This window comes from Hemitrygon akajei, chromosome 4, assembly GCF_048418815.1.
Source record: "Hemitrygon akajei chromosome 4, sHemAka1.3, whole genome shotgun sequence".
Taxonomy (NCBI): domain Eukaryota; kingdom Metazoa; phylum Chordata; class Chondrichthyes; order Myliobatiformes; family Dasyatidae; genus Hemitrygon; species Hemitrygon akajei.
This window is the reverse complement of record NC_133127.1, coordinates 107,425,687-107,569,865: the sequence shown is the minus strand read 5'-3', so window position 1 is coordinate 107,569,865 and position 144,179 is coordinate 107,425,687. Positions and strand designations below refer to the sequence as shown.

The 144,179-nt window shown below is 42.5% G+C and overlaps 1 protein-coding gene across 1 annotated transcript; it reads right to left on the bottom strand.

Annotated features, from left to right (window-relative positions):
- Positions 1-31,252: 31,252 nt before the first annotated feature.
- LOC140725948 (uncharacterized) lies at positions 31,253-143,127 on the bottom strand. The gene is made up of 7 exons (XM_073041870.1): positions 143,021-143,127; positions 94,073-94,432; positions 92,325-92,384; positions 91,894-91,953; positions 80,723-81,097; positions 45,283-45,394; positions 31,253-31,921 (listed from the first exon to the last, which is right to left on the bottom strand). Exons 1-7 carry the CDS (start codon positions 143,085-143,087, stop codon positions 31,858-31,860), a joined length of 1,098 nt encoding a protein of 365 aa, XP_072897971.1. The 5' UTR covers positions 143,088-143,127; the 3' UTR covers positions 31,253-31,857.
- Positions 143,128-144,179: the final 1,052 nt, after the last annotated feature.

Here is a 144,179-nt window from a genome sequence, read left to right as displayed (position 1 = left end):
TGATGTGTTCTGACCAGCCAAGCACTTGACTAGGGGCATTGTCTTTAAGCACACGAGATGGAGGAAGCATAAGTTCAGCAGCTCATGGAAAGACATGGTGATAGAAATTCGCCATGCCTAAAAACTCCAGTAATTTTTTAGTAGTGTGGGGTGGTGGGAAATCCATAATAGTGGCTACTTTGTATGGGAAGGTTTTACACCTTCTGTGCAGATGCTGAAGTCAATTGCTGACAATCCAAAATGGCATTTAGCAGGGTTAACAATCAACCAGTGTTGGCTTAAGCACTCAAAAAGTGTTCTGATTTGGATACACTGGCAGCAAGTATGTCATCCAGGTAAACAAAAAGAAAATTTAAGTCTTTTAATATAGAGCCCATCAGATGTTGGAAAGTCTGTGCTACATTTTTCTGCCCAAATGGCATGCACAGAAACTCAACAAAGCAAAACGGAGTTATCACAGCCATTTTGGGAATCTCCTCCACATACAGGCACCTGATGATAGCCCCGAACGAGACTGACTTTGGGAAAAAGTAACATTCCGGCTAAACATGCCAAAGAGCCTTGGATGTGTGGGACTGGGTAACGATTGGGGGTGGTGGGGTTTGGTGACCATGTTAAGACATTGGTAATCGCCACCTGGGCAGCAACCACCATCAGCCTAGGAGCTATTTCACTGGCGTACAATGCCAAGTCTTGCCATATTAGCAAACTCAGCCTTCACGGTTAACAGCATTTCTAGGTCCAGTCTACACGTGTGGACATGGACTAGTGGCCCAGTTGCAGAAATGTGGTGCTTGACCCCATGTTTTGTGCCTGTTGTGGAGATCGTGGGTGTGGTGAGGTTTGGGAATTTGACCAGCATTCGAGTAAACTCATACGTGGTGGTGTATGCACTGAACAGTACCATTGTGGGGTATTTACTGGGGGAGCAGGGTAATGACCCTAACTCCTTGACGTCCACATGCCAGCAGTTCTTACGATCGAGTCCTAGTCCTTGAGCACACAGGAAATCTGCACCGAGCAGAGGTCCCACCACTTGAGCCAGGAACAAGTCCCAAATGTAATGTCACCCACTGAAGCGGCTCTTTGCCTTCTCATCAATGGGCCATACCCCCCATACTCACTTGAGCACCCATGTCACACATGAAGCGTTGCCCTGAAAGGGTGTCTGTAATGAACAGTAGATAAACCTGGCAGCTGGAACCCACAGTGTTCAAAGACCTCTGATACCCTGATGCGTTGGCACTATCAAAGCTGTAAGGCGGTTGAAACTCCCTGGTGTCCCTACCAAAGCGAGCGTTGTAAAAACACAGGCCCAGCATCATCAGTTCCATGGCCATGGCCGCGGACATCCATCTAGTTAGGGTCTTGAGGCAGGGAATTGCCTGGATGCGTGTAGACTATCAGCCATCTGAGCAAGCTCCCTACAGTCCTTGATGGGTGTATTAGCAGCACTATGCAAACTTGATCAGATTTCTTTAAAATAAAACAAGGATGGTGATTTCCCAGGTGAGACAGCATGTGGTCCATTAGCTCCGTTTGGCAAGCTTCGGCGCTGATAGATGAAAATTCTGTAAAAAGGTATTTATCATGTTCTAGTAGACTCACAACTCTTGCCTACAGAGTCGCTGAGTGACGCCACCACATGGAAGAAGGCATTTCTCGCAGCATGAACTGATGCTTGGCTTGTCCAAACCGTTTTGCTCCTAAACCTCGGGCAGTGTCCGATATGCTCTATGTTGGTTGATATGTTCAAAACTCTAGGATCATCCAAGAGCTTCAGCATCACCAATGTAGGTGTTCACAAATAAAACAATGTGAGGCATTCAGAGGCATATCTAAGGTATGGCAGGTATGGCATGTGCCCTGGGCGCCACTTGAAAGGGGATGCCACTGAGCAGTTTCTATTAAAGTCAGACAAGCCATTCTCAGATAGAGAAAAATGAATTTTCTTCAGATGTATGATCTGTCTTTGATTATCATTGGTGAGAAGCTGTCACGAGGTGGGGACAAGGGTGCTGGGAGAGGACCCAGAAGCAGGACACAAACACGTCTTTCTTAGGTACAATAAAATAGTGTTTGTTACTCGCTACACAGAAGATCGGGAAATCAAAGAGGACAAAGAGGACCTCGGACTAGGGACTTGGATCGCCGTGGACCTGGGACTTGGAAACGGAACTGGGATCGCCGCAGCCATGACTTGGACAGCAACAGCGGGAACATGGACAGCCACGGACCTTGGACTTGGACAATGAAAACATGGACAGCCGCGGACCTTGGACTAGGAGACTAGGACCTTGATTCACCGCCGCCAGACACTTGGATACCATGGATCACTGCAGCCAGAAACGTGGACACCAAAACACAGGACAAGGAATCTTGAACCAGGACTCCTCCTCCAAATCAGGCATCGAGTCTGGACTCTTCGAGGGGTAGACACAGACAATGGACAGGAATGTTGAGCCAGGACTCCAGCTCTAGATCAGGCATCAAGCCGGGACTCTTCTTCGGGGTGTAGACACAGACACTAGGCATGACATCGAGTCAGGACTCCGCCTTCCACTCAGGCACCGAGCCGGGACTCTTCGAGGGGTAGACATGGACAAGGGGCATGAATGTCAAGTCAGGACTCCGTCTGTCTTGTATGAAGCCACACCTGATGTGGTAACTGCAGGAAGGTTAAGTATCTCAGTCCCAGGTTGAGCATTAGCAATGTCAGACTCCCCGCTGCCAGAGGAATTCAACTTATGAAATATCTCCTGTTTCTTTGACTTCACCATTGGGGAAGTGTTTTCCAGTTTAGTGAAGAATGCTGGTGAATAGCTTATGTTTCCTAGTGATCTTGAGTCACTCCTTGTAGTAGAATCTGGGGCATGACCTCTTTGTGCAAGCAACGGCATTGGAAGCCATTCATTACTTGGGGGCAGCCTCTGTTCAATAGGCTCTGCTTCCCTTTCCCTTCACTGAGGAGCCTGGACTACACTCTGGCTCAGGAAGGTGAATTGCTGGTACACCGACACGGGCTGGATGACTCTGGTTTGTTGTAGTGGTGGCGGCTTATGAAGGCTTCTTAACACTCACGCCCTGAACGGCTAAAGCCAGGGGCTTATAAACTGCCAATTCGGGTCAAGAGTAGATGACCTTGATTGCCAAGCTCAAGGGATGCATGAAACTGAATTAGAAGGGAACAAGGAGTCAATGGTCTGGATCGCAACCTAACTAAATTTAAAGGGGAACCGATCCGAACCATGACAGAAGCACTAGGATGGCCTTATTTCAGAGCATTGTGTAAGAAGACTGTGAAATACTTCTTCACGAAGAAGGAAAGTGGAGCTGAAGGACAGAAGAGATGAAAGTTGGAGGAGGAGGAAGCCAAGAAGTTGAGCAAGTTCTTCATGCCCTTCTTTGAAAAGCCCGGAACAAGTAGTTCAACACGTTCCATGGAGTCGCCTGCTACAAGTTTGTTAGAATCTGAAGGTGGATCAAGTGCAAATGCGTCACAAGCTGAGAAGGGAGTCAGGTCAGATAAAACCGAGTATGACGAGATTAAGAGTGAGGCTGCCACAGAGAATGTGGACATGACAGGAGGGGAAAACGATGGTGGTGGTGGTGATGTTGAGTTTATTGATGAGATTTTACCTGGCGAGATTGAACCTGACGACACTGAACCTAGTGAACTGGATGGTGTCAAAGAGCCTTGAACTGTCATACCAGCATGACATTCAACTTCTGAAGTTCAATAAGGATACTGGAAAAGCAATTCTACCTGACGCGTTGAGAACAGAAGTAATAAAGCTGGGTTCAAAGTATTTCCAGGACAGTGAGGGGCCTTTCCTACCAACAAATGAACAAAGCTAGATTCAAGAGGAAGTTAGGCAATGGTCATGGTGAGGAAGTGACTCATTCATGGCTGGTCTATTCCCCTTCTAAAAAGTCTGCATTTTGTATCTGTTGCCTTCTCTATTCCCAGTCAGACCATTAATCCTCATTGGAGCAGGAAAGTGGATTCAACCAGCGGAAAGCACCTGAAGGATTAGTGTTCATGAAAATGCCAAGAATCATCGAGAATGCTTCACACAGTGGAAAGAAATGAAATTTATCTGGAAACAGAGGAGTTGTTGACATGGTATTTCAGTCACAGATTGAGAATGAAAAGCAGAAGTGGCATGATATCTTGACAAGAATCCTTCACTGCATAAAATTCCTTGTGACTCAGAACCTGACTTTGCGAGGACACAGAGAGTCACTACAGCTAGACGATGACTCCAATGTGGCTTACTGAAACTACTGGCCATCTTTGACCCTGTCATATAAGAACATCTCATTCATTTGTAAAGCCAAGTACTATGGTCTCATGTTCGACTCGACTCCTGATCAGGCACACTGTGAGAAGATGTCAGAACTAGTGAGGTACGTGGAAGTTGATGTGAGAGGAAAACAGTTCGTGTTAGAGAGTCCTTCCTTGGTTTTATCCAGATAAGCCAGAAGGATGTTGAAGACATCTTGAAACAGCTAGAGAAGGACAAAATGGCGCTACAAGATTGTCGGTCACAGCGCTGTGACAAAGCTGCTGTGATGGCTAGACACAGAAGTGGTGTTCATCAAAGAATAAGTGAGAAAAACAACCTGGCAGTGTTTGTGAATTGTGACAATCACTCACTCAACTTGATGGGTGTACATGTAGCCAAGCAGGATACAATGTTTTTTGGAACCATCGAAGCTCTCTACGTGTTTTTCTCTTGTTCAACACAACGCTGGGAAAAACTCGGAAACACCGTGCCTGTGGTTGTTAAGTTGGAGTCTGAAACCAGGTGGAGCGCAAGGACAGAAGCAGTGAAGCCCATCAACAAGTACCTTGAGGAGATACTTCAAGTTCTCCAGGACATGATAGACAATGGAAATGAGACCAGTGAAACAAGAATTGATGCAAGGCAGCTGTACAACCACATGTTGAGTTATTATTTTCTGATTTTGCTAAGATATTGGAACAAAGTACTTATTCGCATTGACCATATTCAAAGAGGCTTCAGGATCCTAGCATGAACTTCCATGATTCTGCCCTGGATTCGGTCTCTGTCAAGAATGGAATATTGAAGTTGAAAGACGTCAGAGACGAAAGAAATGATTGGTTGATGAAAACTCAAGAGATGCTGGGTTAACAGCTAAGGAGGAAAGGGAAAGAGTCATGAAAGGAACACTCGACCATCTTTCCTTTAGAATACTTCTTCCTCTTTGAGTTGTATATATCCTATGCCATCTGAATTGCTTCCAGAAATTCCAGCCATTGCTGCTCTGCTGTCATCCCTGCCGGTGTTCTTTTCCAATCAATTCTGGCTAACTCTTCCCTCATGCCTTTGTAATTCACTTTACTCCACTGTAATACTGATACATCTGACTTTAGTTTCCTTTTTTTTAATCAAATTTCAGGGTGTATTTGATCTTATTATGATCACTTGCCCCTAATGGCTATTTCACCTTAAGCTCACTAATCAATTCTGATTCATTGCAGAGCACCCAATTCAGAATAGCTGATCCCCCAGTGGGCTCAACCATAACGTCTCGTAGACACTCTACAAATTCCCCTCCTGGAAAGCAGCATCAACTTGTGTTACGTTCCCAGTAACCGGGTGACTTACCAGCAAAGATAGAGAGGTCCACTGAAGTCTGATGGAACTATTTTCAAACGTTTTTTATTTATAAAGGGGCACAAACGTATGGTTAATACAAAACATTCAGATCATATACGTCGTCAAAACTCAATCTAAGCACAGGTATAGTAATAATCAATCCGAAATAAGCTCTATCATTGTCTAGGGGATAATACTGAGTCCAATGGAATATAAGTCACTCAAAATCTGCAGGCTATCCCGTTTTGGGAACTGCTGGCATTTCACGTGTTGGAGAGAGAGAGTGGTGAGAAAGAAGGAACACTTGCCCGTCGTCTTTGCGAAGCAAATCCCTGTTGTTAGTTAAAACGGTTTTCCTTTGGTTTCAGCCACAGACTCCCGATCCGGAATCTAACGCACGTGGCTTCCTTCAAAATGGCTTCCCGCTCCGACGGGAAGCGCTATCATGTCTTCTTCGTGTATCTCCTTGGTGCGTCTGAGGCCCTGCCTCAGCAGCCCACCTTTTATCTGGACTGGCAGGGTTGTAGATGTCAATCAGGGTGGGGGTGAGGCAATCTTTCCCCATCACCCAGCCCACGTTGCCCTGAGGGTTTGCACGTAGTCCAGTCCCTTATTCCACAAAGGTGTCTCCCAAGACAATGGCCATGTCCGTGGCTTTTGTCTGGCTGAAAGGCCAGACCACATTCCAAACCGTAAGGCTTCTCTCTCTCTCTCTCTTGCGATTCTCACAAAGGAGGGGGCTGGGGTCATAACACTTCCCCTCTTAAAAGTTTTTTACCAGCAGTTAAAAACAAGTTGATACAGAGTCGTTCAGGATTTTTGGAATCTAACATACTACACAAGCTTTTCTCTTCACAGAGTACTACCATTATACATTCAAGTCAGTATCTAAACAGGTAACAATTACAGTGCCCCTTTCTTTAATATCTTAACATCACGTACCGTACTAAAGTCTTGTAGCATCAAACTTCAGCTCAATAACCACCTATTTATTTTCTTCAGCAACAAAACTAAGGAGGTGTGATCTTAGCTTAGGTGCATCTACAAAAGTTTATACAAATACTAATCGTCTCGGTCGTGTTATTTCACCGGCAGGTCTCCAAAGGGGTTGTCTTTATTACTCACAGGCTTTGGCGCAAACCCGTACAATCGGCGTTGCTGTTTAAAAAATGGCATTTTCTATTAACCATCGCCTCTTTTCCGGGGAGTTCCCCCGTGGGGTACTTGAGTAATTTGGCGAGGTACTCTCCCGCCTTTCCTTTTCACGAGGGTTATTCTCTTAACTCCGTGTCCCCAACCTAGTCCATCATGGGAATTTCCACCCAATTCTTTAATGCTACACAGGTAGTTAACCCTTTTGTCAAGACCATGCAGGCTGATGTGTTTCAGTTCGAACCTTTTTCTCCGGCCGCATTTAAATTTCGGCTTCCTCACAGTGCTTTCTTGAATAACAATAGCGTGTGAGGCACCCTTACATTCCAAATCAACCTGTAATCGATGTGCAGGCATCAATCTAGACCTTAACTTTTTTTCATTCGATTTGGGAACTACAGATTTACCGTTCTCCTCCACAAGAACAGTTATCTCCCCATTCGTAAACTCCACATTAACTCTGAACACCTCCTTCAGCACAACCATCTGGGAACTCACACTTCCCAAGGTTAACCCCTTTTTCCCCAAACCAAGTCTATCTGATCCAAAAGGACGGCCGTCTCGTCCAGCTGAGTCAAATACCTCAGATTTTTTCTGAGCTCCGTGACTAGGTTCAGGACCACGTGCATCCCCATCTTGGACACACTCAAACGGGGCATTGGCCTCTTCCAGGCTTTCAATACCCGTACCCTTTTCAAATTCTAAATTCCCCTGATCCTCCCAGTTACTCTCTGGGCAACTCACTTCCGGAGTAAACTCAACCCCGCGGGCTGAAAGAACCTCATCTGCCAACCCAGCAGACTTCTTCAAGGTAATGGCATCCTTTTCATCTAGGACTGCCCTCATTTCATTATCGGGAACACCTTTAGAATTTTCAACTTCTTCAAACCGTTCTGCCAAACCAGACAGATCATCCATGTCCAACCCTGGACCTTTTAACAGCTTTATCTGTTTTTCATCTTTATTTCCTACCTCTAGGACCTTTTTCTTTGCTAAGGGTAGATCTACCTTCTCTCCCTTACCCCATTTTACGTTACTATTCCTCGTTTTACCACCCTCGAAACCCTCATGGCACAGGGTCGGTAAAGACGTCTGGGCCAATTTTAAACTGCTCTCGTTCTCAGCTGCCGCTCTCGACAGGCTGCGAGTGACTGCGCATGCAGGATAGATTTTTGGATCTGAGGGAGGGGTCTCAACTCTCACGGGCTGGGTTGTCAGCTTCACAACTACACCCATCTTCCCACCCACTAGGTCGTTACCCAGAAGGACGTCCACACCTTCCCCCGGCAACTCCGGCAGGACCCCCAGTTCCACTGGTCCCGACACCAACTCACAATCTAGAAGGACCCTATGCAAAGGCACTACCTCGGTCCGGTTTCCTATGCCTCTCAGGGCTATCTCTCCCGTCAGAGGTCCGAATTTTAACACATTACGGCTAATCAAGGATAGCTCCGCCCCGTGTCTCTCCAAATCTGTACGGGAATTGGCGGGTCCCCCTTCCTCACAGACACGGTTCCGTGTGACAGATAAATCTCCGACCCCTCGCGCTCTCTGCTTACCTGGGACCCTCTTGCCGATTTTCTAATTACCACGGCACACCCGATAGGGACTGCTGCCTTCCTTCTCTCTGGCTCCTTTCTCGGAGCAAAGCACTTAGATGCAATATAACCCACCTTTCCACAATTAAAACGGGTCAAGCCAGGACCTCTCCTGCTGTCTTGCCTCTCCTCCTCAATTTTACCACTAGCTCCCAGCGGGATCTCCGCCTCAGCCGGCGGGCTTTCTCTACCGTTCCCACGGTCTCTCTGGTAACTTTTTGGTGAGGAAAACTTTGTCTTGTGGGTTAGGGCATATTCATCTGCGAACCTAGCAATATCTGAGATGGACTGATTCGTCCTCTCATTCAAATACATCCGGATCTCTTCCGGAACACAACCTTTAAATTCCTCAATCAAAAATAACTCCCTGAGACGCCCATAATTCTCGGCCACCTTTTCCGTGGTGCACCAACGGTCCAAGGGCACACCCTTCTCATGGGCTAGCTTGAGAATACATTTGATTCCACCCTTTCCTTAAATTTCTGAACCTTTGTCTATACGCTTCAGGTACTAACTCATAACCCCGGAGAATGGCCTCCTTTACTTGGTCATAATTCCCTTCCCCTTCCGGGGGCAACGCTGCATATGCCCGCTGTGCTTTCCCTCATAACACACTTTGTAACAACGCCACCCACTGCTTTCTGGGCCACTTCTGATTCACTGCCACCTTTTCAAAAAGCAAGAAATAACTATCAACATCCGTCTCCTTGAACGGGGGGGACCAACCTCAACACCCGACTAACATCAAACCCCCCTCTTTCTCTACCCCTTGAGCTCTTCACTCTTGCCTTCGCCTGTCCAGCTCCAATTCATGGCTCCTTTGTTTCTCTTTCTCAGCTGCTTCCAGCTGCTTTAGCTGGAGCTCATGACCCCGTTTCACCTCTAATTCCTTTAGTTTGAACGCCTGCTCCCTTTCCTTTTCCTTTTCTTTTTCAGCCCGTTCCTTTTCCTTCTCAGCTGCTTCTAGCTGCTTTACTTTAAATTCATGTTCCAACCTTACTTTCTCCAACTCTAACTGATCTGTCCCACTCGCTAATCTCTTTTCGGGGATATTTTCCAAATCCTCAGCTGCAAACACCTTCTTCCCAATGTAATACTGAGTTATGACCCTTTGCACTTCCTGCTTTTTCATTGATGACCTCTGTGAGGTCTAACTCCTTTGCCAGATTTACCAAGTCTAATTTGGTAGCCGCCCCTAGCGCCTCTACAGTCAAGTTTCTCATAAATTCATCCACATCCATCTTTGCTGGTTTCCTGTCTGGCTACCTACGTAACCAGATTTAAGTTTGGACTTACAGCCCGATTCACTGACACTCCCCTTTGGTTTCAAATCCCGGATGAGCCCCCACTTGTTACGTTCCCAGTAACCGGGTGACTTACCAGCAAAGATAGAGAGGTCCGCTGAAGTCTGATGGTACTATTTTCAAACGTTTTTTATTTATAAAGGGGCACAAACGTATGGTTAATACAAAACATTCAGATCATATACGTCGTCACAACTCAATCTAAGCACAGGTATAGTAATAATCAATCACAAATAAGCTCTATCATTGTCTAGGGGATAATACTGAGTCCAATGGAATATAAGAGTCACTCAAAATCTGAAGGCTTTCCCGTTTTGGGAACCGCTGGCATTTCACGTGTTGGAGAGAGAGAGAGTGGTGAGAAAGAAGGAACACTTGCGAAGCAAATCCCTGTTGTTAGTTTAAACGGTTTTCCTTTGGTTTCAGCCACAGACTCCCGATCCGGAATCTAGCGCACGTGGCTTCCTTCAAAATAGCTTCCCGCTCCGACGGGAAGCGCTATCGTGTCTTCTTCGTGTGTCTCCTTGGTATGTCTGAGGCCCCGCCTCGACAGCCCACCTTTTATCTGGACTGGCAGCGTTGTAGATGTCAATCAGGGTGGGGGTGAGGCAATCTTTCCCCATCACCCAGCCCACGTTGCCCTGAGGGTTTGCACGTAGTCCAGTCCCTTATTCCACAAAGGTGCCTCCCAAGTCAATGGCCATGTACGTGGCTTTTGTCTGGCTGAGAGGCCAGACCACATTTCAAACCGTAAGGCTTCTCTCTCTCTCTTGCGATTCTCACAAAGGAGGGGGCTGGGGTCATAACACTTGATTTTCCCAATCTACCTGCATATTGAAGTTTTCTTTTGGCATGTATTTTGTTGTAATTTGTAGGCCTTATACTTACTACAGTTTGGTGCTCTGTATACAACTCCCATCAGGGTCATTTTACTCTTGCAATTCCTTCACTCTATCCTCAATGATTCAACACCTTCCAACCCTATGTCACCTCTTTCTAATGATTTGATTTCATTTTTTACCAACAGAGCAGCACTGCCCCCTCTGCCTTCCTGCTTGTCCTTTGATACATTGTGTATCTTTGGACATGAAGCTCCCAGCCTTTAATCTTCTTTCAGCCATGGTTCAGTGATGCGCACAACATCACACATGCCAATCTGCAGCTGTCCTGCAAGTTCATCTACCTTATTCCGGATACTGCACACATTCAAATTTAACACCTTCAATCCTGTTTTCACCCTTTTCAATTTTGTCCACTCTTTACATTGCAGTTTATCCTATTGACTTCAATTTTGCCCTTTCAACAGCCTCTACTCACTACACATTGCCTCTGTAAGCCAGTTACCTCATCTTCAGCTCTATTAGGCACAGTACAGGCCCTTCGGCCCTCGATGTTGTGCCAACCCATATATTCCTTTTAAAATAGTTCTAAACTCACACTACCCCGTAATCCTTTATTTTTCTTTCATCCATGTGCCTGTCCAAGAGGCTCTTAATACCCCTAATGTTTTAACCTCCACCACCATCCCTGGCAAGCCATTCCAGGCACCCACAACCCTCTGCATAAAAAACTTACCCCTGATGTCTCCCCTAAACTTCCCTCCCTTAACTTTGTACATATGCCCTCTGGTGTTTGCTATTGGTGCCCTGGGAAACAGGTACTGACTTCCCACTCTATCTATGTCTCTCATAATCTTGTAGACCTCTATCAAGTCCCCTCTCATTCTTCTATGCTACCTCTCCAATTCTGCACCTTCTCCAATCTCTGAGGGTGATTTCTCAAGAGAGAAATCACCTTTAAGAGAGGGATGCCGCTGGCGCATTTGTTCCCAGTGACAGTAATGTCTAGCACCCCTGTGAGGCCCACTCAGGGGGAAGGATTGGAAAACAGAGGCCTTTAACTTTTGGGACTCTCCTGTGCCGCTGGAGTGGAAACACAGGCTAGTGGAGAAGTTGCTGAAGATGGAAGCTGTTTTTTCTCGGGGCGAGTTTGATGTGGGCTGCTCCAAAAGCACTCGTCATACCATCCGAGTGACTGAGGACACCCCGTTCAGAGAGAGGTCACGGCGACTGGCCCCTGCAGATGTGGAAGACGTGCGGCAGTACTCGTGCAAGTTGAAGGAAACTGGAATCATCACGGAGTCCTGAAGCCCCTATGCATCCCCAATAATAGTGGCCTGGAAGAAAAATGGAAGGGTATGAATATGTGTGGACTATAGGACCTTGAACCGATGCACTGTCCCTGACCAGTATATCGTCCTGGGGGTCGAAGATGCGCTGGCCTGTCTGAGTGGAGAGAAGTGGTTTAGTGTGCTGGACTTGAGGACTGGACATTACCAGATCCCGATGAGTGAGGCCGATAAAGAGAAGACGGCCTTTTTAGCAGCAATGGCTGGAATTTCTGGAAGCAATTCAGATGGCACAGGATATATACAACTCAAAGAGAAAGAAGTATTCTAAAGGAAAGATGGTCGAGTGTTCCTTTCATGACTCTTTCCATTTCCTCCTTAGCTGTTAACCCAGCATCTCTTGAGTTTTCATCAACCAATCATTTCTTTCGTCTCTGACGTCTTTCAACTTCAATATTCCATTCTTGACAGAGACCAAATCCAGGGCAGAATCATAGAGAATCATGAGAAGACGGCCGATAAAGAGAAGAATCCCACTGGGATTCTTTCAGTTTGAACGAATGCCCCAAGGCATATCAGGGGCCCCAGCCACCTTCCAGAGGCTCATGGAGAGGGCTGTGGGAGATATGAACCTGCTCGAGGTGCTGGTGTATCTGAATGATCTGATAGTGTTTGGATCTACTTTGGAGGAACATGAGGAGAGGCTGCTGAAGGTGTTAAGCCAGCTTAAAGAGGAAGGGTTGAAACTTTCCCTGGGCAAATGCTAGTTCTGTAAGCCATCGGTCGGCTATGTTGGCCACATAATTTTTCGAAAAGGAGTGGCTACTGATCCGGCTAAGATAGACGCAGTGACCACCTGGCCGACGCCCCAGAAGGTGAGCGCCCTACGTTTGTTTTTGGGTTTCTGTGGATATTACTGGCGATTCGTGAAAGGGCACGCTGAAATGAGTCACCTGTTGAACCAGCTATTGTGTGGCTATCCACCTGTGGGGAAGAAAAGGAAGGGGGACCGAGGACAGGAAGCAGGAGGATACTGGAACCCGGCAGAGCCTTTTGATCAAGATGGGATGATCAATGTGAGGAAGTGTTCCAATCTCTGAAGAGGGCGCTGACCCAGGCCCCGGTGTTGGCTTTTGCCGATCCCCGGAAGCCGTATGTGCTGCCCATTTATGCCAGCCGAGAGAGTCTAGGGGCTGTCCTGTACCAGGAACAGGGCAACGAATTGAGGCTGGTGGCATTTGTCAGCCAAAGTTTGTTGCCATCAGAGAGAAACTATCCCACTCACAAGTTGGAGTTCCTGGCACTGAAATGGGCGGTGGTGGACAAGTTGAGCGACTAACTATACGGGGCCAAGTTTGAGGTGAGAATGGATAACAATCCTTTCACTTAAATCCTGACCGGTGAAACTGGATGCCACAGGCCATCGGTGGTTGGCAGCTTTGTCGGTACATGATTTCAGCCTGAAGTACCAGCCGGGAAGCAGGAATGTCGATGCAGATGCTTTGTCATGGTGGGAGCCTGGGGAACAGGAGATGGATGAGGAGTGAGAGAGCATTCCTGCCCCTGGGGTGAAAACCATGTGTCAGTTTGCTATCACCGTGAAGGCCAAGGAAAAGGGGAGGCTGGAGCGAGCAGTGGACCCATTGGGGGCTTCTGATGATGCCCTGCCCCTGGTTTACTGGGACTTGACTGCACTGAAGACTAAACAGTTGCCGGAACTAAGTCTGGGGGAAGTAGCAGCTGCCCAGCGAGATGACCCAGGGATTGGCACTGTTTGGAGTGCGGTGGAGAAGGGGGATGTGGCGTGGGCAGAGAAGACAAAACCCGCTTTGGTGCCTCTGTTATTGAGGGAATGGCCTCAGTTAAAGTTGCAGAAACAAGTCTTGTACCGGGTCACGTCGCCCCCAGACCACCCCCGGCGTTGGCAGCTGGTCATGCCTGAGAAATATCGGAAGACTCTGCTCCAGGCACTGCATGATGATTCCGGGCACTTGGGGGTGGAAAAGACCTATTCATTACTCAAGGACTGGTTTTACTGGCCCTAGATGAGGGGGGAGGTTGAAGAATATTGTAAGAAGTGCAGTTGTTGCATCCGGAGGAAGACCCTGCCTGCGCAGGCGGCTCCTTTGTCACACTTGCAGAGTGTGGGACCCCTGGACCTGGTGTGTATGGATTTCCTGTCTATTGAGCCAGACACCAGCAACACCGCGAATGTCTTAGAAGAAGGTTGCTCTGGATTGGGGATTGCCAAATGTTATGTGGATTTTCTAATGTAGTCTGTTTTGTCATATGCTTTTGTGATATCATTCTGGAGGAACATTGTCTCATTTTTTAACTGCATTGCATTTGTGGTTTCTAAATGACAATAAACTGAATCTGAATCTGAATCACAGATCACTACACTCGATATGCTCAGGCGTTTCCCACTAAGGACCAGAAAACGACTACAGTGGCGAAGGTGTTATGTTTGTTCATTATGGCCTTCCCAGGCTGATCCATAGTGATCAAGGATGGAACTTCAAGAGTCGGTTTATCCATGAATTACTGGGTATGCTTGGGGTTGAGAAATCCAGGACCACACCCTATCACCTGCAGGGTGATCCTCAGCCTGAGAGGTTTAATCGGACCCTATTGGATATACACGGGACTCTGGAGATTGGTCAGAAAAGTAAGTGGAGTCGGCACATCGGACATTTGGTTCACTGTTACAATTGTACTCGCAATGACGCTACAGGGTACTTGCCTTATTATCTGATGTTTAGGCGAGAAGCGAGGTTGCCCATGACTTGTGTTTTGGGACTGAGGTGGGTGAATTACCTTTGAAGCCATATCTGAATTATGTGTCTGATATGAGGAGAGAGTTGAATAAGGCGTTCGAATTGGCTGAGGCGGCGGCCACCAAGCAGAATCAAAGGAATAAGAGGAAAAGTGAAGTTCACCCAGCTATTGCTGGGAGACCGGGTCCTTATATGGAATTTAGGACTACCTGGTGAGCAAAAGTTTGCAGATCGCTGGACGGCCACCTGTTTACCGGGTGAGACCAGAGTACGGGAAGGGGCCTGACAAGGTACTCTATCGGAACCACCTGTTGCCCCTGGGTCAGGAAGTGCAGATGGATCAAGATCCGAGTGGGAGGTTACGCCTAGTACGAGGACTCTGCGAGGGTGCGGGGCGAGGTAAGAGCCCACTGCGGAAGAGTCGGGACCGGTCCTCACCCCGGAAAGGGAAACTGCTTCAGAGGACTACGATTCAGATGTGTGGCATTTGTTTCTGTTTACTAATTCCCCAGTACCAGAAGAAGAGGATCCTGGCCTTTCCCTCACTGAGTTAGGTGAGAGGAAGGAGGGTGTTGAGGGGCAGACTGAGATACAGCCAGCATTGGGGGAAGAGAGGGTGAATCCCGAACATGAGACAGATGGCTCTCAGGTGAAGAGGGATCCCAGTGAGGAAGAGGGTGAGGATCCGACAGGTAGACCCCGTGTGTCCCCGGTGGTATCTGAGCTGGAAGGGTCAGCAGAGGAGGTATGGAGGTCTCAGAGAAGTAGGCACCCCCCAGACCTATGCAGCGCCAGGAGAACCGAGTGTGATCTCTACCGCCCTGGGAAGTTATGTCACTGCTTTATGCACCTGGGTTGGGTTTTGTGTCTTGCATGAAGCATTAGGGAACTCTGTTAATGTTATGAGGGCATTACTTTTGTGATGGGGGAAGAGCATAAGAGATTTCTTCTTTATGTTACTGAGTATGTTAATCAAAATGGCTTATTTGTTATGTTAGAGGGAAGAATGCTTCTTTGCTATGGTAACTGGTGAGAGAGTGCTTTCTCTCGCAGCTGGTTTGTGTTATAATTACTGATAATGAGAATTGTATTCATTTGTTAACCAATTGGGATAGATGTTATTCTTTTGTGTGGGTCTGTAAGCTAGTGTTGTGCGGACTTTTGGGGAGTTGTAGGGGAGATCACGAGGAAGGAGAATGTGCTGGATGTGCTCTGGTCGACCACCGAGGTTGGTCCCAGGCGGCGGGTCAAGGAGGTCAGAGAAGATTGAATAGTGGACTTTGATAGTTGAGCTCCAACAGTTGTGCACAAATTGACTGAACTCTGATAAGTTTTGGCGCCTTTTCTTTCTTTTCTTTCATATATATTGTATCGCTATTAATTACCTAGTTTATAAAGATTTATAAAGTGTATTCTGTAATCGTACACGGTGTGCGGTTTGATACTGTGTGTTCGAGTTTGTACCAGTGTGCATTTCACAGCATCCACGTATATGTGAGACACGGTTTGGTGGGTGGACGGATTTTCCTCTAGACATACATCAGCCGATTGCATGAGCGTTACATAAGATTTGTCAAATATGACCTTACACGCACAAATCCATATTGACTGTTCTTAATCAGACCTTATTTATCCAGATAATTATATATACCTGTCAGGAACGTGGCCGGGTGGACCCAAACGCAGGACGCAGACACTGAAGTACTAGGGGGAGGACAGGATGGGGATGCCATTGCATTTAAGGGTAGAGCTGGGGTTCAGGTAGATAGAGTGTCAGGCAGGCAGAGCGGAGCGGGCTCCCGGAGTTCAGGCAGGCAGAGCGGAGCGGGCTTCCGGAGTTTGAGTACAGGCAGACAGGTCCCCGGGGTTCAGGCAGGCAGGCAGGTAGACAGGTCCCTGGGGTGCAGGCAGGCAGGCAGATAGACAGGTCCAGGTGGCTAGATAGGCTGGCGGAGAGCGGAGATAGGCTGGCCCTCCCTGGGTGGGCCGTATATGTCCTGGGTAGGGCCGCCTCCCAGGCGGAAACATCAGAGGCCTGGGCACGACGTGGACCCCTAGGCAGGTGCGGGGCACAATCCCAGGGTTTGGGCGGAAGAGGAGGACAGGGCAGAACCCCTGCCGGGCAGCGGCTGACCAGCCGGGCCTGCCCGACGGAGGCAAGGGATAGGAATGGGCAGAACCACAGCCGGGCAGCGGCAGGTCGGCCGGATCTGTCCGACGGAGGCAAGGGCTAGGAACGGGCATAGGTCCAGGGTGACCAACACAACAGCCATGATAGCGGGAAAATCGGGAACGGCCGGCAGACAGCGCAACCGTGCAAACAACACAAACGAGCGGAGAAGCGGGACCAGCGCATGGGAAGAAAGGTGGGGGAGAGGACCAACCTGGCAGTACTGGTACGGGGCAGAGAAGCATGATGAGGAGTAGATCTGAGCCCGGACAGGATAACAGAATGCAGAGAAGAGTTCGGAGCCAGTGGAGAAACAGGAAACAGAACAAAATGACCACCTGCCTGGTCCCAGTCCCAAGGCCCCTTATAAACACCTGCAGCTCAATGAGTTACAGGTGTGCCTCCTTGAGCCAGGAGGGTCCTAACTAGATCACGGGTGATGGGAGGGACAACTGCAGGACCCAGAGTCCGGAGCCCTCAGACCAGATCGAGACCTGGAACGCGGATTCCGGACCGGACCAGACCCTGACAATACCATCTCTAAGAATACTTTCCATTAACTTACCCACCACTGACGACAAACTGACAGGCCTATAACTGCTAGGTTTACTCTTAGAACCCTTTTTAAACAATGGAACCACATGAGCAATACACCAGTCCTCCGGCACCATCCCCGTTTCTAATGACATTTGAAATATTTCTGTCAGAGCCCCTGCTATTTCTGCACTAACTTCCCTCAAGGTCCTAGGGAATATCCTGTCAGGTTGCGAAGACTTATCCACTTTTATATTCCTTAAAAGCGCCAGTACTTCCTCTTCTTTAATCATCATAGTTTCCATAACTACCCTACTTGTTTCCTTTAACTTACACAATTCAATATCCCTCTCCTCAGTGAATACCAAAGAAAAGAAATTGTTCAAAATCTCCCCCATCTCTTTTGGCTCTACACATAGCTGTCCACTCTGATTCTCTAAGGGACCAATTTTATCCCTCACTATCCTTTTGCTATTAATATAACTGTAGGAACCCTTTGGATTTATTTTCACCTTACTTGCCAAAGCAACCTCATATCTTCTTTTAACTTTTCTAATTTCTTTAAGATTCTTTTTACATTCTTTATATTCCTCGAGCACCTCATTTACTCCATGCTGCCTATATTTATTGTAGATATCTCTCTTTTTCCAAACCAAGTTTCCAAAATCCCTTCAAAACCATGGCTCTCTCAAACTTTTAACCTTTCCTTTCAACCTAACAGGAACATAAAGATTCTGTATGCTCAAAATTTCACCTTTAAATGACCTCCATTTCTCTATTACATCCTTCCCATAAAATAAATTGTCCCAATCCACTCCTTCTAAATCTTTTCGCATCTCCTCAAAGTTAGCTTTTCTCGAATCAAAAATCTCAACCCTAGGTCGAGTCCTATCCTTTCCCATAATTATATTGAAATTAATGGCATTGTGATTACTGGACCCGAAGTGCTCCCCAACACATACCTCCGTCACCTGACCTATCTCATTCCCAACAGGAGATCCAACACTGCCCCTTCTCTGGTTGGTACCTCTATGTATTGCTGCAAAAAACTATCCTGCACACTTTTTACAAATTCCAAACCATCCAGCCCCTTTACAGAATGGGCTTCCCAGTCTATGGTCTGTGTGTGGAAAGTTAAAATCTCCCACAATCACAACCTTGTGCTTATTACAAATATCTGCTATCTCCTTACAAATTTGCTCCTCCAATTCTTGCTCCCCATTAGGTAGTCTATGATACACCCCTATAAATATTACTACACCTTTCCCATTCCTCAATTCCACCCAAATAGTCTCCCTAGATGAGCCCTCTAATCTATCCTGCCAAAGCACTGCTGTAATATTTTCTCTGACAAGCAATGCAACACCTCCCCCTCTTGCCCCTCCGATTCTATCACACCTAAAGCAACAAAATCCAGGAATATTTAGTTGCCAATCATACCCTTCCTGAAACCATGTTTCACTATGTTATGAACCCCATAACTGGGTCACTTACCAGCAAAGATAGAGAAGTCTGCTGAAGTCTGATGGTACTATTTTTAAACGTTTTTATTTATAAAGGGGCACAAAAGTAAGATTAATACAAACATTCAGATAATATACGTCGTCAATACTCAATCTAAAGCACAGGTAAAGTAATAATCAACAATACGAAATAGCTCTATCGTTTGTCTAGGGGTAAAACTATTGTCCGATGGAAATATCAAAGTCTCTGAAGTTCATGCAGGCTTTTAGCCTTTCGGAACACCGCTGGGGCTCACGTATTGGAGAGAGAAAATAAACTTGCCAGCCTGTTGGACTCAAATCGTTGAATCGGGAACGTGAGTTCCCCGTTGTCAGTTCGGAATCCTTTTCGGGGTTATCAGCCACTCGATTCCCTAGCTAGGGGAACCGAATCACACGTGGCTCCCGAACAGCTTTCCGTCCTTACGGGAGCGATGAGCGATGGTGTCTCCGTCTGGTGCGTCGCTGGAGTACTGCCTCCTGCAGTCTCCTTTTTATCATGGCTGGCAGATTTGTAAATGTCAATCAAGGTAGGGTGATACAATCCCCACCCCACATTGCCTGAGGGTGTCCATGTCCCTGATAGCTGGCACGTACTATAGAATTGCAATTCACACAGGTGCCTCTAAGAACAATGGTCAAATCCGTTGTATTGTCTCTCATTTCCTGGGTCCAAGACCCGAATTAATAGCGATCTTGCGATTCTCCGGAAGGAGGGGGCTGGTCCCGCACCCTTCGGCCCCTCAGAGCTGTGGTACATTCATAACAATTAATAGCAACAACATCATATTTCCAGGTATCAATCCAAGCTCTAAGTTCATCCACCTTTCTTACAATGCTCCCAGTATTAAAATAGATGCATTTAAGAAATTCTCCACCTCTTACTCTCTGTTTATCCCTAATGGTGCAAACAACTTTATTATCTTTTTATTCCTTCTCACCTACATCTTTGGTCTGAGCGCTCCCCTTCTCCATCACCTACCTATCCTCCCTCACACACTGTCTACTAGCTTTCTCTATTTGTGAACTAACCTCCTCTCTCCTAGTCTCTTCAATTTGATTCCCATCCCCCAACCATTCTAGTTTAAAATCTCCCCAGTAGCCTCAGCAAATCTCCCTGCCAGGGTATTGGGCCCCCGGGATTCAAGTGCAACCCGTCCTTTTTGTACCCATCACACCTGCCCCAGAAGAGGTCCCAATGATCCAGAAACTTGAATCCCTGCCCTTTGCTCCAATGCCTCAGCCATGCATTTATCCTCCACCTCATTCCATTCCTACTCTCACTGTCGCATAGCACAGGCAGTAATCCTGAGATTACTGCCTTTGTAGTCCTTCTTTTCAACTCCCTTCCTAACTCCCTATATTCTCCTTTCAGGACCTCTTCCCTTTTCCTACCTATGACATTGGTACCTATATGTACCATGACCTCTGGCTTCTCACCCTCCCACTTCAGGATATCTTGGATGCGATCAGAAACATCCCAGACCCTGGCACCAGGGAGGCACACTACCATCTGGGTCTCCTGACTGCGTCCATAGAATCAACTATCTGACCCCCTAACTATCGAGTCCCCTATAACTACTGCCTTTCTCTTCCTTTCCCTACCCTTCTGAGCCACAGCCCTGAGGGATTACGTATCAGGTTGTACATGCTCTGTAGATCTAGTGGGTATTATAAATGATGTCTTCCACTTATCCCCCCTGTTGAATACATATCAGGTTGTACACACTCTGTAGCTCCAGTTTGGTGAAGATCTGGGTCCTATGGAGTACTTCAAATACCCTATCCATCAAGGGGAGAGGGTAGTGCTTCTGAAGGGTGCATGAGACAATTGTGGCTGACAAGAGAAGTCAAAGAAAGCATAAAAGCAAAAGTGAGAGCATGTACTATAGCAAAAATTAGTGGGAAGGTAGAGAATTGTGAAGCTTTTAAAATTGACCAGAAGTCATAAAGAGAGAAAAGATGACATATGAAGGGAAGCTGGCAATAATATTAAAGAGGATACAAAAAAGTTTTTTCAGATATATAAAGAGAAAAAGAGATGGATATTGGACTGCTGGAGAATGACACTGGAGAGGTAGTAATTGGGGAAAAGAATTCATGGAAAAACTTAAGTATTTTTAGGTTGGACTTCACAAGCAGTATGCCAGAAATTCAAGAGTGTCTGAGGGCAGAAGTGAGTATTATTGCTAGTACTAAGGAGAAGGTGCTCGGGAAGCTGAAAAGTCTGAAGGTAGATAAGTCACGAGGACCGGATGAAATATACCCCAGAGTTCTGAATGAGGTAGCTGAAGAGATTGTGGAGGCATGAGTAATGATCTTTAAAGTTTCACTAGATTTGGAATGGTTCTGGAGGACTAGAAAATATAAAATGTCAATCCACTCTTCATGAAGGAAATGAGACAGAAGAAAGGAAATTATAGGCCAATTAGCCTGACTTCAGTGGTTCAAAAGAGTCTCTTAATAAGGATGAGGTTTCAGGGTACTTGATAAAATAGACCAAAGCTGGCACATGATAAAATAGGCTGAAGTTGGCATGATTTCCTTAAGGGAACTCTTGCCTAAGAAATCAGTTGGAAATCTTCAAGGAATTAACAGGCAGGCTAGACAAAGGAGAGTCAGTGGATGTTGTTTATTTGGATTTTCAGAAGGCCTCTGACAAAGTGCCACATATAGTACTATGGGAAAGCTATTTGAATGGATAGAAGATTGGCTGACTGGTAGGAAGCAAAGAGTGGGAATAAAGGGGGCCTTTTCTGGTTGGTTGGTTGCTGATGACTAGTGGTGTGCCACAGTGTTGGGACCACTTCTTTTCATATTGTATGTCAATGATTTGGATTAAGGAATTGATGGCTTTGTGGTGAAGCTTTCAGATGATACGTAAATAGGTGGAAGGGTAGGTAGTGTTGAGGAAGTAGGGTGGACAGATGGGGGAGTGGACAAAGAAGTGGCAGATGGAAGAAAATGTAGGGAATTACAAGGTCATGCACTTTGGCAGAAGGAATAGAACTGTGTTTTGTTGTGTAAATGAAGCCACCAGAGAAAAGTACTGGTAGATACAAAGCAGCTTCTCTATCTGACAAAAGAAGTTAAAGGGGTCATCGTATGGAGGTGCTTTCAGTCAAACATCAAAGGACAATTCTAGATTTACAATGTATCTACAATGCTTTCTTTGAAACAACACACATACTTCACGCCTCCTGATTAGCACTCACACCCCAGACATCCATATGAATTTTAATCAGAATAGTCTGGTCTGGTCATGGCTTTTATAAACCCATTGTTCAGAGCTGACTGCAAATTAAAACTGCAATTATACTTTGACCCAAATTAAAACTGACTCCAATTAAAACTGCAATTATACTTGGACCCAAAAACTAGTGGCCTAAGTCATTTGCTAAATTTAAATGTGCTAAATCCAAAAATCGCTCTATCTTGACCCTCTTGGACAAAAATAAATTTGTACCGGGAGTATCTATTCAAAACAGGGCAGCAGAAATGCCCTGCCTAGGAATTCCACCCCCCCCCCCACCAATTACTTTGTGTGCCTGTACATCTACTCTATCATTCCCAATTGATAGCTACAAAATGTAAGCAGAGAGATTGTTCCAGAAATTTGAACAGCCTTTCAAAATGCATCTTCATTCGCATGCCTGTTGTTTCTTCACCTGCTGGCCGATTGCAGATTAACTATATTCATCGTCTTCACCTCTTCATTCTCTGGTCGCTAAAACTCTCTCTTTCCATAAGGCCCACAGACCCTCTCATTGATGTACAGGAAGCGGTTGGGGTGGTCTCTATGTCAATGACTGCAAGGACCTCTCTCCTGTGGCACCCCCTTCTGAACTGTTCAGTCGATCGCTGGCCCGACTGCAGAAAGGGCCCAGCTCATTTGTCTTCACTCCTCATTCAGACTGGAGGTGATTGTCTTCAGATGCCGTGTGCAATCTTCCTCGGTCTGCTATGCCATCGAAGTTGTGGAACTTGCTGTCTCTGCTTTAACTTAAATTCCTCTCTATTTCCCCCAATATCTTCTCTATTCAACTAATCATCTACCTTCAGCAAACAACCTTCATTACAGAGTACCGTCACCATCACCCTTTAGCATGGTACTCGCGGGTTTCTGTCTTCTGCCTTCGCGTTTCCTGTAGCTGTGTTTCCGTTCACTGTGGTCAGTTCTGGTGGCCGGCTGGTGTTCCTCTCTTAGGTTCTCTGTAATTACATCGTTACTGGGTACACTTGATCCCCCGCTCTGTCTATGGGAGCAACAAGAGGCTGAGTCGTACGCTTTAACCTGAGTCCAGTTTAACCACAGAAACCATTCCAGTCCTCTGCCTCTCCGAGTCTGCACAGACATAAGTATCATTGGTTAAGAGTACCGTCCGTGGTCCTATCCACCTGGAGGCGAACCCTGCCCTTTCATACGGCACTCTCACCATAACTTGGTCACCTGACTGTGGGAGGACTATCTCCTTTCCCTCGGGTTCTCTCTGATCAGCGATTCGCTGCTGTTGTTTTGCTCGGTCCTTCAACACTTGAAGTTGGTTACAAAGATTTTTCACGTACAGTACTGTGTCATTCTCTCGCTGCTCAACACAGGCGCAACACAACTTGTAATTACCTTATAAGGGAGTCGCATTGCTCGCTTCACCTTCTCTGCTTCCTTTCCAGACGTGTTTTCTTCACACCGGTATCTTCTTCCTGCTCTACTTCCATGTGGCGCATGTGTGCCCCCACCCCCACCCACATCCCCGTTAGAATGGTGCTCACAGGATTCATTCCAGTGTCCCTAGCTATCGTTACTAACTTGTCTTTGGGAAGGGAATTGGCTCCCAGGCTGCCCCTTCTGTTGCCGGTGTCTGCTCTCAGCCTCTCCCGTATTCAGTTCTCCAATGGTATGGGGAGTGTGTAATGAGTTGATACTGGTTCGCTTACACAAACTGCCCACGCAGCGCCGTCTAAAGCTGCTACGCAGCGGGGAAGTCCTGCTGCAACGGGTGTCTGTTTCGTTGAATAATATGCCACTGGCCATCTTGTGTCCCCACGGTCCCGCACCAGCACTACGTTGTAGTGTCTTCCTCCCTCAATGCTGCAGTACAGGTGAAAAGGACAAGCCGCATCCTGTAATCAAGCGCGGGTGCAGAGACCAGGGCTTTCTTGATACCTGTAAAAGCCTTTTCCTCATCTGGCCCCCATTTTACTTCCTCCAGAGGAGGTTTCCCTGCTTTAATCAAGGCCAGTACCGAGGCCACTAGTGCTGAGAACCCTGGTATGAAATTGCGGCAGAAATTGAATTGACCCCGTGCCCCTCACTCCCATTCTGTTTACTGGGCGGGGCAGGAAGCTCATTGCCAATGTCTGTCATTGAACATGTCCTTCCTGCACTAGGAAATTGTGTAGTTTAGGTACTGCATGGTTTGCTTTCCTATCTGAGGCTTGTGAAGTCTGCCTTTAAACCACTAGTCTTACAGTATCTCTAAAACTCTGGCTATCAGCTCTAAATTACCTACTTCATCTTCCGAAGTAATGACTTATTGCAGTCTACATATCGTAAGATGGTCGACCGGTAGAGCGTCAGATTGATCTTTTCCAAAGTCTGCGACATGATCTTACAGAAAATAGCTGGGCCGTTGCGGAATCCCTGGGGGAGTCTGGTCCACGTATACTACTACCCACCCAAGGTGAAGGCAAATCGGTCATGGGACTCAGGTGTTAAGGGGAGCTCCCAAAATCCATTGGCGATATCCAGAACTGAAAAAAGCATATTCCGGAGACAAGGCATTCAGGAATGTTGCAGGGCTTGCCACGATGGGTTGCAATTTCGCCATGGTTTAAGTAAGGGCGGTAAAGTCTATTGTTAACCGATATGATCCACTGGGCTTTACCGGCCGTATAGGCGAGTTAGTAGTTGCCGCAATCTCTCTGAGTTTATACAGACCCCCCCCCCCCCCCCATTGTAACTGGGTTTATCTTTACTCGACCACAATTTCGCATGTGTCTAGCCCACACTGCTGGGAACTGCTGACAAAGTAACACACAGACACCAGTCTCTAATGATCGGAGCAGCTGCGACTCCGAACGAGTATACTGTCCAGGTTGTGTATTCTATTGGTTGTGCACGTTTCAACCATTTCCTCGAGCTTACGCCAGAATTCCGAATTCCCACATGCGGCTTTAGGTGAGGGCAGCTCTGATAAAATGCTCTATTTCTCCCCGGGTGTGAAGGTCGTAATCATTGTCAAGGGCTGGCTGGGATCATCAGGGTTCTCAACCAGACGTTACCTGACCTCAATAGGCGCTATCCTGACAGATATATCTGGGTATAACCTCTCCCTGAGATATCTCCAGACTAACTCCCACACTACCCAAGATATAAAAGACGGGTACCAGGTAAACAGCACGTACTAAAAACCGCAAAGTATGTACTCCGCAATTTGCCACTTCTGAGCACCCGATCTCATGGTGCCTGCTGTAGTCCTGTGCATCACACCGGCAAAATGTGTGCAGCTCCCCCGAACGAGTATACACGCCCCCACTCTGGCGTCCCGAACCGTCGATAACCACATTCAGAACTGGTGGTTCGGTCTCACCAAATTAACATGCAAAGTTTCGTCTCATGCACACGCACACGCACACGCACACGCACACACGGCTCACTGTGTTCTTTGTCCTGATTTGTTACAATGATTGAACTTTCAGATTGTAAAAACATTTGAAGAAACAAGCAAAATGTAATCTGATTATGTTTTAATGTTTTTATTGTAGATCTACATATCCGTTGTAATATTGTTATCACTGAACTCAAAAATAATTAAACTAAAATATTAACATATACAAACGTGACGTGATAACGTACACAGAAACCAAAAGTGTGAGATTTTTTCTAAATTGCAGAATAATAACAATAAATATTTGCTATTTTCATAAAACTTTTAAAATGTTTTGAGTTAAACCTGCAGAAAGCAAGGAGATCTGTAGAGGAAAAATAGAGAGGTGCAATTCAAAAAGGATGAAAAGTGACATGTGCAGCATAAAGTAGAACCAAACTTTGGTGGGTTATACTCTGCAGGGCAGAGTTAAATAATGTTTAAAACACAGATGTTTTTCATCAAGAATGAGGCAAGTGAACATCCTGGATGAATAAAAGAGAGAGAAAGGATAATGAAAGAAAAATAAAATGTTTGCCATGAATGTCAGTGAGAAACAGGTTGAGTATAATAAGTTGGGAGAAGAAGTGAATTAGAAAATATAAAATGCAACAATGGACCATAAGATGACAAGACATAGGAGTAGAATCAGACCATTCAACCCAATAAGTCTGCTCTGCGATTTTATCATGGCTGATCCCTCTCAAACCCATTCTCCTACCTTCTCCCTGTAACCTTTCACACCCTGGCTAATTAAGAACCAATCAACCTCCAACTTGAATACACCCAATGATTTGCCATCCACAGCTCCTTGTTGCAATGAAGTTCAGAGATTCACCACCCTTTGGCTGAAGAAATACCTCCTCGTCTCTGTTCTAAATGGACATCCCCTAGTTCTGAAGCTCTGCCCACTAGTCTAAACTCATCCACTATAGGAAACATCCTCTCCACATCCACGCTATCTTGACCTTTTAATTTTCAATAGGTTCAATGAGATCTCCCCCCTATTCTTCTAAATTCCAACGAATAAAGACCCAGAGCATCAATCATTCCTCATACGATAAACCTTTCTTTCTCAGAATCATTCGTGCAAACCTCTTCTGAACCCTCTCCATTGTCAGCACATACTTTCTTAAATAAGGAGCTAAAACTGCACACAACACCCCAAGTGAAGTCTCACCAGTGCCTTATAAACCCTCAGTGTTCCACCTTTGCTTTAATATTCTAGTCCTCTTGAAATGAACACTAAAATTGCTCTTGTTTTCCTGCAACCTGCAAGTTAACCTTTAGGAATCCTGCATGAGGACTCCCAAATCTCCTTGCATCTTGGCTTTTGGAAGTTTCTCCATTTAGAAAATAGTCAGTGCTTTTATTCCTTCTAACAAAGTGCATGACCATACACTTCCTGACACTGTATACCAATTGTCAGTTCTTTGCCGATTCTCCTAATCAGTCCAAGTCCTTCTGCTTCTCGAACACTACCTTTCCCCACCAATCTCTGTATCATCTGTAAACTTAACCACAAAATCATCAATTCCTTTAAAACCAAATCAATGCTATACAAGGTAAAAGGAAGTTGTCCCAACACAGACCCTTACAGAATATCACTGGTCACTGGCAGCCAATCAGAAAAGTTTCAATTTATTCCCACAGATTGCTTCCTGTCAATCAGCCAATGCTCTACCTATGCTAATATCTTTCACTGGGCTCTTAACTTGTTAAGCAGACCTTCTGCAAATCCAAGTACATAACATCCACAAATTCTCCTTTCTCTATCTTGCTAGCCATTTCTTCAAATAATTTCAACAGCTTTGTCAAGCAAGATTTTCCCTTAAGGAATACGACTTTGGCTTATTTTATCATGTACCTCTAAACTACATCTTTAGCAATCGACTCCAACATCTTCCCTATCACTGAGGACAGACAAAATGGCCACTAATTTCCTTTCTTTTGCCTCTCTTTATCCTTGAAGAGTGGAGTGACATTTGCAGTCCTCCAGTCCTCAATGCTAGAACCCACTGATTCCTGAAAGATCATTATTAATGCCTCCGTAACTCTTAAGCCACCACTTTCAGAACACTGGGATGTGGACCATCTGATACAGGTGACTAATCTATCTTCAGACCATTCAGTTTCCCAAGCACCATCTCTATAGTAATGGCAATTTCACTCACTTCTGCCTCCGACACTCTTGAACGTCCGGCATATTGATAGTGTCTTCCACAATGAAGACATGCAAAATATAGTTAATCCGCCATTTACTTTCCCCCCATTAATACCTCTCCAGCATCATTTTCCAATGCTTCAATATTTACCGTCGCCTCTCTTTTAGATTTTATATATCTGAAGAAACTTTTGGTATCCTCTTTGATATTATTGGCTCATTTACCTTCATATTCCATTCTTTTCCTTCTGTGTGATGTTTTTTGTTGTGTTCTGTTGGTTTTTAAAAGCCTCCCAATCCTCCTACTTCACACTGATTTTTGTTCTGTTTTATGTCCTCTCATTGGCTTGAGTTGTCTTGTCAGACATGGTTGCATCATCTAGAGGACTTCTTTTTCTTTGGGATGTATCTATCCTGCACCTTCTGAATTGTTCCCAGAAACTCCAGCCATTGATACTGTGCCGTCATCCCTGCTAGCGTAACCTTACAATCAGCTTTTGGCAGTTCCACTCTTATGCCTCTGTAATTCCCTTTACTCCTCTGTAATATAGATACATCCGACTTCAGCTTCTCCTTCTCAAATTGCAGGGTGAATTCTATCAAATTATGATCACTGCTTCCTAAGGGTTCCTTTACCTTAAGTTCTCTTATCACATCCAGTTCATTGCACAACATCCAACCCAGAATAGCTGATCCCTAGAGGGCTCTACCACAAGCTGCTCTAAAAAGCCATTTCATAGACATTCCAGAAATTCCCCTTCTCGAGATCCAGCAGCAACCAAGTTTTCTCAATCTACTTATAAATTTAAGTCCCACATGATTGTCGTAACATTGAACTTTTGGCACGCATTTTCTATCTCTCATTGAAATTTGTAGCCCATATCCTTGCTACTGTTTGGAAGTCTGTATATAACTCACATCAGGATCTTTTTACCCTTGCAATTTCTTAGCTCTACCGACAATGATTCTATACCTTCTAATCTGATGTCACAACTTTCTAATGATTTGATTTCATTTTTTGCTATCAGAGCCACACCATTCCCTCTGCTTTCCTGCCTGTCCTTTCAATATAATATGCATCCTTGGAAGTTAAGCACCCAGCTACAATCTTCTTTCAGCCACAATTCAGTGATACTCTCGATGTCAATCATGTCAAGCTGTAACTGTGCTACAAGTCTACAAGTTCATCTACATTGTTCTGTATACTGTGTGCATTCAAATATAACACCTTCAGTCCTGTATTCATTACCCTTTTCGATTTTGTCTGCCTTTTACATTGCAACTCATCCTGTTGACTGTAAATTTGCCCTATCATCAGCCTCCCCTTGCTAGCAGACTCACTACACACTGCCTGTTTGTAATCCAATGACCTCCTTCCTCAGCCCTTTCATTCCCATCCCCGTGCCAAATTAATTTAAACCCTCCCAATCAACTCTGGCCAACCTGCCTGCAAGGATATTTGTTCCCTTTGGGTTCAGGTGTAACTTGTCCCTTTTGTTCAGGTTGTACTTTCCCCAGAAGAGATCCCAATGTTCTAGATATCTGAAACCCTGCCCCCTGCACCAATTCCTCAGCCAACCATTTATCTGGTGCATGGCACAGGCAGCAATCTAGAGATTACTACCTTGGAGGTCCTGCTATTCAACTTTCTACCTAGCTCTCTAAAATCTTTCTTCAGGACCTTCTCACCTATCCTACCCATGTCATTGGTGCCAATATGTACCAGAACCTCAGGCTGCTCACACTCCCCCTTTAGAATGCTGTGAACCCAATCCGACACATCCCTGACCCTGGAACCTGGGAGGTAACATACCATCCAGGTGTCTCAATTGTATCTACAGAAATCTATTCCTTTAATTGTGGAATTTCCTATTACTACTGCAGTCCTCTTCATCTCTCCTCTCCTCTGAGCCACAACACCAGACTCTGTGCTGGAGACCTGGTCTCTGCAGCTCCCATGATTGGTCATCCCCCTCAACAGTATTCAAAGTGATACTCATTATTGAGGGGAACTGCCACAGGGGAACTCCTCACTGGCTGCACATTTCCCTTACTTCTCCTGACAACCTTCCTCCTGCAACCCAGGGGTGACCACCTCCCTATAGCTCCTTTCTATTACTTCCTCAATCTCCTGTATGAGCTGAATGTCATTGAGCTGCAGCTCCAGTTCCTTAACACATTCTCTGAGGAGATGCAGGTTGGTGCACCTGGTGCAGATATGGTTATCCAGGAGGCTGGAGGTCTCCCAGAATTCTCACATTTCACACACAGAACAAACCACAGCCCTGTAGCCATCCTCACTGCACTAATTGTGCCCTAACAGACCAGGAATGAAAAATAAAGAAGAAGAAAAAGAAAATCACCAGATACTTACCTCACCCAAGCCTGATCTCACCAAAGCCACTCCAACACTGGCCCACTCACATTGCTGCTCCACTTACCCTGCCTTATTTTTATTCACACTTTGTAGTGAAACCTGTTCTCTGATTGGGCTCCGAAAACTGCCATGAATGGCTGCTTTTTAAAATCTTCAGCCATGTTCCTAAGTGACATCGCCACTTCGTCTTGTGCTACTCCAATAGCTGATTTACCACCATTTTCTGCCTCCCTCCCTTCTTGAAGAGTGGAGTAACATTTGCAATTTTCATGTCCTCCAAAACTATTTCAGAATCTAGTGATTCTTAAAAGATTATTACTAATGCTTCCACAATCTCTTTGGCTACCTCTTTCAGAACCCTGGGTGTAGTCCATCAGGCCCAGGAGACTTATCTTCCTTCAGATCTTTCAGCTTTCTCAAGCAGCATCTCCCTCATAATAGCAACTGCACTCACTTCTGCCTCCTAAGATTCTCTAATTGGCAGCATACTGGTAGCGTCTTCCACAGTGAAGACTGATGCAAAATACTCATTTAGTTTGCCACCATTTTCATGTTTCCCCATTACTACCTCTCCAATGTCATTTTTCAGCAGTCCTAAGGGGCTGCTCTTCCATAAGAGAATAACTCTTATCAAAAAGGAAGAGTATTAAAAGAGAATAACTCTTAACATTAAATAAATCTAAGAACATTCTTTGGCATGCATGTTTCAAAAATGAAATTATGTTGCAGGATACTGAATTCACTCAGCAGGTTAGGCAGCATGTGGAGAAAGAAAGCAGAACTAATATTTCAGTCTGAAGATCTTTCAGTCCTCCAGTGACTGAGGCAATTTTAATTTTTAAATCATGTTGCATTTTTTAAAATATTAGCTTTATTGTGACTGGACTATTGCCTGTAATCCTGATTGCCATAATTTAACGTGGATGTGAAGGAACGATGGAGGGTGCAACAGAAATTCACAAAAATGTTTGCAGGATTTAAATTGTTAGGCTAGATCTGAGAAGCTGGAATATTTCCATGAAACTCACTAGAGATGTACAAGATCATAATCCAAGGATGGTTCAAAGAACCATTATTAAAGTTCATTAAAGTTTATTAAAGCAGATTATTAAAGTTTAGAACTGAATGCAGGAGCATGTGAACAAAAATCTTATCTAGACTGTAGTTAGGATCTGGAATTCACCACCTGCGCAGACAGTGGAAATAACGTCAATAAGGACAACTAAGAAGCACATAGATATGATGCACGATAATGAGTGGGGCTGTGTCTGTAAATGTTACTGGGGATATTGAGACAACATAAACCCAATAGCAAACAAGAGAAAATATGCAGATGCTGTAAGCCCAAGCAACACAAACAAAATGCTGGAGGAACTCAGCAGGCCTTCTCTCGTCTTCAACCCTCGTCTTCTGCCTGGTCTTGTGCCTGCTCTGGATCTTTTCATTGCTAACTGCTGATGGGACATAAACTGTCTCGACTTCACCACTCTTCTGTCCAATTCCAACCTTCATCCTTCTGAACACACTGATCTGCACTCTCTCCGCACTAATCCTAACCTCACTATCAAACCTATAGGTAAGGGGCTGCTTTAGTAGTCTGGTGGACTGACTCTAGCTTGTTGAGGCCCAGCAACAACTGTCAGACACCTCCTCTTACTTACCCCTTGAACAGAACCCCACTAAGGAGCACCAGGCCATTGTCTCCCACACAACCACCAACATTATTAACTCTAACCTGGCCTGCTGAGTTCCTCTGGCATTTTGTGTGTGTTGCACAAACTCAATAGGGTTAAATAGTCTCCTTCTGATCCACATCCACATGATGATTCTTTGCTCATATGACAATATTCTCTCAAACAGTTGACTTCACTCTGTGATTACACTTGAATTGCTGTGTATTTTGTTGGTGGAGGAGGTGGTTTGAATGGTGGTGGTGCATTTCTGTTGAAGAAAAAAATTTGGTTATTTACAGTCAGATTTATTCACATTATTTTATATTGTATATAGAATACAACTGTGAAACCAAACTATTCCACAACTAAAGGAGCAGATCAAATCTGCAGTTCTGCCACATCTGTTCATGGAAGATTGTAATCATACAGCATCAATACAAGATCTTTATCCACTCTACCCATCCAAACTAATCCCATCCTCCACTACTCAACCCACAACTATTTATGCTATAGCGTGTCATACTGATCTAAATAATAAAAAGCCATGAGATTACTGACTAAAGAAATGCATTTCATGCCTGAGGAATATTTTAAAAATCCTCAGAATCCCCTACAACTGTCTGGCCTCATCATGAATGTATTCCCTCTTGTTACAAAGATCTTTGTTAAAAGATATTTTTTCAATATTTAACCCATGCCACTAAATACATCAAGTCCACTCTCCATCTTCTCTGCTCAGATGAAAGTAAACCAGGCCATCTAGTTGCCTCCTCATAGATAAAATGCCTCACATTGAGGCAGAATGCTGATGAATCTCTCCAGCACTCAGTCACATGCAATATTATGGGGCAAGCAGCATACAGTATTTTTGATGTGACTTTTTCATGGTCATAGAGATAAACAGAACAGAAAGATACCATTTGGCACAACTCAGTCATTCCAACAAGTTGCCTACTTAACTGACCAATTTAAAGAGCAAACACGAGGAAGTCTGCAGATGCTGGAAATTCAAACAACACGCACAAAATGCTGGTGGAACACAGCAGGCCAGACAGCATCTATAAGGAGAAGTACTGTCGACGTTTCGGGCCAAGACCCTTCGTCAGGACACTTCGAACTGACGAAGGGTCTCGGCCTGAAACGTTGACAGTGCTTCTCCTTATAGATGCTGTCTGACCTGCTGTGTTCTACCAGCATTTTGTGTGTTAACTGACCAATTTTCCTACATTGGACTATATCTCTCTACATCTTTCATAGAACAAACAACATAGAACATTACACCACAGAAATACAATGTTGTGACAAGTCAGTTGAATTTGTAATCAAATGGCTAACTAAACTTAACTAAGTCAAGTTTAAAATAGCTAAGCCATTAACTAAAATGGCTAACATCTTAATCTGCCTACGCAATGTCCATATCCTTCCATTTTCCTCACACTCATGTGCCTATCTAAATCTCTCTTTAATGTTTCTGTCTCTACCAGCACCCCAGGCAGTGTATTCCAGGCAACCACTAGTCCCAGTGTAAAATTTGCCCCCACATGTCCTTTGAAATTACCCCCCACCTTAAGTTACCCTCGGATATTGGACATTTCAACCCTTGGAAAAGATATTGTCTGTCTACTCTATCTATGCTTCTTATCATCTTGTAAACCTCTATCAGGTCTCCCCTCAGCCTCTGCTGCTCCAGAGAAAACAACCCAAGCTTGTCCAAGCTCTTGTTACAGCACATGCAGGCAGCATCCTGGTAAAACTCTTCTGCACCTTCTCCAAAGCCTCAACATCCTTCCTATAGTGGGGTGACCAGAACTGTATGCAATACTCCAGATGCACCTAACTAGAATTTTATAAATCTGCAGCATAACTTCCTGACTTTTGAATTCAATGCTTTGACTAATAAAGGCTTGCATGCCATATACCTGTATAGTCACTTACAAGGAGCTATGAAATCGGACCCCAAGGCTCCTTTGCTCATCAACACTGTTAAGGATTTTGCTTTTAGCAGAGTCTCTACATTAGACTTACCAAGGTGCAACAGTTCATATTTGGCAGGGTTAACCTTCACCTTCCATTTCTCCGTCCACATCTACAACTGATCTATATCCAGTTGTATTCTTTGCCAGTCTTCTACACTATCCACAACACCCCCAATCTCTGTATCACCTGCAAACTTACTAACTCACCCATCTACATTTTCATATACAGTTAATATACAGGACAAGCAGCAGAGGTCCCAGTACAGGTCCCTGCGGAACACTCTAATGTCGAACCCCTTTGACCACCACCTTTTGTCTTCAATGAACAAACCAGCTCTGAATCCAAACAGCCAGTTCACTGTTGATCCCATACATCTTAATCTTCTGAATGAGCCTCCAATGAGAGATCTTGTCAAATCCACGTAGAGAACTTCCACAGTTCTATCTTCATCAATCACCCTCTTCACCTCATGAAAATCTCGATCAAGCTAGTAAGCCCTGATGCCCCACACAAAACATATGGGCTCTCCCTAATTAGGCCATGATTTTCCAAATGCTCTTAGATCCTATTCCTAAGAATTCTCTCCAGTAACTTCCCTACCAGTGATGTGAGACTCACCAGTCTACAGTTTCCACGATTATCCCTTATTCCCTTCTTGAATAATGAAACAGCATTAGCTACTTACCAGTCACCCGGAACCTTGTCTGTGACTAGAAAGGACACAAAGATTTTGGTCAAAGCCTCATCAATCTCTTCCCTTGACTCGCTCAGTAACCTGGGTTATATCCTATCAGGCCCTGGGGACCTATCCACCTTAATGTTCTTTAAGAGACCCAGCACTACCTCTTCTTTTACTTTGAAATGACTGAGCATATTAATACTCTAAGCACTGATCTCCCTATCCTCCACATTCTTCTCTTTGGTAAATACTCAAGAGTGTAAACCACTCATTACGTAACTTACCCACATCCTCTGCATCCTAACAAATATCCTCTCTCCTGGGGTTTCTATAGAATGTCTTGGGATTCTCTTTAATCCGACTTTCCAAAGACTTTTCATGGCCCCTCCTGGCTTTCCTAATTCACCTCTTCAGTTCTTTTCTGACTTCTTTATAAACCTCAAGATCTCTGTTTGATTCTAAGCTTTACACATGTAATGGCCTGGTTAAAATTATATTTCTACTGCTATGCTGTTAGGCATTTTACTTTCCATAGATTTACTAAGTATGCCTGCAGAAAAAGAATCTCAGGGTTGTATGTGGTGACATGTATGTACTCTGATAATAAATTTTACTTTGATCTTTAAACTTTGAACTTTATTTAGCAGTTTTCTGTTAGCAGTGTTCTGTTAGTTCAGCTTCATAGACCAATGTTTTGACTTCAGCTGAGATAAGGAAACATTTGCCTAATTTAGGAATTGGCCAATTGGTAGTTTGCCTCCCTGGTGCCAGGGTCTGGGATAACGTCCAAGATATCCTGAAGTGGGAGGGTGAGGAGCCAGAGGTCGTGGTACATATTGGTACCAATGACATAGGTAGGAAAAGGGAAGAGGTCCTGAAAGGAGAATATAGGGAGTTAGGAAGGGAGTTGAGAAGAAGGACTACAAAGATAGTAATCTCGGGATTACTGCCTGTGCCACGTGACAGTGAGAGTAGGAATGGAATGAGGTGGAGGATAAATGCGTGGCTGAGGAATTGGAGCAAGGGGCAGGGATTCAAGTTTCTGGATCATTGGGACCTCTTTTGAGGCAGGTGTGGCCTGTACAAAAAGGACGGGTTGCACATGAATCCCAGGGGGACCAATATCCTAGCAGGGAGATTTGCTAAGGCTACTGGGGAGACTTTTAACTAGAATGGTTGGGGGGTGGGAATCAAATTGAAGAGACTAGGAGAGAGGAGGTTAGTTCACAAATAGAGAAAGCTAGTAGACAGTGTGTGAGGGAGGATAGGCAGGTGATAGAGAAGGGGAGCGTTCAGACCGAAGATGTAGGTGAGGAGGAAGAAAAAGATAATAAAGTTGTTTGCACCTTTAGGGATAAACAGAGAGTAAGAGGTGGAGAATTTCTTAAATGCATCTATTTTAATGCTAGGAGCATTGTAAGAAAGGGGGATGAGCTTAGAGCATGGATTGATACCTGGAAATATGATGTTGTAGCAAGGGCCAAACTGTCCCGAGCCATCAGCGGGGCAAAGCATGCACATGCCCAGCTAATCCACAGCCACTTACAGGACAGCGACGACACACGGCGCATGTGGAAGGGCAGGACATCACCAATTACAAGACAATATCACCTGACTGTGCAGGTGATGCCTCCCTCCCAAATGCACTGAATAACTTCTACGTCCGGTTTGAGGCAGAAAATGACATGGCGGCGAGGAAGTCCACCCCTCTTACAAATGACCAGGTGCTGTGTCTCTCCATGGCTGACGTGAGAAGAACCCTGTGCAGGGTCAACCCACAGAAGGCTGCTGGACCAGACAACATCCCTGGTAGAGTGCTCAGAGGATGTGCAGACCAGCTAGCAGATGTTCACACTGACATCTTCAACATCTCCCTGAGCAGCGCCACCATTCCAACGTGCTTCAAGGCCACCACCATTGTCCCCATGCCAAAGAAGTCTTCAGTGTCCTGCCTAGATGACTACACTTATATCCATCATCATGAAGTGTTTCGAGAGGCTCGTCATGAGGCATATCAAGACCCTGCTGCCCCTCTCACTGGATCCCCTGCAGTTTGCGTACCGTCCCAACCACTCAACGTGCTCAGTCCACTGCTGTTCACTCTGCTGACCCATGACTGTGCTGCAACACACAGCTCGAACCATATCATCAAGTTCGCCGATGACACGACCATGGTGGGTCTCATCAGCAAGAACGACGAGTCAGCTTACAGAGAGGAGGTGCAGCAGCTAACGGACTGGTGCAGAGCCAACAACCTGTCTCTTAAAGTGAACAAAACAGAAGAGATGGTTGTTGACTTCTGGAGGGCATGGAGTGACCACTCCCTGCTGAACATCAACTTGCTCCTCAGTAGAGATCGTTAAGAGCAAAGAGCATCAAATTACCTGGCGGAGAATCTCACCTGGTCCCTCAACACCAGCTCCATAGCAAAGAAAGCCCAGCAGCGTCTCTATTTTCTGTGAAGGCTGAGGAAAGTCCATCTCACAACCCCATCCTCATCACATTCTACAGGGGTTGTATTGAGAACATCCTGAGCAACTGCATCACTGCCTGGTTTGGAAATTGCACCATCTTGTATCGCAAGACCCTGCAGTGGATAGTGAGGCCAGCTGAGAAGATCATTGGGGTCTCTCTTCCTGCCATCACGGACATTTACACTACACGCTACATCCGAAAAGGAAACAGCATTATGAAGGACCCAATGCACCCCTCATACAATCTCTTCTCCCTCCTGCCATCTGGGAAAAGGCTCCAAAGCATTCGGGCTCTCACGACCAGACAATGTAACAGTTTCTTCCTCCAAGCTATCAGACTCCTCAATACCCGAAGCCTGGACTGACACCTTGCCCTACTGTCCTGTTTATTATTTATTGTAATGCCTGCACTGTTTTTTGTGCACTTTATGCAGTCCTGTGTAGGTCTGTAGTCTAGTGTAGCTTTCCCTGTGTTTTTTTAAATGATGTAGTTCAGTCTAGTTTTTTGTACTGTGTCATGTAACACCATGGTCCTGAAAAACGTTGTCTCATTTTTACTATGCACTGTACCAGCTGTTATGGTCGAAATGACAATAAAAGTTGGCTTGACTTGACTTGATTAGTGAAACATGGTTTCAGGAGGGGTATGATTGGCAACTAAATATTCCTGGATTTTGTTGCTTCAGGTGTGATAGAATCGGAGGGGCAAGATGGGGAGGTGTTGCATTGCTTGTCAGAGAAAATATTACCGTGGTGCTTTGGATTAGAGGGCTGATCTAGGGAGACTGTTTGCATGGAATTGAGGAATGGGAAAGTGTAGTAACACTTAAAGGGGTGTATTAATGGGGAGCGAGAATTGGAGGAGCAAATTTGTAAGGAGATAGCAGATATTTGTAGTAAGCACAAGGTTGTGATTGTGGGAGATTTTAATTTTCCACACATAGACTGGGAAGCCCAATCTGTAAAAGGGCTGGATGGTTTGGAGTTTGTAAAATGTGTGCAGGATAGTTTTTTTTGCAGCAATACATAGAGGTACCAACTAGAGAAGGGACAGTGTTGGATCTCCTGTTAGGGAATGAGATAGGTCAGGTGATGGAGGTATGTGTTGGGGAGCATTTAGAGTCCAAGTCAAGTCAAGTCACTTTTATTGTCATTTCAACCATTACTGCTGGTACAGTACATAGTAAAAATGAGAAAACATTTTTTCAGGATCATGGTGTTACATGACACAGTACAAAAACTAGAGTGAACTACGTAAAATACAACACAGAAAAAAAACTACATTAGACTATAGACCTACCCAGGACTGCATAAAGTGCACAAAACAGTGCAGGCATTACAATAAATAATAAACAGGACAGTAGGGCAAGGTGTCAGTCCAGGAGTCTGATAGCTTGGGAGAAGAAACTGTTACATAGTCTGGTCATGTGAGCCTGAATGCTTCTGTGCCTATTCCCAGATGGCAGGAGGGAGAAAAGTTTGTATGAGGGGTGCATGGGGTCCTTCATAATGTTGTTTCCTTTGTGGATGCAGCGTGTAGTGTAAACGTCTGTAATGGCGGGAAGAGAGACCCAGATTATCTCAGCTGACCTCACTATCTGCTGCAGGATCTTGCGATCTGAGACGGTGCAATTTCTGAACCAGGCAGTGATGCAGCTGCTCAGGATGCTCTCAATGCAACCCCTGTAGAATGTGATGAGGATGGGGGGCTGTGAGATGGACTTTCCTCAGCCTTCACAGAAAGTAGAGATGCTGCTGGGCTTTCTTTGCTATGGAGCTGGTGTTGAGGGACCAGGTGAGATTCTCCGCCAGGTGAACACCAAGTAATTTGATGCTCTTTACGATCTCTACCGAGGAGCCATAGATGTTCAGCAGGGAGTGGTCACTCCATGCCCTCCAGAAGTCAACAACCATCTCTCTTGTTTTGTTCACATTCAGAGACAGGTTGTTGGCTCTGCACCAGTCCGTTAGCTGCTGCACCTCCTCTCTGTAAGCTGACTCGTCGTTCTTGCTGATGAGACCCACCACGGTCGTGTCATCGGCGAACTTGATGATATGGTTCGAGCTGTGTGTTGCAGCACAGTCATGTACAGCAGAGTGAACAGCAGTGGACTGAGCACGCAACCCTGGGGAGCCCCCGTGCTCAGTGTGATGGTGTTGGAGATGCTGCTCCCGATTCAGACTGACTGAGGTCTCCCAATCAGGAAGTCTAGGATCCAGTTGCAGAGGGAGGTGTTCAGGCCCAGTAGGCTCAGCTTTCCAATCAGTTTCTGAGGGATGATTGTGTTGAATGCTGAACTGAGGTCTATGAACAGCATTCGAATGTACGTCTCTTTTTTGTCCAGGTGGGTTAGGGCCAGGTGGAGGATGGTGGCAATGGCGTCATCTGTTGAGCGGTTGGGACGGTACACAAACTGCAGGGGGTCCAGTGAGGAGGGCAGCAGGGTCTTGATATGCCTCATGATGAGCCTCTCGAAACACTTCATGATGATGGATGTGAGTGCAACGGGATGGTAGTCAATTAGGCAGGACACTGAAGACTTCTTCAGCATGGGGACAATGATGGCGGCCTTCAAGAACGTTGGAATGGTGGCGCTGCTCTGGGAGATGTTGAAGATGTAAGTGAGAATATCTGCTAGCTGGTCTGAACATCCTTTGAGCACTCTACCAGGAAAGTTGTCTGGTTCAGCAGCCTTGTGTGGGTTGACCCTGCACAGGGTCTTTCTCACATCAGCCACGGTGAGGCACAGCACCTGGTCATTTGTAGGAGGGGTGGAATTCCTCGCCGCCATGTCATTTTCCGCCTCAAAGTGGGCGAAGAAGTTATTTAGCGCATCTGGGAGGGAAGCGTCACCCGCACAGTCAGGTGATGTTGTCCTGTAATTGGTGATGTCTTGGATGCCCTTCCACATGTGCCGCAAATCGCTGCTGTCCTGTAAGTGGCTACGGATTTGCTGGGCATGTGCACGCTTTGCCCCTCTGATGGCCTGGGACAGTTTGGCCCTTGCTGTTGTTAGGGCTGCCTTGTCGCCTGCTCTGAAGGTGGCGTCCAGTGATCACAATGCCATTAGTTTCAATCTAATTATGGAGAAGGATAGGTCTGGACTCAGGGTTGAGATTTTTGATTGGAGAAAGGCTAACTTCGAGGAGATGTGAAAGGATTTAGAATGAGTGGATGGGACAATTCATTTTTTGGGAAGGATGTAATAGAGAAATGGAGGTCATTTAAAGGTGAAATTTTGAGGATACAGAATCTTTATGTTCTTGTTAGGTTGAAAGGAAAGGTTAAAACTTTGAGAGAGCCATGGTTTTCAAGGGATATTGGAAACCTGGTTCTGAAAAAGAGAGATATCTACAATAAATATAGGCAGCATGGAGTAAATGAGGTGCTCGAGGAATATAAAGAATGTAAAACGAATCTTAAAAAAGAAATTTGAAAAGCTAAAAGAAGATATGAGGTTGCTTTGGCAAGTAAGGTGAAAATAAATCCAAAGGGTTCCTACAGTTATATTAATAGCAAAAGGATAAAATTGGTCCCTTAGAGAATCAGAGTGGACAGCTATGTGTAGAGCCAAAAGAGATTGGGGAGATTTTGAACAATTTCTTTTCTTCGGTATTCACTAAGGAGAAAGATATTGAATTGTGTAATTTAAGGGAAACAAGTAGGGTATTTATGGAAACTATGATGATTAAAGAAGAGTAAGTACTGGCACTTTTAAAGAATATAAAATTGGATAAGTCTCCAGGTAATAATACAGGATATTCCCTAGGACCTTGAGGGAAGTTAGTGCAGAAACAGCAAGGGCTCTGTCAGAAATATTTCAAATGTCATTAGAAATGGGGATGGTGCCAGAGGATTGGTACATTGCTCATGTGGTTCCATTGTTTAAAAAGGGTTCTAAGAGTAAACCTAGCAATTATCGGCCTGTAATTTTGACATCATTGGTGGGTAAATTAATGGAAAGTATTCTCAGAGATGGTACATATAAATATCTGGATAGACAGAGTCTGATTAGGAACAGTCAACATGGATTTGTGCGTGGAAGGTCATGTCTGACAAATCTTATTGAATTTTTTGAAGAGGTTACTAGGAAAGTTGACGAGGGTAAAGCAGCGGATGTTGTCTATATGGACTTCAGTAAGGCATTTGACAAGGTTCCACATGGAAGGTTAGTCAGGAAGGTTCAATTGTTAGGTATTAATATTGAAGGAGTAAAACTGATTCAACAATGGCTGGATGGGAGATGCCAGAGAGTAGTGCTGGATAACTGTTTGTCAGGTTGGAGGCAGGTGACTAGTGGTGTGCCTCAGGGATCTGTACTGGGTCCAATGTTGTTTGCCATATACATTAATGATCTAGATGATGGGGTGGTAAATTGGATTGTCATGACCCCAGCCCCCTCCTTTGTGAGAATCGCAAGAGAGAGAGAGAGAGCCTTACGGTTTGGAATGTGGGCTGGCCGCTCAGCAAGACAAAAGCCTTGGACATAGCCATTGTCTTGGGAGACACCTTTGTGGAATAAGGAACTGGACTACGTGCAAACCCTCAGGGCAATGTGAGATGGGTGATGGGGGAAAGATTGCCTCACCCCCACCCTGATTGACATCTACAACCCTGCCAGTCCAGATAAAAGGTGGGCTGCCGAGGCGGGGCCTCAGACGCACCAAGGAGACACACAAAGAAGACACGATAGTGCTTCCCGTCGGAACGGGAAGCCATTCTGAAGGAAGCCACGTGCGTTAGATTCCAGATCGGGAGTCTGTGGCTGGAACCAAAAGGAAAAACCGCTTTAACTAACAACAGGGATTTGCTTTGCAAGGATGACGGGCAAGTGTTTCTTCTCTCTCTCTCCAACACGTGAAATGCCAGCGGTTCCCGTAACGGGGAAGCCTGCAGACTTTGAGTGACTCTTATATTCCATTGGACTCAGTATCCCCTAGACAACGATAGAGCTTATTTTTGATTGATTATTACTATACCTGTGCTTTAGATTGAGTTTTGATGATGTATATGATCTGAATGTTTTGTATTAACCATACGTTTGTGCCCCTTTATAAATAAAACGTTTGAAAATAGTATCATCAGGCTTCAGCGGACCTCTCTATCTTTGCTGGTAAGTCACCCGGTTACTGGGGAACGTAACAGGATTAATAAGTATTCAGATGATACTAAGGTAGGTGGCGTTGTGGGTAATGAAGTAGGTTTTCAAAACTTGCAGAGTGATTTAGGTCAGTTAGAAAAGTGGGCTGAAAGATGGCAGATGCAGTTTAATGCTGATAAGTGTGAGGTGCTACATTTTGGTAGGACTAATCAAAATAGGACATACATGGTAAATGGTAGGGCATTGAGGAATGCAGCAGAACAGAGTGATCTAGGAATAATGGTGCATAGTTCCCTGAAGGTGGAATCTTATGTGGATAAGGTGGTGAAGAAAGCTTTTGGTATGCTGGCCTTTATGAATCAGAGCATTGAGTATAGGAGTTGGGATATGATGTTAAAATTATACAAGGCATTGGTGAGGCCAAATTTGGAGTATTGTGTACAGTTCTGGTCACCCAATTATAGGAAAGATGTCAACAAATTAGATAGAGTACAGAGGAGATTTATTAGAATGTTGCCTGGGTTTCAGCACCTAAGTTACAGAGAAAGGTTGATCAAGTTAGGTCTTTATTCTTTGGTGTGTAGGGGGTTGAGGGGTGACTTGATAGAGGTATTTAAAATTATTGAGGGGGATAGATAGAGTTGATATGATATGGATAGGCTTTTTCCATTGAGAGTAGGGGAGATTCAAACAAGAGGACATGAGTTGAGAGTTACGGGGCAAAAGTTTAGGGGTAACACAAGGGGGAACTTCTTTACCCAGAGAGTGGTAGCTGTTTGGAACGAGCTTCCAGTAGAAGTGATAGAGTCAGGTTCGATATTGTCATTTAAAAAAAAATTGTATAGGTATATGGACAGGAAAGGAATGGAGGGTTATGGGCTGAGTGCAGGTCGGTGGGACTAGGTGAGAGTAAATGTTTTGCACCGACTAGAAGGGCCGAGATGGCCTGTTTCCGTGCTGTTATATGGTTATATGTTTAAAATTGGGTTTGTCTTGGTAACATAGCAACATTCTGCCCAATGGGATGCTATGGACAATTCGAGAAAGCTGGGTGGGATCAAATTTCTGAAGGACAGAGTCTGGTTTGGGTTCTTTTGTTAGGAGGTGTGGAGGAGAGCACAAGGAGAAACTGACCCGACCCAAGGGGGAGACCCTTTTGCAAGGAGCATTTTGTGCAGACGAATGGTTCCAAAGAGGAAGTGCCAATACTCCTGAGTATGCCAGTTTGTTCATGACTTTCTACAGGGAAGTTCAACCTTTGTCTGGTCATGGAAATTCAGCACTGTGAGTAAAGAGATATTCCCAACCACTACAGAAATAAGACCAACTTTTATTTGCACATTTAGACAGGTTTAATAGCAATCAGCCCTTTTAATTATCTTTTTCTGTTAACTGTTTGTTCAAGTTGAAATATTGGTAAATATATGTCCATTGTAATTTTATTCTAGTGTATGATCTGTTATTTCCTGGTGAAGAATCTCTGCATGGGGCAGTACTTACACAGCATTCACCACAATTAATGTTCCCTTCTCAGAACATTCCCACTTTCCTGTTTGATTGAACCCAAATCATTCCAACCCTAGATGTGTGTTGCTTATTGAGGGTGACCTTCTCACTGTTACTCATGCGATGCTGAGTCATCTGTCCATTAGCCAGAGTTAGATAACGAGCCGAGTTTGTTATGAGCCTGGTGAGAGGGTTACATATAATTTCTTTTTAATTCTTGCCTAAATTTATCACCTCTCACAACATCCAAGGTTCTGTTACCTTGCCACCCTGGTCCTTCTTTCTTACTACCACATGTCAAATGTGGACTTGCCCAAAAACAGCTGTTTCCAATTAACTCTCCCTGGTACTCTCTCACAAGATCCATACATACCCTTATCTATAGCTATCTTAATAAAAAAGGGTCTAGTGCATTCCCAGTGTACATGATGTATAAACTCTTCTCGGGCTTCCAGCCGGGTGCAGGTACAGGCACTAAGTAAGAACTGGAATTTGATTGTAAACTAGGTGGGAGAGCAGAAACTTGATTGGATGAGCACTAACCAATCAGGGGTATAAATAGCACCGACCTAGACATGCCCGGGCATCATCCCTGATGAAGATGGCAGAGTTTGTCTTCAAAATGTTGGTTATAATCGATACTTGTACCCAGCTGGAAGCCCGAAGAACAGTTTATTAGCTATCTTAATATTTAAGGTGTTTCACAACCATTCACGTCCAAAAGTCATTTACACTCTGTAAATGAACATCAATTTCTCGAACTTGTGACAATGTCCACCTCTCCTTCACCATTCCCTATCCCCTTTTCCCTCTCTCACCTTATCTCCATGCCTAGCCATCTCCTCCCTCTGGTGCTCCTTCCCCTTTTTCTTTCTTCCATGGCCTCTATCCTTTCCAGTTCTGTATCTCTTTCACCAATCAACTTTCTAGTTCTTTACTTCACCACTCCCCCTCCCGGTTTCATATACGAGGGGTGATTGATAAGTTCGTGGTCTAAGGTAGAAGGAGTCAATTTTAGAAAACCTAGCACATTTATTTTTCAACATAGTCCCCTCCTACATTTACACACTTAGTCCAGCAGTCGTGAAGCATACAGATCTTGGACCTCCAGAAAGTGTCCACAGCAGGGGTGATTGATAAGTTTGTGGCCTATGATAGAAGGAGATGAGTTATACAGCTCTCGTTACATGCACATGCAAGTCAACTCTGAGTGACTATGCAGAAAGTTTCAAGTTAATAACTCATCAAGGATGATTGATAAGCTTGTGGCCTACGGTAGAAGGAGATGAGTTATTAACTTCAAACTTTCTGCATAATCACTCAAAGAGTTGAACTGCATGTGCATGTAATGAAAGCTGTATAACTCATCTCCTTCTACCTTAGGCCACAAACTTAGCAATCACCTCTGCTGTGCACATTTTCTGGAGGTCATGTTAAGTGACCAGTTCCATAGTTCAGAATAAAAATGGAATATCCAGGCATGAAGATTAGATTTCCTTTCATTGTAGAAAATGTTTTGCATTTTAATTTGACTCCTTTCTTCCTGTGCATATCCTGAGCTGAAGAATAAAATTAATTATTCTTCTAACCTCAAGTCTTCCTTTATCATCAAACAGTGCATTGATTACTTGTCCCATTTGACTTTATCTCTAGGATTTGCCAAATGACAACTGCTATCCTTTTAACTTCCATGTGCTATGGGTTGTTACAACCGAGCAATTTGAAAAACTAACCCGACTTTTCTCTCAAATACCACCTGATCTGTTTAGTGTTTTCAGTATTTTGGTCTTCAATTCAAGTTCATGGTGTTTCTGCCTGCTGCAAATGGATCACAAGTACCTTGAACTAATTTGAAATTGTGATTGTATGAGATGGACAAAGCAATACTTACAGCTTCCTCCTGACTTGCCAGTGTCTGATAAGACAAGATAACAAAGCAGTACAGATCACCAAGATAAGGATCACAGTTACCACCACTGCCAGTGAAACAGAATCTTCAGCATCTACAAAAAATGTAGCAAAATTATAAGTCCCAGACATAGGATATTTTACAACTCACAATCTGAAATAAGATTTAATCAATAGGAGCAGAGGCTGAAACATTATGCATGTTCTATCGAAATTTGAAAAATTACAGCAAGGTAAGGGTAGACATACTATCCAGGCAAAGGTCAATTGCAGATGAGTGCAAACAGCTCAGGCGAGAAACATCTTTGAAGAGCACAGCTGCTCTCTGCATAGCAAGTTACTCTAACTGGAAATGAGATAAGAATGTAATGAAAGGATGAAAACCACACATAATTGCTTTACTAACTTCAAAGTACTATCGAAGGTCATATTCTCATTTCTATTGATTTTAACACCCCTATTATGAATGCTGATTGATCTTGCAAGTAAGGAATTCAAAATGTGCACAGTTACCAACTGGTCAATATCCGTAACTGTTAAGTCAATTCTGCATAAAAGTTGCATTTCTCAGTTCAGAATTCAGAACAGGAACAGGTGGCAGGAGCTATACTGTTCTCCCCGTGCACAACTAAAATGAAGTATGATTGAGGAAGGAGTGCTTGTGTTCAGAGTCTACTTGATCAGCAACAATAGATCTTTTGATATCAAATCAAACAGTGATGCACTTCAGAGTCACAGATAGGCTAAAGCGGTGGAAAGCGGCGAGTGAGTGAGTGGGCCAGTGAAGGAGTGGAGCTTTGAGGCTTTGACTCGACAGATTCTGGCAGTTTTGGCAGTTGGACTGTGCAATCAAGTCAATCAAGATTTGAATAGCTCAGCAGAAAGCCGTTGGTTAGACAATCAAGATTTGAATAACTCAGACTCAGCAGAAAGCAACTGATTGGGCAATCGAGGTCAGGTGACCAAGCAGTTTGAAAAGCTCAAACAAATAAATAGAGGGGTAGGTCAAGCAGAGCGGCCTGTGAGTGAGTGGGCGGGCAGGCCAGTGAAGGAGTGGAGCTTTTAGGCTTTGACTCGAGAGGGTTCGATGAGAAGAGTCAGATAACAAGCTTGTTCCCAGTTAGTCTATACAATGCCTCCTGAGACGGTGATGTGCCTCTCCTGTGAGATGTGGCAGTCTTGGGGGAACTCCCCTCTCCTGCAGAGTCACATCTACCAGAAGTGCATGTGGCTGGGCGATCTGAAAGACCAGGTGAAGAATCTGGAGCAGCAACTGGATGACCTTCGACTCATAAGGGAGAATGAGGCAGTCATAGATGAGAGCTACAGGAGGTAGTCACACCTCGGCTGCCGGAAGCAGGTTGTTGGGTGACAGTCAGAGGGGGGGAAAGTGAAGGTGAGTAGACAGGTAGTGCAGAGCACCCCTGTAACCATTCCCATAAATGATAAGTTTACCATCCTGGATATCGTTGGCGGGGACGACCAAACAGGTGTGAGCCACGGTGGCAGGACCTCTGGCACTGAGTCTGACCCTGTGGTGCAGAAGGCTGGGACGGAGAAGAGGAGAGCTGTCATCATTGAAGACTCTTTAGTCAGGGGAGCAGACAGGAAATTTTGTGGACGTGAGAAGGACACCTGCATGGTTTGTTGCCTCCCAGGTGCCAGGATCCAGGATGTCTCTGACCAGGTGCATGATATCCTGGTATGAGAGGGAAAGCAACCAGAAGTCGTGATACATGTTGGTACCAATGACATAGGCAGGAAGAGGGATGAGGTCCTGAAGTGAGAGTTTTGGGAACTAGGCAGAAGGCTGAAGAACAGGACCTCAAGGGTGGCATTCTTAGGATTGCTGCCAGTGCTACGTGATAGTGATGGTAAGAATTGGAGGAGATGGCAGTTGAATGCATGGCTGAGGAGTTGGTGCAAGGGGCAGGGTTTTAGATTTTTGGATCATTGGGATCTCTTCTGAGGAAGGTGGGACCTGTACAGATTGGATGGGTTGCACCTGAACTCGACGGGGAGCAATATCCTTGCTGGTAGGTTTGCTAGCATGGTTCGGGAGGGTTTAAACTAATTTGCAAGGGGGATGGGACCCAGAGCAATAGAGCCATGAAAGAAGTGCATGGAGTAAAGCCAGATCTAACATACAGAGAGGCTTTGAGGAAAGAGAAGCAGAATAAAGGTAGTAAGGTAGAAGGGTTAAAGTGTGTGTACTTCAATGCAAGAAGCATCAGGAACAAATGTAAAGAACCAAGAGCTTGGATACATACATGGAATTATGATGTAGTAGCCATTACAGAGACTTGGCTGGCACCAGGACAGGAATGGATTATCAATATTCCTGGATTTCAGTGCTTTAAAAGGGATAGAGAGGGGGTAAAGGGGGAAGAGGGGTGGCATTACTGGTCAGGGATACTGTTACAGCTACAGAAAGGGTGGGTAACATAGCAAGATCCTCTTTTGAGTCAGTATGGGTGGAAATCAGGAACAGGAAGGGAGTAGTTACTCTATTGGGGGTATTCTATAGGCCCTCTGGTAGCAGCAGAGATACCAAGGAACAGATTGGGAGGAAGATTTTGGAAAGGTGCAAATATAACAGGGTTGTTATCATGGGTGCCTTTAACTTCCCTAATATTGATTGACACTTGATTAGTTCCAAGGGTTTAGATGGGGCAGAGTTTGTCAAGTGTGTCCAGGATGGATTCCTGTCACAGTATGCTGACAGGCTGACTAGGGGGAATGCCATACTGGATCTAGTATTAGGTAAGGAACCGGGTCAGGTCACAGATCTGTCAGTGGGTGAGCATCTAGGGGACAGTGATCACCGCTCCCTGGCCTTTAGCATTATCATGGAAAGGGATAGAATCATAGAAGACAGGAACATTTTTAATTAGGGAAGGGCAAATTATGAGGCTATCGGGCTAGAACTTGCGGGTGTGCATTGGGATGATGTTTTTGCAGGGAAATGTACTATGGACATGTGGTCGATGTTTCAGGATGTTAGGGATAAATTTGTCCTGGTGAGGAAGATAAAGAACAAGTGAGGTGGAAAATCTAGTCAGGTGGAGGAAGGCAGCATACATGAGGTTTAGGAAGAAAGGATCAGATGGGTTTATTGAGGAATATAGGGTATCAAGAAAGCAGCTTAAGAAGCGGCTGAGAAGAGCAAGAAGGGGGCATGAGAAGGCCTTGGTGAGTAGGGTAAGGGAAAACCCCAAGGCATTCTTCAATTATGAGAAGAACAAAAAGATGACAGGAGCCCATCGAGTCTGCTCTGCCACTCCACCACGTGCTAAACTATTCTCCCATCTAGTCCCAATTTCTGGCTTTTTCCCCATATCCCTTGATACCTTGACTAATTAGATACCTATCAATCTCCTCCTTAAACACCTTCAATGATTGTGCCTCCACAGCTGTATGTGGCAATGAATTCCATAAATCCACGACCCTCTGGCTAAAAAAATTTCTCCTCATCTCTGTTTTAAATGGGTACCCTCTAATTCTAAGACTGTGACCTCTTGTCCTGGACTCAGCCACCAAGGGAAACAGCCTTTCCACATCTACTCTGTCCAACCCTTTCAACATTTGAAAGGTTTCTATGAGATCCCCTCTCATTCTTCTATACTCTAATGAATACAATCCAAGAGCTGACAAACGCTCCTCATATGTTAGTCCCTGCATTCCAGGAATCATCCTAGTGAATCTTCTCTGAACTCTCTCCAACATCAGCACATCCTTTCTAAGATAGGGGGCCCAAAACTGCACAGTATTCCAAATGGGATCTCACCAGTGCCCCATAGGGCCTCATCAACACCTCTTTACTCTTATACACTATTCCTCTTGAAATGAATGCCAACACAGCATTCGCTTTCCTTACTACCGATCCAAACTGGTGGTTAACCTTTAGGGTATCCTGCACTAGGACCTCCAAGTCCCTTGGCACTTCTGATTTTTGAATTTTCTCCCCATCTAAATAATAATCTGCCCGATTGTTTCTTCTTCCAAAATGTACAACCGTACATTTCTCAACATTGTATCTCATCTGCCATTTCTTTGCCCACTCTCCTAAACTGACCAAGTCTCTCTGCAACCTTTCTGTTTCCTCAACACTTCCTGCTCCTCCACCTATCTTGGTGTCATCCGCAAACTTAGCCACGAAACCATTTAATCCATAATCTAAATCGTTGATATACAGCGTAAAAAGAAGGGGCCCCAACACCGACTCCTGCAAAACACCACTAGTAACCGGCAACCAACCAGAATAGGATCCCTGTATTCCCACTCATTGCTTTCTGCCTATCAGCCAATGCTCCACCCATTCCAGTATCCTTCCTGTAATTCCATGGGCCCTCATCTTATTAAGCAGCCTCTTATGCGGCACCTTATCAAAGGCCTTTTGGAAATCTAAATACACAACATCGAGATTACCTCAAAAAATTCCAATAGGTTGGTGAGGCAGGATCTTCCCTTCATGAAACCATGTTGGCTTGGGCCTATTTTGTCATGCACCTCAAGGTAATTCATAATCTCATCCTTGAGGATCAACTCCAATAACTTTCCAACTACCGATGTCAGACTAATAGGTCTGTAATTTTCTTTTTGCTGCCTCCCCGCTTTCTTAAACAACGGAACTCCATTTGCGACCTTCCAGTCCTCCGGAACCGTGCCAGAGTCTACTGATTCTTGGAAGATTATTTCCAATGCCTCCACAATCTCCAAAGCCACCTCCTTCAGAACCTGTGGATGCACTTCATCCGGTCCGGGAGACTTCTCTATCCTTAGTCCATTTAGCTTCTCAAGCACTTTCTCTCTAGTAATCTTGACTGTACCTAATTCTTTTCCCTGAGACCTCTGGCTATCAGGTATGTTGCTAATGTCTTCCACTGTGAAGACTGATGCAAAATACTCATTTAGTTCCTCTGCCATTTCTCCAGCATCCTTTTCAATAGGTCCTATATCTACCCGTGTCACTCTTTTACTTTTATATATATTTAAAAATATCTTAGTGTCCTTTTTTATGTTAATTGCCAATTTCCTGTCATAATTCATCTTTTCTTTCCTAATGACTTTCTTAGTTTCCTTCTGTACATTTTTAAAATTCGTCCAGTTTTCAGTTTTCCCACTAATTTTTGCTTCCTTGTACTTTGCTCTTTTGCTTTTATTTTAGCCTTAACTTCTCTCGTTAGCCACATTCGTGTCATTTTTCCTTTTATGATTTTCTTTTTTCTTGGAATATACTTTTCCTGCACTCTCCTTATTTCTTGTAGGAATTTCATCCAATTCTGCTCTACTGTCCCTCTTTACTTTTCCAATCAACTTGGGCCAGTTCCTCTCTCATACCATTGTAATTTCCTTTGTTCCACTGAAATATCGATACACCTGATACCAGCTTCTCCTTTTCAAATTTGAAACTGAACTTGATCATGTTATGATCACTACTTCCATTACCTCTAGCTCCCTAATCGCCTCAGGATCATTACACAGCACCCAATCCAAAACAGCTGATCCCCTGGTGGGCTTATGGACAAACTGCTCCAGAAAGCAGTCCCGTAGGCATTCTACAAACTCCCTCTCCTGAGATCCAGTATCTTCCTGACTTTCCCAATCCACTTTCATATTAAAATCTCCCATAATTATCTTGACATTTTCCTTCTGATACGCTTTTTCTATTTCCAGCTGTAACTTGTAGTCCACATCCCGGCTGCTGTATGGAGGCCTGTATGTAACTGCTATTAGTGTCTTTTTACCCTTGCCATTTCTTAACTCGACCCATAAGCATTCTACCTCTTCTGATCCTATGTCCCTTCTTTCTAGTGATTTGATATCATTGCTTACCATCAGGGTCACGCCACCCTCTATACCTACCTTCCTATCTTTCCTATACACAGTGTATCCATGAACATTCAGCTCCCAATCACATCCATCATTTAGCCATGACTCAGTGATGGCCATTATGTCATATCTTTTAACCTGTAGCTGTACATCAAGGTCATCCACTTTATTTCTAATGCTATGGGCATTTAAGTATAGTACATTTAGATCAGTATCTGTTACTGATTTTGCTATATTTCTATCGCACAGCAAATTATCCTGTCTATTCTTGCCTGTCCTTCTTGTCATCTTTGCTGCACAGTATCTTTGACTTATTACTATTTTCCTCTTTCTCGACCCTAATACCCTGGTTTCCTTCCCCTTGCCAACTAAAACCCTCTCTAACAGCTATATTAAACAATCCCGCCAGAATATTAGTACCCTTTGAGTTCAGGTGTAACCTATCGTTTCTGTATAAGTCATGCCTCCCTCAAAATAGATACCAGTGATCTAAGAATTTGAAGCCCTGCCCTCTGCACCAGTTACTTAGCCACACATTCATCTGCTTAATTCTGCTATTCTTACCATCATTGGCACACGGCTCAGGCTGTAATCCTGAGATTATTACTCTGGAGGTCTGGCATTTCAATTTTCTTCCTAGCTCCCAGTAATCTTCCTTCAGGACCTCCTCTCTTTTTCTGTCTATGTCATTAGTACCAACATGTACCATGACTTCTGGTTGCTCGCCCTCTCTTCTCAGAATACTCTGGACCCGATCCAAGATACCCCGCACCCTGGCACCAGGGAGGCAACACACCATTCGGGTATCCTTATTCGGCTCACAGAATCTCTTGTCTGTTCCCCTCACGATGGAATCCCCTATAACTATGGCATTTCTCCTTGATTTCTTTATCACAACACTGGGCAGGGTGCCAGAGTCCCGTTCATTGTGGTCGTCCTCTGTCATTCAACCTCTCCAACAGTATCTAAAACTATATATCGATTCCTGAGGGCGACTGTCAAGGAGGTGCTGTCCGTGCTCTGAGGTCACATGCCTGCGCAGTCGTGCCTCTTTTATCCCAAGTAGTTTAAAAAAAAACTGAACTTTTTCCCGAAAACCAGCGACTTATTCCGCTGCCTGCTTGCTGTGATTCAGAGGAACCGTTGAAGCTTGCTTCCCTTTTTAAATCTTCCACACTCTGAGGTCACGTGCCTGCGCAGTCGTGCCTCTTTTATCCCAAGTAGTTTGGAAAAAAAACTGAACTTATTTTTCTCCCCGAAAACCGGCGACTTACTCCGCTGCCTGCTTGCTGCGATTAAGGGAGAGGAGGTGTTGGAGTTGTTAAAATAAAGTAGGATCTTTATGTCCTCGTTGACCATGGGAATGGTACCGGAGGATTGGAGGGAGGCGAATGTTGTCCCTTTGTTCAAAAAAAGATAGTAGGGATAGTCCGGGTAATTACAGACCAGTGAACCTTACGTCTGTTGGAAAGTTACTCAATTTCCCTCGGGATCAATAAAGTAGGTCTGTCTGTCTGTCTGAAAAGATTCTTAGAGATAGGATCTATAGGCATTTAGAGAATCATGGTCTGATCAGGGACAGTCAGCATTGGCTTTGTGAAGGGCAGATCGTGTCTAACAAGCCTGATAGAGTTCTTTGAGGAGGTGACCAGGCATATAAATGAGGGTAGTGCAGTGGATGGATTTTAGTAAGGCATTTGACAAGGTTCCACACAGTAGGCTTATTCAGAAAGTCAGAAGGCATGGGATCCAGGGAAGTTTGGCCAGGTGAATTCAGAATTGGCTTGCCTGCAGAAGGCAGAGGGTCATGGTGGAGGGAGTACATTCAGATTGGAGGGTTGTGACTAGTGGTGTCCCACAAGGATCGGTTCTGGGACCTCTACTTTTCATGATTTTTATTAACGACCTGGATGTGGGGGTAGAAGGGTGGGTTGGCAAGTTTGTAGATGACACAAAGGTTGGTGGTATTGTAGATAGTGTAGAGGATTGTCAAAGATTGCAGAGAGACATTGATAGGATGCAGAAGTGGGCTGAGAAGTGGCAGGTGCAGTTCAACCTAGAGAAGTGTGAGGTGGTACACATCGGAAGGACAAAATCCAAGGCAGAGTACAAAGTAAATGGCAGGATAATTGGTAGTGTGCAGGAGCAGAGGGATCTGTGGGTACATGTCCACAGATCCCTGAAAGTTGCATCACAGGTAGATAGGGTAGTTAAGAAAGTTTATGGGGTGTTAGCTTTCATAAGTCAAGGGATAGAGTTTAAGAGTTGCAATATAATGATGCAGCTCTATAAAATTCAGGTTAGGCCACACTTGGAGTACTGTGTCCAGTTCTGGTTGCCTCTCTATAGGAAGGATGTGGAAGCATTGGAAAGGGTACAGAGGAGATTTACCAGGATGCTGCCTGGTTTAGAGAGTAGATCAGTAGTATGATCAGAGATTAAGGGAGCTAGGGCTTTACTCTTTGGAGAGGAGGAGGATGAGCGGAGACATGATAGGTGTACAAGATATTAAGAGGTATTGATAGAGTGGATAGCCAGCGCCTCTTCCCAGGGCACCACTGCTCAGTACAAGAGGACTTGGCTTTAAGGTAAGGGGAGGGAAGTTCAAGGGGGATATTAGAGGAAGGTTTTTTTACTCAGAGAGTGGTTGGTGCGTGGAATGCACAGCCTGAGTCAGTGGTGGAGGCAGATACACTAGTGAAGTTTAAGAGACTACTAGACAGGTATATGGAGGAATATAAGGTGGGGGGTTATATGGGGGACAGGGTTTAAGGGTTGGCACAACATTGTGGGCCAAAGAGCCTCTAATGTGCTGTACTAGTCTATGTTCTATGTTTAAAATGCAAAATCTGGTGTCTCTTGTATAACTGTGTACAGAAAAGGGATTAAATTATAGGGAAATAATCCATAAACGATAATTTATGGATTTAGGTCTGTAGTTTTTCAGTTTTTTCACCTTCATTTGGAGCAGGGACAGGGATTCAGAGTTCTGGTTAATTCAGACCTCTTCTGGGGAAGGTGGGAACTGTACAAAAGGAACAGGTTGCATTTTAATCCAAAGGGGCCAATATTCTTGTGGGCAGATTTATTAGAGTTGTTGGGAGTGGTTTAAACTAATATGGCAGGGGGATGGGAACCATGATGTTAGAGCTAAGGATGAGCCAGCAGGTTTACAAGCAGATGACAGGTGTAAGGAAGGAGAAGCCAATGACTGGGTACAAATGTAGACAGGAAAGAGCTAAATTGTACTACAGAGGCAAAATTCAAAAGGGTGAAGACTGCAGACTGAAGAGTAAGACTGTATTTTAAATGCATATAGCATTTGGAATAAGGTGGACAAACTCATAACACAATTAGAGATTGGTCGGTATGACACTGAGTGATGGCTGAAAGAAGACCATAGTTGGGAGCTTAATATCAAAGGATATAATTTGTATTGAAAGGACAAGCAGGAAGACATAGATGGTGATGTGGCTCTGTTGGTAACAGATGGAATTACATCTTTAGAAAGAGGTCAGATTCCATTTTGCAGTGAATGGAGTGAGACATGTTTTCACCGCGGCTCTACGTTTTATACCTTACATTCCACTGATAGATCCCTTTTAAATTTGAAGATTCACTATTTTGTTGAAGGATGTATGACTTAACTATGATGGCAGGAAGTCGATCTGGTATTGAATTGAGAGGTGGCAAGACCCATCCCGTAATGGAACAAACAAAACAAATAAAGAAATTGGAGGAACTTTTTACTTTAGGAAAAATACTCTCTTCAATACAAGATATGAGAGTTGAATTTGGTTCACTTAACTCTAAGATTGATAAACTGATGGATGCTAATGGAAAGATTGAAACATCCATCTCTACTGTTCAAGAATCTTTGAAGAATTTGGATTTTCAATTTCAGAAACTCAGACTACTTATCGAATTGAGAGGGAACAGGAATCATTCAGGCAAACTATTAACAAGCAAGAATTGAAGATGTCATCTATGGAAAAGAAAATTAATGAAGCCACTTTGGAACTATCAAGAACAAAGAGAAGAATAATTGATTTAGACAGCAGAATGCGCAGGAGGAATTTACGTACATTGGGCTGCCTGAAAATACTGAAACCGATGACCTGTTAAAATTTTATTCAGATATGCTATTTTTCTAAGCTCCATGTAGCCATCCAGCAGTCTCTGAAAAGACCCTAATGTTTCTGTCTCCACCACTGCCGCCGGCACCCATTCTATGCACTCACCACTCTCTGCGTAAAAAAAACTTACCCCGACATCTCCTCTGTAACTACTTCCAAGCACTTTAAAGCTAAGCCCTCTCGTGCTAGCCATTTCAGCTGTGGGGAAAAGCCTCTGACTATCCACATGATCAATTATCTTGTTACCCCTATCAAGTCACCTCTCATCCTCCGTCGCTCCAAGGAGAAAAGGCTGAGTTCACTCAACCTATTCTCCATGCTCCCCAATCCAGGCAACATCCTTCTAAATCTCCTCTGCACCCTTTCTATGGTTTCCACATCCTTCCTATTGTGAGGTGACCAGAATTGAGCACAGTACTCCAAGTAAAGTCTGATAATGGTCCTATATAGCTGCAACATTACCTCTTGATTGATGAAGGCCAATGCACTGTATGCCTTCTTAACCAGAGTCAACCTGCACAGCTGCTTTGAGTGTTCTATGGACTCTGACCCACAGATCCCTCTGATTCTCCACACTGCCAAGAGTCTTAACATTAATACTATATTCTGCCATCATGTTTGACCTACCAAAATGAACCACTTCACACTTATCTGGGTTGAACTCCATCTGCCACTTCTCAGCCCAGTTTTGCATCCTATCAATGTCTCACAGTGTTGGCGCGTGGCCTAGTGGATAAGGCATCAGGTCTAGTGATCTGAAGGTCACTGGTTTGAGCCTCAGCTGAGACAACGCGTTGCTCTGCGACGACACTGGTGCCAAGCTGCTTAAGTCTTAGTGCCCTTCCCTTGGACAACATCGGTGGCGTGGAGAGGGGAAGGCTTGCAGCTTGGGCAACTGCCAGTCTCCCATACCACCCTGCCCAGGTCTGCGCACTGGAAACCTTCCAAGGTGCAAATCCATGGTTTCACGAGACTAACGGATGCATATAAATAACAATGTCCCGCAGTAACCTCTGACAGCCGTCCACACTATCCACACCATCCCCAACCTTTGTGTCATCAGCAAATTTACTAACCCATCCTTCCACTTCCTCATCCAGGTCATTTATAAAGATCACAAAGAGAAGAGATCCCTGAGGCACACCACTGGTCACTAGCTTCCATGCAGAATATGACCCGTTTACAACCACGCTTTGCCTTCTGTAGGCAAGCCAGTTCTGGATCCATAAAGCAATGTCCCCTTGGATCCCATGTCTCCTTACTTTCTTAATAAGCCTAACATGGAGTACCTTATCAAATGCCTTGTGAAAATCCATATATACTACATCTACGGCTCTACCTTCATCAATGTGCTTAGTCACATCCTCAAAAAATTCAGTCAGGCTCATAAGGCATGACCTGCCTTTGACAAAGCCATGTTGACTATTCCTAATCATATTATGCCTCTCCAAATGTTCATAAATCCTGCCTCTTAGGATCTTCTCCATCAACTTACCAAACACTGAAGTAAGACTCACTGGTCTATAATTTTCTGGGCTATTCCTACTCCCTTTCTTAAATAAGGGAACAAGATCCGGAACCCTCCAATCTTCTGGAACATCTCCCATCCTCATTGATGATGCAAAGATCATTGCCAGAGGCTTAGCATTCTCCTCCCTCACTTCCCACAGTAGCCTGGGATACATCCCAACGGGTCTCAGTGACTTACCCAACTAGATGCTTTCCAAAGGCTCCAGCACATCCTCTTCCTTAATATCTACATTCTCAAGTTTTTCTGTCCACTGCAAGTCATCCCTACAATCGCCAAGATCGTTTTCCATAGTGAATACTGAAGCAAAGTATTCATTAAGTACCTCTGCTATTTCCTCCACTTCCATACACATTTTTCCATTGTCACACTTGATTTGTCCTATTCTCTCATGTCTTATCCTCTTGCTCTTCACATACTTGTAGAATGCCTTGGGGTTTTCCTTAATCCTGTCTGCCAAGGCCTTTTCATGGCCCCTTCTGGCTCTCCTAATTGCATTCTTTATCTCCTTCCTGCTAGCCTTAAAATCTTCTAGATTCATATCATTACCTAGTCTTTTGAACCTTTCATAAGCTCTTCTTTTCTTCTTGACTAGATTTACAACAGCCTTTGTGCACCACGGATCTTGTACCAGACCTTTCCATGTCTCATTGGAACGTACTGACTCAGAACCCCATGCAAATATCCCCTGAACATTTGCCACCTTTCTTCTGCACATTTCCTTGAGAATATCTGTTTCCAATTTATGCTTCCAAGTTCCTACCTGATAGCCTCATATTTCCCCCTACTCCAGTTAAACATTTCCCTAACTTGTTTGTTCCTATCCCTCTCCAATGCTATAGTAAAGGAGATATTATTGTGATCACTATCTACAAAATGCTCTCCCACTGAGAGACCTGACACCTGACCAGGTTCATTTCCCAATACCAGATCAAGTACAGCCTCTCCTCTTGTAGGCTTATCTACATATTGTGTTAAAAAACCTTCCTGAACACACCTAACAAACTCTATACCATCTAAACCCCTCACTCTAGGAAGAAGCATCAGGAAGCAAGAAGCATCAGCATCAGGAACAAAGGTGATGAACTGAGAGCTTGGATACATATAAGGAATTATGATGTAGTGGCCATTACGGAGACTTGGCTGGCAGTAGGGCAGGAATGGATTCTCAATATTCCTGGATTTCAGTGCTTTAAAAGGGATAGAGAGGGGGGACAAAGGGGAGGAGGGGTGGCATTACTGGTCAGGGATACTATTACAACTGCAGAAAGGGTGGGTAATGTAGCAGGATCCTCATTTGAGTCAGTATGGGTGGAAGTCAGGAACAGGATGGGAGCAGTTACTCTACTGGGGGTATTCTATAGGCCCCCCGGTAGCAGCAGAGATACCGAGGAGCAGATTGGGAGGCAGATTTTGGAAAGGTGCAAAAATAACAGGGTTGTTATCATGGGTGACTAACTTCCCTAATATTGATTGGCACTTGATTAGTTCCAAGGGTGTAGATGAGGCAGAGTTTGTTAAGTGTGTCCAGGATGGATTCCTGTCACAGTATGTTGACAGGCCAACTAGGGGGAATGCCATACTATATCTAGTATTAGGTAACGAACCGGGTCAGGTTACAGATCTGTCAGTGGGTGAGCATCTGGGGGACAGTGATCACCGCTCCCTGGCCTTTAGCATTATAATGGAAAATGATAGAATCAGAGAGGACAGGAAAATTTTTAATTGGGGAAGGGCAAATTATGAGGCTATAAGGCTAGAACTTGCGGGTGTGAACTGGGATGATGTTTTTGCAGGGAAATGTACTATGGACATGTGGTCTATGTTTAAGGATGTTAGGGATAAATTTGTCCCGGTGAGGAAGATAAAGAATGGTAGGGTGAAGGAACCATGGGTGACAAGTGAGGTGGAAAATCTAGTCAGGTAGTAGAAGGCACCATATATGAGGTTTAGGAAGCAAGGAACAGATGGGTCTATTGAGGAATATAGGGTAGCAAGAAAGGAGTTTAAGAAGGGGCTGAGAAGAGCAAGAAGGGGGCATGAGAAGGCCTTGGCGAGTCGGGTAAAGGAAAACCCCAAGGCATTCTTCAATTATGTGAAGAACAAAAGGATGACAGGAGTGAAGGTAGGACTGATTAGAGATAAAAGTGGGAAGATGTGCCTGGAGGCTGTGGAAGTGAGCAAGGTCCTCAATGAATACTTCTCTTCGGTATTCACCACTAAGAGGGAACTTGCTGATGGTGAGGACAATATGAGTGAGGTTGATGTTCTGGAGCATGTTGATATTAAGGGAGAGGAGGTGTTGGAGTTGTTAAAATACATTAGGATGGATAAGTCCCTGGGGCCTGACGGAATATTCCCCAGGCAGCTCCACAAAGCAAAGGGAAGAGATTGCTGAACCTCTGGCTAGGATCTTTATGTCCTCTTTGTCCACAGGAATGGTACCGGAGGATTGGAGGGAGGCGAATGTTGTCCCCTTGCTCAAAAAAGGTAGTAGGGATAGCCCAGGTAATTATAGACCAGTGAGCCTTACGTCTGTGGTGGGAAAGCTGTTGGAAAAGATTCTTAGAGATAGGATCTATGGGCATTTAGAGAATCATGGTCTGATCAGGGACAGTCAGCATGGCTTTGTGAAGGGCAGATCGTGCCTAACAAGCCTGATAGAGTTCTTTGAGGAGGTGACCATGCATATAGATGAGGGTAGTGCAGTGGATGTGATCTACATGGATTTTAGTAAGGCATTTGACAAGGTTCCACACGGTAGGCTTATTCAGAAGGTCAGAAGGCATGGGATCCAGGGAAGTTTAGCCCCGTGGATTCAGAATTGGCTTGCCTGCAGAAGGTTGTGGTGGAGGGAGTACATTCAGATTGGAGGGTTGTGACTAGTGGTGTCCCACAAGGATCTGTTCTGGGACCTCTACTTTTCATGATTTTTATTAATGACCTGGATGTGGGCATAGAAGGGTGTGTTGGCAAGTTTGCAGAGGACACAAAGGTTGGTGGTGTTGTAGATAGTGTAGAGGATTGTTGAAGATTGCAGAGAGACATTGATAGGATGCAGAAGTGGGCTGAGAAGTGGCAGATGGAGTTCAACCCGGAGAAATATGAGGCGGTACATTTTGGAAGGACAAACTCCAAGGCAGAGTACAAAGTAAATGGTAGGATACTTGGTAGTGTGGAGGAGCAGAGGGATCTGCGGGGTACATGTCCACAGATCCCTGCCAGTTGCCTCACAGGTAGATAGGGTAGTTAAGAAAGCTTATGGGGTGTTGAGGGATAGAGTTTAAGAGACGTGATGTAATGATGCAGCTCTATAAAACTCTAGTTAGACCACACTTGGAGTACTGTGTCCAGTTCTGATCGCCTCACTATAGGAAGAATGTGGAAGCATTGGAAAGCGTATAGAGGAGACTTACCAGGATGTTGCCTGGTTTAGAGAATATGGATTATGATCAGAGATTAAGGGCTTTACTCTTTGGAGAGGAGGAGGATGAGAGGGGACATGATAGAGGTGTACAAGATAGTAAGGGGAATAGACAGAGTGGACAGCCAGCACCTCTACCCCAGGGCACCACTGCTCAGTACAAGAGGACATGGCTTTAAGGTAAGGGGAGGGAAGTTCAAGGGGGATATAAGAGGAAGGTTTTTCACTCAGAGTGGTTGGTGTGTGGAATGCACTGCCTGAGTCAGTTGTGGAGGCAGATACACTAGTGAAGTTTAAGAGACTACTAGACAGGTATATGGAGGAATTTAAGGTGGGGGGTTATATGGGAGGCAGGGTTTGAGGGTCGGCACAACATTGTGGGCCGAAGGGCCTGTAATGTGCTGTCATATTCTATGTTCTAAGATGCCAATCAATATTTGGGAAATTAAAATCTCCCACCACAGCAACCTTGTTATTATTACTCCTTTCCAGAATCTGTCTCCCTATCTGCTCCTCAATGTCCCTGTTACTACTGGGTGGTGTATAAAAAACACACAGTTGAGTTATTTACCCCCTCCTGTTTCAAACTTCCACCCACAGAGACTCTGTAGACAACCCGTCCATGACTTCCTCCTTTTCTGCAGCCATGACACTATCTTTGATCAACAGTGCCATGCCCCTACCTCTTTTGCCTTCCTCTCTGTCCTTTCTGAAACATCTAAAGCCTGACACTTGAAGTAGCCATTCCTGCCGCTGCACCATCTAAGTCTCTGTAATGGCCACAACATCATAGCTCCAAGTGCTGATCCACGCTCCAAGCTCATCCGCTTTATTCATGATACTCCTCACATTAAAATAGACACATTATGTTGGTCCCCTTCCTTTACAGAGTGATTCCGGTAACTCCTAGCTGTGGTAGACAATTATTCTGCTCCTTAGATGGCAATCCCTACTGTTTAAGACAATGAGGATGTTATCCTTCAGGGATATGGTGATCCCTTTGAAATTCAATCTGATAATAATTTGCACTTTTTGGGTTGCAGGGTATAAGAGTGGGCTGTCTGTAACATGGTGTTCCATATCCCTACTAACCTCAGACCAGTGTTTCAGAAGAAATAAATGGCCTATTAAAAAGCAAATTTGTTTACTTCCTCCTGCCCATGCCTTGTCTGGATGTTCTTCCCCATGCTTTGTAAAATTTAAACAATCACTCCTTGAAAGGAGGTGCTCCCTTTTTGTTAATGACAGGACAATCCATTCCTTTTGTTCTTGAAGGCACAACTGAATCTACTTAATAAAGAGCCAATACAGTTCTGCGGGGGGGGGGGAGGGCGGGGGGCGGCATAAGCATCTGTGGCACACCCATCTTCCCCTCCAGTACAGGGTGAGATTACTGTTGATGGACAACAAATTACATACTAGCTGGTGAAAGAAGGAAATCCTTCTGAGTGGATAAGGGTTAATTGACTAAGAGGGAATGAAAACATTTCTATCTCTCCACATTTGTTTTTAAAGGTTCTTGCTGGAATATTGCTTTGTTCTGTTCCAATGTTTGTTTTGTGTTTTGTTGAATATTGAACTTCTGTCAAGACCTTGTGATTTGTGAAAACGATATTACCATTATGGGAAAAATGTACATTATGTGATTTGTGCTTATTGGGGGTCCATAGGTGTGAAGTAATGCTGTAAACCTAGAGGGACTGGTGTCATACAACTTTTTGTTGTGAATCAAGTGCCAAATTGATTGCAATTTGACTCCCTCATCACATTGGTTCGAATTGTCAACATGTTAATGCCCCCTTACAGATGAGAGTATATATTTTAATGGGAATGTTTAGGTTAATCATTGGATCTATATACTTTTTCATATTTTATTAATTGCAATATTAGTTTTAATTCATCCAAGGGATTTAAGCAGAAGGAGGAATTCTATCTGTCCTTAGCCTGACCAGATATTTGAAGGGTAGATGTGGGTGTTGTGTTAAATTTTGTAAAGCCAATTACTGCTCTCTTAAAGTCCAGAAGTCTTTCAGTCTCTGGTTTGAATGTTTGCAGTGACCAAGTCTCCACAGTCCCTTTCAAATAAAGAATTCAAAAGATTCATCCATCCCTGAGACAAAAAATTTCTTCTCATCTTAGTCATGAGTGACAGATCACCACTATTCTGAAGTTGATTCTCTGTTCTAAGCCCTCTTAGTCAGGAGAAATATGAAAACAGTACAGTTGATGAAGCCTGCAAAGATTTCAGTAAGACCTTTGACAGTGATCTTAATGGTAGATGATTCTAAAAGGTTAAAGCCTATTTGATTCAAAGTATGTGTGGTGATACTTAGGGAAGATATTCTTATAGAAATAAGAAGGGGATGATCACTTTGAAGAGAATGCACCCCAATAATTCTTGGGAGTTAATGAAGCAAATATGTAGGGAGATTACAGATAGCTGTAAGATGAATAAGATTGTATTCTGGACGATTTCAGCTTCCCTAATATTGACGGGGACTGCCATAGTGCAAAAGACAGTTTGCTGAGGTGCACAGGGGAGCTTGCTCAAATAATATGCAGATGGTCCCAGTAGAAAAGCAGCAACACTGGGAAATAAAGCAGGGCAAGTGTCTGGTATCAGTGGGGAGCTCTCTGGGAGCAGTGACCATAATTATAACAGCTTTACTTAGTTCTGGAAAAAGATTGGACAGGTACACAAGTTAAACTCTGAAATTGGGGAAAGCACATTTTGAAGCTGTTAAATAGGAACATGCAAAGTTTGAATGTGGGAGGCTGTTTGCAGATGAATTGAAATCTGAAAAATGAGAGGGTTTTAAAAGTGAGATGGAGACTTCCTGCTGGTCATTGATGGAGTAACAGCTTTTTGAAGTTGCTCCTATTTTACTTACTGTTTCCAACCTGTTTTGAAATCTTACTTTGAAACATGATATTGCTTCAATATGAACACAAGTGGTGCCAAAGGTACTAGAAAAGAAGAGGAACCACCTGCATCTTTGGAATCTATTATGGATTTGCTTCGAAGACACAGAAAAGAATCCTCTGAGGAGTCCCAGCAGGTTAGCTCTGAAATTAAACAAATGGATGCAAAAGTGGTTGCTATTCAGAAAACCTTAGCTGAACATGATAAACGAATTGAAGATAATGAAGCAACTCTGACAATTTTGGATGTGAAAATTGATGACTTACAAAAGCTCTGTAAAAAGCAATCAAAGTCTAATGAAAATTAATGCAGAAGATTATCGATTTAGAAAACAGAAGCAGAAGAAGCAACCTATAAATTCTGGGCCTTGAAGAGTTAACTGAAGGTGAACAGCCTATGAAATTATTTGCAAGATTTTTGGCACAATTATTTCCTGAAATTTTACCATCTTTGCCTATGGTTGATTGAGCGCACAGATCATTGGTTCCTAAGCCAGGAGAAAGACCCAGAGCAGTCATAGTCTGTTTATATGAATTTCAAACTATGGAGCTTTTAATTTGTGTATCCCATCGAAGAGGATTGATTGATTATAAAGGCCAAAAGATTAGAATTGTTGAGGATTTTTCACCTGAGATCATGAATGAGCATGCTAAGTTTAAAAAGGTTATGTTGGAACTTTTTAATGAAGGTTTCAAGCCTTCTCTTCGTTATCACACACGGCTCAGAATTATATTGAGGGATGGCTCAAAGAAGTGTTTCCGTTCGGTTGAAGATGATCAAGAATTCTTGGAATCAGAAGATTAATTGCTCAGTATCTTTGTGCATTAATATCTGCCTCTCTTACTCTTGGTAACCTTTTGAAGCTAACTCTCTTTTTTGAACCTTTTAGTGTTTTACTATGAGAATAAGGTTTTAATGAGCTAGTACCTTGAGTGTTCATGTATTTTGATTTTTTGATTTTTTGATATATTATATTATACATATTTTTGAGGTTTTTCTCTATTAATAAAGCTCAGTATGGGGTATCTAATCATTTTGAAATTGCAATAATTAATCGGTTTGTTTTTGGTATGAGGTTTAAATTTTTTTTCTCTGTTGTTTTGTCTAGGTTGAAATGTAGCTAACCTTGCTATAAATTGTAGCTAAAACAGCAGGATTTTTTTTTGGGGGGGATGATGTTATTAGTAGCAGAAGCTGGCTATCTATTGGTCAGCTTTCTGGCTTTGGGAGGGGGGGGAAAGGGCTTTTTTTTCTGGAAACTGTATTGGGTTGTCAGCCAAATCTGTTGCTTGGTTTCCTTATCTCAAGGTTCGATGTCTGGTTTTAATATACATTCCAGTATGTAGTATTAAAAATGGATCAACCTATTAATTTACTTGGTCTTAATGTGAAAGGGTTAAATCACCCTTTGAAATGGAATAAGATTTTTGCCTATAATAAAAACCTTAAGGTCCCAATTATTTTTTTTACAAGAAACTCATATGTAAATGTGACAATCCATGCCTTTTTAGCAGATGGAAAGGGCTACATTTTCATTCCTCTTTTTGAGCTAAATCAAGGGGGGTTTCAATCTTTATAGATAATACTGTTCCCTTTGTCCAACATAAAGTAGTGTCTGATAATAGGTGTTTTGTCATAGTGTCAGGAAAATTAGATAATAAATTAATGACATTCGCTAATCTGTATACCCCAAATATAGATGACCCAGGATTATTTGAGCTTTTTTTCCACTCTTGCCAGATTTGAGTCTTTATTCTTTAGTGTTGGGAGGAGACTTTAATTGCTGATTAGATCCAGTTTTAGACTGGTCATCTTTCAGTCGCATAGGGAGCGATCCCTGCGGAAAGCAGAAAGAGGGGGGGAGGGAAAGGTGTGCTTGGTAGTGGGATCCCATTGGAGGTGGCGGAAGTTATGGAGAATTAGGGAAATTGCTCCCTACGTGACTTCCTTATCCACTTGTCCCCCCCATCCCTCCCCACCGATCTCCCTCCTGGCACTTATCCTTGTAAGCGGAACAAGTGCTACACCTGCCCTTACACTTCCTCCCTCACCACCATTCAGGGCCCCAGACAGTCCTTCCAGGTGAGGTGACACTTCACCTGTGAGTCGGCTGGTGTGGTATACTGTGTCCGGTGCTCCCAGTGTGGCCTTTTATATATTGGTGAGACCCGACACAGACTGGGAGACCGTTTCGCTGAACACCTACGCTCTGTCCGCCAGAGAAAGCAGGATCTCCCAGTGGCCACACATTTTAATTCCATGTCCCATTCCCATTCTGATATGTCTATCCATGGCCTCCTCTACTGTCAAGATGAATCCACACTCAGGATGGAGGAACAACACCTTGTATACTGGCTGGGTAGCCTCCAACCTGATGGCATGAACATTGACTTCTCTAACTTCCGTTAATAACCCTCCTCCCCTTCTTACTCCATCCATGATATATTTAGTTGTTTGTTTGTTTTTTTCTCTCTCACTCTGCCCATCACCCTGCCTGTTCTCCATCTTCCTCTGGTGCTCCCCCCCTTTCTTTCTCCCGAGGCCTCCCATCCCAAGATCCTTTCCCTTCTCCAGCTCTGAATCACTTTTGCCAATCACCTTTCCAGCTCTTAGCTTCATCCCACCCCCTCAGGGCTTCTCCTATTATTTTGCAATTCCCCCTCCCCCTACTACTTTTTTTTATTGATAGCCAAATGATTCCTCTAGTTCGATCCTGTGAATATAAAGAGATTGCTGTTTCGAACTATGCCCCTGTGTTTTTATCTTTAAACCTACCTGGTCTCCCTCAAATAAATGGATTTTGGCATTTTAATCTAACTTTGCTATCTGATATGGATTTTTTAAAGTTTCTGGAGAAACAAACTTTTTTTTTGAATAGAATATGATTGAAGAGACTTCCTGTCTTATTATATGGGATGCTTTGAAGGCCTATATTAGAGGACAAATTATTTCTTATACTGCAAGTGTTAAGAAAAAAGCTAATAAAGAGAGATTTTTAAAAATTAGACCAAAAATATGCTTTGGCTCCAGATCCTGCTTTATATAAAAATCATGTTGAAATTAAAACTAAATATAATCTTCTTTTAACATATCCAATTGAAAGTCAACTCTTAAAAGATAAACATCAATTCTATATTCATGGAGACAAAACAGCTAAATTATTGGCTAACCAATTAAAAACCTTTATAGCTAAATGGCAAATTAAAAGAAATTTGTAAAGCTAATGGTGATAGGACAACTGACCATTTAGAAATAAATGATACCTTCAGAGAATTTTATTCTACACTTTATAGTTCTAACTCTCCTAAAGATAATACTGTAATGAATAATTTTTTAGACCAATTAAACATCCCTGTACTTTCTGCTGATAATCTGAAGCAGTTGGATCAACCTATTTCTTATGAGGAAATTGCGAAGGCTGTACATTCATTGCACTCCGGGTCCTGATGGATTTTCTGGAGAATATTACAAGGCTTTTTCCTCATTGCTTATACCTCATTTATGTTCTGTATTTTCAGATTCCTTTAAATTTGGTAGGCTGCCACAATCTTTTTATGAAGCTTCCATTTCGCTTATTCTTTAAAAAAGTAAGAACCCAACTGAATGCTCTTCATATAGACCAACTTCTTTACTTAATGTTGATACTAAAATTCTATGCAAAGTTTTGGCTTGTAGACTTGAAAATATTTTACCATCTATCATATCTGATGGTCAGACTGGATTTATTAAAAATCACTATTCCCATTTTAATATTTGTCGTTTACTGAATGTTATGTATTCTCTTTCTGAGGAGGTATTGGAATACGTGATAACTCTAGACGCTGAGAAGGCTATTGATCAGGTTGAATGGAATTATTTATTTAAAACTTTAGAAAAAATTAACTTTGGGCCCACTTTCATTCAATAGATTAAATTACTTTATTTACCGTAAAGTGAATAAGCCAAGAATTTGGCCCTAAATTTTGTTCCTAAAATTAGGGGGTCAGCTTATACAGAGGGTGACAACTTTGGAAAACGAATGCACGTTGTTTTGAGTCAAATTTGTTCCCCTGTCAACGCTTGAGTTCTTTGAATGGTTTGTTTAAACTTACATCTAGTGGCTGAAGCACAGACATCAAACCACCGGGGATGACTGCAATGTCCGTATTTTCAACTTTCAATGCTGCCTTTGTCTCACCTGACAAGCGCGCTTTGAACATGTCCCAGACAAGTAGTGACTTTTCCTTCCTAAAACCTTCGGGACATTGACGCCACACCTCTTTAACCTACTTCAAACAACCCACTTCATCCATCCAGAAGTGTTCTTGAATGTAAAGAACAACACCCCGCGGGAACTTTCTGAGCAATCTTTGTTTTTTGTCTCCACACAAGATCACACCTATTCGTAAATCAGGTGCACCAACTTCGCATAGCTTTGAAATTTTCACTGACCTCACGGTGTTTTTCATCCCATTTCAACGCATGAACTCGAATCATTTCTCTGGTAACAATGTATCCAGACGATCACTGGCGATTCTTCTTCCAGTTCTGACCACTGGCATGTTTTCTCATGGTTTGCATATTTCGTCTTTGGCATTTCCCTCAGCGAGTCCTCTGCCTTTTTCCACTTTCTCACTTGTTTCTGTTACGTACCCATGGGTATCTTGTACCTGTCACGTGACCATGATGAGATTGAGGCTATGCTGGACATGAGGTAATGGTCTTGTGATGGTGGAGTGACATCATTTTCCTGCCAGTGAGAGGTCATGTGATAGTTTTTTTCAACAGGGTATAAAAGGAGAACCCCTCCCTGTGACGCAGGGCAGTCGGTGGTTGATTTCACTAGCGTTGCTGCGTATTTCGATGTATGACGCAGTTTTATTTTAAAGTGGAGTTTTATTTTCTGCCTTAAGTCTCAAAGGTTATTGCCGGCAGTTTCGCTCCAATACTGTCAGTTCAGTCCGTGGAGAGTGAAGATTTTAAAGGGGTTTGGAAATCCCGAAGGATTGGGAAAGTTAATGTCGATGGTGAAACAGATTCAACCTTTGTTTAATCTTCGCAGGAGGAATTAGTAACATGTTTCCATGTTAACTCCTGCTTTGCCAAAAGAGAGCAGAAAGATTGGATGCAGAGTTTTGCCAAGGAAAGGTCAGTGCCTTTAAGCCACTTTATTTCCTTTGATCGTAAATCCTCCAGGAAATAACATACTCCGGCTGGGATCAGCAGTAACAACTTGGGAAGGATTTAAGTACGGGAAAGAAAGCCTCTCCCAAATGACTGGGTAAAACTTTGGACTTTCACATTACTACTTCTAGGAACTGTTTTCGCATTATCGCTTTAAGAACTGTTGAAGCTGCCGCACAGCAGCTGACTTCCGGTTAAGTTAGTCGCTTGTTTACTTTTGGGTTTTTTACAGTGTTTAATAAATGTTTTATTTGTTATTAAAAAAAACCTGTCTCAATTATATATTCATTGTTCCTGATTTGTAACATTTCTCATTTATACTAAACTTAGCAGCTGCAGAATTATTCATTCCTTTAGCAAAATCAACAACCTTCAGCTTGAAGCCAGCATCATATTGCATTTCTTTTAATCTTTTGTACATGGTGGTCGCAAACCCAGTACTAACTACACGTGCTGATCCCACCACCCTGTGTTATATTTTAATGAGATTACGATGGGCACTAAATGGTTTCCCTCCCTGATTTATTTATTAAGAATTTGCCTGTAATGCTCTACAACATGTAGGCCTGTTTTCTTAGCAGGTACTGGTTTACAAAATTTCCAGGTTCTGGATCCGGCAAAGCTGAGTACCAGCGTGTGAGACCTTGTGATCTTTTCTGGTTAAATCAAAAACCTCTACAAAAGGGGTCGGCTTATACAAAGGTAACATGAAAAAGTCCGTTTTTAACCTTGAAAATGGGGGTTGGCTTATACTCCAGGCTGACTTATACACAAGAATTTATGGCATCTCCCTCTGCTTGGGTTCTTACTAATTTTCAGAATTCTAAACCTTTTAAACCCCAACGTGGAGCCAGACAAGGATGTCCTTTGAGCCCTTTGTGCTTTGATCTGGATTTAGAACCCTTAGCTATTGCTTTTTGAGAATCTAGTGATATCACTGGTATTTTAAGGAGAGGTACTACCCACAAAGTTTCTATTGCTTTTTATTTCTAATGTTGAGACCTCGTTACCTCCTGTGCTTTCTTTACTCTCCTGTTTCAGCCAGTTTTCAGGATATAAATTGAATTTACATAAGAGTGAACTTTTCCCCTTGAATGATCTGGTATCAATTAATACTAATTTTCCTTTTAAAATTGTAAGAAATCAATTTACCTATTTGGGTGTAACAATTACTAAGAATTATAAACACCTACTTAAAGAAAATTTTCATACCCTATTGAATTATGTGAAAAGGGCACTAACAAACTGGTTGCCCCTCTCTCTATCATTGATTGGTCAAATTAACTCTATTAAAATGAATATCCTGCCTAAATTTATATACCTTTTTCAGACCTTACCTGTTTTTATTCTTAAGTCCTTTTTTGATTTTCTTGATTCGATTCTATCTTTGTATATATGGATAAACAAACATTCTTGATTAAATAAAGTTCACTTTCAAAAAGTTAAAAAGAATGGAGGCTTAGCTTTACCAAATTTTAGGTTATATTACTGGGCAGTCAATATATGAAATCTTATGTTTTGGTCATATTACATTAACCATGAGGACTGTCCAGTATGGGTCTCTTTAGAAGCTAACTCTGTTAAAAAAAAAAAATTCTATTATTTCTCCTCTTGGATCCTCGCTTCCTTTATCTTTAAAAAAAACTAACTGACAATTTGGTAGTTAAGCATACTTTGAGGATCTGGTTGCAATTTAGAAAATACTTTGGTTTATTGAGATTTTCTCTTTCTAGTCCCATTTTTTTCTAATTTTTTTTTAAACCTTCTATAACCAATGTAGTTTATAAAGAATGGGATAGATTGAGTATAAAATGCTTTCAGGATCTGTTTGTTGGAGGAAGTCTCTTTTCATTTGAGCAACTGTCAGCTAAATATTGCTTACCAAAAACCCACTTTTTTCGATATCTACAAATTAGAGACTTTCTGCAATCTAAGTTACATACATTTCCTATGAATACTGATAAGAACTTTCTAGATGTAATTTACAATTTGAAACCTTTTCATAATGGCTCAATATCCAATATTTATGGCATGTTGTTGGGAATAAGAGAGGCTCCTTTAGACAAAATTACAAATGCCTGGGAACAAGATTTACAGATTTCAATTTCTGAGGAGACTTGGAATGAAATTTTTAAATTGGCTAACACTTCATCACTATGTGCTCACCACTCCTTCCTACAATTTAAAGTGGTCTACAGGGCCCATGTGTCCAAAGACAAGCTATCTCATTTTTATCTGGATATATCTCCCTATTGTGATAGATGTAACAATGGAGGGCTTCACTAATCCATATGTTTTGAACATGTCCGAGTCTTGAAAAGTACTGGAAGGAAGTATTCCAAAAATTTTCTGCACTTCTTAAAGTAAATTTTAAGCCTAAACCTTTGACTGTCTTGTTTGGTATTGTTGGAGAAAAAGGCCTAACTTTGGGGACATTTGATTTGCATATATTGGCTTTTATTTCTCTTGTAGTTAGGAGGGCGGTGTTGCTTAAATGGAAGGATGTTGCTCCACCTACTCACATTCAATGGTTACATGATTTATGTCATGCTTAAATCTAGAGAAGATCCGTTGTTCAATTTCTGACCAAGACTTTCCAACACTGTGGGGACCATTTTTGAACTACTTTCAAAACCTTTGATTTGGTATTAAAGTACAGATGTTGGCAAATAACATAAATTACTATGTGATAAGGATTTTTTTTCCATCTTTCTTTCTTTACTAAACAGCTTCAGTCTTGGTAATGGGTTTAAATTCTTTTTTTTATAATAAAATTATTATATTTCAAGTTACAATTTAATTAATGTACATGGTTGATTATGAATATAGGGTACTGTGATTGTAAGTGTGATTTAAATATAATGTATTCGGTACTATATCTTTTTTTTTATTCATATATAACCTCATGCACTCCGTATTCTTCTATGTGAAAGTTAATAAAAATATTGAAAAGAAAAGTGAGATAGGGAGACTTCAGGGTCTAGAGTGAAGGGGAAGGCTGTAAAGATTAGGGAACACTGGTTTGCAAGGGAAATTAAGGCAGTGTTTAGGAAAAAGGAAGCAACTGGTTTTAAATAAACCTTTTAAGTGATTTTAGCTTTCTACATATATTGACTTGGACTTCCATACTGTAAAACTGAAGCTTTTTCTGGTCCTGTGCAGTGACCCTTTCATATCCTTCCAGAAGTCCACAATCCTTGGTCTTATTGATGTTGAGTGCAAGTTTGTTGCTGTAACACCACTCACCCAGCAGATCTCACTGCCATACGCCTTCTCATTACCGTCTGGAATTCTGTCAACATTAGTTATGTCGTTGGCAAATTTAGCCGATGTCTTTGAGCTGTGCCTAGCCACACAGTCATGGATGTAGTTAGAGTAGATCAGTGGGCTACACACATACCATTGAGGTGCACTAGTGTTGACTGTCAGTTAGGAGATATTATTTCTGATCCTCATTGACTGTAATTTCATGATGAGGAAGGCAGGGATCCTGTTGCACAGGAAGATGAGGAGGGCTTAAAGCTGGCATTAGGTTGTTCTAGCAGACAAGGTGAAGGAGAATCCCAAGACATTTTACAGACAGATTAAAAGGAAAAGGATAGCATGGGACAAGTTTGGTCCTCTTGAAGGTCAGCATGGTCATCTATGGATGTCACTGAAGGAGATGGGGGGAGATCTTAAATAGATTTTTGCATCTGTGTTTACCTGGGAGACAGACACAGAGTTTTTAGAAGTGCAGCAAAACAGCAGAGAGATCATGGATCATATATGGATTAAAGAGTTTGCTGTTTTGAGGCAAATTAAGGTGGATAAATCCCCAGGGCCTGACAATGTGTTCCCTTAGAGGCTAGTGCAGAATTTGCAGGGCTCTAGAAGAAATATTTAAAACGTTCTTAGACAACAAACAATATCAAGGTGGATAGAAAAAACTTCTTCAAGTATGTAAAAAAAAATAAGAGGGATGAGAATGCATGTAGGACCACTAGAAAATGAGGCCAGAGAAATAATAATAGGGACAAAGAGATGGCAGATGAACAAAATAAGTATTTTGCATCAATCCTCACTGTGGAAGACACAAGCAGTGTGCCAGATATTGAAGGGTGTGAAGAAAGAGAAGCGAGTGCAGCTACTATTACAAGGGAGAAGGTGTTCAAACAGCTGAAAGACATAAAGGCACATAGATCACCCAGATGAGATTAACTACATCCTAAGGTTCTGAAAGAAGTAGCAGTAGAGATTGAGGAGGCACTAGTAATGTTTTTTAATGAAGTCATTGGACTCTGGCATGATTCCAGAGCACCGGAAAATTGCAAATATCACTCCATGCTTTAAGAAAGGAGGAAGGCAGCAGAAAGGAAATTAGAGACCAGTTAGCATGACGTCAATGGTTGGGAAGATGTTGAAACCAATTGTTAAGGATGTGGTGATGGAGTACTTAGTGACACAAGACAAGATAGGACAAACTCAGCATGGTTTCCTTAAAGAAAAATCCTGCCTGACTAACCTGTTGGAATTCTTTGAGGAGTTTACAGGTAGGATAGATAAAGGGGATGCAGTAAATATTTGGATTTCAGAAGGCCTTTGACATTGTGCCACACATGAGGATTCTTACCAAAGTATTACAGGAAATTTACTGGCATGCTTAGATCATTGTCTGATTGGTAGGAGACAGAGTGGGAATAAAAGGATCCCACTGGTCTGGTTGGATGCCAGTGTTGGGACCGGTCCTTTCTATGCTGTATATCAATGATTTAGATGACGGAATAGATGGCCTTATTGCCAAGTTTGCAGATGATATGAAGACTGGTGGAGGGGCAGGTAGGAAAAAGGTAGACTGCAGAGAGACTTAGACAGATTAGGAGAATGGGCAAGAAAGTGGCAAATGAAATACAATGTTGGAAAATGCTTGGTCATTCACTTTGGTAGTAGAAATAAATGTGCAGACTATTTTCTCAATGGGGAGAAAATGCAAAAATCTGAGATGCAAAGGGACTTGGGAGTCACTGTGCAAATCACTCTAAAGGTTAACTTGCAGGTTGAATTGGTAGTGAGGAAGGCAAGTGCCATGTTAGTATTCATTTCAATAGGTCTAGAATTAAAGAGCAGGGATGTGATGATGAGGCTTTATAAGGCACTGGTGAGGCCTCAGCTTGAGTACTGTGAACAATTTTGGACTCAATATCTAAGAAAAGATGTGCTGGCATTAGAGAGGGTTCAGAGGAAGTTCACAAAGATGATTCCAGGAATGCAAGGGTTATCATATGAGGAACGTTTGATGGCTCTGGGTCTTTACTTGCTGGAATTTAGAACAATGATGTGTGATCTCTTTGAAACCTTTTGAGCGTTGAAAGGCGTAGACAGAGTAGAAATCGAGAGCATGTTTCCCATGGTGGGGGAGTCCAGGACAAGAGGGCACAGCCTCAGGTGTCCATTTAAAACAGATGTTGAGAGATTTCTCAAGCCAGAAGGTGGTACATTTGTGGAATTTGTTACCACAGGAGATGTGGAGGCCAGGTCGTTGGGTGTATTTAAGTCAGGGACTGATAGGCTCTTGATTGGATACAGCATCAAAGGTTATGGGGTGAAAGCAGGAGAGTGGGGCTGAGGAGGGGTAAAAATGGTCAACCATGATTGATTGGTAGAGCAGAGTCAATGGGCCAAATGGCCTAAATCTGCTCCTATGTCTTATTGGTCTTATGGATGACTGAGTTCAAGATCGGAGAAGAAATGTTGCAACTCTATAAAACTCTGGTTGGAGCACACGTGGAATATGGGTTCAGTTCTGGTCACCTCATTATAGGAAGGAAGTTGAAGCTTTAGACAGGTTGTAAAGGAGATTCAGAGATAATTTCTTATGAGCATTGGTGAGTGAGCTAGGGCTTTTCTCTTTGGAGTGAAGGCAGATGAGAGGTGACATGACAGATGTGCAGAAGATAAGAGGGATAGATTGAGTGGATAGCCAGAGACTTTTCTCGGTGCAAAAATAGGTATTATGAGGGAATATAATAATAAGGTGATTAGAAGAAAGCATATGGGGGATATCAGAGGTATTTTTTTTTCTTTTTACACATAGTATGGTGGGTTTATGGAAAAACCTGTCAGGGTGGTAGTAGAAGCAAATATACTTGGGGTATTTAACACGTTTTTAGATAGGCACATGAATGAAGGAAAAGTGGATAGAAATAAAGGAAAGTTATATTGATCTTAGAGTAGGCTAAAATGTCAGCACATCTTGGAGCGAAGGACCTTTACTGTACTATAGTGTTCTACTTTCTATGCGTCCTGCAATATCCTGAAACTCACCTGCTTATGAGAATCTTTAAACTTACTAAGTTGACCGGAAAATATATTTTCCAATTCTGTAATATCTAATTAAAAGAAAGTTTACAAGTAGATGATGCATGCCACATGAATGTAAGAAAGGATTGGGTAAAAATTTGGACAGAGCAAAGAGTTGAATTGTACCACAGAGGCAAAGTTCAAAAGGGTGAAGAATGTGGGACTAAAGGTGGAACAAGGTGGACGAAATCATGGCACAATTAGAGATTGATCAGTATGATGCTCTGGGAATCACTGAGTCGTGGCTGAAAGAAGGTCATAGTTGGGAGCTTAACATCAAAGGATATACTTTGTATCAAAAGAACAGGCAGAAAGGCATAGATGGCAGTTTAGGTCTGTTGGTAGGAGAAGGAACTACATCTTTAGAAAAAGGTGACATAGGGTCAGAGAATATTCAGTCTTTGGGGTGGAATTGAAGCTGCAAGGGTAAAAAATCCATTATGGTAATCATATATAGGTCTTCAAATGGTAACTAGGATGTGAGGTTGAGATTGCAGAGAGAGCTGGAAAAGGCATGCAGAAAGGGAAATGACACAATTGTAATGAGGGACTTCAAAATACAAGGGGATTGGAAAAATCAGGTTGGCATTGGATTGCTTGAAAGAGAATTTGTTGAATGCTTACAAGATGGCTTTTTAGAGCAGCTTGTGCTTGAACCTACTAGGGAAAAGGTTATCTTAGATTGGGAGTTGTGTAATACTGTAACCCAGATCTTGTTAGGGACCTTAATAACCCATACCTTATTAGTGAGCTTAACATAAAGGAAACTTGAGGAGGCATTGATCATAATATGATTGAATTCATACAGCAATTTGAGAAGGAGAAGCATTACTCACATGTATCAGTATCACAATGGAATAAAGGGAATTACAGAGGCATGAGAGAGGAACTTGCCCAGGTGGATTGGAGGAGGATACTGCTGGGGATGATGGCAGAGCAGAGGTTGCTGAAGTTTCTGGGAATAATTCACAAGGTGCAGGATAAATATGTCCCATAGAGTTCTCAAATGGCAGAGGTAGGCAACCATGGCAAGGGAAGTTAAGGATTGCATAAAAACCAAGGAGAGGGCATATAAGGTAACAAAAGTGAATGGGAAGTTGGATGATTGGGAAACATTTAAATTTCAACAAAAGAGAACTAAAAAAGCTATAGAAATGGAAAAGATGAATTCTGAGGGCAGACTAGCCAATAAAATAAAGGAGCATACTCAAGAAAGAATAGTTATATAAAGAAAAAAAATTGAGGTGAGATTTGATATCGAACCATTGGAAAATGACACTGGTGAGATAGTAAAGGGGGACAAAGAAATGACAGATAAACTTAATGAGTACTTTGCATCAGTCTTTACTGTGGAAGACACTAGCAGTGTGCCAGAGGTCCATGACTGTCAGGGAGCAGGAGTGCTTGCCATTGCCATTACAAAGGATCAAGTGCTAGGCAAACTCAAAGGTCTTAAAATGGATAAGTCACCTGGACCAGATAGATTAGAACCATAGAACACTACAGCACAGAAAACAGGCCATTAGGCCATTCTAGTCTGTGCCGAAACTTTATTCTGCTAGTCCCAATAACCTCCACCCAGTCCATAACCCTCCAGACCTCTCCCATCCATGTATCTATCCAATTTATTTTTTAAACTTAAGAGTGAGTCCACATTTGCCTTGTCAGATGGCAGTTCATTGCACTCTCCCAATGATCTCTGAGTGAAGAATTTCCCCCTAAGCCTTTCCCCTTTCACCCTAAAGCCATGTCCTCTCGTGTTTATCTCTCCTAGTCTAAATGGAAAGAGCCTACTCACATTTACTCTGTCTATACCCCTCATAATTTTGTAAACTATGAAATCTCTCTCCCTTTATTCTTCTACGCTCCAAGGAATAAAGTCCTAACGTGTTCAATCTTTCCCTATAACTCAACTCCTGAAGACCCGGCAACATCTTAGTAAATCTTCTCTGCACTCTTTCAATCTTACCGATATCCTTCCTATAGCTAGGTGACCAGAACTGTACACAATACTCCAAATTTGGCCTCAGCACTGTCTTATACAACCTCACCATAACATCCCAACTCCTATACTCAATACTTTGATTTATGAATGCCAGGATGCCAAAAGCCTTCTTTACAACCCTATCTATCTGTGATGCCATTTTCAGGGAATTATGTATCTGAACTCCCAGATCCCTTCATTCCTCCGCACTTCTCAGTGCCCTACCATTTACTGTGTATGTCCTACCTTGATTAGTCCTTCCAAAATGTAACACCTCACACTTGTGTGGATTAAATTCCATCTGCCATTTTCTGGCCCATTTTTGAGATTGGTCCAGATCCCTCTGCAAGCTTTGAAAGCCTTCCTCGCTGTCCACAACACCTCCAATCTTAGTGTCATCAGCAAACTTGCTGATCTAATTTACCACATTATTATCTAGATCATTGATATAGACAACAAACAACAATGGTCCCAGCACAGCTCCCTGAGGCAACCACTAGTCACGGGCCTCCAGTCTGAGGAGCAATCATCCACTACCACTCTGTCTTCTCCCACACAGCCAATTTCAAATCCAGTTTACAACCAAGTGTGGCCTGACTAGTGTCCTATAAAGACTCAGCATTATCTCCTTGCTTTCATATTCTATTTCTCTGGAAATAAATGCCAACATTCCATTTGCCTTCTTTACCGCAGTCTCAACCAATATCCCAGAGTCCTGAAAGAGGTTACTGAAGTTAATAGATGCATTGGTCATGATCTTTCAAGAATCACTTGATTCTGGCATGCTCCGGGAGGACTCGAAGATTTCAAATGTGACTCCACTCTTTAAGAAGGGAGGAAGGCAAAAGAAAGGAAACTATAGGCCAGTTAGCTTAAACTCAGAAACTGGGAAAGTATTGGAGTCTATTATTGAGGATGAAATTTCGGGGTACTTGGAGACTAATGATAAAATAAGTCATGATTTCTATAAAGGAAAGTTTTGATTGACAAATCTGTTAGAGTTCTTTAAGGAAATAACAAGCAATGTGGAGAAAGGAGAGGCATTTACTTGGATTTTAAAAAGGCATTCGATAAGGTGCGACACATGAGACTGCTTAACCAGACAAAATCCTATGGTCTTACAGTAAAGATACTGGCATGGATAGCAGAATGGCTGACAGGTAGGAGGCAGCAAGTGGGAATACAGGGGGCCTTTTCTGGTTGGCTGCCAGTGACTAGAAGTGTTCCTCAGGTGTCAGTATTGGGACCTCTACTTCTCACTATTGTTTGTCAATGATTCAGATAATGGAATTGATGGCTTTGTGACAAGGTTTGTGGATCATACAAAGTTAGGTGGAGGGGTAGGTAGTGCTGAAGAAGCAATGCGATTGTAGGAGGACTTAGACAAATTGGAAGAATGGGCAAAAACTGACAGATAGAATACAGTCTTGGGAAATGTATGATCATGCATTTTGGTAAAAGGAATGTTAAGGTAGACTATTATCTAAATGGGGAGAAAGTTGAAACATCAGAGATGCAAAGGGACTTGGGTGTCCTCATGAAAGACTCCCAGAAGATTAATTTATAGGTTGAGTCTGTGGAAAAGAAGGAAAATGCAATGTTGGCATTTATTTCAAGAGGAATAGAATATAAAAGCAAGGAGATAATGCTGAGTCTTTATAGGACACTAGTCAGGCCACACTTGGTGTATTGTCAACAGTTTTGGGTCCCATGATCTCAGAAAGGATGTGTTGTCATTGGAGAGAGTCCAGAGGGGGTTGAGGATGATTCTGGGAATGAAGGGGTTAACATATGAGGAGCATATTCTAAACTGGAATTTAGAATGGGGAGGGATCTCATTGAAACCTACTGAATGTTGAAAGGACTAGATAATGTGGATGTGGAGAGGATGTTTCCTATGGTGAGGGTATCCAAAACTAGAGGGCACAGCCTGAAAATTGAGGGATGACCTTTTAGAACAGAGGTAGGGAGGAATTTTTTTAGCCTGACAGTAGTGAATCTGTGGAATGCTCTGCTACAGACTGCAGTGGAGGCCATGTCCTTGGGTATATTTAAAGCAGAAGTTGATAGTTCCTGATTGGTCAGGGCATCAAAGGATATGGTGAGAAGGCAGGTGTATGGGGTTGAATGGGATCCAGGATCAGCCATGATGGAAGGGCAGAGCAGACTCGATGGGATGAACTGTCAAATTCTGCTCCGATGTCTACTGGTCATATGGTCTAAGTACGTTGGAGTGGGTTATGTTAATTAAGTTTTACTGTACCCATACTCTTCGTGATTTTTATAAATGACCTGGATGAGGAAGTGGAGGAATGGGTTAGTAAGTTTGCTGATGACACAAAGGTTGGAGGTGTTGTGGATAGTGTGGAGGGCTGTCAGATAGAATGCAAAACTGGGCTGAGAAGTGGCAGATGGAGTTCAACCCAGATAAGTGTGAAGTGGTTCATTCTGGTAGGTCAAAAAGGATGACAGAATATAGTATTAATGGTAAGACTCTTAGCAGTGTGGAGCAAAGGGATCTTGGGGTCCGAGTCCATATGACGCTCAAAGCAGCTGCGCAGGTTGACTCTGTGGTTAAGAAGGTGTATGGTGTATTGTCCTTCCTCAATTTAGGAGCCGAGAGGTAATGTTGCAGCTATGTAGGACCCTGGTCAGACCCCACTTGGAGTACTGTGCTCAGTTCTGGTCACCTCACTAAGGGAAAGATGTGGAAGCCATAGAAAGGGTACAGAGGAGATTAACAAGGATGTTGCCTGGACTGGGGAGCATGCCTTATGAGAATAGGTTGAGTGAACTCGGCCTATTCTCCTTGAAGCGAATGAGGATGAGAGGTGACCTGATAGAGGTGTACAAGATGATGAGAGGCATTGATCGTGTGGATAGTCAAAGAGGCTTTTTCCTAGGGCTGAAATGGTTGCCACAAGAGGACACAGGTTTAAGGTGCTGGGGAATAGGTACAGAGGAAATATTAGGAGTAAGTTTTTTACTCAGTGTGGTGAGTGCATGGAATGGGCTGCTGGCAACGGTGGTGGAGGCGGATACAATAGCATCTTTTATGAGGCTTTTAGATAGGTATATGGAGCTTAGTAAAATAGAGGGCTATAGGTAAGCCTAGTAATTCCTAGTTGTGTTCGGCACAACTTTGTGGGCCATAGGGACTGTATTGTGCTGTAGGTTTTCTATGTTTCTATGTAAGTAAAAGTTACGCAACTTAATGATTCTTCTCATGTAAGGAAGCAGAAGATTTCAGCTGTAGAAATGAAAATGAGGAAAATGAGCTCTAAGGGTTGTTGAGAAACAGAAGTTAGTCTGTTGCTAAAAATAATTTATTTGTTCAAAACTTAGAAAGGCAATATTTTTACCAATTATTTTAACACCTGCTCCTGTTAATCAAGTCAAAGAAAATTATTAACTCTGCTGAATAAAGTTCTTCTGCATTATCTAAAACAGAGCTCAGAATAGTCAGCAATGGGTAAGTCTTTGAGCACACAACGTTGTGCCTATCTTAATGCTAATTTATATAAATATCCTCATGGGTTTCATCTGTATTTTTCTATTCCTTTCATGTTCTTCTGTATATCTAAAAGCCTGCTTTCACCCCAAAAACCTACTGCAAGCACCTGCCATTCTCTGCTTAAAAACCTACCCCTGGCTTCACCTGTAAACGTGACCCCTCATCCTTAAAACCATGTCCTCAGACGTTTGATATTTCTACCCTGAATAAGATTCTGTATACCCATCATCAGTGTGTTTCTGCTGTCTTTGAATTATTCAATTTGGAACTATTGGCAAGTAGTATAAATCTAAGGGAAGCATCTTTTACAACAAAGAAAATGCACTTAATAAAACCATAAGACATAGGAGCAGGATTAGGCCATTCATCCCATCGAGTCCACTGTTCCATCATGGCTGATCCCAAATCCCATTCAACCTGCCTTCTCACCATAACCTTGGACGTCCTGACCAATCAGGAAACTATCTATTTTCACTTTATATCTACCCACCGTCTTGGCCTCCATAGCTGACTGTGTATGGACTATTGGACTAAGTATATGTCACAAAGTTAAGTCACAAAATGACAAAGAAATACTTACCATCTTTGGTGATGTCTGTAGCAATTGTTCTGTTCCAGCTCATTGTTGTGTACAAACTAGTTTCATCAATTGGTACTTCTGAACTTTTCACAAATCCTGTAGATGACCCCAAATTAATTAATGGCTGAAGAGTGCTCATCAGTCCTTCTGTGGTTGATAGCTCATTTGTAAATGATGGTCCAGGACTGTTTGAAATTTCAATATTGATGGATGGTACAACAGTATACGAAGACTGAGATTCTTGAAAGATGGTAGACAATCCAGCACTGGTGAATGAGCTGGTGCTAGAAGCGGCTGCTGGTGTAGTTGATGAATCAGTAACAAATGGTAATTTGGGGCTTGTAGTCAATTCAGTGCTTGAATAAGATTCAGTGCCTAAAAAAGAGATTATTAACATTAGCAAAAAATAACATTAGTAAATGATTGATATATAATGATTGAATCAAGAAATACAACATATTAATGAGGTTTGGAAAAAGTAAGGTGAAATACTGAATAAAGATTTGAAGAGAGAACTATAGCTGTACCAATAGAGAAGGGAGAGATAGGGGACTAAATAAATAGCTCGTCCTTAGAGCCTGAAGCAATTCAACGGGCAAATTAGCTTCTTACTATAGTACATAAGGTCATTCAGGTCATCAGGTGCATGCCAGCTCCCGGCACATAATCCCATCAATCCCACTGCCCTTCCAGTTTTCCTTCAGCCTTGAGTCTTCTTCCTTGTTACTTGCTCATCACCTCCCTTTTAATTTTCTTTCACAATTATCTCCATTACTGTGGCTAATTAATCTTTGGGATGTGGGAGAAACCTGGAGCACCTGGGAAAAAATACACACTGAGGATATGGAGTTTCCAGATAGACAACAAATGAGGTCAGGATCAAGTCCAGATAGAACCATAGAACCATAGAACATTACAGCACCGAAACAGGCCTTTTGGCCCTTCTTGGCTGTGCTGAACTATTTTTCTGCCTAGTCCCACTGACCTGCACCTGGGTCATATCCCTCCAAAGCTGTCCAAGTTTTTCTTAAATGTCAAAATGAGCCTGCATTCACCACTTCATCTGGCAGCTCATTCCACACTCCAACCACTCTCTGTGTGAAGAAGCACCCCCTAATGTTCCCTTTAAACTTTTCCCCCTTCACCCTTAACCCATGACCTGTTTTTTTTCTCCCCTGGCCTCAGTGGAAAAAGCCTGCTTGCATTCACTCTATCTATACCCATCATAATTTTATACACCTCTATCAAATCAACCCTTATTCTCCTACGCTCCAGGGAATGAAGAGCTAACCTATTCAACCTTTCTCTGAAACTCAGTTTCTCAAGTCCCGACAACATCCTTGTAAACCTTCTCTGCACTCTTTCAACCTTATTAATATCCTTCCTGTAATTAAGTGACCAAAACTGCACACAATACTCCAAATTCGGTCTCACCAATGTCTTATACAACCTCACCATTACATTCCAACTCTTATACTCAATACTTTGATTTATAAAGGCCAATGTACCAAAAGCTCTCTTTATGACCCCATCTACTTGTGACGCCACTTTTAGGGAATTATGTATCTGTACTCCCAGATCACTCTGTTCTACTGCACTCCTCAGTGTCCTACCATTTACCTTGTATGTTCTACCTTGGTTTGACCTTCCAAAGTGCAATACCTCACACTTGTCCACATTAAACTCCATCTGCCATTTTTCAACCCATTCCTCTAACTGGTCCAAATCCCTCTGCAAGCTTTGAAAACCTTCCTCACTGTCCACTACACCTCCAATCTTTGTATCATCAGCAAATTTGCTGATCCAATTTGCCACATTATCATTCAGATCATTGATATAGATGACAAATAACAATGGACTCAGCACTGATCCCTGTGGCACACCACTAATCACAGGCCTCCACTCAGGGTAGCAATCCTCCACTACCACTCTCTGGCTTCTTCCATTAAGCCAGCGTCTAATCCAATTTACTACCTGTCCATGTATACCTAGCGATTGAATCTTCCTAACTGACCTCCCATGCGGGACCTTGTCAAAGGCCTTACTAAAGTCCATGTATACAACATCCACTGCCTTCCCTTCATCCACTTTCCAGGTAACTTCCTTAAGAAACTCTAATAGATTGGTTAAGCATGACCTACCACACACAAAGCTATCCAAATACTTATAGATCCTATCTCTTAGTATTCCTTCCAATAATTTACCTACTACCGATGTCAAGCATACTGGCCTGTAAGTTCCCGGTTTACTTTTTGAGCCTTTTTTAAACAACAGAACTACATGAGCTATCCTCCAATCCTCCGGCACCTGATCCGTGGATATCAACATTTTAAATATTTCTGCCAGGGCCCCTGAAATTTCAACACCAGTCTCCTTCAAGGTCTGAGGGAATACCCTGTCAGGTCCTGGGGATTTATCTACTCTGATTTGCCTCAAGACAGCAAGCACCTCCTCCTCTTTAATCTGTATAAGTTCCATGACCTCCCTACTTGTTTGCCTTGTTTCCATAGACTCCATTCCAGTTTCCTTAGTAAATACAGATGCAAAAGACCCATTTAATATATTTCCCATTTCTTTTGGTTCCATACATAGCCAACCACTCTGATCTTCAAGAGGACCAATTTTATCCCTTACTATCCTTTTGCTCTTAATATACCTATAGAAGCTCTTAGGATTATCCTTCACCCTGACTGCCAAAGCAACCTCATATCTTCTTTTAGCTCTCCTGATTTCTTAAGTATTTTCTTACTCTTTTTATATTCCTCAAGCATCTTATTTCCTTCCTGTTGCCTATACATGTTATACATCTCTCTCTTCTTCTTTATCAGAGTTCCAGTATCCCTCGAGAACCAAGGTTCCTTATTGTTATTTGTTTTGCCTTTAACCCTGACAGGAACATACAAACTCTGCACTCTCAAAATTTCTCCTTTGAAGGCCTCCCACTTACCAATCACATCCTTGCCAGAGAACAACCTGTCCCAATCTATGCTTTTTAGATTCTTTCTCATTTCTTCAAATTTGGCCTTTTTCCAGTTAGAACTTCAACCCGAGGACCAGATCTATCTTTATCCATGATCAAGTTGAAACTAATGACGTTATGATTGCTGGAACCAAAGTGTTCCCCTACACACACTTCCGTCACCTGCCCTAACTCATTTCCTAATAGGAGATCTAATATTGCATCCTCCCTAGTTGGTACATCTATATACTGATTTAGAAAACTTTCCTGAACACATTTCACAAACTCTAACCCATCTAGACCTTTAACAGTATGGGAGTCCTAATCAATGTGTGGAAAATTAAAATCCCCTACAATCATAACTTTCTGTCTCCTGCAGTTCTCTGCTACCTCTCTGCAGATTTGCTCCTCCAATTCTTGTTGACTATTGGGTGGTCTATAATACAACCCTATTAATGTGGTCATACCTTTCCTGTTTCTCAGCTCCACCCATATGGCCTCCGTGGACAAGCCCTCTAATCTTTCCTGCTGAAGCACTGCTGTAATATTTTCCCTGACTAGCAAAGCTACCCTCCCATCCTTCATCCCTCTGCCTCTATCACACCTGAAGCATTGGAACCCTGGAACATTGAGCTGCCAGTCCTGCCCCTCCTGTAGTCAAGTTTCAGTAAGGGCTATGATGTCATAATTCAATGTGTCAATCCAGGCCCTCAGCTCATCTGCCTTTCCCACAATACTCCTTGCATTGAAATATACACACCTCAGAAGATTATTACCACCACACACAACCTTACTATTTATGACTTTGCATGAACTACTAACATCATTTATTTTTACCCCCATTCCACTATCTACTCTGGCACTCTGGAGATTATTGGAGCTGCTAAGTAACATTGCCATTCTATCCTTTTCAATAATCTGTGTGTGATTCTGTGAAAGATCAGTCAACAGGACATCGGTTTTCTAACATCTTGCACCATTAATCAAACTATTTCCAGAATTGAGGCTGGGAGTGATGCAGAGTAGCATGTTGGGGTGTAAAGCATTAATTGTTCAAAGTAAATTTATCATCAAAGTACACATGTCACCATGTACCAACTTGAGATTAATTTAACCATAGAATCATAGAACACTACAGCACAGTTCAGGCCCTTTAGCCCTCCATGTTGTGCTGACCCATATAATCCTTAAAAAAAAAGTACTAAACCCACACTACCCCACAACCCTCCATTTTTCTTTCATCCATGTACCTGTCCAAGAGGCTCTTAAATATCCCTAATGTTTTAGCCTCCACCACCATCCCTGGTAAGTCATTCCAGGCACTCACAACCCTCTGTGTAAAAAAACTTACCCCTGATGTCTCCCCTAAACTTCCCTCCCTTAATTTTGTACATATGCCCCCTGGTGTTTACTATTTGTGCCCTGGGAAACAGGTACTGACTATCCACCCTATCTATGCCTCTCATAATCTTGTAGACCTCTATCAAGTCCCCTCTCATTCTTCTACGCTCCAAAGAGAAATGTCCCAGCTCTGCTAACCATGCTTCATATGACTTGTTCTCCAATCCAGGCAACATCCTGGTAAATCTCCTCTGCACCCTCTCTTAATATAATTTCTTGCAGACATTTACAGGAAAATAAAGAGATACAATATAATTTATGAAAAACTATGTATAAATAAAGATTGACAAACAACTACTATGCAAAAAAGACTAATCATGCAAATAATAAAAAGAAAGTAAGTAATACCAAGAACATGAGTTATAAAGTCTTTGAAAGTCAATATATAAATTGCGGAATTGTTCAGCATTGAGGTGAGTAAAGGTTCAGAAGTCTGATGTTTGTAGGATATTAACTGTTCCTGAACCTAGTAGTATTTAAAGTTTCTGTCCTTCTCCACCTCTGATCACCTAAAGAATTACAGCTCCCATGGACTTTATAAAAGCAGTTGTAGACAAGTGGGTCCCCACAAAATTATTCCAAGTCTTCCCCAACTAGAAGCCCTGGATGAACCATGAGATCTCTAACCTGCTAAGGGCCAGATCAGGTAAGATACAAGAGGAACAAGTAGGATCTCCAAAAGGCCATCTCACATGCAAAGTGGCAATTCAAGACCATTGTACATATATATCATATAATCATATATATCACAAATCTCCACAAAGTATTTATCTGAGGTATACACTTATAGAAAAGAGTGGAAAGAAAAAACAAGCAAAAGGAAATAAATATGTACAAGTAGGGAGTGATCTTTTTTTTTACAACATATTCATTGATTTGTGAGAATAAAATCAGGCCTATGAGACATTATGTAGTTAAACCATTTTTCCCAGCATGAATCAAATTGTTCCAGCTTATGGTTAACAGATGCTGTTATCTTCACCATTTTGTAAATGTCCATTGTAATTTCCATCCATGTATTTAAAGTTGGGCTCTCCTGTGATCACCATTTCCTAGTAAGAGTCTTTTTACCAGCCACCAACAGTATATTCATTAAATATTTATCTCTTTTCAACCATTCTTGAGGTATATATCCAAAATATATGGTCTTACTCTCTAAGGATATTTCACATTTAAAAATGTTTTGTAGGGCATTGTGTATTCCCCTCCAATAGTTTTTGATAACAGGGCAGTCCCAAAAAATATGATAATGATTTGCATTTTGATCTCCACAATTTCTCCAGCAAACAGGGAGGTTACTATGATAATGGGATTTCTGAGAGGGTGTAATAAAATATCTTATCAAGTTTTTCCATCCAAACTCCCTCCATTTCTGTGAACTGGTACACTTCCATTGATACCTCCATATTGTTGTCCATTCTTCCTCGGATATAATTATCCCTCCTTCCTTCTCCCATTTTGTTTTAATGTATGAAGTCGAATGTGTTTTAAGATTTGATAACCCCTTATACATGCTTGAAGTGATTCTACTACCATTATCTGAATTATATGCTTTTCTAAAGAGCTCTATCAAGCATGTATTTGCCTTAGTTACATTTTTAAACGTCTTATTAACATATTGTCGCATCTGTAAATACCGATAAAAATCTTGCTTTTCTAATAAGTGTTTCTCTTTAAGCATTTCAAAACTGAACAGTGTTCTTTCTTTCATTATGTTGCAAAGAACTGTTATTCCTTTAGCTGTCCAGTCCTTAAATCCAGCATCCAATTTATTTGGTGTAAAATCCAAGTCATATGCACACCATTTAAGAATTGCAATATCTCCTTCTAGATTATATTCTTTTTATAGTAGTTTTCCATATTTTAAGAGTCAATTTCACCCATGGTTATCAATTCCTTTGATATTTATGTACCTTTGCAGGTTGTTATCAGCCAAAATTGCTTGTATGGGGATGGGAAGTACCCGCTCCTCAATGTTTTACCATTGAGAATCATATGATGGGTTGCACCAATATATCACAGCTGTCAAATATGCTGCAAAATAATAATCTCTAAGGTAGGTCCCATCCCCCCTTTTCCTTTGCTAATTGCAAGGTTTTGAGACAAACTCTAAGCCTTTTACCCTGCCAAATATACCTTGATAACATCTTGTTCCATTCATTGAATTGATTTTGATTAATCTCTATTGGTAGGGTCTGAAAGAGATATAACAGTCTGGGCAGTATATTCATTTTAATAGACTCCATCCTTGAACTGAGACTGAAAAAAGGAATCAGGTTGCATCTTGCCACATCTTCCTTAATTTTTTAATCTAAAGGCTGATAATTACATTCTGATAATTTTGCCAAATCTTTTGGCATAATGATGCCCAAATATTTGAAAGACTCTGTGTGCCATGCCCAGGGGTATTGACTTTCAGTTTCTTTTGGTGGGCTATAGTAATATGAAAGTAATTGGGTTTTATTTATGTTGATCTTGTATCCTGATAATTGACCATATTGTTCAAAGGATTGCATCAATTTAGGTAAAGAGTATGTTGGTTGCCCTAGATAGATCAAAATGTCATCAGTGTAACAAGTCAATTTATGCTCTGTCCCTTTAATAGTAATTCCCCTGATATCTTCATTTTGTCTGATGTATTGAGCTAATGGTTCCAGATATAATGCGAAGAGTAGTGGTGACCATGCTCAACCATGTCTCGTGGGTAAGACTATTTGATAAATATCCATTGATTTTAATCCTAGCAGTAGGGTTGTCATATAGTGTCTGTGTAGTTTTAATAATTGTGTCTTGGAAACCAAATCTATGTAAAACTCTGTAAAGAAAATTCCAATTAACCAAATCAAATGACTTTTCAGTGTCCACACTTATCACTATTGCTTCGATTTTATTTTTTTGTATATGATCCATAATGTGAAATGTCCTTCGTACATTGTCTTGTGTCTGGCGTTGTCGTACAAAACTTGTCTGATCATTACGTATCAGTATGGGTAGAAACTCCTCTAATCATTTGGTCATGATGGAGGTAACCTATAACCTATAATTTACATTAAGAACGGATATTGGTCTAAATGACCCGCATTCCATTCTATCCTTGCCTTCTTTCGGTATAGCTGAGATTATCGCTTCCTTCCAACTGGGTGGCATTTGTGCCTTTTTTAGAGCCCAGTTCAGTGTGAGGAGTAAAACAGGAATTAACTCATGTTTAAGTTCTTTGTACCACTCTGCCGTATACCCATCTGATCCTGGTGACTTGCTTAATTTAAGCCTACTAATTGCAGCTTTTAATTCAACTTCAGTTATGTCAGCAGTCATCGTTCTATTTTGTTCTTCACTTAAAGTGGGTAACTCTAGAGAATACAAGAAGGTGAAGGTGTCAATTTGGTTATGCTTCCACCTGGAACTTTGGAATATAGAGTTCTGTAAAACACTTCAAAAGCTTCTTGAATTTCACATAGCTTATTTTTTATCATTTTTGTTCTTGGGTCCCTAATTCTATGAAATGCATTTTCTGCTATCTTTTTTCTCAGTTTCCACACCAGTATTTTCATAGATTTTGATCCACTTTCATAATGTCTCTGTTTCAGAAACATTAAATTTTTCCTGATTTCTTGCGTCGCCAAACTATTAATTTCATTCCTAACTCTTTTAATTTCCCCTAATATATCCTGTGCCAAATTCAATTTGTGTTTTTTCTCTAGTTCCTTCAGCCTATTTTGTAATTTCTCTAATGTTTTATTCCTTATCTTTTTCTTATATGAATATATCGCTATAATTTTCCCTCTTAAGACCACCTTCAGAGTATCCCATAAAATGGAAGGTGAAACCTCTCCATTATCATTGAATTGTAAGTAGAGACCAATTTCTTTTCTAATTTGTTCCTTAAAGAATGGATCATTGAGTAGAGTTGAATTTAGATTCCAAATAGTATTCTTTGGTTGTAGGTCAAAATCAACAGATAAATATATAGGTGCATGGTCACTTACATCTGTTGTCCCAGTTCCACAGGTGTTTATTTTGTCTTTGTCTTTTCCAAATGTTATGAAATAGTTTATTCTTATATATACAGAATGGGGAGCAGAATAATGAGTGTAATCACTTCTGTCGGGGAAAAGGTCCCTCCATACATCAATTAAACCAATATCCTCAAAAAGTGTATTAACTTTCGTACGTAAAGATTTTGTTTCATAGGTTTTTCTATTGGAAGAGTCTAAGTTTGGTTGTAATTGTAAAATTAAGTCTCCCCCACATATCAGGAGACCTTCTGTTTCTGTTACCATAATATCAGTAATTTTCTGAAAGAAACCAATATCACTTCCCAGGGGTGCATATATATTCAATAGAGTCTTTCCATCTATAGTCCCCCTTACCAGAATATATCTGCCCTCTTTATCTCCCATTTCGAATACTTTTTCAAAATTTAGCTTACTTGAGATAAGAATAGCAACTCCTCTCCTATGTCCTGATTTATATGAGGAGAAAAACAAATTAGTGAACCCCATTCTCATTAGTTTTTTTATGCTCATTATCACGTAAATGAGTTTCCTGTAAATATACTATATGGGCTTGTTCTTTTTTCATTTTGGATAAAATTCTATTATGTTTGATTGAACTTAATAGCCCATTGACATTAAAAGAAATGAATTTTACCTTGTCCTTAGCCATCTGTATTTATCTGTCAATGTATCATTGAAATTAGAATAAAACTTAATCAATCTACTCCCTGAACAAATAAGAACCAAGAAACGCAAATAATAACAAAAATGGCAATGAACGTGTGATTCCAAGGCTGAGGTCTCTAGTAGATGACCCTGCATTGAGCTAGAGGAAATACCTAGCTGTGGGGTTAACCCCTCCTACTTGTGAGTTGAGGGCCCCCATTGCAGTATTCATAAAAGTCAGTGAACAAATCCATTACACAGAAAAGATTTCCCTGTGTACTCCTCCTATATATGCACACACACACATATGCACACATATATATATTCTCATTTTGGTGGGGTAAAAGGAGTAAGTGAGTGAATAAAGAATAACAACTAAGTAATATAAAGTCCACATTATAATAAGTATTTCTCAAGATAGGTATATCACCGTCTGCTTTTGCTTCCGTTTAGCTTCTCAACATTTTTAAAGTTAGCCAAACCTTATGGCTTTTCTGAAGGGGGTGAGGGCTTTCTTTGGGAAGCTCCCGGTCTCTTCCTGATATATTTCTCTTGGCCTCCTCCCGTCTCCTGCCTACTCGATTCTCACACTATTTCCCAAGCAGAGCGGGATAATTCCTCTGCCAGGCTTTCTCTCGGTTTGGTCACGCTGACGGGCAACCATCTGGCCTTCATGTCTGTAGTTGCCTCTTCCACTGTCTGGTACAACCGCGTCCCGTCATCATAAAACACTTGAGGGTATGGAGTTTGAAATCTAATCTTTTTTTGCTTTAGTACTTGCTTTACTTCAGAGTATTCTTTACATTTCTGCAGGACGGGGGGGGGGGGTAATCTTGGTCAAAATATATTAATTTATCATCTAAAAACACTCTCTTCTTACCCCAGGCCCTTCGTAGAATCTCTGTCTTGGTACTGTACCGAAGGAACTTAATTATTATTGAGCGTGGTTTATCTTGAGTAGACTTCTGGACTAACGCACGGTGGGCTCTTTTGATTTCCAGCTCCATAGTTGAGGGAAGCTCCAGCGCGTCCTGCAGTAACTTTCTGACAAACTCCCTCACTGATAAGCCCTCTGCTCCTTCAGGAACGTTGTAGATTCTGATATTTTTCCACTGTGATCTTCCCTCCAGGTCAAGCAGTTTACCTTCTTGGTGATTTAATATTTTTATCATCTTACTCAGTATTCGTTCAACATTTTGAAATTTTGAACGCGACCTTCCACCTTCTCAATTCGAGTCTCTGCCACCACTACTTTTTGATTGACGTTGGTGAGCTCTGACTTAATATCATGTAGCTGCTGCTTTATTTCTTTCTGGAACTCCCTTATCTCTTTCAGAATTTCCATCATATTCGCCGCTTCGCCTGAACGAGGCCCAGCATCCACCTCACTAGCACACGGTTGAGTAGGAGAGCCGCTCGTTGCACTCCTCTTGGCTGCATGCTCCGCAATGTCGCTTTTTTATTTCCATTCTTGCCCCTCTTTTCAGTTCAAATATTTTTTGAAAAATACTATATTTGATGGGTTTATGGGGCTTAATACGCATTTTTCCGGAGGAGCTAGTGATTAAGCTGCCATTCTCAATGATGACATCACCAGAAAAACTGTCACCCTGGTTTTCACAAGATGCTTGGATTGTCTCCCACACCCAAAGTAGTAATAATTGCATAATAGGTTATTGTACACTATTATTCAGAGTAGGTAAAATGACAAAGGAATCAAAGGGCATGTGTGGAAATGTGTGAGAGTAAGTAGTAGAATTACAAATGCTATTAATCCACAATGAGCTGGCATGGATGCAATAAGCAATCTCCTTCTGTTTTGTATTAAGTAAGTCATCTTTCAAATATTCTACTTAGCATGCCCAAAACATAAAGGTGAAATTGTTGAAGTGAGCTATTTTCTTGAATGATAATAGCATATTGCACTTCATGAATTAATTTCTATGGCACAGTTTCATACTTTTCACTGTAAAATTAAATTCCCCTGCCTAGTAATGGAAGTGGAAGAGGAAAGCGCAGTGTAGCAATCCCAGTATTTGCATGTTCTTAAAACTGTCACAAATGTTATCAATTGTCTCAATCAACACATAACTGAAATATTTTACTTCCAAAGGGCAAAAATTTAAAGTTAACAAAATATGTATTCCTACCTTGCCACCTTGTGTGTTGAGAGGTGAACGTACTCAGTTTTATTGATGCCATGGATAAATCTAACCAAAACAAAAGAATCAAAATTATTGAATTAAATCAATTCTTGTTAAAAGTGTCCAAGTAAAATGAATCATTACCATTGTATCTTACTTTAAGCTTGCAACCTTAGTTCTGTTTTTTAGTTCATATACCAATTGCAAAGTTTTTATTTCATATTAAAGTTCATATTTCCTTTACTCTAAACCAAGCTGGCTCAGAATAGGTAGGAGAAAGAGTGATCATTTTAAGGTGACAAGGTATCTAGAAGGATTTCAATAACCTGAAGATGGCAATACGAGTCAAACAGGCAACTAAGTATTAGTAAGATTTCTTACAACTTTTGTTTTACATACTGTATTTACATTTGTATTTACAAAATATGTATTCCTACCTTGCCAACTTGTGTGTTGAGAAGCGAACGTGCTCAGTTTTACTGATGCTGTGGATAAATCTAACAAAAACAAAACAGCAGAATGAAATTTAAAGCCAGATTTCCTTAAAGTAGTATCATAGTCTTTATTATGACCACACAGCATTCTTTGTTCACATAAATCTAAAATTCTAAATTTAGATTGAAAGTCTGTAAACTTTTGGATGGTTTTCATGGCATGGCATGTTAAGGACATTAAAATTTACAAATGTGTAATACATTAATTTGAATGCTGTTAGATTAGCAATGCCAATCATGATATGGGATATTCCCTGGGATTGTAGGTGTTCAAAGTCAAGTCAAAATTTCAGCCAACCTAATGTCATTTACCATCACTTGGCCTATAGTCTTCTGTCTTTGCAATTCAAGTGATCACTCAGGGATCTTTTCAATGATGTAGAAGCATGCATCTCAACCACCTACAATGGCAGTGCATTCCACTCACCATCTGGATAAAAAATCTTACTTTTAGTTCCCCAGTGACAATCTTTTTTTTATTAAGTTTTAAACATGTATACATAACAGTCATAATAGTACAAAAAGAGTGGGATTATATTATTGGTAGTTAACACCTGTTGATATAAGCTATCGGTAACACCAATATATTTGACCCCCCAAACTCTTAATATAAACATGATATAAAGAAATAAAAAACCCCAAATTGAAAAATCAAAAACAAAGTAAACTAAACTAAACAAAACAAAACTGAACTGAACAAAGCTGGGCTGATTTTTTTTTACATCGGATACAATCATTAATGTTGTCAACTCCGCTCCTCTACCTATATTTAAGGTTAATACAAAGGAATCAGAAAGGGTCAAATTACATTTTATGAAAATATTGAATAAATGGCCTCCAAGTTTCTTCAAATTTAAACAAGGGATCAAAAGTACCACTTTTAATTTTTTCTAAGTTTAAACAGGATATGGTTTGGGAAAACCATTGAGATATAGTTGGAGGCTTAATCTCTTTCCAATTCAATAAAATGGATCTTCTAGCCATTAAAGTGGCAAATACAATCATCCGACAAGCTGAGGTGGGTAAGTCCATCATTGGTAGAATAAAGATTGCAGTAATAGGATGAGGTTGTAAGTCAATACACAAACTGTAGAAATAGTATCAAAAATATCTTTCCAATATTTTTCCAAAAGAGGGCAAGACCAAAACATATGAGTCAAAGAAGCTACCTCAGAATGGCATCTATCACAGATCGGACTTATATGAGAATAAAAGTGAGCTAATTTATACTTAGACATATGTACCACTTTAAATTGAATCAGCCATGATGGAATGACAGAGCAGACTTGATGGGGTGAATGGCTAATTCTGCTACTATGTCTTATAGTAACTGAAAATCTCACTGCTTTGGCATAGTGCTACCGTTTACACCGTTTAAGAGAGCTTTACTTGGGGGAAAAATGTGCTAATAAACATATCATTGTCGACCAGTGAGCACTAACATGCCCAGAAATGCGAGTAACCATTCTTACATAACCGTCAATATATGAGATCAGCTGTTGCCGTTGTAGAATTCTAATCTGTAATCGGCAGAATCAGCTTCAGTTTTTCAACTCGCAATCAAAAACTATGATCAAACTATGTTCAAAACATCTCTACTCTTGAAACTCATTTTTATGCATACTATTGTACTTAACAATCATTTGCTTGAAGAATAAATCTATAACAGGAAGCTGCAATTTGTAGCTTACCTTTTTTGATAACGGTGAGAATGATTGATGCCTTGAAACTTCCTTCTGGAAAGGTGACTACTGAACATGTATACGTCCCAGAGGCAGACTCTTGTACATTTGTGATACAAATACTTGCCATTCCTTCAGTTGGTGATTGGGACTCAAATTTAACTGAATCCCAAATCTGATGAATGCCATAATCCTTATTGGCAATTATGATCAATGAGTCATTGTGTGGATGATCAATGGTCTCACCACTCCATTGGATCTGTAGAACTTTAGGGGTTTCTGCCTCTGACAGTATGCATTTTAAAGTGACGTTCTCACCAACTAATGCAGTCACCTTTGGAACACAATCAATTTTGAGTCCTTGCATAGCTGCAAAACAAAAGTAATCCCATGATATGATAGATAGAAAGTATAATTAAATATTTAGAGTATACCTTTTTTGAAATGTTTGAGATAAAGGGAGATGCAAAGTTAGTTAATGAAGTCAGTTTGCAATTATGAAGTAAAAGACAGAAATGTATTCACTGATGCCTATGCTAATAAATAAAAACAGAAGTATATTTTTTGAGCAAACACGAGGAAATCTGCAGATGCTGTAAATTCAAGCAACACACACAAAATGCTGGTGGAACACAGCAGGCCAGGCATCATCTATAGGGAGAAGCACTGTCGACATTTCGGGCTGAGACCCTTTGTCAGGCTTAACTGAAAGGAAAGATACTAAGAGATTTGAAAGTAGGAGGGGGAGGGGGAAATGCGAAATGATAGAAGACCAGAGGGGGTGGGATGAAGCTAAGAGCTGGAAAGGTGATTGGCAAAAGGGATACAGAGCTGGAGAAGGGAAAGGATCATGGGACGGGAGGCTTAGGGAGAAAGAAAGGGGGAAGGGGAGCACCAGAGGGAGATGGAGAACAGGCAGAGTGATGGGTAGAGAGAGAGAAAAAAACAACTAATTATGTCAGGGATGGGGTAAGAAGGGGAGGAGGGGCATTAACGGAAGTTAGAGAAGTCAGGTGAAATGTTGCCTCACCTGGAAGGACTGAGATGTCTTTCTTTTTTAAACAAAGGGGCTTCCCTTCTTCCGCCATCAACTCTGCTCTCAAGTGCATCTCTCCCATTTCCCGCACATCTGCCCTCATCCCATACGCCCGCCACCCCACTCAGAATAGGTTTCCCCTTGTCCTCACCTACCACCCCACCAGCCTTCAGGTCCAACATATAATTCTTCGTAACTTCCGCCACCTCCAACGGGATCCCACTACCAAGCATATCTTTCCCTCCCCTCCTCTCTGCTTTCAGACTTACGCGACTCCCTTGTCCATTCGTCTCCCCCATCCATCCCCACTGATCTCCCTCCTGACACTTATCCTTGTAAGCAGAACAAGTGCTACACCTGCCCTTACACTTCCTCCGTCACCACCATTCAGGGCCCCTGACAGTCCCTTCAGGTAAGGCGACACTTCACCTGTGAGTCGGCCAGTGTGGTATACTGTGTCCAGTGCTCCTGGTGTGGCCTTTTATATATTGGTGAGACCAGACGCAGACTGGGAGGCCGTTTCACTGAACACCTACGCTCTTTCTGCTAGAGAAAGCAGGATCTCCCAGTGGCCACACATTTTAATTCCACATCCCATTCCCATTCTGATATGTCTATCCATGGCCTCCTCTACTGTCAAGATGAAGCCACACTCAGGATGGAGGAACAACACCTTATTTACCGGCTGGGTAGCCTCCAACCTGATGGCATGAACATTAACTTCTCTAACTTCCGTTAATGCCCCTCCTCCCATTCTTACCCCATCCCTGACATAGTTAGTTGTTTTTTTCTCTCTCTCTTCCCATTGCTCTGCCTGTTCTCCATCTCCCTCTGGTGCTCTCCCCCCTTTCTTTCTCCCTAGGCCTCCCGTCCCATGATCCTTTCCCTTCTCCAGCTCTTAGCTTCATCCCACCCCCTCTGGTCTTCTCCTATCATTTTACATTTCCCCCTCCCCCTCTTACTTTCAAATCTCTTAGTGTCTTTCCTTTCAGTTAGTCCTGATGAAGGATCTCGGCCCGAAACGTCGACAGTGCTTCTCCTAAAGATGCTGCCTGGCCTGTTGTGTTCCACCAGCTTTTTGTGTGTGTTGCTTGAGTATATGTTTTGGTTTGCCTACACTTGTTTTTCTGGACAGTTTGATGTGACTATCTAGTGCATACAATAATCTCTCAAACAGATAGCTCTTAGGTCGGATCTCAAAAATATTTTGTCACCTTCTAACAGCTTTGGGGATTCATTTAGTAGCCAGAGCAGAAGTAGAGGTTATGGAGTAAAGACAAATTTCACTTTATTCGATTGACTTCAAGGAATGATTATGCTGCCACTCCAGGTTCTCCTCTCAGATCTCCCCTACTTGACTAAAAATACCTCCTCCACATCCTACCCACCCCAACTTATCCAGTAACAGACCTCAGCTACTTGCTTCATTTAAATGGGACAACCATTGATGTGAAAAAAGCCTCTCTCAGCTTCACTTTAATGGCCATTACAAGAAAATCAAGTATGAAGTATAGGCTATTCAATATATACATGGTCCCAAATAGTTTCCACAACCATAGTTACCACCATTTGAGAAGATAATAGCATTCCCAGAGGTGAAAGAATAAAGTGGTTTACAGTAGATTCCGGTTAATTTGGCCATCAGTTAATTAAGGCAGTGCTTATTTGGGACAATTCTTAAAGAAGAAAAATTAACTGAGAAATTCCCATGTTTATTTGGGTTACCATGCCACTTAAATTGGGACAGGAGACTGTTGCTGAAGAAGTTTCTAACTGGAATCAGTCATGTGCACTTGTGCGGCTGTTGGATACTAGTTTGTAAACAGCATCAGCTGAATGTGCTTGTGTTATGTTATCCTCTTGGATAGATGGATGCCAATTCAAAAATCCATGTTCTGATAATTGTTTTCTCTTTTGGATTTTAAAAAAAGTCACTCTTGCTAAGATGTCATGAGAAGATTTGACACTAGCGAAAGCAATTACCCCACTGGACCAAATTAAAAGCCATCTCCCTGTCCGCTCCCTGGACAATAAAATGGACTACATCCGACTCCAACGTAGTACTCGGCGGGAGTACAGAGTTTGCTCTGCGTATGTCTTCACAGAGACATGGCTCACTGATGGGATTTCGGATGCTGCCATCCAGCTAGACGGGCTAGCTTTGTTTCATTTGGACAGAGATGCAGCTGTCTCCGGTAAGACTCGTGGTGGCGGTGTCTATGTTTACATCGACACGGAATGGTGTAAGAACTCTGTGCTGGTTTCCAGACACTGCTCATCGTTAGTGGAGTTTGTGGCAGTTCGATGCAGACCGTTTTATTTGCCACGGAAATTCATCTCTGTCCTTATATTCGGTGTGTACATTTCTCCCCAGCGCTAATGCTAAGGAGGCGCTCTGTGAACTGTACGGGGCTATTAGCGAACTGCAGAACGCACACCCTGATGGACTGTTTATTGTCGCCGGTGATTTTAACCACGCGAACCTTCAGTCAGTGTTCCCCAAATTCCATCAGTATGTGGACTTTGTAACGAGGGGGGAGAAAGCATTGGCCTGATTTACACAAACATTCCCGACGTGTACCAGGCAGAGCCCCGCCCCCACCTCGGATACACAGATCACATCTCTGTTATGCTAATCCCAGCATACAGACCGCTCACCAGGCGCTCCAGACCAGTTCAGAAGCAGGTGAAAACCTGGCCAGTAGGAGCCATCTCTGCTCTTCAAGACTGCTTTGAGCACACTGACTGGAACAAGTTCAGGGAGGCTGCAACCGATGGTGACTCCACCAACTTAGAGGAGTACACAGCATCAGTGACCAGCTACATCAGCAAGTGCATTGATGATGTTACTCTGTCCAAGACCATCACTATACGCGCTAACCAGAAGCCATGGATGACCGCAGAGGTGCGTGCGCTGCTGAGGTCCCACGACTCCACCTTCAGAGCAGGCGACAAGGCAGCTTTAACAACAGTGAGGGCCAAACTGTCCCGAGCCATCAGAGGGGCAAGGCGTGCACATGCCCAGCTAATCCACAGTTACTTCCAAGACAGCAGTGACACGCGGCACATGTGGAAGGGCATCCAGGACATCACCAATTACAAGACAACATCACCTGACTGTGCAGGTGATGCCTCCCTCCCAAATGCTCTGAATAACTTCTATGCCAGATTTGAGGTGGAAAATGACATGGCGGCGAGGAAGTCCACCCCTCCTGCCAATGACCAGGTGCTGTGTCTCCCCGTGGCTGACATGAGAAGAACCCTGTGCAGGGTCAACCCACGGAAGGCTGCTGGACCAGACAACATGTGCTCAGAGGATGTGCAGTCCAGCTAGCAGATGTTCTCACTGACATCTTCAACATCTCTCTGAGCAGTGCCACCATTCCAACGTGCTTCAAGGCCGCCACCATTGTCCCCATGCCGAAGAAGTCTTCAGTGTCCTGCCTAAATGACTACTGTCCCTTTGCACTTACATCCATCATCATGAAGTGTTTCGAGAGGCTCGTCATGAGGCATATCAAGACCCTGCTGCACCCCTCACTGGACCCCCTGCAGTTTGCGTACCGTCCCAACCACTCAACAGATGACGCCATTGCCACCACCCTCCACCTGGACAAAAAAAGACACATACGTTCGGATGCTGTTCATAGACTTTAGTTCAGCATTCAACACAATCATCCCTCAGAAACTAATTGGGAAGCTGAGCCTACTGGGCCTGAACACCTCTCTCTGCAACTGGATCCTAGACTTCCTGACTGGGAGACCTCAGTCAGTCCGGATCGGGAGCAGCATCTCCAACACCATCACAGTGAGCACGGGGGCTCCCCAGGGTTGCGTGCTCAGTCCACTGCTGTTCACTCTGCTGTACATGACTGTGCTGCAACACACAGCTCGAACCATATCATCAAGTTCGCCGATGACACGACCGTGGTGGGTCTCATCAGCAAGAATGACTAGTCAGCTTACAGAGAGGAAGTGCAGCGGCTAACGGACTGGTGCAGAGCCAACAACCTGTCTCTTAATGTGAACAAAAGAGATGGTTGTTGACTTCAGGAGGGCACAGAGCAACCACTCCCCGCTATACATCGACAGCTCCTCGGTAGAGATCGTAAAGGGCACCAAATTTCTTGGTGTTCACCTGACGGAGAATCTCACCTGGTCCCTCAACACCAGCTCCATAGCAAAGAAAGCCCAGCAGCGTCTCTACTTTTTGCGAAGGCTGAGGAAAGTCCATCTCCCACCCCCCATCCTCATCACATTCTACAGGGGTTGTATTGAGAGCATCCTGAGCAACTGCATCACTGCCTGGTTCGGAAATTGTACCATCTCGGATCGCAAGACCCTGCAGCGGATAGTGAGGTCAGCTGAGAAGATCATCGGGGTCTCTCTTCCTGCCATCATGGACATTTACACTACACGCTGCATCCGCAAAGGAAACAGCATTATGAAGGACCCCATGCACCGCTCATACAATCTCTTCTCCCTCCTGCCGTCTGGGAAAAGGCTCCGAAGCATTCAGGCTCTTACGACCAGACTATATAACAGTTTCTTGCCCCAAGCTATCAGACTCCTCAATACCCGAAGCCTGGACTGACACCTTGCCCTACTGTCCTGTTTATTATTTATTGTAATGCTGGTACTGTTTTTGTGCACCTTATGCAGTCCAGTGTAGGTCTGTAGTCTAGTATAGCTTTCTCTGTGTTTTTTTTTATTACGTAGTTCAGTCTAGTTTTTTGTACTGTCTCCTGTGAACTATGGTCCTGAAAAACATTGTCTCATCTTTACTATGCACTGTACCAGCAGTTATGGTCGAAATGACTTGACTTGACTTGACTTGATCTGTGAAAAATCACTCATCTTGAACTGCAGAGATAACTGGAGTGCTAAAATCTACTACTGTATACTTGATACATCAGCAAGATAAAACTACTAGAAGAATGCATGTTACATGAGGGACAACAGGGAATATTGCAAAAACAAAAGCAGGAACATAAAACAGATGGTTGGTTATCTTGATGGAAATGTTGGCACCACATTAAATTCAAGAAAGCACATAGTGAGAAAGATAGTGCTATAGCTGTAAGTGTAGAAACACAGAGATCAACAGAACTTCCAACCTGCTTCAAAATTTCTGTGCAAATGATATTGTGGTGACCCACTTTCTGCACAGGCGAACCGGCTCACAAATAGCCAGCGCGCGGGGGGAGACGTTGGTAATGCACCTCCGACGTCATTTCCGCCCGGAGAGGGCGGGCGCTAGGGATTTAAATGCCAGCACCGTGAAGTTTGAATAAACTAGTCTCGAAACGACTTACCGACTTGCGTATCGTTATTTCAGCGCTGTGTGTAGCACATTGCTACATTGGTGACCCCGACGGTCCAAATGGGATTTGGAGCAAAGATGACCGACTCTTCATCTGTTCACGCAGTTTCGCTAAAACTGCCGACTTTCTGGACACTGTGACCACGCGTGTGGTTTAGCCAAGCAGAAGCCCAGTTCCAGATTCGGCAGATATCCTCTGATTCTACGTGTTACTATCACGTGGTGAGCGCCCTTGACCAGGAGACGGCCGCCCAGGTTGCGGATTTCATACAGTCGCCCCCGGAAGAAGGCAAATATGAAGCATTCAAAGCGCAGCTCATTGGGACCTTTGTCCTCTCACGGCGTGAGCGGGGTGCCCACCTGCTTCACCGGGACGGTTTGGGAGACATACTGCCGTCAGCATTGATGAACGAGATGATGTCCCTGGCTGATGGACACAAGCCCTGCCTCATGTTCGAGCAAGAGTTCCTAGAGCAACTGCCCAAGGACATACATCTGCTGCTGGCCGACGCAGATTTCAGCGACCCCCGGAAGGTGGCGGCCCAGGAAGACATGCTGTGGAAAGCCAAGAGGGAGAGCATGGCATCCGTCGGTCAGATTACCAGGCCACGCGCCCCACAGCGGACCAGACCAGGCCCGGCAGGGGGGCACACACAACACAGAGGCAGGAGTGAGGAGGCCAGTTAACAGTGGTGTTTCTACCACTAGCGGTGGGGCACAAAAGCCCACCGTTGTCGCCCGCCCTGCAAGGGTAATGACTATGGCGACTGGCCACCAGGACAGCCTCTTGTATGTCTGGGACAAACAGCCGCTTCTTGGTCAACACCGGAGCGAAGATCAGCATCTTGCCCCCGACGGGGTACAACACCCACAACAGGAAGCCAAGACCCACCCTGAGGGCCGCAAATGGCAGCACGATACGGACCTACGGTACCCGCACAGTGCAGCTGCAGTTCGGCGCCAGCCGGTTTACGTGGGACTTCACACTGGCCACGGTGGCCCAACCACTCCTGGGGGGCGGACTTCTTGCGAGCTCACAGCCTGCTGGTCGACTTGCAAGGGAAAAGACTGGTACATGCCGAGACTTTCCAGACGTTCTCCCTGGGTGAAGCCAAGTTGCCGGCCCTACACCTGGACTCCATCACGCTGTCGGACAACGAATTCACCAGAGTCCTGGCAGACTTTCCATCGATTCTGGCACCACAGTTCACGGCAGCCATGCCCAGACACGGGGTACAGCACCACATTCCGACCCAGGGACCACCCCTCCACGCCCGTGCACGAAGGTTCCTCCCGGAAAAGCTCCGCCTGGTAAAGGAGGAGTTCAAGAGGATGGAGGACTTGGGGATCGTACGGTGGTCCGACAGCCCATGGGCCTCCCCCCTGCACATGGTGCCCAAAGCAGCTGGGGGTTGGAGACCATGCGGCGACTACCACAGACTGAACGAGGCTACAACTCCAGACCGTTACCTCATGCCGCTCATACAGGACTTTGCAGCAAACCTGCACGGGGCAAGAATCTTTTCCAAAGTAGACCTCGTCCGGGGATACCATCAAATCCCGGTGCACCCTGCAGACATCCCCAAAACAGCACTCATCACCCCGTTCAGCCTGTTCGAGTTCCTCTGAATGTCGTTCGGCCTGAAGAATGCCACACAGATGTTCCAGCGGCTAATGGACGCGGTGGGACACAACCTGGACTTTGCGTTCATCTACTTAGACGGCATCCTTATAGCCAGCAGTTGTCGTCAGGAGCATCTGTCCCACCTCCGCCAGCTCTACTCCCGCCTGAGTGATTTCGGCCTCAGGATCAACCCAGCCAAATGCCAGTTCGGTCTCGATACCATCGACTTCCTGGGCCACAGGATTAGCAAAGATGGGGCAACACCTCTGCCCGCCAAGGTAGATGCGATCTGCCACTTTGCCCGGCCCAACACGGTCAAAGGCCTGCAGGAGTTCGTTGGTATGGTGAACTTCTACCACTGTTTCCTCCCCTCAGCAGCCCGTATCATGCGCCCTTTGTACACCCTGATGTCGGGTAAAGGCAAGGACATTACTTGGGATGAGGAGGCCGCGGCCACTTTCGTTAAAGCCAAGGAAGCCTTGGCAGATGCCGCGATGCTGGTGCACCCCAGAACGGACGTTCCGACCGCCCTCACGGTGGACGCATCCAACACAGCAGTCGGTGGGGTGCTCGAGCAGCTCATCGAGGGGTGCTGGCAAACCCCTGGCATTCTTCAGCAAGCACCTACGACCACCTGAACTCAAGTACAGTGCTTTCGACCGGGAGCTGTTGGCACTATATCTGGCAATCCGGCATTTCAGGTACTTCTTAGAAGGCGCGTTAACAGACCACAAACCGTTGACCTTCGTGTTCATGAAGGTGTCCGATCCCTGGTCGGCTCGCCAGCAGCGCCATCTGTCCTACATCTCCGAGTACACAACGGACATTCAGCACATCTCGGGAAAAGACAACGTCGTGGCGGATGCACTCTCCAGACCAGCTGTCCATGCCCTGTCCCTGGGGGTGGACTATGCAGCACTGGCGGAGGCGCAGCAGGCAGACGACGAGATGCCCAGCCGCAGGACCACAGTCTCGGGTTTGCAGCTGCAGGACTTTCTCGTAGGCCCAGGTGAGAGGACCCTCCTGTGCGATGTGGCTACCGGCCACCCTCGCCCCATTGCCCCGGCAGCCTGGAGGCGGTGAGTTTTGGACTCCATACACGGTTTGGCACACCCATCTATCAGGACAACCGTCCGGCTGGTCTCCAGCAAGTTCGCGTGGCACGGACTTCGCAAGCAGGTCAGTGAATGGGCCAGAATGTGCGTGCAGTGCCAAACAGCCAAGTTGCAGCGGCACACTAAAGCCCCACCGCAGCAGTTCGAACCCACCCATCGAAGGTTCGACCACATTCATGTGGATATCGTGGGCCCCCTACCAGTGTCCCGAGGAGCGCGGTACCTCCTAACTATGGTAGACCGGTTCACGAGGTGGCCAGAGGCGGTCCCGCTCACTGACACATCTGCCGATTCCTGCGCCCGAGCACTGATCGCAGCCTGGGTAGCATGCTTCGGGGTACCAACCCACATTACCTCCAACAGAGGCGCCCAGTTCACCTCCAGCCTGTGGTCGGCTGTGGCCAGCCTGTTGGGAACACAGCTGCACCACACAACTGCCTACCACCCACAGTCAAACGGACTGGTGGAGTGTTTCCACCGTCACTTGAAGTCAGCTCTCATGGCCCGCCTGAGAGGACCTAACTGGGTGGACGAGCTTCCCTGGGTCCTGCTTGGAATTCGTACAGCGCCCAAAGAGGATCTGCATGCCTCGTCGGCCGAGTTGGTATACGGCGCGCCCCTGGCAGTCCCGGGAGAGTTCATACCAGCCCCAAGGGGGCAAGAGGAAGAACCCGCAGCAGTCCTGGACAGGCAATGCGAAAGGCTCAGCAACCTGGCCCCCGTACCAACTTCACAGCACGGACAGACCCCGACCCATGTACCCAAAGACCTGCAGAACTGTAAGTTTGTGTTTGTACGAAGGGGCGGACACCGGGCACCGCTACAGCGGCTGTACGAGGGGCCATTCAAGGTGATCAACAACAATGGGTACACGTACGTTCTGGACATTGTGGGGAGAGAGGAGGTTTTCACCGTGGACTGACTCAAACCAGCCCATGTGGACTTGGCGCAGCCAGTTGAGGTTCAGGCACAAGAAGAGCCAGAGGCAGACCTCCCAGAGGCTGATCCAGACTGTGGAAATTGGGGGGTGTATCGCCGGTTCTGGGGGGGGGGTGGTGTTATGTGATGACCCACCTTCTGCGCAGGCGAACCGGCTCACAAATAGCCAGCGTGTGGGGGGAGACTTTGGTAATGCACCTCCGATGTCATTTCCACCCGGAGAGGTTGTGCGCTAGAGATTTAAATGCCAGCACCGTGAAGTTTGAATAAACTAGTCTCTAAACGGCTTACCGACTGCGTGTCATTATTTCAGCGCTGTGTGTAGCACATTACTACAATATCAACAATGCTGATGAAACAGGACTATTTTTAAATCTTGCCAAGTCAAATGTTTCCCTTGGCTATTAACACACACTGGTTCAAAGAAAGCAATGGATTTGCATGCACAAAGTGATTTTGTTCATTTACAAAGAACAGATAAATTCCTCCATTGATAAATTTTGGAAACTAATACTGTTTTATAGTATTTAATAGCTTGTGCTGTATTTTTCTATATTTCATTTAAATACATAATTTTCTACTCAATTAAACCTTTTCCATACGTTTAACTATTTCCATGACAATTCAGCTAATTGAGGTAGTCACTTATTGGGCCAAAATATACTGACAGACAGACAGACATACTTTATTGATCCCGCGGGGAAATTGGGTTTCGTTACAGCTGCACCAACCAAGAACAGTGAAGAAATATAGCAATATAAAACATAAATAATTAAATAATAATGTTAATCATGCCAAGTGGAAATAAGTCCCCAATGTGCCCCAATTAACCAGAATCCAGACATCCCACCCTTCCAAAGCTCACTTCCGGGAGCTTTTTTTTTTCAGGAGACTCCCGGAAGAGGTGGGATGTCTGCAATCGAGTAGCTCCTTAGCAGCTAGCCAGCTAGTTTAAATAATGAGACCTGTTAAACTCACCTTGACATTTCTTTCACATTTTAACCCACCATGGGCAATAGAAAAGTCACTGTTGCAAACAGTGCAGCGAGCAACACTGTCATTATTTTTGACCCCTATTAGGCAGGGGTACACTTTAGTCTGGGGTGAAGTAAGCTTTATATTTTCTTTTTTCTTGGAACACTCTGCCATGGTGTGCTCTCTCTCTCTCTCTCACACAAAAAAAATTGACTTCTGGGATATTGTTTATAATTTGCGGGCATCAGGGAGCCACTATCAATATATGGGAGACTCCCAGAATTTCCGGGAGAGGTGGGATGTCTGAGAATCTACTGAATTTTATTTTAGGATTACAGAGAACTACAGCGCAATCCAGGCCCTTTGGCCCACGATGTTATGCAAACATTTTAACATACTCTATGGTCAATCTACCCCTTCTCTCCTACTTAGCGTTCCCTTTTTTCAATCACCCATGTGCCTATACAAGAGTTTTTTTTTAAAAGCCCCCAATGCATTACTTCTACAATCACCCTGGCAGGGCATTCCATGAACCCACCACTCAGCAAAAAAATAACTTACTTCTGATATACCCCCCCACACTTTCTTCAATCATCTAAAAATTATGTCCCCTCATATTAGCCATTTCCAACCTGGGGGAAAAAGTCACTGGGTGTCTATGCAATCTATGCCTCTTATTCTTATACACTGCTATCAAGTTACCTCTCATCCTCTTTCACTACAAAGAGAAAAGCATTAGTTCTCTCAATCCATCCTGACAAAACATGCTCTGTAATCCAAGCAGCAACCTGGATTAGAATAATCCTACAAATACAATTTTGAACCTCTTTGCTCCACCTGTAGCCAAGACTTATCCAGCTGAAAGAACATTAAGGTTGATAATTCCCAGATTATTGAGAAGCCCAAGAGATTGCCTGATCTTTACCAAGATCTTTATTTCCTCTGTAACTAGTCCCAAGGACTGGCAAGTAGCTAGTATTATTAAAGGAAAATAGAGATAACCATGTTATCTATAGACTGGTGAGAGTCATGTCAGTGGCAGGGAAGCTGTTGGAGAGGATTTGTAGTCCTAGAATTTAAGCATTTGGAGAGCCAAGACTTAATTAGGAGAGTTGGCATGGTTTTCTGCAGAGCATGACATGTATGGCTAATTTATTGAACATTTTTGAGATGAACATGATTGATAGAACTCTAGCTATCATCTGCATAGATTTTATTAAGGCATTTGATGGTGCTTCTTGGAGGAAGCTCATCAAAAGATTAAGATGCGTGGGATATATGGTGAATTACCATTTAGGTTTGGAATTAGTATAAACATAGAAGATGAAAGGTGATTCCTCTGTACATCACATCATCTAAGTAGCTTCCTGAAAATGGGCACACATCCTGATGGTGGCAAAGATGAATTAGTCCGTCTTTTCTTTCTTTATGAAATTCATTGCCTTCTGTTGATTGTTAAAAGCTTCCCAATCCTCTAACTTCCCACTAATTTTTTCTTTATTATATGCTCTCTCTGTCTTTTCTTTCTCAATCTTTTTTTATTGTTTTGAATAGATAAACATAACAATGATAATGATACAAAGAGATTGAGATATTAATAATGGTTAACATATACAGAAACAGACTCTGAGTAACGTATGTAATCTAAGCCTCCCAATCTCTTAACAACTGAACATGAAAAAGATTCAAAAAAAATTTTATACAGAAAAAAGTCCCCCAAACTAAAAAAAACAAAATAAAAACAAAAGCTGGGCAACCATGTTTCATCAGTTAAAATCATTATTTGTCATTAACTCCGCTCCTCTATACACGAAAAGGTGAGCTTACATCATATGAAAATGTTGAATAAGTGGCCTCCAGGTTTTTTCAAATTTAACCAAAGGGTCGATAGTGCCACTCCTAAATTTTTCTAAGTTTAAACATGTTATAATTTGGGAAAACCATTGAAATGTAGTAGGGAGATTAGAAGTTTTCCATTTCAAAAAATGGATATTCTGGCTATTAATGGAACAAAATGCAATCAAATGGCAAGCTGAAGGGGATAATTGACTGGAGTCCATCACTGGTAATCCAAAGATTGCAGTAATAGGATGAGGTTGTAAATTAATACGTAAAACTACTGAAATAATATCAAAAATAATATCTTTCCAATATTTTTCCAAAAGAGGACAAGACCAGAACATATGTGTCAAGGAAGCTACCTCAGAATTACATCTGTCACAGACAGGATTTATATGGCAATAAAAATGAGCGAACTTATCCTTACACATATGGGCCCTATGAACCAACTTAAATTGTATCAAAGTGTGTCTAGCACACATTGAAGAACTGATAACTAGATGGAGAATTTTCCCATTTCTCTATAGGTAAAGATACTTGAAATTCTCTTTCCCATTCATTCTTAATTTTATCAGATGTACCTAGACATATTTTCATAATCAGATCATAAATAATTGCTATTAAACTCTTCTGATAGGGGTTTGAACCTAAATTTTTTTCTGTAATTTCAGTTTGATGTGATCTCGGAAAAGTAGGTAAGATAACATTCAAAAAGTTTCTAATCTCTAAATATCTGAAAAAATATGATCTAGGCAAATTATATTTATTAGACAACTATTCAAAAGACACAAGACAGTTATCCATGAATAAATCATGAAAACATGTTATTCCCTTCATTTTCCATAAGAGAAAAGCTTCATCAGTTCTGGAATTTTTGAAGAAAAAAGACTTGATAGGATAAATTTATTCAATCCAAAAAATTTATGAAATTGAAACCATATTCGTATTGTATGTTTAGTTATTGAGTTAGTCATTTGTTTATTCAGTTTAATAAGTACAAAGGGAAGCAAAGCCCCTAAGATAGAAGCCAATGAGAATCCCTGTACAGATTTGCACTCGAGGTTCACCCATCATTGACATTGAATTTCATCCAGATCTTGTGTCCAGAATGTTAAATATCAAATATTAATTGCCCAATAATAGAATCCTACATTCGGCATTGCCAAACCACCATCCTTTTTTGATTTCTGTAAATATTTTTTACTTAATCTAGGATTTTTATTCTGCCATATATATGAAGAAATTTTAGAATCAATAATATCAAAAAAGGACTTAGAAATGAAGATTGGTACCACCTGAAATAGATACAGAAACTTAGGTGAAATAATCATCTTAATAGCATTAATTCTACCAATCAATGTTAAGGACAATGGGGACCATTTAGTATGCAGTTGTTTAACATGATCAATTAAAGGTAAAAAGTTAACTTTAAATAGATCCTTATGTTTCTTAGTAATTTTAACACACAAGTAATCAGTAACCAGTCTAAATGGTGATTGGCTATAGATTGGAACTTGCATATTCAATTGGAAAAGCTCACTCTTATTAAGATTCAATTTATAACTAGAAAAATTACTAAACTGAGCAAGTAGTAATATTACTGTGGGGTTGGATTTCTCCGGGTTAGAGATATATAGTAACAGGTCATCTGTATATAGTGATTCCTTATGCATTCCATTTCCACGAATAATGCCAGATATATTGGGTGAATCATTAAGAGCAATTGCCAAGGGCTCCAATGCAATATCAAATAGTAAAGAAATTAATGGACAGCCCTGTTTAGTACCTCAAAAAAGCCTGAAAAAGGGGGCTCTATTATTGGTAAGCACAGAAGCCAAAGGTGTATGATAAATCAATTTAATCCAAGATATATAGATTATCACCTCAGTATAGGAAGGATGTGGAAGCATTGGAAAGGGTACAGAGGAGATTTACCAGGATGCTGCCTGGTTTAGAGAGTATGGATTATGGTCAGAGATTAAGGGAGCTAGGGCTTTACTCTTTGGAGAGGAGGATGAGAGGAGACATGATAGAGGTGTACAAGATATTAAGAGGAATAGACAGAGTGGACAGCCAATGCCTCTTCCCCAGGGCACCACTGCTCAGTACAAAAGGACATGGCTTTAAGGTAAGGGGAGGGAAGTTCAAGGGGGATATTAGAGGAAGGTTTTTCACTCAGAGAGTGGGTGGTGCGTGGAATGCACTGCCTGAGTCAGTGGTGGAGGCAGATACACTAGTGAAGTTTAAGAGACTACTAGACAGGTATATGGAGGAATTTAAGGTGGGGGGGGGTTATATGGGAGGCAGGGTTTGAGGGTTGGCACAACATTGTGGGCTGAAGGGCCTGTAATGTGCTGTACTATTCTATGTTCTACGTTCTATATGAATTTGGGCTAAAATTAAATTTCTCAAGCATGTTAAGTAAATATTCCCATTCAACTCTATCAAACACCTTCTAGGCGTCAAGCAAAATAACACATTCTGGAGTTTAAAATGAAGTATATACAGCTGCCTGTGTTAACAAATACCACAAATTCACCACTCTCAGGCTAAAATAAATTCTCTGCATGTTGTAAATGGACATCCCTCTATCTTGTCCTAGACTCCCCCACCATGGGAACCATCCTTTCTGCATCTATTCTGCCTAATCATATAACAATTACAGCATGGAAACAGGCCATCCCGGCCCTACCAATCCGTGCTGAACGCTTACTCTGACCTAGTCCCATCGACCTGCACTCAGCCCATAACCCTCCATTCCTTTCCTGTCCATATACCTATCCAATTTTTTTTACATGACAATATCAAACTACCACTTCTACTGGAAGCTCGTTCCACACAACTACCACTCTCTGAGTAAAGTTCCCCCTTGTGTTACCCCTAAACTTTTGCTCCCTAACTCTCAACTCATGTCCTCTTGTTTGAATCTCCCCACTCTCTCAATGGAAAAAGCTTATCCACGTCAACTCTGTCCCCCTCATAATTTTAAATATCTCTATCAAGTTCCCCCTCAACTTTCTACGCTCCAAAATATAAAGACCTAACTTGTTCAACCTTTCTCTGTAACTTAGGTGCTGAAACCCAGGTAACATTCTAGTAAATCTAGGTGGGAAGGGATTGAACAGGTGGGGGGGGGGGATAAAACAGTATCAAGGTATGCAGAAATGAGTTCGGTGGGGCAGGAGCAAGCTGAGACAATGGGTCTACCTGGACAGGTAGGTTTGTGGATCTTGGGTAGGAGGTAGAAACGGGAAGTGCAGGGTATGGGAACTAAGAGGTTGGTGGCAGTGGATGGGAGATCCTCAGAGCTGATAAGGTTGGTGATGGTGTGAATAGGAATTATATTTGGTTTTCTAACTAACTAGGGACAAGTAAAAGGAGAAGTTAGTCTGTAAACTTTTAAATAGGGAATAACACTAGATCCAATTAGAGAAATTGGAGTAACAAAGGTTATTCTAATGAATATCACTGATTCTATTTAAACAGGAATTTGGCTTTTGTTGATATCTAAGATTTGGAATCTAAACAGAATGTTGGAACTTTGAATTGTTATTGCTCATGTAAATATTTTGTACGTATTGATTTTTTTCTTATAAAAAGCCTTATACCCAGAAATATATGGTTTCTATTCACTGCCTCCTTCCAATACCCAGAATCTTCTGATGGCCTACTAGCACCAAGTGTAATTTGATTTTCTCTGAGTGCGATGACCAGTCATACGCTGCAAGACCAGTGCTACAAAGGGCTGAGATTAGGAGCTCCTTTTGGAATAGCTGGCCATCCATGCTCACAGTATTGCATGATCTTGCTGCAAATTTGGTCCTTTTCCAACTCAGAGCAAAGTTTGTCCTGTTTGCTGTGATGCACACACCTGAGCTAAGTAGATGTTGATGTCTTCCATGAGGGCAGAGTAAGTTTTTGTCCACTCACTTTTGCATGGCATCCCTAACAGTGTCTGGTGTTGTGAAAGATTTGCCAGGGACATGTTCAACGTCATTACAGTATTACATAAGCCTCATTCTGAATCTTTGCAGAATGGGAGTCAAGTCATCCAAGCATTTTGAGCTGAGGAGGCTGACAAGTGGCTCTGTTTCAAACAGTAACTTAATGCCTATCAATTAGCAGCTGAAGTGTTCACAAGCCCACATGAGAGCCAGTATCTCAGAGCAGATAATAGCATAGGAATAGGCCATTCAGCAGACAATGTTGTATCAAACCAGCTAAAAAGCAGATTAAAAACACCTCAACACTAATCCCTCCTACCTGCACCATATCCATAACCCTCCATCTTCCTATCATGTGCCTATCCAAACATATCTCAAAATCCTATAATGTATTTGCCTCTATCACCATACCATGCAGCACATTCTAGGCATCCACTCTGAGTAAAAAAATTACCCCTCACATCCTCTTTGAACCTGCCCCCTTTCACATTCAATCCATGCCCTCTGGTGTTAGATGTTTCAACCCTGGGAAACAGCTCCTCCCTGTTTACTCTACGCCTCTCATAATCTTATAAACCACCAACTCCAACATTACACAGAAAACAACCCAAGTTTATCCAGCCTCTGATGACAGCACATGCCTTCTAAACCAGACAGCATCTTAGTAAACCTCTTCTGCACTCTCAAAGCCTGAACGTCCTTCCTACAGTGGGCAGCAAGAAACGTACGCAATACTCCAGATATGGCATGACCAGTTTTATAAAGTTCCAACGTAACCTCCTGACCTTTGAATTCAGTGCTTCAACTGATAAAAGCAATCATTCTGTTAGCCTTCTTAAACACCTGATTGGCCTATGTAGCCACTTTCATAAGACATAAGAACAGAACACTACTAGGAACCTTGTCCTAAACAGTGCACTGTCTCCTTGCATATGCCCCACCAAGATGCAACACCTCAGTTATCTGGATTAAACTCTATCTACCACTTCTCAGCCCACATCTACAACTGATCCATATTATACTTTATTCTTTGCCAGTCTTCTAAGCTATCCACAACTCCACCAATCTTGTATCGTCTGCTTGTTTACTAATCCACCCATCTACATTTTTATCCAGGTTATTTACATACATGAGAAACAGCAGATCCCTGTGGAACACCACTAATTTCAGACCTTCAACTCAAATAAGTTCCTCAACCACTACCCTCTGTCTTCTATGGGCAAGCCAGTTCTGAATCCAAACAGCCAATTCACTGCGGATCCCATGAATCTTAATTTTCTGAATTACCCTCCCATGAGGGACTTTGGGAAACACTTTACTGAAAATAAAATGATTGATGTAGACAACATCCACTGCCCTACCCTCATCAACCTCTCTTCACCTTGTCAGTTTTGTTAGATCAACACAGTTCCTTACTGAACCACCTGGCTTTAGAATAGGAAAAGAGCTCACACACCAGTCACGAGGTCCATTCACTCCAGTTATGATGTCAAACACCTCATTCTCTGAAGTTTTGCTGTGACCTTGTTCATCAATGGGACTGGTATACACCTTGCTGTGGTCAGAGAGTGGGGTGCTACTCCAAGCCTTAGTGGGACTCTTCTTTCAGTACACCCAGGCCTATGAACAACTCTGGGTGCTTCTGCTATTGAAGATCATTTAACAAATCCAACCTTGCAATGAGGATCAGCTTCTTGATGGCATGTTGACCCAGCAGTGGTGAGAAGAGATTCTAAACAACATCGATAGCCTCTATTCACTGGATCTCATTTTTACGATGGAGGTTGTGAACACTGCTTTCACAGTGAGCTTGTGTTTCCCCTAACCCCATGAGCACTTTCTTTGTTGTGTTCTGCTGTTTTTTTCACCAGTTTTCTAAACAGACATTCAGGGATGGCTGTGACATCTGCCCCAGTGTCCATTTGAACTTCACTGTCTCATTTTGTAGCTGAACCATAGTTCACCAGCCTTGTCTATTAGAATCTAGAGTTCAAGGAAAGCTCTCACTTGTGTGAATCAGGGTCTTATTTGACCTGGAGAAGTATTTTTGAGTGATGCTGGCTTTTATAATGCCCAACTCTATTGCATTGGTGGCAGTTCACTTCTTTTGCCGGACAGAGCTCTGACATGGAATGGAGACTTGCCACATCTCCTGCAGTTGGACATTTTACGTGCTGTTTGAGCTGAGCTCGACTGTCACCCCTTTCTGTGGTCTTTGTCAGTATCTTGTTTGTACAGCTTCTAGCTTTACCTCAGTATTGTTTTTGTGCCTGAGTTCTGCTTTCTGCCTGACCATAGTAATAGCTTTCCGGTGAGAGATTTGCCTGCAACTGAAGTCTCTCTGACCATTTGACGTCTAGTACCCCCGACAACAATCCTATCTCCTATGAGCTCACCTCTCAGATTTCCATATGCACAGTTGTCTGACAGTGCAATGTCATCACAGTGCAATGCTGTGATGAAGGCATTTACATTTTCATCTAGCTCCTGCTTTCTGGAGTTAATGTTGCCCTCTCATATCAGATTGCTGTCCTGAGGAATATTCTTTGAATTTTTCCTGCACTGTTTTGCATTGATTTTTCTGAGAATGTCAGTCCTGATCCACCCATATTATTTGCTTTGTCCCCCATGCTGTATACCAGCGTGCTTACTTGATGCTCTCCTGAAGCCTGAATTAGATTGCTTGCAACCCTAAATCTCTCAAGGTATCGGAGTATCTCTCAAAGTCCCCTGGCTTATAGAAATCAATGTCTTGGGGGGCATTACTAGGTAGGTAGATGTAGGTACTGCAGGTATTTGCTCCATTTTCCTATTTGTTTATTTCATTTTGCATTTACTAAGACTACAAAAGCTTTTCTCTCCGAGAGTTTGACTAATTTCTCTGCTTTCCCCAGATTAGTGGCCTACAGATTATCACAGTATATCCATGATTGGGTGCAGCCCAAAGGCATTGCCTCGCAACTCTGGCCAGGTCTCAACTGCTGGTGCATAGGCAGTCCAGGCCAGGCCCCGTCACCTTGTGTGCAAACAAGGACAGACTTGCTGCTAATTCTCTCATGTTCTCTCGCTTGGTCAGTAGCTTGAATTCATCAATGATCAACTACTTCTGACATCATGCTGTGTTCGATATTGAGCCAGAATGCAGAAAGACCTGGAGGATATTCAACAACTTTATTCAACAACACTGTACAAAGTGAACTCCTATGTGGGAGTGGAATAAAATTAACCCATTAACTACCATAATACGGACCAGCCAATTCTGAATCCAAGTGGCCAATTCACTTGATCCCATACACCTTATCTTCTGGATGAGCCTCCCAGGATGGATCTGGTCAAACACCTTACTAAAATTCATGTAGACAACATCCATAACATCAATCACTGTCATCACCTCTACAACTATCAAGTTAGTAAGACATGATTTGCTACTTAAAAAGCCACACTGGATCCCCTTAATTAGGCCATAGTTTTCCAAATGCTCATAAATACTATCCCTAACAATTCTCTCCAATAACTTCCCTACCATTAACTGAGACAACTGGTCTATAGCTTCCAGGATTATCCTGGTTCCCATCTTGAACAATGGAACAATATCAGCTACTTACTAGTCCTCCAGGACCTCACCTCTAGGTCACAAAGATATTGGTCAAGACCTCTCTCAATAACCTGGAGTATATCCCATCAAGTCCGGGGACTTATCCACAATGATCTTTAAGATATCCCACACTGCCTCCTTTACCTTGAATTGGCCCAGCATATTAATACTCTAGGCACTGATCTTCCTCTCCTCCATGTTATTGCCCTTGGAAAATAACTGATGACAAAAACTCATGGCCTCACCCACATCCTTCATGCCCAAGCAAATATTCTCCCTTTAACATTGAGTGGCCCTACCCTCTTGCCACTGATGCATGTATAGAATGTCTTGGGATTTACCTTCATCCTACTTACCACAGACTATTCATGGTCCCTCCTGTCTTTCCCAATTCCCTTATCGAGTTTTTTTCTGGCTTCTTTATAATCTTCAAGGGCTCTCTTTGATTCTAGCCTTCCAAGCTTTATGTGCTTTTCCTTTTTCTGGAGTAAATTCATCACCTCCTTCAACAGCCAAGGTTCTCTTACCTTCTGATTGGAATATAACTGCTGTATTTTCTGCAGTTAGTCTATAAACACCCTCCACACCCAAACAACAGCTGTTCCCAATTAACTCTCCCTAGTTCCTACCTAATTCTCTCAGAATTTGCCTTGCTCCAACATAGTACTCTCCATAAGATCCATTCTTATCCTCATCTATAGCCATCTTAACACTTGAAGTTGTGGTTACTGTTCCCCAACTACCCACTCATTCAAAGGTCGATCACCTAGCCAGGCTCATTACGTAGCCAGATTCTGTACAGCCCCTCTAGTGCTGGACTATTTACATATTGATTTCAGAAACCCTCCTGGATGCACCCAACAACTCTGCCCCTCTTAATCCACTTACACTAAAAATGACCCAGTTTATATTAGAACATAGAACATAGAATAGTACAGCACATTACAGGCCCTTCAGCCCACAATGTTGTGCTGACCCTCAAACCCTGCCTCCCATATAACCCCCCCACCTTAAATTCCTCCATATACCTGTCTAGTAGTCTCTTAAACTTCACTAGTGTATTTGCCTCCACCACTGACTCAGGCAGTGCATTCCACACACCAACCACTCTCTGAGTGAAAAACTTTCCTCTAATATCCTCCTTGAACTTCCCTCCCCTTACCTTAAAGCCATGTCCTCTTGTACTGAGCAGTGGTGCCCTGGGGAAGAAGCGCTGGCTGTCCACTCTGTCTATTCCCCTTACTATCTTGTACACCTCTATCATGTCTCCTCTCATCCTCCTTCTCTCCAAACAGTAAAGCACTAGCTCCCGTAATCTCTGATTATAATCCATACTCTCTGAACCAGGCAGCATCTGGTAAATCTCCTCTGTACCCTTTCCAATGCTTCCACATCCTTCTTATAGTGAGGCGATCAGAACTGGACACTATACTCCAAGTGTGGTCTAACTAGAGTTTTATAGAGCTGCATCATTACATCGCGTCTCTTAAACTCTATCCCTCAACTTATGAAAGCTAACATCCCATAAGCTTTCTTAACTACCCTATCTACCTGTGAGGCAACTTTCAGGGATCTGTGGACATGTACCCCCAGATCTCTCTGCTCCTCCACACTACCAAATATCCTGCCATTTACTTTGTACTCTGCCTTGGAGTTTGTCCTTTCAAAGTGCACCACCTCACACTTCTCCGGATTGAACTCCATCTGCCACTTCTCTGCCCACTTCTGCATCCTATCAATGTCTCTCTGCAATCTCTGACACTCCTCTACACTATCTACAACACCACCAACCTTTGTGTCGTCTGCAAACTTGCCAACCCACCCTTCTACCCCCACATCCAGGTCGTTAATAAAAATCACGAAAAGTAGAGGTCCCAGAACAGATCCTTGTGGGACACCACTATTCACAACCCTCCAATCTGAATGTACTCCCTCCACCACGACCCTCTGTCTTCTGCAGGCAAGCCAATTCTGAATCCACCTGGCCAAACTTCCCTGGATCCCATGCCTTCTGTCTTTCTTTTTTTTTTATTTTTTATTTTTTATTTTTTTTAAATTAGTTTTTCAAAACATTTTACAAATTAAAAACCCCAAATCCCAATGAGGAACATTAATACAGTGCAAAATTAAGCATACAATAACAATATGCTACAAAGGAAGAGAATTTAACAAAAAAGCACCTAAATTAAAGACAAGTAAGCTTAGTATCCTCCCCAAGCCCCACAACACAAGAAAAAACAACAACAACTCCAGACCAACCACAACACAATATAGAGAGTATAAGTCAGGACAGTCAAACTCCCAGACTGTGAATACACTTAGCAACAGAGGATAATAATGGCTACTACCAGAAAAAAAAGGGAGCTGAAAGCAAAAAAACACCCTAGTCAAGAGGAAGGTTATGAAAGTACTCGATAAAAGGTCCCCAGACCTTATGGAACTTTAGATCTGAATTAAGAACTGAATAATGAATTTTTTCAAGGTCCAAGCAGGCCATAATGTCGTTAAGCCATTGCGCATGAGTGGGCGGGGCAACATCTCTCCATCTAAGGAGGATCAAGTGTCTAGCCAGGAGAGAGGCAAAGGATAGTATTCGGCATTTGGTCGGACCCAGACATAAATCTGTCTTGCCCCAAAAACCGAACAGAGCAATTAAGGGGTTTGATTCTAGGTGCTGATTCAGAATACACAATAACGTAGTGAAGACATCTTTCCAGAATTTCTCCAAGCTAGGACAGAACCAGTACATATGGATAAGAGAGGCAATCACAGAGCGGACTAATGCTAGGGTAAAATCGAGATAGTTTAGATTTAGATATATGGGCTCTATGAACAATCTTAAACTGTAAAAGGCAATGGCGAGCACAAAGAGAGGTTGAGTTAACCGATTTGAGAACTGAGTCCCAGCTCTCCTTGGATAAGGAGATATTTAAATCCTGCTCCCAGGCCATTTTAATTTTATCCACTGGGGCCCGTCGTAAGGCTGCTAGTTTATCTTGGATAATTGATATTAAACCTTTACCTAGTGGATTAATGGAAAGAAATAGGTCCATAGCATTTTTCGCAGGCATTTCAGGAAAGTTAGGAATTAAAGGAGCAATAAAGTGTCGGATTTGGAGATATCTGAAAAAATGAGCGTTAGGCAGATTGAACTTAACAGAGAGCTGCTGAAAAGAAGCAAAGCGATTATCAATGAAAAGATCTTCAAAATGTCTAATGCCCTTCCTATACCAAACATGGAATGCTGAATCGTATGTAGTAGGTAAAAAAAGGTGATTATGTGCGAGAGGGCTGGAAACGGAAAACCCCTTGGAAACCATAGCATTTCCTGAACTGAGACCATATACGCAAAGTGTGTCTAACAAGAGGATTAGCTATTGATCTGGGCAGACTACTAGGGAGTGCAGAGCCAAGAAGTGCAGAGATTGATAATTCTTTAGTGGAGCTCAACTCCATTGCCACCCAGTTAGGGCACTCGGGTTGGCCGTGGAAGAAAGACCAAAAGGTAGCACAACATATATTAGCTGCCCAATAATATAAACAAAAGTTAGGTAAAGCCATGCCACCCTCTTTTTTAGATTTTTGGAGATGGATTTTATTAATTCTAGAGCGCTTATTCTGCCACAGATATGACAAAATAATAGAATCTAAGGAATCAAAAAAAGATTTAGGAATAAAAATTGGGATAGATTGAAATAAGTATAAAAATTTGGGGAGAACATACATTTTAACAACATTAATACGACCTACCAAAGACATAGATAGAGGTGACCATTGTAACAGACTCTGTTTTATAGCATATGAAAGATTGGCAAAGTTTTCACGAAAGAGATCTTTAAACTTCCTTGTGACTGTAATTCCAAGATAAGTAAATTGATTATGGACTACTTTAAAAGGGAGATCACGAAATGTTAGTTCTTGTGCTTCTTTATTAATTGGGAAAAGTTCACTCTTATGTAAATTAAGTTTATAGCCAGAGATCTGGCTAAACTGGTCAAGAAGTGAAAACATTAGAGGTAAGGATGTAGACGGATTTGAGAGAAAGAGTGATAAGTCATCAGCAAAGAGAGAAACTTTATGCTCAACACACCCTCTCCAAATCCCGGTCAATTCAGGACAGTTTCGAAATGCTATCGCCAGAGGTTCTATAGCCAAATCAAAGAGAAAGGGACTTAAGGGGCATCCCTGATGGGTGCCATGTTTGAGATTAAATACTTGGGATTTCTGAAAATTAGTTAAAACAGAAGCAGTAGGACACAGGTACAGCAATTGGATCCAAGAGATGAAACTTTGGCCGAGGTCAAATTTTTCTAAGACTGCAAAAAGGTAGTTCCACTCTATACGATCAAATGCTTTCTCCGCATCGAGGGAAATAACACATTCAGGAGTCCCAGTTGGAGCTGAGTATAAAATATTAAATAAACGCCGAATGTTAAAAAAAGGGAGACGGTTTTTAATAAAGCCTGTTTGGTCATCAGAGATAATGGAGGGAATAACGGTTTCTAATCTATGAGCCAAAACTTTAGCTAAGATCTTTACATCAACATTGAGCAGAGAGATCGGCCTATACGAGGAACACTCTGTTGGGTCTTTGCCCTTTTTTAAAAGAAGAATAATAGATGCCTCATTGAAAGAGGGTGGCAATTTGCCGTAATTAAACGAGTCAGATAATACTGAAAGTAACTGAGGAGAAAGAAGTGAAGAGAATGATTTATAAAATTTTACAGGGAACCCATCAGGTCCAGGAGATTTCCCTGAGGACAGTGCAGAAATTGCAAAAGATATTTCTTCTGATAATATAGGCGCATTGAGTTTGGCTTTGAAATCAGATGAAAGTGAGGGGATATTCAGATTCTGTAAAAATTGATCAACAGAGATATTGTCATTCAGAGATTCAGAGGAATAAAGCCGAGAATAAAAAATAATAAATGCGTCATTAATTTCTAAATGATCCGATGTAAAGTCTCCATTCTCCTTCCAGATCTTTGTAATATGTTGTTTGGCTTTGGAATGCCTCAGCTGATTGGCTAGGAATTTACCAGACTTATCCCCATGAATGTAAAAGCGACTCTTGCTTTCGAGAAGTTGGCGTTCGACAGGTTGAGTGGACAGAAGGTTAAATTTAGTTTGGAGTTCAACGCGCTTCTTGTATAATTCAGGGTTCTTAGTTTGGGCATATATTTGATCCAATTCTTTAATCTGGTTAATGAGGTATAATCGATCTGCACGGGATCTTCTGTCGAGATTTGCTGTGTAAGAGATTATTTGACCCCTCAGATATGCTTTCATTGCATCCCAGACAATCTGGGATGGCACTTCAGGTGATGTATTAGTGTTAAAATAAAAGGTTATCTGATCCTTAATAAATTTTTAAAAATCATCATCCGATAATAAAGTTGAATCAAACCGCCAGTGTTTATTCCTCTGAGGGAGACCAGGAAAGTTCAGAGAGAGAGTAATTGGGGCATGGTCAGAAATCAGTATACTCTGATAATCACAAGAGTGGGCAAATGGAATAAGTTGGTTATCGAGTAAGAAATAGTCAATTCTAGTGAAGGTATGGTGAACATGTGAGAAAAAAGAATAATCTCTCTCCGTAGGATGAAGGAAACGCCATATATCAGAGATACCAAAATTAGAGAGAAACGATTGGATAGCTAAGGCAGATTTAGTAGGTGATCTGGTAACAGAGGACGATTGATCCAGATTAGGATCCAACCAACAGTTGAAGTCACCACCCAGTATAAGAGAGTATGAGTTTAAGTCTGGTAGTAAGGAAAATAACCATTCAAAAAAGTTAACATCATCAAAGTTGGGGGCATACAGGTTTGCTAGTGCAACTTTAGTGTTATGTAGTTTACCAGAAACAATAATAAAATGGCCATTTGTATCAGATATTTTATTATGGAGTTCAAAAGGAATATTTGAGTTAATAAGAATGGAGACTCCCCTTCTGACTTTCTGAATAAGCCTACCATGTGGAACCTTGTCAAATGCCTTACTAAAATCCATGTGGATCACATCCACTGCACTACCCTCATCTATATGCCTGGTCACCTCCTCAAAGAACTCTATCAGGCTTGTTAGGCACGATCTGCCCTTCACAAAGCCATGCTGAGTGTCCCTGATCAGATCATGATTCTCTAAATGCCAATAGATCCTATCTCTAAGAATCTTTTTCAACAGCTTTCCCACCACAGACATAAGGCTCACTGGTCTATAATTACCCGGACTACCCCTACTACCTTTTTTGAACAAGGGGACAACGTTCACCTCCCTCCAATCCTCCAGTACCATTCCCATGGACAACGAGGACATAAAGATCCTAGCCAGAGGTTCAGCAACCTCTTCCCTTGCCTCGTGGAGCAGCCTGGGAAATATTCCGTCAGGCTCCGGGGACTTAACCATCCTAATGTATTTTAACAACTCCAACACCTCCTCTCCCTTAATATCAACATGCTCCAGAACTTCAACCTCACTCATATTGTCCTCACCATCATCAAGTTCCCTCTCAGTGGTGAATACCGAAGAGAAGTGTTCATTGAGGACCTCGCTCACTTCCACAGCCTCCAGGCACATCTTCCCACTTTTATCTCTAATCGGTCCTACCTTCACTCCTGTCATCCTTTTGTTCTTCACATAATTGAAGAATGCCTTGGGGTTTTCCTTTACCCGACTCACCAAGGCCTTCTCATGCCCCCTTCTTGCTCTTCTCAGCCCCTTCTTAAGCTCCTTTCTTGCTACCCTATATTCCTCAATAGATCCATCTGTTCCTTGCTTCCTAAACCTCATATATGCTGCCTTCTACCACCTGGCTAGCTGTTCCACCTCACTTGTCACCCATGGTTCCTTCACCCTACCATTCTTTATCTTCCTCACCAGGACAAATTTATCCCTAACATCCTTAAACATCGACCACATGTCCATAGTACATTTCCCTGAAAAAACATCATCCCATTTCACACCCGCAAGTTCTAGCCTTATAACCTCATAATTTGCCCTTCCCCAATTAAATATTTTTCTGTCTTCTCTGATTCTATCTTTTTCCATGATAATGCTAAAGGCCAGATCACTGTCCCCCAGATGCTCACTCACTGACAGATCTGTGACCTGACCCGGTTCGTTACCTAATACTAGATCTAGTATGGCATTCCCCCTAGTTGGCCTGTCAACATACAGTCAACAAACATCCTGTCAACAGGAATCCATCCTGGACACACTTAACAAACTCTGCCCCATCTGCCCCTTGGAACTAATCAAGTGCCAATTAATATTGGGAAGCTGAAGTTCACCACCCTATTGTTTTTATACCTTTGCTTTATCTGCCTGCATATCTGTTCCTCAATAGACTGGTAGCTACTGGGGCGGGGGGGGGGGGGGGAGAGTCTGTAACGATCCCAAATTGAATGTACCCTTCCTATTTGAGTTCTGTCCATATTGACTCTGTGGACATATCTTCCATTACGTCCCCTCCGATTTCAGCCATGATATTGTCACTGATCAGCAGTGCAGCTCATCCCATTCTTTTACCTCCTTCTATCTTTTCTGAAACATCAAAACTTTGAAAACCCATTTCTGTCCCTCTCAAGCAAGCCACAGCATTAATAGTACTGATCCTTGTTCGAAGTTCATCACTGTAACCTATAGTACTCCAAGCATTAAAATACACACAGACTGTGGCCTTTCTGTGAAGAAGTCCAAGATCCAGTTACAGAGAAGGGTGTTGAGTGGCAACAAGGCAGTTTACACAATTATGTTAAAAGCTGAGCTGAAGTCAATGAATAACAACCCGGTGTATAAGGAATCATTTTCTAAGTGGAACAGGATGAAGTGGAGGCTGAGGCTATGACATTATCAGTGGACTGGTTTGAGTAGTAAACAAACTGGAAGGTGCCCAATGAAGCTGGAAGGTGGGATTTTACACAATCCATTGCCAGCCACCCAAAGCACTTCATGATGGTTGGTGGTAATCATTTTAGGCCAATTACTGTCACTCTCTTAGGCACTTGAATGATGGTGCCTGCAAAGAGGTCCATTGAGTTAAACAATCCTTCAGCACCAGACCAGTTGCCTGGTTTCACAGATTTGTGTGGGTTTACCCTGGTTATGACATAATTCATTGCTTCAAATAGTGCATGGAAGTTTTTCCAGCCCATCAGGAAGGGAGGTGTCACTGTGGCAAATGGAGTTTAATTCAGATAAGTGATGTGTTTCATTTTGGAAAATAATACCTATGTAGGACTTTCACAATGAATGGTAGGCCCTGTGGAATATTGTAGGACAGAGGGTCTACAAATGCATGGTTCACAAAGTGAAGTCACAGGGTGACCATATAACCATATAACAATTACAGCAAGGAAACAGGCCATCTCGGCCCTTCTAGTCCATGCCGAACGCTTACTCTCACCAAGTCCCACCTACCTGCACTCAGCCCATAACCCTCCATTCCTTTCCTGTCCATATACCTATCCAATTTTTTTTTTTAAATAACAAAATCGAACCTGCCTCTACCACTTCTACTGGAAGCTCATTCCACACAGCTATCACTCTCTGAGTAAAGTTCCCCCTCGTGTTACCCCTAAACTTTTGCCCCTTAACTCTCAACTCATGTCCTCTTGTTTGAATCTCCCCTACTCTCAATGGAAAAAGCAATAAAACTTTTAACATAATGACCTTCATCAGTCAGGGCATTGAGTACAAAACCTGAGATTAAAAATTGTACTCATGATGCAGTTGTACAGGACACTGGGGAGGCTGCACTCGAAAACTGCTTTCAGTTTCCGTCACCATGCTATAGAAAAGCAGATCTTCAGGGATCTGTACTGGGTCCAAAGTTGTTTGTCAGATACATTAATGATCTGGATAATGGGGTGGTAAATTGGATTAGTAAGTATGCAGATGATACTAAGATAGGTGGCGTTGTGGATAATGAAGTAGGTTTTCAAAGCTTGCAGAGAGATTTAGGCCAGTTAGAAGAGCGGGCTGAAAGATGGCAGATCGAGCTTAATGCTGATAAGTGTGAGGTGCTACATTTTGGTAGGAATAATCAAAATAGGACACACATAGGACACAAAAAGGTAAATGGTAGGGCATTGAGGAATACAGTAGAACAGCGTGATCTAGAAATAATGATGCATAGTTCCCTGAAGGTGGGATCTCATGTGGATAGGTTGGTGAAGAAAGCTTTTGGTATGCTGGCCTTTATAAATCAGAGCATTGAATATAGGAGTTGGGATGTAATGCTAAAATTGTACAAGGCATTGGTGAGGCTAAATTTGGAGTATTGTGTACAGTTCTGGTCACCGAATTATAGGAAAGATGTCAACAAAATAGAGAGAGTACAGAGAAGATTTACCTGGGATGATGTTACAAAGATGTTACCTGGGTTTCGGCACCTAAGTTATAGAGAAAGGTTGAACAAGTTTGGTCTTTATTCTTTGGAGCATAGAAGGTTGAGGGGGAACTTGATAGAGGTATTTAAAATTATGAGGGGGATAGATAGCATTGATGTTGATAGGCTTTTTCCATTGAGAGTAGCTCCCCTACTCTCAATGGAAAAAGTGAAGTCACAGGGTGACCATATAACCATATAACAATTACAGCAAGGAAACAGGCCATCTCGGTCCTTCTAGTCCATGCCGAGAAGACATTCAAACAAGAAGATATGAATTGAGAGTTAGGGGGCAAAAGTTTAGGGGTAACACGAGGGGGAATTTCTTTACTCTGAAAGTGGTAGCTGTGTGGAATGAGCTTCCAGTAGAAGTGGTAGAGGCAGGTTCGATATTGTCATTTAATGTAAAATTGGATAGGTATATGGACATGAAAGGAATGGAGAATGATGGGCTGAGTGCAGGTAGGTGGGACTAGGTGAGAGTAAGCGTTCGGCATGGACTAGAAGGGCCGAGATGGCTTGTTTCTGTGCTGTAATTGTTATATGGTTATATGGTTAAAAGCTGTTATGAAAGTGGAAAAAATACAGAAAAGATTCACAAGGATGTTGCCAGGACAGGAATTATAGGAAGAGCCTGGACAGGCTGAGACTATTCCTCGGAGCATACAATTCTAAGTATTGCTCTTTAGAGATGTACAAAATCATGATGGTCATAGGATGAATGCCCCCTCCCCTCAGGAAATGGGGAAATCAGTAACTAGAGGGCATGGGTTTAAGGTGAGGGGGAAGGATTTCACACTTATTTTATGCACAAAGGATGGCACTTGTGTGGAATGAGCTGCCACAGGAAGTTGTTGAGTTAGCTACAATGACAGTTTTCAAAAAACAGTTAGACAGGTACATGGATTGAAAAAACTAGGTGGTTTTGGGAAATGCTGGCAAAGGGGACAAGCTTGAATAGGGCAACATGGTTGCCAGGGACTGAATGAACGGTTTCTGTGCTGTATAATTCTATGACAAGCCTGTCATGAGAGACAGGCAAGGGACTCCTCCCTCATCCCATTGTAGTCTCCATTGCTAAGGCATAATACACTGGTTTTAAATTGAAGTACTGCACCTTCCATTTGTATGAGAAACTCAATCATACTGTGATCACTCTTTCCAAGAGGATCCCTAACTATAAGATCACTAATTTTACCTGTCCCATTGCACAGGACCAGATCTAAGATAGCATTGTTTTGGTCTTCTATTTTATAGAAACATAGAAAACCTACAGCACAATGCAGGCCCTTCGGCCCACAAAATTGTGCCGAACATGTCCCTACCTTAGAAATTACTAGGCTTACCTATAGCCCTCTATTTTACTAAGCTCCATGTACCTATCTAAAAGCCTCTTAAAAGACCCTATCGGGGAGGGTTAATATTATTTTTCTTACTATTTTATATCACATTTATTCTTTGTAATTTCTAAAACTTAATAAAAAAAAGACCCTATCGTATCCACCTCCAGTACCGTTGCCGGCAGCCCACTCCATGCACTCAACACTCTCTGCGTGAAAAACTTACTCCTGACATCTCCTCTGTACCTACTCCCCAGCACCTTAAAACTGTGTCCTCTTGTGGCAACCATTTCAGCCCTGGGAAAAAGCCTCTGACTATCCACACGATCAATGCCCCCAGGCCATTAGGCTTCTGAACTCTCTGCCACATTGTATTGAAAGTGTCACTGATTAATCTGTTCTGTGCCTTATGATATGAAATATTAATGCACTTTAGTTTGTTATTTATGTGTGATTCATCTGTAGATTTTATCCTTACCATCATATGTTATTGTATGTTATGTGTACTACTGTGCATTACACCCTGGTTCAGAGAAGCGTCTCATTACAATATATGGTATATTACATGTTTATATACATGTATATAGTTAAATGACAATAAACTTGATTTGTCATAAAGAGATGAACATCTACTTTGATCAATAGACAGATTTTAAATCGGCAGCTTTTTAAAAAAAACCTCTTGTTCTATTTTGACTAATGTGTATGTTCCATTAATACACTGAGAGACAGGACCTACCTGTATTCAGAAAGGCAAGGATTGATATGGCTTTGTACATGGAAAACATTTCTCAATTATTTAATTGCATTCTCTGAAGAGGTGATCAAGACTGTAGTAGAGGGCAGGATGATATGCACTGCCTAAAAGAGCTAGTAAAATTAGTCTGTAAAGTGAGATCACATAGGATCTGATGTGAGCTAACAAACTGGTTACAAAATCAACTTGGTGGAAAGAGTCAGGGGTGATGGGTTGTCTTTCAAATTGGAGCCAGTGCCCAGCAGTGTGCTGCAAGGATATATAATAGGTCATCAGAGAATATTAATCGCATGATTAGTAAGTTTACAGTAAAGCATTTGACCAGGTTTTTAATGGTAGCCAGATCCAGAAGATTAAGTTGTGTGGGATTAATGATGAGCTAACAGGTGGGATTTGAAATTTATTCAATCATAAGAAGGTTGCAGAGGAGGAGCATTATTCTGACCTTCTCATCTCTGTTCTAAAGTGATGTCCCTGTATTTTAAGGGTGTGCCCTCTGGTCCTAGACTCCCCCCATTATAACCAACACTTCCCATCCACTCTATCTAGGCTTTTCAATATTCGATATTCAACAAAATAAACTTTTATTCTGATAGATACATGCAAGCTTTGTACTCACAAAATTTCATTTTTGAATGCCTCCCTCTTACCAAGTACACCTTTGCCAGAAAATAGCCTGTCCCAATCCATACTTGCCAGAACCCTACTGAGGCTATCAAAATAGGCCTTTCTGGAGTTTAGAATCTCAATCCAGACCTATCATTTTACATATTTACTTTGAAACTAATGGCATTATGATCATGAGATGCAAAATGTTTTCCTACACAAATTTCTGTCACCTGCCCTACCTCATTCCCGAACAGTAAATCAAGTTTCACTCACAAAGTCTCCTTGCACTTCAGATTCCTGAATTTTCTTCCAGTTTGGACAAAGGTCTACACCCTTATTAGTTCTACCAAACTGAATGACCATATATTTCCCTAAACTTATTTGCCTATTCTCCTAATCTGTCGAAGTCCTTCTGAAAATGCTCTGCTTCCACAGAACTACACAGCCCTCAACCTATTTTTGTATCATCTGCAAATTTGACCAGAAAGCCATCAATTCCATCACCATATCATTGAAATATAATGTGAAAAGAAGCAGTCCCAACACCAACCCCCACAGAACACCACTAGTCACTGGTAGCCAGTCAGATAAGGCCCCTTTAGTCCCATTCTTTGGCTTTTTCCTGTCAGCTAATCTTTTATCCAAGCTAGTATCCTTCTTGTAATACCATAGGCTCTTATTTTTTTTTTTTACCAGACTCATGTGTGGCCTTCTAAAATCTAAGCCAACAACATCCCCTGACTCTTCTTTGTCCATCCTGTATTCCCCCTGAATTCCAACAGATTTATCAGGTAAGACTTTCACTTAAGGAAGCCATGCTGACTTTGGCCTATTTTATCATTTGCCTCCAAGTACCTCAAAACCTTATCCTTAATTATGGACACTAACATTTTCCCAACCATAGAATTAAGGCTAATGGCCCTATAATTTCCAGTTCTTTTTTTCTCCCTCCCATCTTAAAGAGTAGAGTGACATTTGCAATTTTCCACTATTAATTCCTCCATAATCTCTCCAGCCACCTCTTTCAAAACCCTGAGGTGTAGTTCATCTGGTCCATGGGACTTACCTACCTTCAGACCTTTCAGCTTCCCAAGCACCTTCTCCTTAGTAACAATGGCTACACTCACTCCTGTCCCCTGACACTCTCAAATTTTTGGTATACTGTTGGTGTCTTCCATGACGAAGACTGGTGAAAAATAATTATTGAGTTTATTCTGTTTCTTTGTCCCCTATTACTACCTTTCCAGAGTCATTTTCCAGTGGTCCAACTTCCACTCTTGCCTCTCTTTTATTTTTTTATATGTCTGAAAACAATGGGAGGACCTTGAGAGCAAGGATAAGGTCAGGCAGAGGAATTGTAATAGGGTTCTCATTAGTTAGAGAGACAAAGAAGAGATTCTGTGACCACAAAAGAGATGCTAGGATGGTGTGTTACCTGCTGGGTGCCATGATCAGGGATGTCTCAGAGTGATATAGAACATTTTCAAGGGCCAGAGATTTTGGTGCACTTTGGCCACATTGACATATGCCGAAAGGGAAGTAAGTCCTGTGCAATGATGATAGGGAGTTATGAAAGAAACTGAAAAGCAGGATCCCAAAGGTAATAATTTATGGATTACTCCCAGCATCACTTTCTAGTCAGGGCAAGAAAAGACAGATGAAAATGTGGCTGAGGAACTGGTGCAGGGAGCAACATTACAAGTTCTTGGATTATTGGAACCTCTTCTGGTGCAGGGCAGTCAGTACAAGAGAGGCAGGTTGTACCTTAACTGGAGGGGGATCAAAATCCTGGCAGGGAGGTTTGCTAATGCCACTTTAGAGGTCTTGAACTAATCTGCAGGAGAATGAGAACCATAGTGGCAGATCAAAAAGAAGATGGATTGAAAGGAAGCATGATATTATGATCAGTAAGCCTGAAGAAGGAAAAGGCAGGAGCAAGATAATAGGAATGATGGGTCAGAAAGATTGATACATTTATTTTAATGCTAGGAGCATTAGGACTAAGGGCAATGAACTTAGAGCATGGACAAGTGGCCTTAACAAAGATTTGGTTGTGATAAGTAAAGGACTAACTGCTCGATATTCCAGACCAATGTTTTAGAAAACATACCAAAGGAGGCAAAGGGGAGGGGGAGATGCACTATAAATTAAAGACAATATCACAGCTGCACTCAGAGCAAACAAAGGATGCTCCTTCCAATTCAAGTTTATTGTCATCTGATTGTACATACAACCAAATGAAACAACATTCCTCCAGACCACAGTGCATCCACACAACACAGCACAGAAAACAAAATATTTACCACAAATAAATTGATAAAATCCAATTCATTGTGCATCTAGTATGCAGCATAGGTAAACATTAAACAGCCTACTGACCTAGCGATAGGACTTCAGTGGTGGCAGGATATTCATTAATCTCCCAGCTAAAGGAAGAAGCTGTACTCAGTCTGGCAGTCCTAGTCCTAATGCTTCTGTACTTCTCACCTGACAGTAGTGTGTCAGAGAGATTGTGAGATGGGTGGTAGGGATCTTCAACAATATTTCGGGCCCTTCATAAACAATACTCCAAATAAATGCCACAAGTTAGGGGGCAGGGAGAGCCCGGTGATGCTGTCAGCAGTTTTTATGACAGTATCCTCACTGGGAATAGTACCACTGAATTTGTATGGTAGAATTTAAGAATAAGAAAGATGGAATGACTCTGATGAGATTAAATAAGAGAAGTCCAACAAGACCAAGCTATTGAGGAACAGATGGCAGGCAGATTGGAGAAAAGTGTAAAATAAACATAGTTGTTGCTGTTGGTGATTTCAACTTCCCCAACACAGACTGGCACCTCCTTAGTGCGATAATTTTGAACAGGGAAGAATTTGTTAGCTGAACCAAGAGGGTTTCTTAAATCAGTACGTATGTGGTTCAATGAGAGGAAGGGATGGAATGTCGGGAAATTAGTCTGGTCAAGGTGACTGAACTTTCAATGGGAGAATAGGGAGGCATGTTTTGTAGCCTATTGTAAGATTAGCTTTCAATTCCTGCCACTATCTGAAGGGTTCTCCCAGTCACCACATGAGTTTCCTCCCACATTCCAAAAACATGTGGGTTAGGGTTAGTAAGATTATGGGCATGCTATGTTGGCACCAGAAGAACAGTGATACTTGCAGCATGCCCCAGCACATCTCAGACTATGGTGTTTGAATGTACAAGTAACAAATAAAGCTAACCCTTAATCTTTATTTAGAGCACAATGACCACAACTCATTAAGTTTGAATATGGAATTGACAGGGTAAGTATGGGCCATGTGGGAGAGTATTAAACTGCAGCAGAACAAATTACAAGATTATTGGGCAGAAACTAGGGTGAGTAAATTGGGAACAGCTCTCTTTGGGTAAGTCCACATCTGAGATGTGAAGATTGTTTAAAGACCAACTGTACAGAACACAGGACAGGTATGTTCCAGAAAGAAGAGATTGAGTAAACGAGGAGGAGACCTGAGTGATGATGGCGCTAAGCAGTGACTCTTTTGCTTCCATCTTTGGAAACAGCTTCATTTCTATCTTTGCTATCTCTTTTTTTACTTTTCAAGGTTGTTTTGAAGACCCTGACCTGGAGTTACATTCTGACTTTGGTTTTTTGCAGAAATGGGACCCGCTCTCAGGGGCTCACGACCGCCACTTTTCGATATGCCAAGGACACAGCCTGGAAGGCTAGCGCATCTTCAGGGTGTTAGATTTTCGTGGCTCTGGAGGCGGGCAGATTCAGGGCTGGTGCTGCTGCTGCAGACAACTGAAGCATTGCGGAAGAACGAGGAAGATGAGAACAGTGGGCTCGCTGCTGGCTGTGTGCCCAGAACTCAGAAAAAGCAACACAACAGACTTTTAACTAGTTATTTGTTATGTCACCCCCCTCGCTGTGAAAAAGGGACATCTCTTTTTCCCTTATTAGGAAGAGAGGGAGCCTATGGTATGTCAAATACCAGGGTACTGCAAGTCTGTGTCTTTATTGATGCTTTGCTGCATGTTTCAATGCTTGGTAGGGGGTGCTGATGTTATTTTGGGGGTGGGAGAGTCATTGCCTTGCTGCTGCTTGTGCATGGGTGGGGAGGAGTTGGGGGGGACTTTGGGGTTCTAATGTTTAAATTTAATTCATTTTTGGGACACTCCTCTGCTTTTGTGGATGTTTCTGAAGAAAAAGAATTTCAGGAGGTATATTGTATACATTGCTCTGACATTAAATGTACTTTGTAGAAACCTATTGAAGTCTCATTAAGTGACTAATTGAATAAATTTGAATAGATGAAAGGTAGAGTTAAATGGAGTTGCCCTTCAGAGAAAAGAATGAGTGATTATGATGTTGCGTTCTTGTTTCAAGCGGCGGGTGAAGGGGCATAGGTAAGGTTTTATTGTTGCCATTCATCCTTCATACTAGATTAAGTGTAGTCAGGATGACAGTGGGGGTAGTGAAATTCCCCTCCTACAACATGTCAGAAGTCAGGGAACTGCACAATGTCCATGTGCAGATCCTGGTAGACCAGGTAAGCAGGCAGATTAAATGGCTCGGCAATTACTAGATAGGCTGAAGGGTCTGTTTCTGTGCTGTACCTTTCTATGGCTTTATAACTCTAAGCTAGAGCTGAAGTTGGATGTACTCAGAAATCTGAAAACTTCAATGATGGACACTGAGATGGTCACGCATAAGATAATAGGCTTCCGATGGTGATTACCAGCAAATGTGAGGAGAGTAGGCAGTAAGCATAAGGTTTCTTTGTGGCTATTTCCTACACTAATAGGTACTCCCCATTCAGTACTTTTGTGGAGGATCATCTTTTCAGGTGCTAGCAGTAGTCGAGCCTCTGGCGTTGTGCGTGACTGCCTCTTGAGGCTCAAAAGGAAGGAGTGCAGTCAAACAAAGTGATACTGATAGTGAGTAGGACAGACAGGAGATCCTGTGCCATGGAAGAGATGCCAGGATGGTGTGTTGCCTCCCAGATGTCTCTGAGCAGCTGCAGAAAATTGTCAAGAGAAAGGGAGCAGGAGGCTGGTATATGAGTCAGTACAGATTAATTAGGCAGAACAAGGACAGATGAAAAACTACAAATGCCAGGAGCAGCATACACAAAATGCTGGAGGAACTAAGCAGAGGGAAATGAATGGTTGATATTTCAGGCTGCAACCTAGATAGATAGATAGATAGATAGATAGATACTTTATTCATCCCCATGGGGAAATTCAACTTTTTTTCCAATGTCCCATACACTTGTTGTAGCAAAACTAATTACATACAATACTTAACTCAGTAAAAAAATATGATATGCATCTAAATCACCGTCTCAAAAAGCATTAATAATAGCTTTTAAAAAGTTCTTAAGTCCTGGCGGTAGAATTGTAAAGCCTAATGGCATTGGGGAGTATTGACCTCTTCATCCTGTCTGAGGAGCATTGCATCGATAGTAACCTGTCACTGAAACTGCTTCTCTGTCTCTGGATGGTGCTATGTAGAGGATGTTCAGAGTTATCCATAATTGACCGTAGCCTACTCAGCGCCCTTCGCTCAGCTACCGATGTTAAACTCTCCAGTACTTTGCCCACGACAGAGCCCGCCTTCCTTACCAGCTTATTAAGACGTGAGGCGTCCCTCTTCTTAATGCTTCCTCCCCAACACGCCACCACAAAGAAGAGGGCGCTCTCCACAACTGACCTATAGAACATCTTCAGCAGCTCACTACAGACATTGAATGATGCCAACCTTCTTAGGAAGTACATTTGACTCTGTGCCTTCCTGCACAAGGCATCTGTGTTGGCAGTCCAGTCAAGCTTCTCGTCTAACTGTACTCCCAGATACTTGTAGGTCTTAACCTGCTCCACACGTTCTCCATTAATGATCACTGGCTCCATATGGGGCCTAGATCTCCTAAATTCCACCACCATCTCCTTGGTCTTGGTGATATTGAGACGCTGGTAGTTTGAGTTGCACCATATCACAAAGTCCTGTATCAGTTTCCTATACTCCTCCTCCTGTCCATTCCTGACACACCCCACTATGGCCGTGTCATCAGCGAACTTCTGCACATGGCAAGACTCTGAGTTATATTGGAAGTCTGATGTGTACAGGGTGAACAGGACCGGAGAGAGTACGGTTCCCTGCGGCGCCCCTGTGCTGCTGACCACCGTGTCAGACCTACAGTCTTCCAACCGCACATACTGAGGTCTATCTGTCAAGTAGTCCACTATCCAATCCACCATGTGAGAGTCTACTCCCATCTCCGTTAGTTTGTGCCTTAAGATCTTGGGCTGGATGGTGTTAAAGGCACTAGAGAAGTCAAGGAATGTAATCCTCACAGCACAACTGACCCCCTCTAGGACCATTAGGACTGGAAAGGAAGAGTGACAAAGCCAGAAGGCTAGGGGGAAGTGAAGGAGCATGATCTGGGAGGTGACAGGTGAATCCAGCTGAGAGAGGAAAGGCGGGAAGATATGGGAGGAGAGGATGCAATGTTATGAGAAGCTGGTGGGTAATAGGTGGAAGAAGCAAAAGGTTGATAAAAAGCAGTCTGATAGCATTTGGCCATGGAGTAAAGGGAAGAAGTGGGGAGCCAAAGGGAGGAAGGTGAACATAATGGGCAGGTCATGAGGAGAGGGCAAAAAGAAGGGGTGAAGGGGGCCTAGGAATAAGGGAATACAGAAGATTGGGGCTAAACAGAGAGCAGTAGTTACTGAAAGTTGGAGAAATCAAAGTTGCTGCCATTTGGTTGGAGACCACCAAGATGGAATATGTTGCTCCCCCAATCTACATCTCGCTACAACGTGACAGTACAGGAGGCCACGTTGGAATAGGAAGATGTATTACAATGTGACAGTACAGGAGGCTACATTGGAACAATGTGACAGTATAGGAGGCCACGTAGGAATAGGAAGTTGTATTACAATGTGACAGTACAGGAGGCCACGTAGGAATAGGAGTTGGTATCACAAAGTGACAGTACAGGAGGCCACATTAGAATGGAGGTGGTATTGCAATGGCAGACAGAACAAGAGTACTCAACAATATGCATCAGATCATGTTGATGTGGAGGAGGCTGCACCAGGAGAGCCAGAAACAATACATAACACCAATGGGTTTCTAGGTGAAGTGCTGCCTCACATGGAAGGACTGTTTAGAGCCTCAAATTATGACAGAAGAGGCGTAATGTAATACTTAGTGTAGTTGCATTGATGAGTGTCACAGAGAGTACAATCCCTGCAGAAGCAGAGAGAGGATGAGGAGGGGAAGACAAGTCTGGTGGTGGGATCTCATTGGAGATGGCAAAAGTTGCAGAGAATGATATGTTGGATGCAGAGGCTCTTGAGGTGGTAGGTGAAAACAAGAGGATCCATATCCCTGCTATGTTGGCGGTGGGGGGGGGGGGGGGCTTGGTGGATTGGGATGAGGGAAATGTCTGGGGAAATGGAGATGTGACTGAGGGTTGTCGTATAAAAAATATTGGTTGATTAAGCTTATATAATCAATTAAATATATAAAAATATTGGATGATTAAGCTTTCCTGTTCTTTTAAATAATTAATTACAGGTTATATGTATAAATAGGTGAATTGCATACATTATCACACTACCACATGATATGTGCATGCCTCACTTAAAGTAAACTCAAAGTTAGACCTGCAATTATAGACCTGTCAGTTTGACATCAGTGGTGGGTAAATTAATGGAAAGTATTCTTAGAGATAGTATTTATAATTATCTGGATAGACAGGATCTGATTAGGAGTAGCCAGCATGGATTTGTGCGTGGAAGGTCATGTTTGACAAACCTTATTGAATTTTTTGAAGAAGTTACGAGGAATGTTGACGAGGGTAAGGCAGTGGATGTAGTCTATATGGACTTCAGCAAGGCCTTTGACAAAGTTCCACATGGAAGGTTAGTTAAGAAGGTTCAATCGTTAGGTATTAATGCTGGAGTAATAAAATGGATTCAACAGTGGCTAGATGGGAGATGCCAGAGAGTAGTGGTGGATAATTGTTTATCGGGGTGGAGGCCGGTGACAAGCGGGGTGCCTCAGGGATCTGTTTTGGGCCCAATGTTGTTTGTAATATACATAAATGATCTGGATGATGGGGTGGTAAATTGGATTAGTAAGTATGCCGATGATACTAAGGTAGGAGGTGTTGTGGATAATGAGGTGGGTTTTCAAAGCTTGCAGGGAGATTTATGCCGGTTAGAAGAATGGGCTGAACGTTGGCAGATGGAGTTTAATGCTGAGAAGTGTGAGGTTCTACATTTTGGCAGGAATAATCCAAATAGAACATACAGGGTAAATGGTAGGGCATTGAGGAATGCAGTGGAACAGAGAGATCTAGGAATAACAGTGCATAGTTCCCTGAAGGTGGAGTCTCATGTAGATAGGGTGGTGAAGAAGGCTTTTGGAATGCTGGCCTTTATAAATCAGAGCATTGAGTACAGAAGTTGGGATGTAATGTTAAAATTGTACAAGGCATTGGTAAGGCCAAATTTGGAATATTGTGTACAGTTCTGGTCACCAAATTATAGGAAAGATATCAATAAATTAGAGAGAGTGCAGAGACGATTTACTAGGATGTTACCTGGGTTTCAGCACTTAAGTTACAGAGAAAGGTTGAACAAGTTAGGTCTCTATTCATTGGAGCGTAGAAGGTTGAGGGGGGATTTGATCGAGGTATTTAAAATGTTGAGAGGGATAGATAGAGTTGACGTGAATAGGCTGTTTCCATTGAGAGTAGGGGAGATTCAAACGAGAGGACATGATTTGAGAGTTAGGGGGCAAAAGTTTAAGGGAAACACGAGGGGGTATTTCTTTACTCAGAGAGTGATAGCTGTGTGGAATGAGCTTCCTGTAGAAGTAGTAGAGGCCAGTTCAGTTGTGTCATTTAAGGTAAAATTGGATAGGTATATGGACAGGAAAGGAGTGGAGGGTTATGGGCTGAGTGCGGGTAGGTGGGACTAGGTGAGATTAAGAGTTCGGCACGGACTAGGAGGGCCGAGATGGCCTGTTTCCGTGCTGTGATTGTTATATGTTATATTTCAGACTCATGTCTTCCTTTGAATTAGTGTAATCTTTTGAAGTTATCAAAACATAACAGTGGTGAAAAGGTATTTTTAAAATAAACTCAAGATGGCTACTGACCTGTTAAAGCACAGCGAGATATTCAGACTAAAAAAAAGCAGCAAGGAGCTTTGAGTAAAATACACAGCCCAGTACAAGCAGACCATTGAATTTTTTTAAAAAGGCTATAAATGGAAGAATTCAGTTCAAAAAAAGTGAGTATCGGGTGATAATAATTATTTTTTTAAAAATCAGAAATGGCTAGCTACATGGAAATATTGACAAATTTGATTACACAATGGGTGATTGGTTCATGTATTTTGAAGAAAGCGAAATAACCAATGAGAAGTGAGTGCTAATTTTGCTGTGTACATTGGCAAACAGTTTATTGCTTTTCTTTATTCTGCAGTAAATGCTTCTAAGAAAATGAATTCCAGGGTAGTCTATGGTGACATATATGTACCTCAATAATACATTTACTTAGAAATTTGAATTTTTAGAGATTTAGCCAAAAAGGTGGATGAGGGTAGTGTAGTGGATTTCAGCGTGACTTTCAAGGTCCTTTATGGCAGTCTGGTCTGGAAGCTTAGGTCCCATGGAAGCCAGGAAGAAATAATTAGGTGGATTCAAAGTTGCCCCCAAGGGTAGGAAGCAAATGGTGGGGGCTGAAGGTTGTTTCTTGGAATGGAGGTGGTGATTAGTGCTGTGTCACATCCGTCAGTGTGGGATATTTTTGAATGCAAGTGCACAAGGCTTGATCAGAACTAAGTTTAATCTCACCGGCATTTGTCATGAAATTTGTTGATCGGTAAGCTTGTGGTGACAGTTGAAATTAGAAGGTGATAGTGATGAAGATTATTGTAGAATACAGAGGGACTTTGATTGGTTAGAGAAATGGGCTGAGGAGGAGGAAATAGAGTTCAATACCTTTGAGTCGGTGACTCTCCTCCCTGACCTTGCTATCTTTTATGTCATTCTCCTTGGTGGAACAGAATGGAGCACAAGAAAAACAGTAAAAATTGACTTCTTCATATTATGCCATTGGCAATTTTGGATGAGCTCAAATTTTGGCAATTAAAGTTTTAGAAGACAGCTGTTAAGCTGAAAAACATGTTGAAGGTGTATGCAAAGAACTGGTGCACAGTGGTGTTAACTGGGTGCAAGATGGCAGGTGCAAGCTGGGACTACCACATGTGAAATTTCCATTCTTTATTTTGTCATTAACACATTACCAAGAAGGAGTTTAACTTGTTATTCTACCAACTGTCAGGAAGACATTTTCTCTGATGTGTTAAAGGTTTAGTTTTAAATAATGCAGAAAGAAAATCTGTAAGTATAGCAATGAATATCTTGAATTTCATTGGTTATTCAAGTCAATAAATTAATCATACAGTGATTAGTTTACAGACAAAGCAACTGTTGCAAAACATGAGATAAATTGTAAAGGATACATTTGACCTTCTTTTAGGAACCTACACATTTTGAACTGGAGACCACAGTTACCTGTTAAAACATTTGTGGTGGCTGTTGCACGTCTTCAGGACATTGACATTTTGACCACATCCTGATTTAATGATGATCACAGTATGAATGCAGCAATGTATTGGCGAAAACAAGACTGTCTGTCATGTAGCATGGGTATAGATTGCATTCTATGCTCAGCATAAAGTTTCCATGTGAATTAAGACCATAAGATATCGGAACAGAATTAGGCCATTTGGCTCATCAAGTCTGATTCATCATGGCTAATCTAATTTTTCTCTCAGCCCCAGTCTGTCCTGCCTTCTCTTCATATCCCTTCAAGCCCTGACCAATCAAGAATCTATCAACCTCTGCCTTAAATATACATAAAGACTTGGCCACCACAGCTGCAGTGGCAAAGAATACAGTAGGATGTAGATCAGTTGCAGATATTGGCGGAGAAATGGCAGATGGGGATTAATCTGGCCAAATGTGAAGTGTTGCACATTGGTAAGCCAAATGTAAAGAAGCAGTACTGTGTTATGTGCAAGACCTTTAACAGTGTTGATGAGCAGAGGGATCCTGGGGTCCAAGTTCTTAACTCTTTGAAAGTGTCTACACAGGTTCAAAGGTGGTTATGGGTTCCTAAGGTTGTCATAGCCAGGGTGGTAGTGGGGATTAGCTCCCATTACCTACAAAGTGCTCCAAATGCTGTGCGACTGTAACAGCCTCTGACAACCAAGCCCAACTCTAGATCTTCACGAGTGACTTGGCTACTAAGCCCAGCGGAACTGTTTCTACTGACAAGGGAAGGGGCAAAGATGGACCACTGGTGCCTCAAAACCAGTTGCTTCAGGTAGGTGGGTCTCATCAGCCTTGGATGGCAGCCTGCCTCGGAGAAGGAAAACTCTGATTTTAAACTTCCGCTGCCTTGCGGCCATACCTACCCATGAGAAAGGCTTCAAGAGTAAACCCTGAGGAAGAAATCTGGAGCTGGGGCCCCTAAGGCTGTTTGATAGTGTTTACAACTTCACTCTGGCAACCTTTGCAATGATACTGGTGCCAAGCTGTATCGGTGCTTGCCCTTCCTTTGGACTACATCAGTAACATGGAGAGGGGGAGCCCACTGCATGGGCAACAGTTGGCTCTTCAAATCTTCCCATCCAGGCTTGAGCCATGGAGGGGACACCTTCCACCAGAGGTGCAAATGCATGATCCCCTGGGATTGACGGCTGCCTACTACTTAGGGTGGTTATGAAGGCATATGACATGCTTGCCTTTATTAGTCAAGGCATTGAGTTCACTCTTTCCAATATTTTTATTAATTTCTACATAGAAGAATACAGAGTACAAGAAAGTGTATATAAAAGGTCAAAAAAGATTTTAATAAACTACCAATTACATTATATCTGCTCATAATAACAATCTCATTACCCCATATTCATATAAGTTAATCAATAGTTACATTGAACTATACTAATTTATCACACAAAAAAGTATCTAACCCCTACCAAGACTGAAGCTGTTCATTAAGGAGAAAAGAAGGTAAACTACCTTCTCATATAATAAAAATTAATAATAGCCAACATCTGAGTTTAAACAATGAATTGAAGGTTTTGAAAATAATTCAGAAAAGGTCCCCATAACATTTGAAAGTCCTGACGAGATTCAAAAATTGAACAACGAATCTTCTTTAAATTTTCCATTTTTGTAACATACTGTGAGTTTGGGAGGTTATTATATTTGGGTTATTAACTGTTTGTATTTGTATTCTAGCCTTATCAATTATGTACTCTCAAGCTCTCTGTACTCGATGTTTTTCTTCTTATGCTTGTTTGAAAATTAATAAAAAGATTTAAAAAGAAAAAAAAGAATCTTCTCTAAATCTAAACATGACATAAGATCGCATAATCACTGAGCATGAGTAGGAGGAAAAAATTCTTTCGATTTAAACAAAAGCGTCCTCCTAGCGATAAGAGAGCTAAAGGACAATATATGTAAATCAGATGCCTTCAGCTTAATATCTTGTCGTGCAACAATATTGAATAGGGCTGTCAGAGGGTTAGGCTTAAAATTGACTTTAAAATGTAAGGAAAAAGTTCGATAAGCTTCCAATATTTTTCAAGATTCGGACGTCCAAAACATATGAATTAATGAAGTTTCTCCATTATTACATCTGTCACAGTAGGGAGATATATCTGAATAAAAATGAGATAGCTTATCCTTAGTCATATGAACTCTATGTACCATCTTAAATTGTATGAGGGAATGACGAGCACATAGCGATGAAGTATTAACCAATTTAAAAATCTCATTCCAAGTTTCCTCAGATACTGATGTCTGTAAATCTTGTTCCCAGAGATTCTTAATTTTGTCTGAAGGAACATTCCTCATCTCCAGTAACATACCATAAATGTTAGATATTGAACCATTATGAAAAGATGTCAAACTAAAAATTACATCTAGTAAGTTCTTACCTGAGCTTATAGGAAATGTACATAATTGAGATCTTAAAAAATCTCTGATTTGTAGATATCTAAAAAAGTGAGTTTTGAGTAAGCTCTATTTAGCTGACAATCGCTCAAATGAAAAAAAGGTTTCCTCCAACAAACAGATCCCAAAAACATTTAATACCCAACCTGTCCCATTCTTTAAAAACTAAATCAGTCATGGAGGGTTTAAAAAAATTAGAATAAATGGGACTTTAAAGGGAAAATCTCAATAAACCAAAGTGTTTACATTGTATCCACATCCTCAGAGTATATTTAACTATTAAATTATCAGTTAGTTTACTTACAGATATAGAAAGTGAGGATCCAAGAAGAGAAGTAATAGAAAGTTTATTAACAGAGTTAACTTCTAAAGAAACCCATACCGGACAGTCTACATGATTAATATAATATAGCCAAAACATAAGATATTGTATATTAACTGCCCAGTAATAAAACCTAAAATTAGGTGAGACTAAACCTCCAGACTTTTTAGATTTTTGAAGATGAACTTTATTTAAATGAGGACATTTATTTTTCCATATATAATAGAATCAAGAGAGTCAAAAAAGGATTTAGGAATAAAACAGGTAAAGCCTGAAAAAGATATATAAATTTAGGTAGAATATTCACTTTAATAGAATTAATTCAACTAATCAATGTTATTGAAAGAGGTGACCAATTTAATAATATCCTTTTTACATGATTCAATAAAGTAAGAAAGTTTTCTTTAAACAGGTGTTTGTAATTCTTAGTGACTATTACACCCAAATAAGTAAATTGATTCCTTACAACATTAAAAGGGAGATTAGTATTAATTGATACTAAATTATTTAAAGGAAATAATTCACTCTTATGTAGGTTAATTTATATCCTGAAAACTGGCTAAAACGGGAGAGTAAAGAAAGTACACAAGGTAACGAGGTTTCAACATTAGAGATAAACAGCAATATATCATCAGCGTAAAGCGAAATTTTGTGAGTAATACCTCTGCTTAAAATACCACAGATTCTCCAAAAGCAATGGCAAGAGGTTCTAAAGCTAGATCAAAGCCTTGTCTAGTTCTGCAATGAAGTTTAAATGGTTTGGAATTTTGAAAATTAGTAAGAACCCGAGCAGAAGGAGATAGATAAAATAATTTAATCCATTGAATAAAATCTGGTCCAAAATTAAATTTTTCTAAGGTTTTAAATAAATAATTCCATTCAACCCGATCGGCCTTCTCAGCATCTAAGGATATCACACATTCCGATATTGCATAGAGTTCTGGTTGTCAATTTGAAGGAAAGATGTTGAAGCTTTGGAGAAGCTGCAGAAGAGGTTTACCAGGATGCTGGCTGGATTAAGGGCATGTGCTACACTGAGCAGTTGGACAAACTTGGTTGATTTCTCTGGAGCAGAGAAGCTGATGGAAGATCTGATGGAGATTTATAAGATTATGGTTGGCATAGATACACAAAAAATATCTTTTCCCAGGGTTGAAATGTCTAAAACCAGAAGGCATGTATTTAAGGTGAGATGGGTAAAATCAAAGGAGGTGTGAGGGGCAGTTGTTTTTTTTTTATAGAGTGGCAGTTGCCTGGAATGCACTGCCTTGGGTGGTGGTAGAGGCAGAAACATTAGGAATTTTGAAGAGATATTTAGATAGTGAGAGAAATGGAAGGATATGCTGTAGACATTGTGTTGGCCATTTGATTACTAATTTAACTGGGTCAGCACAATATTGTGGGCCGAAGGGCTTGTTTCTGTGCTGTACTGTTCTGTTTAATATGAGATCTGAGTTGGTGAAGGGGCCCACCCTCAGTAAATCTCAGCTCGTGGAGTCTAACCCTTGCAAGGAATTGTAAATAAATGAGTGTTAAAATATAAACACTTACTCTTTGCTCCTGATTTCCCTTATTATATTCAAGGCTAACCATGCTCATGCCAAGCCGTAAAGTTAACTCATACCACTGGATCATAATCCAATCACACCCAACAGCCAATAAGGGTCTGCCTCACTCCAAATGAACATTGAGGTTCTTAAATCTACCCGGCAGACTGACGTGTGGTTCTTAAATCTACCCGGCAGACTGATGTGCGGGTCTTAAATCTACCCGGCAAACTATCACACATACTGTAAACTGCTAGTCTACAGGAATTAAACCTACAGGAATGTTTTATTGTACAGAATGCTCTTGGCCTTGTGTTCAGTAGAATTTTGGAATGAACTAAACATGAACTGGCCAGCCAGGAATCACCAATTTAATGCCTTTCCCAATTTAAATATGAGAAAGGTACCTTGTCAAGGTGCTGTTCCTCAAACTCATTTGAGTTTTTGAAACAACGTGGGACTTTTAGGATACAGAGTCATTTGGATTGGATTTAAAATGTCGGACAACAGGAAACTCACTGTCACTCTTGCAGACTGAATTGAGGTATTTTATGAAAAATTTACCAATATTCCTCAGTCTCACTAATTTAGAAGAGACCTCATTTTGAAATGTATCTATATTACACTAAATAGAAAGAAAAATATGTTAGATGAGTTCTAAAATTTTATGTACAACATCACAGATGTGGGTACTTTCACATGCACAGAAGAATTTGCACAAATCATGAAAAATGGTTGGCTTTTCAATGCTATGCCTTTGAGTCTCCATGTTTATGAGTATCATACATGCAAAGAATCCCAGAAAAAAGTCTGGAGAGGGCTCTACCATCAAACAAAATTCCAAATCACTAAAAGCATTTTTAAATTTTGTTTAAACTCATTCATATTGCGTAAGCAAATATAGTAGACATTTTTTTCTTCATCATCAGCATTACTCTTTGAAACTTCTTGGAACTAACATTGCTTTTATCTGATATAAGATAACATGATTGGATTGAAATATAATTAACACAGAACCATGATTCATGATTGACAAAGAAAATGAACCATACTTCTGTATTATCCTACCTTCTCTCCTCATACCATCAATGTGATGTTGGCAATATTGGTTTGATAGCAATTACACGATAAGGCACAGGCACACAGGGAACAGCACACAAACAGGCACTTCGGCTCTGAGTCCCACTGACCCTCCACCACCCATCAATCTCCCCACTTTCTCAGCAACTTCCACTCTGTCCTGTTTTCACCACTCACCCACATCCACTGTGGGAAACTCACAATACACGTGGTCACAGGGAGAACATGCAAATACTACATAAAGGGAAGCCGACACCAGGATCAAGCCTAAGTCTCCAGTGCCTTGAGTCGGTGACTCTAGCAGCAGAGCCTCATGATTAATAACTTCCTCCCAGGAAGTAAAATCAGACCTGATACAGAATATATGTGAAACCAGACTGCTTGAGTTCTTGTGGTTAAGACTATCAGAGAAGGTACATACAAAATATACTAATTGCCACTTCATTTTTATTTTCAAAGGAAAATAATTAAATGGGGATGGAAGCACTTACCTTGGACAAGATTTATCAAGGCAAAGATCCAAATTGGAGCATAACTATGTTTTGCTTGTTCAGTCATATCAGATCTTTGATTTTGTGTGAGTCTACCAGCCCAGCACAGGAAGTGAACTGCAGGATTATCATGAGCATTAACTTTGTTTTATCTTATCATGCAGTCACATCCGCTCAACAAGGCTTTCCATAACAGGTGCTCAGATCACTTTATGGATCAGTGTCTTTTAAAGAAAACGTATTGTGTAAAGATGTGTACATTTCCCATCGATTTCAACGTGAAAGCTCTGGCTGCATTTCAGACCTCAAGAATTCAAAGTACATTTATTATCAAAGAATAAATAAATTAAACAACCTTGAGAATTATTTGCTTATAGACAGTCACAAAGCATGGATCCTGAAAAAAAAATAAAAAAATGTAAAGACTAATCCCCAATATACACAGAGAAAGAGAGAAAAAAAAACACAAGTCACGGAAACAACAGAACCGAGCATTCTGAACCAACTGGAGTCCTTGGAGCCAAATCCCCAGAGCAGCCTGGTGTAGGCCCAATGCCTCAGTATTCAGGAATGGGGGGGAAGAGAGAGCCGAAGCCCAGTAATAGGGATAGGGGAGGGGGTAGGCCTATTACTGGGCTTCGGCCCTCTCTTCCCCCCCATTCCTGATGAAGGGTCTCGGCCCGAAACGTTGGCTACTCTTTTCTCACAGATGCTGCCTGACCTGCTGAGTTCTTCCAGCATTGTGTACGTATTCTTTGATCCACAGCATCTGCAGTTGTATTTTTGTGCCTCAGTATTCAGTTCAGCTCAGTATTCTGACCCCTCAACCCCATGCAGTTTGCCCTTCAAGAGCGCATTGGAGTCAACAATGCTGACAGAGCCTACTCCTATTTGGATAAGCAGGGCAGCACTGTGGGGATCATGGTTTTTTTATTTCCAAGTGCCTTTAATACCATACTGCCCTCATTGCTGGGGGAAAAGCTCTGTTCAATGCACTTCCATTGTATCCCGGATAATGGACTACGTGACTGGCAGACCACAGTTTGTGCAGCTTCGGAGCTGTGTGTCACATGGCTATAAGCAGCACTGGGGCCCCATTGGCTCCATTCCTGTTTACCCTGTATACTTCAAACTTCAGATACAACACTGAGTCATGTCA

Coding starts and splice junctions, on each gene's coding strand:
- LOC140725948 (XM_073041870.1), bottom strand. CDS start 143,087: ATGACTGAACAAGCAAAACATAGTTATGCTCCAATTTGGATCTTTGCC. Junction 45,395..80,722: donor TACAGACATCACCAAAGATG/GTAAGTATTTCT, acceptor CATTTTTTGTAG/ATGCTGAAGATTCTGTTTCA. Junction 31,922..45,282: donor TGGCAAGTCAGGAGGAAGCT/GTAAGTATTGCT, acceptor TTTCTTCAACAG/AAATGCACCACCACCATTCA.